Below are 122,861 nucleotides of genomic sequence, written 5' to 3' on the forward strand. Positions count from 1 at the left end.
GGAAGGGAGAAAACTGATAGAACAAATGAATGATGAATGAATGAATGAATGAATGAATGAATGAATGACCAATTGTTTGAAAGGTCATATGACCCTCACTCTGGTCCACTCTACCATGGTGTAGCCTAGAAAGCCATCACCTAGTACAGCTTTCTCATGTCACCTCCCTGCCCCAAACTTTGAGTGGTTCTGTTCCAATTGCTTGCCTGATGGCTGCCTCCTTTTGGTTTCTGTGGCACAAGTGTCCTTCCCTGAGCTGTCCCTCCAGCCCAGCCTGTTGGCTCAGTGTGCCATTTCCAGCCGAGCCCTCTGCTCTTTAATTCCCCCTAACCTCAGGGATAGCCCATTCATTGTGTGTGTTTGTTCTACCTCTTTAGAAATTTCACCCTAAATTCTGATGCTAAAATCCTGTTTACCTGAGGGACAAGAATCCTGGAGGCTGATGGGAGGTGGTGTGGCAGAACCAGAGCTGATGTGGGAGCATAAGCCAGGAAAAACCCTTTCCTCCTCGACCTGCCATCCCCTGAGGTGAGAAGTTGTGACACTGGGTCAGAAAAGTCAGGAAGGAAGAATGTGACGTTGGTTACAAGTGTGATAATAGAGATGGACATGGAGGCATTCACCTATAACCCCAGCCCTCAGAGGCTGAGGCAGGAGGACCTGACCAAGAGTTCAAAGCCAGCTTGAGCTACATAGCTACATAACAAGACTTAAAGGCCCCATAACAACAACAAACAAACAAAAAGCAAAATGACAACAACAAAAACCCCACAGAGGTGTGGTAGCTCAAGCCTGTAAGTCTGCACTCAAAAGGGTGAGACAAACAGATTGCAGTGAGTTTGAGACATACAGTGAGCTCCAGCGCAGCCTGGGCCACAGCATAAGACTCAGAAAAGCCAAAGGGAAAGAGGCGATGGGAGAGGTGCAAGGAAGAACTAAAGAACAGGAGGCAAAACTGTTTCTATATTGGCCACGCCCTGACTGCTGCGGACTGTCAACAGTTCAGGCAGGCAGATGGCTACTGGGTTGTGGTCTGTGTGAGTGCTTGCAAATACTGGCTCAGTGAGTGTTAAGAACAGAGGGGCTGGCCTAGAGTGGATTCAGACAGCGATTGGGAGTTATGGCTGTGACATAAAGCCCCGTTCCGGGTTCACCACAGTCTCCAGATGCTGCAAGGAAGCCCCTGGACTCCTGCCAGCCTGCCAGCCAATCTCTCTCCTCCCTCTAAAGAAAGCCTGCAACCTGAATCTCCTTAGCTCCTGCCTGGGTACACCAGACCCCCAGTTTGGAGGAACTGAATCAAAGAAAGGGCAGTACCCCTAAGCCACCTGCCCATCATCTCAGGGCTCAGGTAACTGGGGCTTTTGGAAGTGCTCAGGACCCTGTGTGGATGACCTCCTCATTGTGACTTACCAGTCATCTTAGGTTCCGCATGTCACCCCTGGGTCTTTGAGGATAGTAACTATTCCCCCTGTGGCCTTTGCTTCAGCCTTTACCCACCCCCACTAAGATGGGAAGCCAGACCATGTCTAACTTCATCTCCTTATCCAAACACTCCAGAGTCTAAGTAAGACTCATCTGTCCAGAGCATGCTATCGGACCTCGGTGCTTCTGTTTGGTTAGGTCCGGTCCACACAACTTAACGGGCTCCTATCCAGCACTGCCGCCATCCACCTGGTCCTTCTCAGGGTATCTGCCAGTTATTTTCCAGGGAGGTTCATAGCCATCTAGAGCTCCACTTTTCTGTGATCTGCCCCCACCTATCACCTATCCCTCGGCTTCTGCAGGCCCTGAAAACACTGTGTTCCAGGTTCCCTTGTTTCCCTGCAGCTTTCTGTTTCTTTTCTCTTCTGTGATCTTCTGTTACTGTTACTGTTTCCCTGGCCTCCCTCAAGACTCATGCTGCAGGTCCTCTGGGAAGGTATCTAGGAGACAGGCTACTTTGCTTAGCACCTTCATGGGAAGTAATCCTGTGTCTCTGTGTCTTGTGTGTGTGCATATATACGTGTGTGCACATGCATGTGGAGGCCAGAGAACAACCCCAGACATCATCTGCCTTGATTTTTAACTTTTTTTTTTATAGTTCTCCTTTCCACATCTCCTCCTGGCCCCCCTGGCTCCTCCCAGGCCAGCCCCAGTCCAGTCCTCCTCAAGGCTAAGGGCTCCCATGAGGAGTCTGGCACTATAGGGCAGGGCAGGGCCAGGCCCCTCGCCTATGCACTAAGGCTGAGCGTGGCATCCCACCATAGGGAGTGGGCTCCAACAAGCTAGCTCATGTACCAGGTTTGTATTTGATTTTTGTTTTTGTCTCACTACGTAAAACCAGACTGGCCTTGAATTCAGATGTCTCTTAAGGTGTGTGCCACAACAACCTTGTTTTTTCAGACAGTCTCTCCCTGGCCTGAAACTTGCCAAGTAAACTAGGCAGGCTGGATAGCCAGCCCCTAGAATCATGCCTGCATGTTTTCTCAGCACTGAAATTACTGAAATGTGCTGTGTGTGTGTGTGTGTGTGTGTGTGTGTGTGTGTATGTGTGTATTTGTGTGAGTGTATATGTATATGTGAGTGTATGTGTTTGTGTGTGTGTGTATAAGTGTACGTATGTGTTTGTGAGTGTGTGAGTTTGTGTGTATATGAGATTATGTATGAGTATGTGTGCTCGAGAGTATATGTGTGTGAGTGTATGTGAGTTTGTGTGAGTGTGTATAAGTGTGTGTGTGTGTGTGTGTGTGTGTGTGTGTGTGTGTGTGTGGAGAATGAACCCAGTGCTCAGCAAGCACTCCACCACTGAACCTCAAATAGTCTTTCTACCACCACCGGTCCATATGCCAAACTATGAGTCTAATTTAGAATTAAAAAAAAAAAAGTCCACGTTTTGTACGGGTGTTTGGAAATCTAAGGTAGAAAGAGATCCTTTTTGTGTCTGGCTAAACTCCAGGGGAGGGAGCGATTACAAAGGAACCTGGGAGAGAAAAGGTCATGATCACAAAGTCAACATCAAGGACAAATGCTAAATGATGTCATTTGGTTCAATATGCCAATAACTGGAGTTTACAGTGTTGGTCCACCCAGATCCTGGGCTCCTCGTAGATTGAGCAATCTACCTAGTGTGTGCTGTGTATCTGCGAGATGCTATTTGTGCTCCTTCCTGGATCATGTGATAATATCTGTACTTTTGAGGAACACAAAAGATGCAGGTTCTCAGCAGTCAGGATTTAAACTGAAGTCAATAAAACGCTGGATAGAAAAGCCACAAGTCACTGTGTGAGCCACATTTGCCGTCAGATCTTTCTAAGGGATGTAGGTTTTCAGGTTGGGAAGTACACAACACAACAGGCGTTTGAAGCCGACTTCGGGGAGTAAGTGAATCTGACGATAAGAGGGCTTACAGAAAGTGTGGGGAGCTCATGGGACCCTGAAGGGAAACGAGAGCAGGAGTCTGTTGTGTCCCTTTCATCCACAAACATTTCAAAGCATGGCACTGGCGGCAGCAAAACTGCATCCCGAAGGTACCAGAGCGTTGTCTCTCCTTGCAGGCGGGGACACAGGCAGGGAATGGCCTCTTACAGCACCAACAACTTTCAGCATCGCCGATGTTCCAGAGCAGCAAGGGGTGGAGAGGAACTAGCCTCCTTCCACGACCTTCCATAAAAATATAGAAACATCGGAGCTTTCAAAATCCTCCCGTGGCTTGAACTGAAACTTGAAAGGGGACTCTTCGGAGCGCACACTACGCCGGACCTTGCCCACCACGGATTATTATGCATACCGAGGAGGAGCCAAAGAATGGAGGACCGCGGCGGGCTACCGAGAGCCAGGAAGGAAGCGCGGGGTGTGTAGTAGCGGGGAGCCCAGGGCCTCCGGGTGGGCAGGCTGCGTGCGCGGCGGGGTGGGGTGTGGGAGCTGCAAGGAAAGCAGGCCTCCCCGGGGGGCTGTTTCGCAGCCGGGATTGTTTGGCTCGCAGCGGGGCGCTCCCCGGGGAGCCGCGGAGCGAAGGAGGGGGGGCCCCCCCCGAAGGCAGCTGCCAGGAGCGCGCAGTGAGTTCTAGGCCGCGCGGCCCGCGCACGTACGTGTGTGCACCGTGGGGAGGTGCAGGGCGTGTGCACGGCACGGGCAGGACGCGCGCCAGTGCGTGCGCCAGGTTCAGGGCGCCGCTGCGCACAGGGCCAGCGCCGCCGGGCGAAAACGCCGCGCGGAGCCGGGGCGCAGACCCGGAGGACCCGGCGGCCGCGTAGAACCGAGTCAGCGCCCCTTCGGCGGGCACGCTAACGCGGAGCCACAGTGCCCAGACGCGAGGAGGCAAGAAGCGGCCGGCAGCACGGCGCGAGGCTCTCCGCACTGCCCAGGAAGGAGAGCCAGCTCCGGGGAGAGGCGCGCGTCCGAGGCGCGCGAACCCCACGCAGCTCGCCCCCGCGCGGTCTGGGCAAGCACGGCGCGGGCGGGTATTAAGGGAGAAGGAGGAGGCGTGGTCTTGTCGGGACGAACCAATGGGCTCGGGAGTGGCGCCCGGAGGCGGAGCTCAGCGCCGGGGAGCTGATTGGCCAGATCGCCCTCCGGTATGCAGATGCGGTGGGGGTCACGTGCCAGGGGCCGGTACGACTTCCTGTTGGAGGCCCACGCGGGGCGGGGCCGGGGGCGCGAGCGCCGCGTCTGGCTGGAGCGGGGGGAGGGGGGTTCTTGTCAGTTAGAGAGCAACAAGATGGCCGCGGTGGCAGCTCCGCACCTCAGCGCGACGGCCCCGGGAGCCGCAGCCGCCGTCGCCCGCCGCGTCGCCGCGCAGCCCTGAGAGCCGCCGGGCCGCCCCGGCCATCCCTGTGACAGGCCGTCCTCGCGCCGTCGCGCTCCCGCCGCTGCCGCCGCCGCCACCGCGGGCCCGCCCCGAGCCGGAGCCGCAGCCCGCAGCCGGAGCCGGAGCCGGAGCCCGAGGCGGAGGGAGCGGAGCGGAGCGGCCCCGCGCCCAGCCGCCCCGCCGTTGCCGCCTCCTGCCCGGGCTGTGTCCGAGACGCGGCCCGCAGAGACTGAGGAGCGGGGCGCGTCGCGGCGTCGCGGGCACTGGACCTGGACCTGCCGGACGTGCCCGCCACCCGCCGCCCGCGCGGGGTCTCGATCCCGCGGCGTCGGCGCTGAGCGGGCCCCCGCCGCCGGAGCGCCTCCGAGGGCCCCGGCGGCCGAGAGCGACCTCGCCGCCGCCAGGCCCGCGCCGCCGGAGCCCGCGGAGCCGCCGCCGGGACGGAGCCCAGGTGAGCGCGCCGCCGCCGCTGCGCTCGGAGGTCTCCGGGCCCTTTGTTCGGCCGAGCCGGAGCGCGGCGGCCCCGAGCGACCCGCGTGCGACGCCGGCCGGGGCTGACGGGCGGGAGGAGAGGCGCGGGCAGTGAGCGCCGGGCCGGGCTTGCGGCACCGGGATGGGGACCCAGGGGCCGGACGCTTAGCCGTCTCCCCCCCCCCCCCCCGCTCGCCCGCCCGCCCACCCGCTCGCCGGCTCCCTCGCCCGCTCCCTCTAAACTAACGCGGTGAGTGGATGAGGCTCGGTCTCCTTGCACGGTCCCCTGCAGACCGTGCGTTTCCAAAGGGTGGCACACACGGATCCGCAGTGTGGCGTTGTTTAGCGAGCCGTACGCGACCCCGAGGGCCCCCTGCGGTTGTGAAAGGAAGGTGGATGTCTGTGTAACGGTGTTGCAAACGGACTGCGGAGCGCTGCGTGCGTGCGAGGAAGACGCGCCGCCGCCGCCGCTGCAGCCACCCCGGGCCCGGTTAACAGATAACGAAACCCGAGCGCCCCGACGCCGCCTCTGCTTTTAGGGATGCTGGGTCCGCGCTTTCACCAAGTAGGTGAGATGTAGCCAAGTGCATCCGCAGCAGTTAAAAACCTGCAGATGTGGGCGCCAAGCTGCCCCCCACCCCACCCCCCTGTGCGTTGGCCGGGCCAGGAGACGGTTGGCGCGCGCGCTGCGCGTAGCTGGAGGAATCCTGATGAAGGATGGTGCTGGGATGCTGTGCGGGAGCCCCGGGAGGAGGAGCCGGCGGCGGCGGGGCTCGGCTGCACCTATGGCGTTCCGAGACATCTGACAGTGCTGATGCCTCCGTATGTAATTAGTTGAGTTGTCTCCAACCTTTGCCTTCTCCAGATGAAACCTCCATTTGAGTGGTCTGCTCGTTGGCTTCTGGGTATGAAGCGCAGATTCACAACTCAAAATGGTGCTCCGTTGATGGCCAACTTGGGCATCTTGAAGGAGCTGCACGTCGGAGTGCCCTGGCTGGTTTTCGCCGTTGTGTTGCCCAGCTTCTGGGTGGTGGTGGTGGTTGTTTCCTGGGTATCTGGTGTGCACATTAACCGGCTTGAACCAATGTAGCTAGTCAGTTCGTGACCACATCTCTGAATGGCCCCTGATTGTGTACAGTGTTATGCGATTTCCTGTCTCTGTACTGGAGAATATCAATATGAATGGGTCGAGACCCTCGAAAACGTGACTCGAGTGACTTCAGAGGACAGTTTGAACTGTGTGGGGTGCTGACAGTTATATTCCTGGATTGCAGACTTCCTTCCCTATGAAATGAGAGGCTGAGTTAGATAGGACAGCCCAAGCCAGTTGAACTTGGCTGTCAGAGGGCACTTTGAAGAAAATTACATTTTTCCAGAACAGAAGAGGTGAGCCCTGCTTTTGACATTCAGTGTAGCACCCACTAAGATGCTTTTGTTGAGGAAAATTATACATAGTGAGGCTTCTAAAATGCAGGGTTCTGTTATATTGGCTTAATTGATTTTATTGTTCATGGGAGGTCTGAGTAGTTGGAACTTTACCAGTACTGAAAAGATAGTTTTGTCTTCTACCGAAATATTTTGATATTTGCATTTTCATAAGATTTTTAGGAGTTAGCCTTTAATCCCAGCACTAGGGAGGCAGAGGCAAGTCGATCTCAATTAATTTGAGGCCAGCCTGGTCTACACTGTTCTAGGGCATCCGGGGCTACACAGAGAACACTGTCACAACCCATCCCCCAAAGATTCTTTAGAGTTTTTTTTTTTTCCCCGTATTTTAAATAATGAGAAATTAATAGTTCAGAAAGCAATAGTTAAATGTATGCTTCCTACTCATATGATTTAATTAAGTGGATCTGATTTTAAAAGTATGAATTGTCAAAAGCAGTCCGACAGTGACCTCTCATGTGCTAGCAAGGTTTTAAATTAAAGCTCAGACCCTGAGATTGGCAAACAGTTCATCATAATTCCACTTGGGATTCTAGCGTTTAAATGTGTTAGTGGTTGTTGGGACTCTTGTAAATGCTGGTTTTCCTCTTTATGTTCAGTGTTGTCCCAAGTGACAGATATATTTTAATAAAAGGATTATTTTGTATCGGGCTTATATTTATGCTTAATTGACCTGGCATTTTGGAGTACTAGTTACACTGGAGCAAGGTGCATTGTTTCATTTGACATCATTGGCTAAAAAGTAGCCAAGCCATTTGGAGACTGAAACTTTAAAGGACAGTAGTCCTCATTACTGCTGTCTTTTTTTTGTTGTTAAGCAGTGGGTTTGTGTGCTTTTCCAAATACTGTTACCCAGAACTAAGCCCAGGAGGAAGTTGGTGTTCAATGAGGGGCAGCTTTTTCTTCATTAAAGGGAGCTCCTTTCTGCAAGAATGGAGTGTGTTGCCCCGCCCTTTCATATCCACCAGCTGGGGAGAAGAAGGTCCTGCCTATGAACTTACTCTTGCTGGATCTGAGTTGAGGGGCGGGGGGAGGGGGGGTGTGAGATTAGTAAACTTACTTTTTTGTGATTTGATTTGAGTGTGCTATGACATCATAAATAGCTCCATCACAACCTAACGTGTTGAGGCTGAAGAGTTATTTTGTAGACTACCACTTTCTCCAATATGAATTTGACCCATGGAGGGAGGGAGGGTGTGTGTGTGTTTGTGTCTGTGTGATGACTGTTTACAACTCAAGGCTTACTGTGCAAAGGTGATATTTGAGAAGATTTTGTAAGAAAGGAAATTGGTTGCAAGTCGAAGGCGAACCTGAAATATACAAATAGCATCTGAGACAATGGTGATTTGAGACTGAAGCTAGTTTGAGGAAAGCATGAAAAGGAGCTGAGGAGGCTGGATTTGACAGCAGTCCTCAGAGCGGGAAAGGTGTGGGTGGAGGGAGCAAAAGGCAGAGTCCCCATCAGGCAGGGCTTGGAAGGTTCCAAATGAGCTAAGAAAAGCCAGTTTGTTTGGTTTCTTTTGGACTGTCAGATAGGCTTTTCCCTCTCATTCAAGATTTCTTTCAGAGGGCCTTGCTGTGTGTAGGTGGGCTTGAGAGAAGATGAGCAGGTGATGAAGTCCTCTGTCAGGATAAGTGGCTTCAGTAAAGGGGGGCTTAACAGTACTTAGCATCTTAATCACTTGTTTGAACACCATGGCTTTGAGTAAGGAGAGTGGAACATCACTTGTGACCTAGTCAGTATTTAGGAGTAGATTTGTTTTTTACAGATTTACTTTTAAAAGCCAGTTTGATTATGCAAATTAAATTTTTACAAATTGGCTTTTAAATACTTGTGTTGTTGTGAGGAGAGTGCTTCTTACAAAATAATATATCTTTTGAAGATAGACGTTTAACCCATAAATGTATTCTTGTTCATAATTTTTCAGGTTATACACAATTTTTCAAAAATATAATTACTTAAAAATATGAAGATTACTTGCCAGGAATGATTAACTTTGCAGAGAATGCATGTAAGTGATGTGAAACAGAAATTATAACCTCTGTCCAGAGGGTGTTTGGTTTATTTTTCATCCTCCACTTTGATATGACATGGTTTTGCATGTTGAGGGTGCTGTGCAACTCCATACACTTTGTGCCATTTTTGGCGTTGCACTAAAGTGACTTCTTGGTCTTAGATGCTTCCAGAGAATGAAGCTTTGCAGAGATGGAGAACTGTTTGTTAATTTAAGAATGCATTCCTCCCGTGTAGCCCTCAAAACACTACAGAGCTGTGTGCAGAGCTAGACAATCTGGGCACCCAGCCATGAAACATCCCTGAGGCAGCTCAGACAGTGTGCACACTCTCCTGAGCCCGCCTTCCACAGCTGCACACCATAACAGCAGGATCAACCTTGTGAAAGCAGCCTTCTTGCTCGTGTAAATCCTGTGGCTCTCAGAGTCCCAGCTGTGGTAGAATTTTGAGTACAAGCGGGTAAGAATGTGGCTTCTGAAATACATACCTCATGCAGGCCAATGAATTGAAATACTGTCTCTAAGAATTAGAGTATGGAGTTGTCACCAGGCTCCCCCTCTTCCTTTTTGTTGCAACACATCTTTTCTGTGACAAACACATGAGCTCACCTGGCCATGCATTGTCTTGAGGCTGAGGAGTCCTCTGGGAGATGAGTTCCCCAGAGTACAGGCTGCCTTGGTTTGATGGACTTTACTTTCCATTTTGCCTCTTCATAATAAACCTTTCTGCCACAACACATTTTTAAAAATTGTCAGTTCACTGTCATTGAAGCTGATAGCATTCCTTGTAGCCATCACCTTTTTGTATAATAAATGATGCCCCAGGAGCCTTCAAAGGCCCAACAGATGCCTCATCTCTCAGTCTAAAGACATTGCCTGTCTTCCTTTTTTACACCTGCCGGTAGAGAATATTCTTCATGTAGTCATGCATCCTTCCTCAGAAGGCTTGAGCTGTGGGCCTACAGTATGCAAGCATCAAGTCAGATTATTCTCAGAAGCCAGAAAACTTTCACAGCAAAACTGGATTGCTTGTCTTGAGCCTGCATTGTGTACTTTTTATTCCCAAAGATCATTTCTTTTTAATTACTCTTTGAACTAAGCAGGAGAATCCTAGTTAAAGTAGCAAGTGGGAATTCAGCTAGATCTGCAGGTGGGAGCTGGCAACACAGGCCCATGGATTGTCTTCTTGCTGAGATGAGGTCAGTGCAGAGTTGCTCAGAAGCTGGGGGTGGGGGGGGTGCAGGAGTATCTCTCGGATCTCAGGCTGTTTTCCCACAGTCCATATGAAATGTGGACTACTGAGAAAGAGGGAGAGTGAAAGGAACAGGCCTAGTAAGCTTTGTTCTCAAAGGGAGGAGGCTGGAGGCTGATACTTGGAGCAAGTTTCTTCTGTCAGGAAGAGGAAAGAAGTTGGTGGTTCTAAGGCCCTAGTGCCAGAGTCACTGAGGACAGTTGTGAGGTAGGGGAGATAGGAGGTCAATGTTCTGTCAGTCAGATCTCCATCTAAGCAAAGTCTTCAAAAATGCGTACAAGTGTTCACTGTGGCTCCTTGTCAAGACCATATTACTTAATACTTAACAATACTCCTTACAGTAGTTGCCTTTATTGCTTCCATTTCACAGGTGAGCAGGTGGAAGAACAGAGGAGGAAGGATTTTCCTCAATAACCCACAGTTTGTAGGAGATGCTGGAATTCGAACTCAGTGCACCTCACAGCCCTCGCATGTAGAGAATAGTAATAGTGTGGCTTTTAAAATGGTCTCTTAATTTTAACTCTTTTGCACAGTGCTGGTATTGATAGTATGCTTTCTGGGAATTTTCCTTGTGTTAGCTAGTAAGTATAGGTGTTCTGGTCATGTATACATGTGAGAACCTTAGCTGGTATAGATTGAGTTACTAGCTGTCAGTCAGCCTTGGTATGTGCCTCAGGTCCTCTAATGCCAACCCTTCTCCTTATTCCCCTCTCCTGTCTTCTGTGTGCACAGCTATAGTGAAAGAAAGAACTTTCCTGGACTCTTAGAGTTGGCCTGCTAGTGATGGTATGTATATAAAGAGAGAGCAGTCAAGAAAGGTTTGGAAGAAGCCATATAGGAATTTGCCAAAAATCTATGGTTGGTGTATACTTATACCATATCCTCTTTGTAAGGGTGAGTTTCAAAATAGATGCTTAGAGAAGTCCAGCCCGGTATTTCCCAGTCATCTTTGACCACCAAGCACAGTTTACCTCCAGACTAGCTTGTCGTTCAAGGGAACTGCCTTTGGGAAATGCTGAGGGGGTGCCCATCAATCAGTGTAGAAAGTGGCTTGATGGGGTGATGGTGGTGTGGACACAAGCTTAGCTTGAAAAGTCTTGGTCCTGAAAGATGGAACTTCCTTGGCTGAAAGTGATAGCTCTGTAAGGAGACAGTGGGCAAACCAAATTTGGGGAACACCAAGGCTGAGACATAAAGGGGGACTCAGTGTACTTGATGGCTTAAATGAGCACTGGGACCTAACTTTTGTGTGGTTAGTGAGTTTTGTGCTAGTTTAGTGTTAACCCTCCCTCATTGTTTGCCTGCTTGGAAACTGTTGGTGGTTGTTGATGAACTTGACTGAACAGTAGTGGATGGGGAGCTTCCCTTGAAGAGATGCAGTGTTCAAACTCTGGGCAGTGTGACTGGCTATGTGAGAGAGAGGTGGCCTGGGTTTCATACAGGTGAGGGAGTGGAACATAGCACGCAGGGCTGGTGTGGGTTGTCAGAGGAGGGAATCCTGAGAAGTGAGGCCTTTGGCCTGGGTTGCATGGAAGTCTTAAAATTATGTCCCCAAGAAGCCTTGTTGAAATTTCTCCTTAAATACAGTGCATCCTTGGTAGATATGGTTGGTGCAAGAGAGCTTATTGTGTGATGTTCTGTAGTAGGGTAGAAATTTGTATGACAGCAAAACCCAGATGTACAATGGGCCATGTGAGTGTGGGATTCTGCTGTTACTTATGGTGAATACTATCAGTGAAAGCAAGTTTTCTGGGTATCATAGCAGAAGAAATTAACTGACAACTTACATAGCATCCCAAGATACACTTTAAACTTTATGTACATGGACTATTGACCAAAAGGAAGAAAAAGCAAATATTTTCAAAGTTGCAAAGGAGCAAGTTTGGGATATCACAAAAATATTACAGTATAACCACATTAGTAGTTTTTGTTGGGTGTTTTTATAGATCACAGCATTTTATTAGAGAGACGTAGCTTCCATAAACTTAAGGAACAAGAGATTCTTGTTTACCAAAGACAAAAGATTTAAAACAAAATAAACTTTTCCCTTTTTTTAAATCCTTTTGAATAGAATGAGGAAGCTTTTTATTTGTTGTGTTTTTTTTAAGACAAGCTCATGACAGCCTTCAACTCACTATTGTTCTGCCTCAGCCTCCTGAGTGCTGGAATTATAGGTGTACCTGCCACATTACCTGAGAAAACTTTAAAACGGGTGAAATTGGCCGGGCGGTGGTGTTGCACGCCTTTAATCCCAGCACTTGGGAGGCAGAGGCAGGCGGGATCTCTGTGAGTTCAAGACCAGCCTGGTCTACAAGAGCTAGTTCCAGCCACAGAGAAACCCTGCCTCAAAAAACACAAACAAACAAACAAAAAAACAGGTGAAATTGCTTTTCTTTTACACAGTCAGGTGAGGAGAATCTTAGCTGTCATTGTACTTAACATATATTAAGTCTTTAACTGTACATTAGAGCGGAAGTCTTCGTTATGCTAATCATTTCTTTATTAGGCTTGAGTTACTTGAATAACCTATTCATCTTTGTAATCTCTACAATCTCTGTGGTATTTTGTAAATATTAAGGTAAAAATTTTCAGGAGCTGGAGAGACCGAAGCAGCAGTTAAGAGCAACTGGTTGCTCTTGCAGAAGAGCAAAGTTCTGTTTCCAGCACCCATATAGGGCTGCTCACAACTTCCAGGAACTCCAGCTTCAGGGCATCTGATTCCCTTTTCTGGTCTCCACAACCACTCACACACATGTGGCATATGCTCACACAAACACAGTAATAAAAATAAATCTTTAAAACTCTATTTTCAGGGATCATTGCTGTAGTTGGTTACTAGAGAAGTTTCTCTGTGTAGAATAATAAATAAACAAATATTTTCAATTATGAGTCATGTATTTCTTCAGAGATGCTGCTTCCACAAACGATCATGAGGGACAGAGGGGAGCTGACAATTGAATACTTCTGCCTAGGTTTTAGCCTTTAAGGTAATGACTGAGTTTTCACTGTCAGCCTGGTTGGGGGCAGGAATAGAAGGGTGGTGAGTCGGTCTCAGTGGACATGATGGAGAGACCCTTGCATCACTTTTTTTTGTGTGGGTACCTGGGGAAATAGGTGGTTCTTTTTCCATGAGTCCCTGGCACTGCCAGTAAATGTCCTGAAATAAAATCGAGAAAAAACAGCACATAGTATTTCTCACAGACATTAAAATTTTAGGTTTAATAAATAGTAACAATAGTATCTGTTGTGTCAACACATTGAATGACTATCTTTAGATAAAAGCCCAATGAAAACATGAGCACATTCCAAGGAAGGACTTACTCTGGGCCACTTGAATTATCTGGCTAGCATATATGTTAAGCTTAGTGTTCATTTAGTAAGAGGATTTTTAAAGGATGTTGCCAAAATTCATTGAAATCATTTTTTATTGGCTCCTTAGTACTTGTCAAAAATGTTACATGTACTTATTCATTCACTCATGTTTGTGGTTCTGAGAACCCAACTGAGCGTCTCATGCATGCCAAGCAGGGTCCTTCCTGCTAAGCTGTACTCCCAATCCCTAGGGAGTTGTTTAAGTAGCCCCCATGTGCCTGCCTACTTTGATTTGATAACTCCTAAGGCCGAATAATTTTTATTTTCTAACTTGTGATTTTTCTGAGTCAATCTTACATTAGTCTAAGACACATTGGTTTCTGAATTCAGCCTTTAGATATGCTCAAAGTTGTCATTGGTTTCTCTTGCAAAGCTTACTGTCCCCAGTCCCTTTCCTGTGTGCTCTCTTGAAGAGCTGTGCATCAGAGATAGAGGAAAGCCTGGATGGGAGAGCTGTATATAGTCTGTCAAGCCAAGACTGCAGCCCATGAAAGGTTCCAGATGTCACAGTAGCACAGCCAAGTTCAAATCTCTAAGCGAATCACCCTGTTTATCCTCTGTCTTCATAGATGAGAGAAGAGGCCAGGCTTACCTGTCTTAGGTTCTCCCCACCCCCATGCCTCTGTTACACTACTTCATTCAGACTGGCTGAGTGATTTTTATCAACTTAAATATCTAGGGGATCTTTGATACCCCATATTTGATTTGAAGTGTCTGGCCTATTCATAAGAGATTTCCTAACCATTGGTACATGTGTCCCTAATGATACTGGAAGTTGACAGCGCCAGTCAGTGTCTTTTGGGACTCTTAAGTGTGTAGAAGAAACACGAGTCATGTGAAAGCCCTGGTGTAAATGCTCCTTTCCCCAGACTCCTTCCTGACTGTGGCATCAAGCTGACTCAGGCAGGAGTGTGCCAGTCTTAGTACATAGAGCTTGTAGGTTATTTTTTTTTTTATATTTATTTATTTATTAGGTATACAACATTCTGCTTCCATGTATATCTGAATACCAGAAGAGGGCACCAGATCTCATAATGGATGGTTGTGAGCCACCATGTGGTGGCTGGGAATTGAACTCAGGACCTCTGGAAGAGCAGTCAGTGCTCTTAACCTCTGAGCCATCTCTCCAGCCCTGTGGGTTTTTTTTTATTCTGCCACAACAGCATTATTCAAAAATTAACATTACTGAAAAATTTAAGTTCAAGGATTCTAGTTTTAATACAATTTATGAAAATGGGGGACACATTTCTGTGAAGGAAGAGGAGGAAGAAGAATCTGTGTCACCTTGAAACTGGACTACTTTAGTTAATGGGTTAAGTGCAAAGGAAGCTGAGCCTTTGATACACAAGAACCATGTGTGAATGGGTGACCCTGCCTTCTCCGGCTAATTCAGCTACTTCCTATTCAATCTCAGACCTCAGTGGGAAAGCAGTTTCCCTCACTTGACCCATTTTTTTTACAGCTGTGTATCTTTCGTTTGGTCTCTTAACACAAACATTCACAGGGACGGAGTATTGTAAGCCTCCCAGTTTCACTGGGTGAGGAGAATCATACATCTGACTTTGGGACAAGCATGCTGCCTTTGTTTATTTGGCTGGGCTTTACATTTTTTAGTTTGCTGTTGTGATTTTCAGGGGAGACACGTGTTACGTAATTGAAATTGGTAGAGAAGCAGGAGGAGCACTGGAGCCCAGGAGTTTGAGACCAACCTGAGCAGAGTAAGGATCTTTGAGACAGTGTCTCATGCATCCCTGGCTTGGCCTTGAACTCACAGAGATCTGCCTATCTCTGCCTCCCAAGTACTGGGACTAAAGACATGTCCCATGTCTGGAAAAGAAAAACAAATTATCATAAGTTAGTAGTAACTTTAAATAGAATCTCACTTTAAATAGAAGAGATTTCAATGGACATTTCATCAGAGAAGAGCCACAGATGGCTGACCTGCTCGAAGATACTCACTCTCACTCGACGTTAGGGAAGTGGATTGAAATTACAGTGAGGCTCCACTTCACACCTGTTAGAATGGCATCAGCAAAAGACAGAATGGGAGGGACGGAGAGGGTCCAGATGACTGTCCACTGGTGAGTATATAAAGAGGTGTGGTGTGCAATTAGGAATACTACTCAATAATGAGAAGTAATGAAACTGAGTATGGTGGCGTACCCCTTCAATCCCAGCACCCAGAAGACAGAGGCAGTTGGGTCTCTGTGAGTGCTAGGCCAGCCAAGGCTGCATAGCAGGACTGTCTCACTCACACACTCATAAATTAATTAATTGGGCGGCAGCAGCAGTAGTAGTAATATAATCCTAGAACAAGGGTGAGTCCTAAAAATATATTGGCTGGGGTGTGGTATCTCTCAGTGGTAAAGTACTTAGTCTGAGATTGATTCCATCACCGCACAACAACGCAGACCACACACACACACACACACACACACACACACACACACACACAGTAAAGAAGCCAGAATTCACATCTCTGGTGGCTTCAGAAAGGGCAAATCTGCAGAACCCTAAAGTATATCAATGGTTGTGTGTGGGTAAACATGAGAAGGGGCTGGCTGAAAAATGGGCATAAGGATCTTTGGGAGAGAATAATGTTTTAAGTCCTAAGTGGATTATAATCACTGTGATTTCACAACTCTGAAAATTCACTGTAGGTCTTGGGTCGGGGCAGGGGAAGAGGGAGAGAAAGAAGACTGTCCTGTACCTCAGAGCATATTAAAGTTGGTGATGCTTTATTTCTGACATTGTTGGGTTTTAGGTTTGCGTTAGCATTGCTGTTTGATGTTCCTTGTGATAAAGTCATACTGATTCACAGTGGCAGTGTTACTAAGAGCAACAGATATCAGCACTTGCTCACCTGCTGGGCTTCCGACCATCAGTCTTCACTAATGTAAGCTATTTAAAACTATAGTTCTAGGCAGTGCTGCAGTGCCTTCCTAGCCTGAAGAAGGCCTTCTTTTCCATCCCAGCACTGACAAAAAGAAATTACATAGTTTTGTAGAGAAAACCAAGAAACAAAGATGCAGACAGGGCTGACTTACTAAGGCCAAGCAGTCTTGGGGAAACTAGTTCTGCGCCTTTTGGCACAGACAAATGTCAAAAGAAAAAAATTTGTAAAGCATATTAGTTGACAAACATTCTTTAAATGATGGTCTTGCCAGTAACCAAAGAAGTAAATTAATCAGGATTTTAAAAATTACTAAGTTGGCAAAATGTAAATACAAGCCTAAGGAAGATGAGCAAATAAATTCTTCCAGTGGCTGCTGATGGTGCAGTAGAAATAGCTGCAGACACTGAGGTGGTGAAATAATCAATCATGCCTGTTTTAAAGATTAAAACCTTTCCCTTCATGGGGTTTTCTTTTGTTTAGCATATAGTCTAAGGGTTTTTTCCTTCATAAATTCGTTGGTACATGTTTTGTCATGTCAGTAAGTTTTGATAAGTATGCACTTGTAAGATTGTGTCTGTTGAGGTGGAGTTTTGGATTGTATGGTGGAGGGAAGAAGCATCTTACATGTTGGGCCTCCTTGAAATAACTGGAAGAGGGTTAGGGAAGCCGCTTGTTCAGTCAGGGTAGAATGTGCCATCGATATGGATACATAGTTTAAAAGAGGGTTTACTAGAATGCCTGCAACTAATAGAGGCTGGGCAGTTCAGCTGTGGACATCTGTAGGCTGGAGAGGCTGAGAACCTGGCGGCTCCACAGTTTCCAAGATGGATGCCTCAGTATTGTCCCAGGTGGTGCTTAAGATGTGAAAGGTTCCTGAGGCACTGCCGTCTTCTCTTCATTCAGAGAAGCTGAAGTTTGACGTCAGTGAAGGATAGTTGCTGCCGCAGAGCAAGTAGTGAAGACAGGCAAGCAAATAGCACGAGTTTCCCTGGGACCTTCACTCTGGAAGAGGGTCTCCCCTCAGCTAATTCTTCCAGAAATGCCCTCACAGACCCGTCCAGGGTGGCAGGGCTCTTAGTTGATTCCAGGTCCAGCGTGATGAGTCATCACAGCGCTCTTGGGATTCTACCTTATAAAGGCAGCTATACATATTTGAAATATGTAGCTGATATTAAAATCATTCCTTCTTCTAGGAAGGTAATAATCTCAAATATTATTTCATCATTTTTGAGTAAAATCTGTTTTTCTGTGTTTCTGAGATAGGACTTGTATCGTTCAGGCTGGCCTGTAACTTATTATGTAGTCCAGGCTGACCGTAAACTCATTCATACAACCTTGGCATACCAAGTGCTAAATTACCAGCATGCAGCATCATGCCAACTGAAATGTTGTTTTGAAAATAATAAAGCCATATGTGGTGGCTCACCCCTGTAACCCTAAAACTTGGTAGGCTGAGGCCAAAGGATTGCCATAGGTTTGAGGCCAGCCTGGGCTATAGAGGAAAGGAGGGAAGAGGGGAGAGGACAAGTACGCGAATATTGAAAAGCATTGTGGTTGTGAGACTTTGGGGCTTTGATCACAACTAAATTTCAACAAAAATGGGAGCTAATATGGTGACTATCTTTTGTTTTTCTTTTTTTCAAGACAGGCTGTCACTATGTTGCTCTGTCCGTCCTGACTGTATAGACCAGGCTGCCCTTGAACTCAGAGAGATCCATCTGCCTCTGCCTTCCAAGTGTGGAACTAAAAGCATGGGTGGAGGCTATCTTTTTCTTCGACCATATGTCATGTTAATAGAAATCACACCCACTCTCACCATTCTTTGTAAAATAGAGTATATGGTCATGGGGAGGGGATAGTAGACTGGTTACTTTCCCGTTGCTGTGACAAATGTCTGACAAAAGCAACTGAAGGAGAGAAGGGTTGTTTTGGCTCAGGCATGGCTGTGGGAACAGGAGGCTGCTGGTCACATTGCATCCTCAGTTGGGCAGAGAGCTGGTGCTCAGCTGGCTTCCTCTCTGGAGTCCAGGACCCCAGCCCATGGCATGTCCCCCTCCCCCTATATACACACATTCTTTCTTCTTCAGTTAAACTTCCCTGAAAACACCCTACAGGCTTCCCAGGAGTTTGTCTCCCAGGTAACTGTAGATCTTGTCAGGATGACAGTCAAGGGTAAGGATTTTAGATGCCATCTTCTAGCATAGTCCCTGAGTTAGGAAGAATAGCTATGAAAACTTCACCTTATCCTTATTCAACTGATAACCAGTTTCTGACAACCATTGTCAAGTATGGTCTTGAAAGTGTTACTTCTGGGTTGCATTCCTAGATATGTCACTTGTGAGGTAACTGGCTCAATTTCTGGGCGCCTTTGCTGTCTTAGCTGGAGGAGATGCTTAGTAACGCACCCTGTGTGGTGTGCACATGCTTGTCACACGGCACACAGACACGTCAGGTCTGTTTGTCACAGTTACACCTCTGCTCTGTAGTTACCCTCTCACACGCTCACTCGTGTGTGTGTGTGTGTGTGTGTGTGTGTGTGTGTGTGTGTGTGTGTGTGTGACTCAAGTCTTCTACAGAGTGGTATTATTTTAACCCTATCATGAACATGGCCATCGTAATTGATGAGTATAATTTGTAAGGTCGGGAAGTTTCTTTAACCTGAAAACATCCACAGATGCTGGAATACAAAATTATTCTTCAAGAAACAGATGTGGGATGGAAATTGTAGTCTTGTTAAGACTGTAACGTTAGTTTCACTTCCTGCATTTCACAAAGAAAGCCCAGTCAGGGTTCGAGAAATACTTATAAATCTGCCTCCTATGCACTTAATTTCTGGTAGTTTTGGGTAAGTCAGCAGTAAATAGGATGCCTGAAAATGCATAGTTGCTCTGTGTGTGTGTGTGTGTGTGTGTGTGTGTGTGTGTGTGTGTGTGTATACATGTATGTATCTTTTTGTCTGTGCATAGCTTGTTTTCCTCCTTTATTTTAAGGTATGTGGGAGAAGAGAAAAGCTAGAACACTTAAACTTAAACACTCAGCACACACTTGGCACAAATTGTTCAGTAGTAGGTGTTTCAGTATCTTGGGGTACCTTAACTTTCTATTCTTTATAACAATCATAGATTTATATCTTTTTGCCTTACTTAGATTATTAATTTTGTAGGCAGGATTTTTGTTTAATTAAAACTTAGCTTATTGACTTAGAGTAGGCACTTGGCAAATACTGCCTGGCTGATTAAATACTGAGTGTTCATGCTTTGGAGCTCGTGATGACTTACACTGGGAACTCTGCAGTTCCATGAGATATGGGTGATATCGGAAGTACAGTGAGCAATAACATCTCATTTTCAGTTCTACTGCTCTCTTTCTAGATGCCTTATCTCCAGAATTACAGTGTTTGGAATCATGAAAAAGCAACTAGTAACTCCCTATCTCACAATCAGAAAATAATTTTTTATGGCCAGTTAAAAAAAAAAAGAAAGAAAGAAAAATCAAGAAAACCTTTAAAAAAAATGGTGGTACTGGAGATGGAACCCAGGGACTTGTGAATGCTGGGCAAATGCTCTATTGCTGAGTTCAGTGGGGTGGGTTTTGGGTGCTGTGTTTTGTTTTATTGTGTTAGGGTTTCAATCCATAGCTCAGGCTTACTTCAGACCCTCGACTTCCTGAATGCTTTTTGAGTATTGGGATGATAGGTATTATGCTATCACACCTGGCTTTAAAAAAAAAAAATCTTTTGGCAGCTGGAGACATGGCTCAGCAGTTCAGAGCACTGGCTGTTCTTGGAGAGAACCTGATTTCAGTTCCCAGAACCCATATATTGACTCAAATCCTTTTGTAACTCCAGTTCCAAAGAATCCAACACCCTCTTCTGGCCTCCGTGTGTACCAGCCACACAAATGGTACACATACATACACAGCAGGCAAACCATCATATTCATAAGGTAAAAACAAACAAGCCTTTTAAAAAAATAGATTTGTTCATTTTATGTGTATGAATGTTTAGCCTTCATGTATGTCTGTGCACCACGTTTGTGCCTGATACCCTCAGAGTTTGGAAGATGGTGTCTGGTCTCCTGGAACTGTAGTTAGGAATGGTTGTGAACCACCATATAGGTTTTAGGAACTGAACCTGGGTCCTCTGCAAGAGCAACAAGTGCTCTTGACCACCGAGCCATCATCGCAGCCCCAAAAGATTTATTTATGTATATATGATTAGTATTTTGCCTGCACATACATGCCTGGCCCCTGTGTAGGCCATAAGAGGGCATTGAATTCCCTGGAACTGGAGTTACAGGTTGTAAGCTGCCATGTGGGTATTAGGAATTGAATCCAGTTCCTCTGGAAGAGTAGCTAGTGCCTTTAACCGCTAAGCAGTCTCTGCAACACCCCCCCCCTTTTTTTTTAGCAGGAAGGAAATAAATGTTTATTGACCCTAACTTTGTGTTAGGCAGTATCTTCACTTTTCAAGCAGTCATCCTCCTTTAGACTCCAAAAGCTTAAATAGAACAAGGAAGGATATTGCTAAAGTAGTTCTTAGATGGGGTGGGGTCTAGCTCATAGCACATGCAAGATCTGAGTCCAGTTTGTAGCATCAAAAGATAGCCAAGCGAGCAAACCAACCTTAAGTTTCTCCTTTTCAGAATTGCCTATCTGTTCGTGTTTTTGTGTAAGTCATCTGAAGACTTAGAAAGAATGGACTGTCTAACTTATTTATGAAACAAAAATGAAAAATGATAGTCAAAATAATTTAGTTTTATTATAAAACTTAATGTATTAGAATTCTGTAGAGAAGTAGAACTTATAAAATGAATCTCTCTTTCTCTCAGAGAAAGGGGATTTCTTAGAACGGCTTACAGACTGTGACCCTGCTGATCCAACAATGGCAGTGTACCAATGGAGGTCCTAGAACCCAGTAGTTACTGTTCAATCCATGAGGCTGGATGTCTCAGTTGGTCTTCAGTGTATGCCAGAACCCAGAAGTGAGCCAGTGAAGGGATGGGTGGACTTGTTAGCAAAAGCAAGAGCAAGCAAGCAGAGAGAGAGAAGCTTCCTTCTTCCTTGTCCTTTATACAGGCTGCCAGCAGCTTTGGCCCAGATTAAAGGTGCATCTTCCCACCCTGATCCAGAGATCTGGATTGGAAGTGGGTCTTCTGCCAGGCGGTGGTGGCAGCACACACTTTTAGTTTCATCACTCAGGAGACAGAAGCAGGCAGGTCTCTGAGTTCCAGGACAACCAGGGCCACACAGAGAATCCCTGTCTCAATAAACAAACAAGCAAAAAAGTGGTCTTCCACTTCAAATGATTTAATTAAGGGGGAAAAAAAATCACACACGGATATGCCATTTGTGTTTTAGTTAATTCCAGATGTAGTCAAGTTGGCAACCAAGAATAGCCATCACAGTTAATCAGAAATGATAATTCATCAGTATTAGCCATTAGTCTGTCTGTCTCTCTCACTCTGCTCTGTGTAGAGTTTGGTGTGTATGTACATGTGCCATGCCACCTGTGTGTTGGCTGGAGGACAGTGATACACAGTTATCAGGCATATGTGGCAAGTACTTTCACCCCCTGAGCCATCACACAGGCTCCAGTATTAGAAGCCTCCCCCTTCCCCTCCCCTTCCCTTTTCTCTATCTCTTTCTCTTCTTTTGGTTTTTCATGACAGGGTTTGTCTGTGTAGCCTTAGCTGTCCTGTACTCACTCTGTGGACCAGACTGGCCTAAAACTCAGAGATCCACTTGCATCTGCCTCTGGATTGGGCAGACCAACCTGGCAGACTGAAAAGGCCAGGGCATTATTGTTCCTGTGTTTAAAGGGGTTGGAAATTGCCAGTGTGTGTGCGTCCTTTTTAATTTTTTAATTTTAATTTTTTATTTTTTTGACATGTTAACCAGTTTGTTATAGGCCCAGCAGAGTAGGGAGACTAAAGGAGAAGAGAAACAGGGTTAATGGCTGACCGCCATGGCCGGTTGCCATAGAGAGTGTGTAGGTGGGAGAAGAGAAGAGCAGAACAGAGAGAGTAGAGAGAGCAGAGAGCATGTGCATCCTTAAGAGAAGCTAGTTTTAAGGATGCAGGTAAACTGTTGGTACCATGTGACCGACCCTTCAAAGGCATTTGCTGACTGCATGCTCTGACTGAAGGTCTGAATAAAAAGGCAAAGTTGAGTTGAAGAGAGTCACAGCAAACACACAAACCTAGGGCTTATAAACTACGGTTTGGGGATGACAGAGAAGGGAGGCCCCTACAAACAGCCCAGCTTTTGGTTGGAAACAATCTGGGGAGAGGGGACTTTCACATTCAGAGTCAGAGTAGGGCAAACCTGAAACTTTTGAATCAGCTGGAATGGATTAAGTGAATAACCCAGTCTTAATGCCTGTCGAATCAAAATGACACCCTGTCTGGAGGAAGGTAACCTTGTCCTGAAGCTTGCATAATCTATAGCTTTCCACTGTAAAACCTACGGTGAGCCAAACCCAAGACCATCAAGAGTAAAGACGGGCGGGCAGTAAGGTCTCCCACTGGAGATCTGGATGTTAAAGTTGTCAGATGGGGACCTCAAGGGGGTGCTGATTAATATGGTTGATGAATTGTATGACAAGTAGAGAATTCAGCCCCAAACTGGAAACTATGAGGTTATTACTTAAAAATTGTATGATAGAAAACTCTCAACTTAGAAATTTTACAGGAGGACTTGAGTTAGTGAATGGAAGCTAGACCAGAAGAAAATCTTCATGCCCCAGCCACGAGAAAGAAGGATGCTAAGTGAAAATAAAAGAAAAACAAAAACACCCAGTAAAAGTCTAAACTATTTAGAATTGAAATCTTGGAAAGGAGAATGAATAAATCAGGAGCAGCGCTTAATAAAACAGCTGCTGAGATTGGAGAGATGGCTCATTGTTTAAGAGCACTGGCTGCTCTTCTAGAGGAGGAGGAGGCTTGATTCCCAGCACCCACATGGTGTCTCATGACCATCTATAACTCTAGTTCCAAGAGATCTGATGCCCTCTTCTGGCCTCTACAGGTACTGCTTATGTGTGGTGTGTAAACATAACATTTAGGCTAAACACCATACACATAAAAATAAATCTTTTTAAAAAACCACTAAGATAGGTCAGGCATTGGTGGCACAAGCCTTTAATCCCAGCACTCGGGAGGCAGAGGCAGGCAGATCTCTGTGAGTTTGAGGCCAGCCTGGTCTACAGAGCGAGTTCCAGGACAGCCTCCAAACCAATACAGGAAACCTGGTCTTAAAAAACCAATAAATATGGGGGTGGGCAGGGGAGGAGGGGTGGGAGAGGGAACTGGGATTGTCATGTAAAACAATCTTTTTTCTAATTCAAATTAAAAAAATCTGCAGAAAAAACCCAATAAATAAATAAATAAATAAGTAAATAAATTCATTAAGGCCTTTGAAAACTAATGCAAGCTGTCAGCCTAAGTTTAAAGATTTAAGAGTCACTGTACATCTGTGCAGAATGAGGGAGAGGGCTGAACAGGAGGAGGAAGATGCCTAAAACAAAATACCAAAACCTTGACATTGATATCAGCCAGGGGAGCAAGCCAGGCATGGTAGGACACACTCGTATTTTCAGCTCTTCAGGAAGTAGAAGTCAAAGGATTTCTTGAGCCCAAGAGTTTGGGTCAACCTGGGTAACATATGGAGATCCTGGTCTCAATCTCAGCCAAATGAGGAAAACACATTACCTTCAAAGGAGCAATAATAAAGACTGAGATCTATTTGTACAGCAAATAGAAATCAGAGGAAGGTAGAACAGTGAAGTACCCTGAGAAAATAACTGCCAACCTAGAAATCCGTATCAGGCAGGAGATGGGTACTTCCAGACAGACCAAAGAAAAGCTTGAGAGACTTTGCTGTCAGCAGACCCATGCTGAAAGACTTGTAAAGATGGTTCCTTGTATGGAAGGAAAGTTTTTCTCCCAGTGGAAGCACAGAAAAACTGAGTGAAGAGCACAGGAGAGACTAAATAAACAAAGTCTGAAGTGCTACTAACTGTAAGACAGCAGGAAACAGTTAAGGACAGCAGCACAGAGCACTGGACACCAAACAGCTTAAAAGTGCTGTGTGGTCCCTGTAGTTTGTTTTAGGTAGTCTTTCCTACACTGGGATAGTGAGAGAATCATACTCTGGTATCCAAGGATAGGGATCATTTCCAGCCCTTCCTTGTGAACAGTGAGCTGTTGGAGTTCAGTAAGCCCCTAGCATATGCTGTCTGTATAAACCTGTGGTCTGTACGTTCTTGTAGGAAGAGATGTAAGACAGCTTGCTTCGCCGGGCGGTGGTGGCGCACGCCTTTAATCCCAGCACTCAGGAGGCAGAGGCAGGTGGATCTCTGAGTTCGAGACCAGCCTGGTCTACAAGAGCTATTTCCAGGACAGCCTCCAAAGCCACAGGGAAACCCTGTCTCAAAAACAAACAAACAAACAAACAAACAAAAAGACAGCTTGCTTCTTTCCCTCTGCTCTCCACCTGTGAGCACAGAAAGAGAAGACAGGCATCTGCAAGCAAGAGGCCCTCGCCATAGAGCAGTCATGCTTGCTCCTGATCTTGGGTCGCCTCTACCTCTAGAACTGAGACATGCTATTTAAATCACCCATTCTATAATGCTAAAATCTCTGTACTAAGTCATCTGTTGTCCAAGATGAATTAAATTCCTAGCATCTAGGATGGTAGAAGCTATTTACTGTCTTCATAGGAAATGAAAAGAAAGATGTCACTCAATATATTTTCTGCAGGACATAATTTTTTTAGTGGAGCCTCACATTGAGAGAAGCAAAAAAGCATAGCTACCAAGCTAATGGTGGAGAAAGAGAGGAAGTAGAATAGCAACTGTTTAGGAGATTGAGGAGAAAGAAATAGAGACAGAATAGGTAGGGCAAGTTCAGAAGGAGTGATATGGTAACCGATCCCTCCTTCCCCAGAAGTCAACAGCATCAAAGGAGGAAAAGACAGACTCAGTGTCCCTGTTCTAAGAGGCACAAACTCACAGTCCTGTTTGCAAGTGATAACAATGGTAAACCCTGAAAACAGTCCTGCTAGTTCATGTCTAATAACTCACTCAGAATGTCTTCTTGTTATACTAGCAACTTTGAAGTGAGCTAGGATTTGAAATAAATACTTCTATCAGCAGTCACAGAACTGTTTTTGTTGAGTTGGAAAATAAAGGCAGTGCCCACTTAGAGCTCTTTATGCCAGTGAACCAAAAAGTAGAAGAAAGATTGCTCTCCGGCCTAGGATGCTTAGTCCTGGTGACTGAGGAGAAACGGAGGTGATGCTGGGCCGTGAGGCGAGGGGACTCGCTGGGGTGTGAGATAGAGCGTCTGTCCCTGATACTGCAGAGTACAGAAACCCTGCTGCACCCTCCGTCGAGAAGTCATCTTGTCACAGCCAGAGCGCTGGCCCGCTGAGGCTCTGAGGAGGACAAAGGAAACGTAGGATAGGCAGTGCAGAGGAGGCCAGGCGCACTGCTCATGGCCTGGAGACAAGGAATACTGCGTTTTGCTCTTCTGTCCCCCATATTTCACAGGTCTCCCATGTTTTATGTACATACATTTGTAAGTTAGTTCAACAGTTCGGACTGTAATGTGTAATTAAGTCAGCTCCTTACCTAGGGGAGAAGGTCAGAACATCATTGGGTACAAACATTGTTTTGATGCTTTATGTGAGTTCAAATGCATGTTCATTAAAGGTTTAAAGAAGCCAACAGCAAAGGGGATGACTGCCAACAATCACCTGTCTCTGAGACCCCAGTCTGGTGAATCCATATCCATGGCCCTGCTGTTTTTTGTTTGGTTTTTTTTGGGGGGGGGGAGGGAGTCAAGACAGCGTTTCTCAGTGTAGTCCTAGCTGTCCTGCCACTTGCTCTGTAGACCAGGCTGGCCTCAAATTAACAGAGATTCCCTTGCCTCTGCCTGCCTGGAGTAAAGATACGCGCTCCCACTACCTGGCTAGCCCTGCTTTTAATGTAGCCAGCACTATGAACATTTCACTTTAGCCAGCTGGCTTCATGTTAGGCCTCAATAAAAGGCAGTGCAGGGACAGTAGAAGAGGACTTATTCCCTCCTTTAGTGTGCTTGCTTCTGATGGAGCTACTCGAAGAGTCATCTGGAGGAGTTTGCGGAGCACTTACAAAGCAGCTCTCCTAACTCCCACCCCCTTACCCCCCCCCAAGTCTCTGCCTACTTATAAGACTCTTCTATAAACCAACTCAGACCTGTGCCCTCAGCTGGATTCCCTCGTCACTCTGATTGTAGAGCCCTGTGTGCCCTATGGGGCTGCATCCTCTTCAGCCCTGCAGAGGGATGGATGCTCCTTGCAGTTCTTAGCCCCTTCCTGATGCATAGACACAAGTTCATCTTATAGGTAGTAAATATCTGCCCCTGCATTTTGCCCCTTCAGGTCCTGTTTTAGCCCCCTTAAAACATAACCACTTTTGAATAGTTAACAAATCTTTATATTAAATCTTTTTATTAAAGGTGGTGTTGCACACCTTTAGTCACAACACTCAGGAGTTTTTTAGTAGTCAGGAACAGGCAGGAGTCAGAGGTCATCCCCGTAATTAGAACCCAGTACATTTTGCTTTTTTCTCGGTGTAGGTTTTAGAGCCTGTCCTGGAACTTGCTCTGTAGACCAGGCTGGACTCGAATTCACAGAGATCTGCCTGCCTCTGCCTCCTGAGCCAGGCAGTGGTGGTCCATGCCTTTAGTACCAGCACTTGGGGGCTGGTGGGGGGCAGAAGCAGGCAGATCTCCATGAGTTTAAGACTAGCCTGGTCTACAAAGTGAGTTCCAGGACAGCCAGGACTGTTACACGGACAAAACCTGTCTGGGATGGGGGGTGGGTAATTTGTAAAATAAATCCTACAGAGCTCTCAATTCAGTAAATTTGCTTTAAAGCAATTCTGGGCTTGGCTTTGAGGTCCTACTGCCCCTATCTCCTGGGTGCTGGGATTATAGAAACTTAGAATCATTCCTGACTAAAGCAATTCTGATTTTTAATTTTATTTGAGATTGGGTCTTATTATATAGCCCTAACTGGCCTGGAACTCTCTTTATAGACCAGGCTAGAGTTGAAATCACAGTGCTCTGTCTGCCTCTGCCACCTGAGGGCTAGGACTGAAGGCCTGGGCTACTACTGCACTTGTTTCAATATAGTAATATTTTATTTATGATCTAACAAATAAAGCTTACCTAAAGATCAGAGTGTGAAGCTAGCCACCCTAGTTAGCTATAAAGGCCAGGCAGTGGTGATACACACCTTTAACATCAGCATTCAGCACCCTGGGCTACACAAAATTGTACCAGTCTAAAATAGAAACAGAGCCAAGCAATGGTGGTGACACCTTTAATCCCAGCGCTTGGGAGGTGGAGATAAGAAGGGATATGGCTGGGCGGAGAGAGGAATATAAAGCAAGCAGCCCATCTGAGGAAGCAGTCAGTCTGAGGGGGGCAGTCTGAGGACAGGGTCACCCCTTGGGTCTGAGCATTGGTAGAGGTGAGAATTCTAGTAGCTGCCTGCTGTTTCTCTGATCCTTCAGCTTTCACCCCTGATAGCTGATCAAAGAGAATTCACGCTGCAGTTCAATTCTTTTTTGTTTGTTTTTTGTATTTTGTATTTTTTTTGTTGCTTTTTTGAAACGGTTTCTCTGTATTGTTTTGGAGGTTGTCTTGGAACTCGTTCTGTAGTCCAGGCTGACCTTGAACTCACAGAGATCTGCCTGCCTCTGACTCCGAGTGCTGGGATTAAAGGTGTGCGCCACCAATGCCCAGCTTACAGTTCAATTCTTTTTTTTTTTTAAAGATTTTATTTATTATGTATACAACATTCTGCTTCCATATCTATCTGCACACCAGAAGAGGGCACCAGATCTCATAACGGATGGTTGTGAGCCACCATGTGGTTGCTGGGAATTGAACTCAGGACCTCTGGAAGACCAGCCAGTGCTCTTAACCTCTGAGCCATCTCTCCTGCCCCCAGTTCAATTCCTAATGTTATTCTGTGAAAGCTGGTGTGAGTGTGTGTCTGTGAGTGTGTGTGTCTGTGTATGGGAGGGGGGGCGGTGCCTGTGTAGAAGAAATCAGAAGACAACTTTGGGAGTTGGTGCTCTCCTTTCATTGTACATCCTGGGACTGAACTCAGGTCATCAGGTAGAAGTGACAAGAACTTTTCCCTGCTAAGCCATCCTCCCAGCCATACATAGTATTTTCCTTTTTGAGACATAACAGGATGTGAATTTCACTTGAAACGATAAAAGAATAAAGACTTTCTCAAAGGGAAATACTGTCAGTAACCCACAGAAGTGTGCAGGTGTTAGTGGAGGTCCATCTGTCACATGGATTCAATAGAGGAAAAGACAGTCAGGGCCACAAGTGCATAGAGTCAGGATCATTTAGTCTTAGGGTACCAAGTGATAGCCAGGTGTTCTCTAGCTGCTTAAGAAAGAAAGATAGAGCCTCTCTTCATAGCTGAAGTAATTATAAAGACGGTAGTATCTGTGTAAAAGAAAATAATTGAGGAAAACTGGAAAATAAAATAGCAAAGTTTCTGCACATGAAAGTCTCAAAAGGTTTTTGTGATGCCAGGCGGTGGTGGTGCACACCTTTAATCCCAGCAGGGTGGGTGTGAGGGCAGAGGCAGGCAGATCTCTCAGTTTGAGGCCAGCCTGGTCTTCATAGCAACTTCTAGACCAGCCAGCTTTACTTAGTGAGAGTCTGTTTCAAAAGTGCATGTATGCTTGTGTTCTTGTACGCAAAAGGACTGGAGAGGCAACTCAGTGGTTAAGAGCACCCTGCTGCTCTTTCAGAGGACCTGGGTTTGATTCCCAGCACCCACATAACTGTTTCCAACCATCTTTAACTCTAGTCCCAAGAGATCTGACACTCTGTTCTGGCCCCCGTGGAAACTGCACAGGTCCATTTGTAGACATACATGCACACAAAGTACCCATACACATAAGCATAATAAATCAACAACATGAAAACATTTAAATTGTATTTTTAATTATGTGTGTATGTGCATGTGCTTACCCCCATAGCTGGAGTTACAGGCATTTGTAAGCTGCCTGAGGTAGTTGCTAGGAACTGAACCTTGGTCCTCTGTAAGAACGAGTGTTCTTAATCAATGAGCCTTCTCTCAAGCCAGTGACCATAGCATTCTTGAGTTGTGTAAATTAGGATGGTGGTCTATTTGTTCCTGTGACCTCATGCTAAAAGCTCTGTATTTTCTCACTGCATCTTTTAGTCTTGGAATGTCTCCTCTGCATCTGTCTGCCCTGCATTTACTCTCACTGGGGACACTGCTGAACTTTCGTCCACAGTCCCATTGGAAACACACACCTTTCCCTGCAGCCTTTGCTTTGTTTTGCTTTTGTCTGGGTATTTGTAGAACTCAAGATTCAGTAATAATTAGCATCTTAACCCAGGCGCTCTAGTGTACATTTCACACTGGAATCAACTCACTTGTTAGGTACTGCATATTTAAATTTTATCTAATGGTGAGTGTGTGTGGGGATAAATGACAGGGAGGTAATTACATTTGTTTTTGAGAAAAAATTTAATTGCATTTTATTTAATTTATTTTTTATGTGTGCATGCATACTACAACGTGCAGGTAGAGGTCAGAGGATGGGTTGGCTTTTGGGAGTCAGTACTCTGCTTCCACCAGGTAGGTTTCTGGGACTGAATGTGGTCCCAGGCTTTGTAGTAGTCCACCTGTACCTGCTTAGCCATCTTGCTGGCCTAGGAAATTTTTCATATTTTTTTTTCTAGAGGTGTCTCTTGTAGGCTAGACTGGTCTTGAACTCATTGTGTAACGGAGGACAGTTTTTTTATTTGAACGTTTTATTCTCCTGCCACCACCTCTAAAGTGCTGTATTATAGGCATGTGCCACCATACCCAGTGTTATGCAGTGCTAGGAATTAAACCCAGGGCTTTATGCATTCATTCTAGGCAAATGCTTTGCCATCTGAGCTACAACTACAGCCCAAGATGTTTTTGTTTTTGTTTGTTTGTTTTTTATGCTGTACTTCAGAGACATAAAATTGTGTCAATGTAAACTGTTGAGATCTCATTCAGGACCCCATTGTTAGAATAGCTGTGCTGACCGGATCCTTGAGGACAGGAGCCAGGCCTTCAAGAGGCCCAGTGCAGTCAGTCTCAGAAAGTCCGCTTCCCACATTTGGGAAGCTGTTTGCACTGGGATTCTTTCCTGTGGAGACAGAAGCATTCCTATTCCTTTGCATCTGTGGTTTTAGCAGGAGTTATTTCATTGACTGAAAGAGGATACTTGGCAGTGGAGGAATCACAGAGGCGTTGAGTGGGCATTAGGGAGCTGGTCACCGTGCTGTTGATGATCAGCAGGGTCTGGGGCCCTAGGTGCTGTGTAGAGCCTGAAGAACCAGCTCTACACTTGAAGTCTGACTCTGTGTGTGTGTGTGTGTGTGTGTGTGTGTGTGTGTGTGTGTGTGTGTGTGGTTGTGAGTGTGTGACAGTGTGAGTGTGTGTGAGCGCACACTCGCGAATATCTGTATATGCCATCTTCTCCATCTTCTCTCTCTCTTGTGTTTACAGAGAAGATGAACTTTTGTCCGGATCTTTGTTTTTTTTTTTTTTTTAAAAAAGATTTATTTATTATGTATACAGTGTTCTATCTGCATGTATCGCTGAAGGCCCAAGAGGGCACCAGATCTCATAACGGATGGTTGTGAGCCACCATGTGGTTTCTGGGAATTGAACTTCAGGACCTCTGGAAGAGCAGCCTCTTTTTTTTTTTTTAAATAATTTATTTAACTTTATTTTATGTGTATTAGTGTGAAGGTGTCAGATCCCCTGAAACTGAAGTAACAGACAGTTGTGAGCTGCCATGTGGGTGCTGGGAATTAAACCTGGGTCCTCTGAAAGAGCAGCCAGTGCTCTTAACCACTGAGCCATCTCTCCAGCCCCAAGAGCATCCTCTTAATCTCTCGGCCATCTCTCCAGCCCTATCTGGATCTTTTTTAAAGCTCCTCACTTACATCACTGTCACATAGGAAATTGCAGTCACAATGATAGTTTAAACTTCTTAATTTGGTGCCACTAGAGAAAGGAAACTGAGCAGCTCACCTGTATTTGTTGCTTCCTTGTGCATGTGGTGTGACCAGCTGATAAGTGTTGACTTTTGTGAGAATCACAGGCAACGTTTGCTTTTCTGTCTTGGTGTCACTCACAGCGTCCCTGCAGGCTCACATACTCCAGTATTAAAGTTGTCACTTTAAGGCAATGATTTCCAGACAGGAATTTGAGGAGCAGAAACAGCAGTTGGTGTCAGGAAACACTCTTTACAGACTGAGAGTTCTCTGGTCTCATCTGTTGGGCCAATAAAGAGTATATGTCTTTGTTTGCTGAACAAAATGACTAAAGACCAGATTTCATTATTTCTTGCCTGCTTCCTCTAGATCCGTGGTTCTTACCTTCCTGATGCTTTCCGCTTTATCAACCACCGTTACTCATGTTTTGCTGACACCCCCCAACCATAAAATTTTCGTTGCTCCTTCATAACTGTAATTTTGCCGATGTTATAAATCATAATGTACATATCTGATATACAGGATATCCAATACGTGCCCCCTGTGAAAGGGTCGGTCGTTCACCCTGAAGGGAGTCGCAACCACAGGTTGAGAGCAGCTGCTATAAATCTTTTCTGACTTTTTTTCTCCTCTGATCTGAATCTGATGCACAATTGAAAATAAAATAAATTAATAATCTTAACAGGTTTTTAAAAATGTTTTCTAAAAGTTGACATTTCACGTTTGAACAGAAATGAACAGTAAATGTTTTTAGTAGTAATGGTTTTCTTTCCTATGGTTACAATTAGCCACAGAAACCTTTTCTATTTTGTTAAGTTTCATTATAGAAACTATTAGCCAAATATCTGTCAGCTGTGCTGGGCATATCACACCTTTGCTTATTTTGAAGGCAAGCCCTCTGCTTTAGGTGTTTCTAGATCAAGGAACAGAGTAGAGAGTTGTATCATCTCTTTTTATATTTGATTTTTCTTTGGCAGAGATTGTCATCAAGCTATTTCTACTCAGGTCTTGTCTGCCTCCTGTCTCTCCCAAATTAGAATCCAGCTTGAGCACAAGTTAGCTTAATGACTCCTGAGCTGAATGTCGGTGTTAACAGCTCTTCTAGTTCACAGAATCGCATGGGCTTTGAACAGGAAGGTCTCCTAGAGACAGGTGACTGGCTGTCTAGTTCCTGTGTTGATGGCCTGCTGCAGGCTTGCTTCATCACTTCAGTGCTGGCCTGAGGCTCTGGCTGAGGCTTTGTCCTCTCTTTCACAGTCATGAAGGGTGAGCCTTTTCTAAACCCACATGGAGCCTCAGTTTTAGAGCATAGAAATGACATAAATTCAACAGGGCTGCTTTCACTTTGCCTGTTGTTGGTCTGAGGTTCCAGTTTTATGTGATGGTAGTTAATTCTGTTTATAGCTTTATACTCTGGATTAATGTATTCGTTATTTAAACACATCTGTGAATTTGTTTATTGGTGTGATAGTATTTTTAAAACTCTCAGTTTATTGGCAGGCTTTGAAATAAGCTGTCATTTGAAGGTTTCTCTATCAGCTAAGAGAAAACAAACATGTAATCATGTGAACAACGAAGACAAGCCTGAGGAGTCTTGAGTGTAGCAAGGGCTAGAGCAGGAGGGAAGATGAGCCGGCATCCTTTAAGTCCCCAGACCTGAGGCCCCCACATCACTGGAAAGTCACTGAGGTGCCTGCCATGTGGACCCAACTTGCCAGAAAGCTAGAGACCACTATGAAAGCAGTTCCTGGGAGCCCCTCTGCAGTGTGCTTGCTGGGGCCTACCTGCAGCACCCAGCTGGGAGGTAAACTTGCCCCCTTCTCTCCGGCGTCCTCTGCCAGAGAAGCTGGACATGGTGCCTGCTGGGGAAGGAAGTAGTTAATGTCACAGAGCAGGCAAGAGGCAGAAGTTGGCACTGTGGGCAGTAAATGAATAGCCAGCCAGTTCCCTGCCTCCAAACACCTCAGCACCTGGAAGTGCTGGTCATGAGTATATAGTATATGTTGTGAGATCCTGTCTTTGTTAAAAACCAACCACTGTATCATGAACAGCAGGATGAGCCATCAGAGGCTACTAGCTCTTAAAAATGAGTTGGGAGTTTCCTTTCTATGAATTTAAAGCATATTAGAAGTACATATATATGAAAATGGAGTGCTGTTAAAATTATACTGTGGTTTTAAAATTTGAGACTAGAGGCCAGGTGTGGTGATACACCCAGTTAATCCCAACACTAAGGAGGCAAAGACAGGTGAGTTTGAGGCCAACATAGTCTACATAGTGAGTTCTGGGACATCCAGAGCTACATAATAGAGAGACCCTGCTTCAAAAATAAATAAATGAATGAAAAGTGAGGCTGCCTTGATCTTAATTGTGAAGTAAATAACATTCACAAAGGTCAGACATGCTGAGAGGAGGATCAGGAGTTTGAGGCCAGCCTGGGCTACAGGAGAATCTATCCTAAAGAACAACAAAATAAAAATGAATAAATGTCACCCAGCCTGGGTAGATGACAGGGTAGAACCCCAGCACCTACATAAAAGCCAGGCAGAATGGCATGCGTCTGTGACCCCGAGACAGCAGAGACAGGTAGGACCGTGGGGCTTGCTGGCCGGCCAGTCTAGGCAATCAGTGAGCTCAAGATTGAGTGAGAGACCCTATCTCAAAAACAAAACAAAACAAAAATTAAGAAGGCAGAAAATGATAGAGAAAACGTCTCTGGCCTTCACACATGTATGCACAGAGTTGGGTGTGTAATATAGTGATGCCAAGGCAACTTTTTAGTGAGCAAAATGTTTACTGAATAAGATTAATTTTAAGGGAAAATGTAGTTATGATGCTGCATCCGGTCAGTACTTAGTCTTTCTGGGCAAAGCTTAGATTAAATATATGGACTATTGACAACACTGTTTTAGGGTTCTTAAGTTACATGTGGTAGAAAATAACAATAATTTAGGGGAGAACAAAAATGAACTTTGGTCAGGTAGAGGTAGCTGCAGGAACTGCACAGACAAGAAACTGGCAGTTACCCCTGGTCTCCTGGCATTGTAAATATGCTCCCAGCCAATTACTGTCTCCCTCCCATCTTAACTGCCTGGTGTAGCTCAAGATCTTCCCTAGCTTACAGAGCAGGCTCTGTGCACTGGGCTCAGAAATATGTTCTGACCTTATGCCCATATGGACCAACTTTACCTTGCTGTTTGTTGGCTTCTCTTCCTCAGTGTTGCCTACTACAGCTTCCAGCCTGTAGTTCTGGATATGCCTTGTGTCAAACCATCCCTGAGTCCATGTGCTGTAGCTCAGGTACTGTGCTGCCTGCTGATTAGCTACACACGCAATGTTTCCCTGAAGCTACTGCCCTCAAGGACCTTGGATTGAAGTAGCTTTGTCCAGGATATTGAGGTACAGTTCAGTGCAGAAGGAAAGGGTGTGATCTGTATAGGTGATGACCATATTTCACAGAGGAAAGCAAAGCCAACAAAAGTAAAAACCAGTTGTTACACAGTTAAAAAAAAAAAAAAAAAGCTATGCAGCAGAAGATCACATAGAACATAGAAGAACTGTGGGACCAGTTGGTGTCCAGGAGACAAGCCTCAGAGATGTGTGTCTAAGGTAGGTAGCAGGGGGCACTGTACTCAGACTAAACAAGGCAATCCATCATGAGGAGTAGGTTCCCAAGGCCAGCCAAAGCACCAGGGACAACTCTGCTTCAATTGTCAAGAGTTCCACAAATAGACCAAGCTACACAACTGTCACATATATGCAGAAGGCCTAGGTATGGCCCATACATGCTCCTTGGTTGTTGGTTCAAACTCTGTGAGCTCCCATGAGCCAGGCTAGCCATTACTGTGGGTTTCCCTTGGATGTCCCTGACCCCGACCCCCCCCACCTACAGTCCTACAATCCCTCCCTCTCCTCAGCAGGACTCTCCAAGCTGGGTCCAATGTTTGGCCATGGGTCTCTGAATCTGCCTTCACCAGTCACTGAATGAAGGCTCTCTTGTGACAACCAGGATAGTCAGTTCAGGCTGTGCATCCACTGCTGCCAGGAGGCTTGGCTGGGGCCATCCTTGTGGACTCATGGACATTTCCTTTACATCAGGCTTCTACCCAACTCTGTAAAGCCCCACTTTCCAGTCATCTCTCAGCACTCTTCCCCCTATGCCCATCCCTGACCTGATCCCTCAAGTACCCACGCCCACCCACCCCCAGTTCAACCAGGAGATCTCCTGGGCTCTCCCTGGGTCTATGGATTGTAGAATGGATACAGTTAATATCCACGTATGAGTGAGCACATGCTGTATTTGTCTTTCTGGGTCTGGGTTACCTCGTTCAGGATGATTTTTTTGTAGTTCCATTTGCCTTCAAACTTCCTGATGTCATTGTTTTTAACAGCTGGATAATACTCCATGTGTAAATGTACCACTTTTGGGGTTTGTTTTTGTTTGTTTTGGTTTTTCAAGACAGCGTTTCTCTGTGTAGCCCTGGCTGTCCTGGAACTTGCTATGCAGACCAGGCTGGCCTCAAATTCCCAGAGATCCACCTGCCTCTGCCTCCCAAGTGCTGGGATTAAAGGCGTGCGCCACCATCACCCAACCTGTACCACATTTCCTTTATCCATTCTTCAGTTGAGGGGCATCTAGGTTGTTTCCAGGTTCTGGATATTAAAAATAAAGCTGCTATGAACATAGTTGAGCAAGTGTCTCGTAGTAGTAAATCTTAACAACAGAATCTTGAGCTGAAGCCCATCTTAGCACCAAATGGCAGTAATCCAAGGTTCCTTTGGAAAGCTGGAGGTCACCACTCAGATCTCTGACTCTTCTCCACATTCCAAAGTAAAAGTCACAGTTGGACTATATCTAGACCATAGTTGATTCCAGGCTCAGCTCAGCCCTCCAGGCCTCCATTTACTATGGTTGAGGGGAGGCGTGTGCTCATTTGGCACTGGGGAGTGGGTTTGAGATTTAGAGGGGTGTTGACTTGCGCTGTACTTCTCATAGCCTTGTTGTGCAGTTTGTGTCGACTGTATACAGTGGAAACAGGTAAGCCCCAGGCTATGGCAGCTAGTACCAGAACTGGAGAACCTCTTTCCCTGGCTGATTCCTCCCTTGCATCACTCCATCCTAACTAGATCCCTGGAGCCTCTTCTACTCTTCCACTGAGAAAACTGGGATTTCTGTCCACTTTAGCTGCCTGGGCCACCCCTCCCATAGCACAGCTCTGAGGCAACCTTTTCCCTGATTAGAGGGGAGAGAGATAAGGTTAGCTCCCTACAGGTTAAGTTCCTATATTTCAGCTCCCCTTTGGGGAGTCCACATAGCTGTGTTTACTCTTCACTGTTTGTATTTTGTATTTGATTATACTCTGGTGTTGCTGTAAATCACCAAGAAGGAGAGTCTGTGGTGGGCTTGCTCTCTTTTTGATCAGTCTCAGAAGTTCTAACTCATTGTCTGTAATTGCTTTTTTATGATGATAGCAAGTTTACGAGCCTGGTGGCTTACAGCAATACCTGTTCAGTGCTGCCTAGCTTCTGAGGGTTAGGAGCCTATTGTCAGAGCAGGGCAGGGTTTTCCTTGAAGGCTCCTGTGGGGAAGGGTCAGCCTTCAGTCTTCTCAGTTCCTTCCAATTCTCAGTAAGTTGTGTCTTCAAAGCCCCCAGTCAAGAGGGAGACTTTCAAGCCAGTCTTCTAGAACCGAGTTTCTTGTCACATAGTGAGGGGAAGTGACAGACCTTTACTGTGTTCTGATGGTTAGAAACAAGTCACAGGTTGTCACTTTCACCCTCAAGAGGAAGGGAGTCTGTCAGCTTTGTTACCTTTTGGTCCTCTGGGGAGATGCTTTCTCACCTTCTGGCCTGTCGTTCAGAGTCATTTAGTGTGTGGGTTCTAAGGTGTCCTACCAGGTGACTCAAGAGGTCTAAGCACTGTGTCTGTACTCTGTGCTAGTGACTGGGCATTTTCGTGGAACCCAATCCTGTGGCTCTCATTCCCAGGACTGTGTATAGTCTATCAAGTATTAACAGTTACTCAGGCTATGCTGGGCCTTGCCAGTCAGATTTCCCTCTTGAAATGTTGACTGCCTGGACCCGTTCTCTCATGCAGCTCTCAGCACTAGCATGGACTTCTGAGCACAGTAGGTGGCACGAACTGAATGAAGTGAGAACTTTAAATATTTGTAATGAGGGCAAGATGCCATTTCCTCCCCCTTCTCTCTTCAGTTTGCTCGATAACATTTCCCAGCCCATCCTAACCTAAGATTACTGCAAGGAAATTCTTCCTCAATTAGCCAGTTTTTGGTTGGTTGGTTGGTTGGTTGGTTGGTTGTTTTTTTTTTTTTTTTTTAGGTTTTTGGTTTTTGAGACAGAGTTTCTCTGTATAGCCCTGACTGTCCTGGAACTCCCTCTGTAGACCAGGCTGGCCTCAAAGTCAGAGGTCCATCTGCCCCCACCCCCCCTTAAAGGCATGCACCACCACCACCTGGCTACCCAGATTTCTAAATGATGATGTAGCTCTCTCATTTACAGAAGGAGCTAGGTAATGCTTTGATGAGATGAACTTGGAGTATAGCCAGGCTAACCTGGGGATGTAGGCTCTTGTGTGTCTTGTAGATGAAACTCAGGATGAGAAATGGTTTCGATTTCAGGTAGCTAACCCTTAGAGGCAAACACCAGACTTTATACAGACGGGGAATAATCAGCTAGCAGAAAGTCAAGAAATCTGAAGCAGTTCCTGTCTGGATTGATTTTGCATTGAATAGCTGAGTTCCCAGCCTGTCTTTTAAGACATTGTTTCTCTGGGGATGTGTGGTTTCAGACAGCTGACATACTGCCCACAGAGCCTTGTGAAGAAGTCCTTCCTTCCCTCCCTCTGGCTGCAGCTTCCAGGATATGAATATTGGCCTTCTCCACCCTCCAACCCCATGACTGTTAGACTGTTTGAGAATAAAAGAAGCGTATATAGTGAAATCCCAAACTCTGACTCAGTCCAGAACCATCCCCATGCCCTTACCACCCACCAAAATATGTCCCACGGGTGCTCCTTGCCCAGCCTGGCCCCGATCTTAGAGCCCGAATCACGTTTCCTCCTTACTAGTTCCCACTGGAGAGGCAGAAGCTGTGCTGCACTGCCAATCAAAGCAATTGAAGCTGGGCGGGGGCGGGGCGGGGGCGGGGGCGGGGTTCTCTGTAGGGACTAACAGGACAGGATGCTGAAAGCAGGATGAGCATGGATGAATGGAAGGGTGGTTGAGTGTATTATGATAACAGTCACACCACAGTAGATTAAGGAGCCATTAAAAAGAGTAGGTTTGATTGTCAGCTGGGGGTGAGGATTCCTTCACCATAGGCATACAATAAGACAAGAAAGATGCAAAATGGAATGTGTAGCAGGGTCCCAGTTTACAAAACAACAATTAAATAAAATCCTTTGTAAAAACACAGACGGATGGAGACTTGGTAGTTGGTGCAGGCTGTCTGGAGTTAGGGAAAGAGGGTGGAGGGTTAGACAGAGTAAAAAGGGTGAGTTAACATAGCCCTGTGATGTCAGTGTGAGGCTAGCCTGGTCTCCATAGCAAGTTCCCAGCTAGCCTGGGTTACACAGTGAGTTTCTATCTATAAAATAAAAATTAAAAGTAAATAAATGAAATTCTAGGACTGTGGAGCTGGCTGAGTGTGTGTGTGTGTGTGTGCATGTGAGGGTTGAGGGAGCCTGCCTGTAATTCTAATACAGGAGGTGACAACAGAAAATTACTGGAGCAAGAGCAAGCTGGATAGCCAGACTGGCCAAACCAGCGAACTTCAGGTACAATACAGAAAATGGAGAAATTGAGGAAGACCCTTCATCAGCCTCAGCCTCCAGAAGCGTGTATGCCTGTGCACACATGTGCCTGTGAACCTACACCCAGAGACATGAGCCTACACACATGAAACATTTTAAAAAGTCAGCTTGCTCCCTATTTAGTCAGTACACACTAGCTTTTTACAGGACTGTCCCACAGGTACAGAAACTTTCCAAATTCAAGTTTATAATATTACTAACCCCACAAGAGAGATAGTAACTTACTAATTGTTACTGGATTGTTATCAGAAAAGAATGTGTGCTCATGAGAGATTTTTGTCCTTTATAAGCTTTAGCTGAAATTATATGGAGGAGGAGGAGAAAGCTTTAAATGGTTCTAGATTTTTCTTGGGGCCATAGTGACAGGAGAGGGGCCTGCCACCAGGACACCAACAGCCCAGAAGACAAGAGGAAGCTATTTTAAAGCTCGGAACACATAGTTCCCTTGGCTCTCCTGCAGCCCACACCTCAGGCCCCCAGGTGTTGTCTCTGCCACCCTGACTGTCAGGCAGAGAGCAGTGCTGATGACAGTGGTCATTTTAGATGTGTGTCCTTGAGTGTGTGTGTGTGTGTGGGGGTCCTTGTTTGTGGCTGTAATTCCAGAGAAAGCTATTGGCCAGAAGTGTATGTTGCATGAATCAGCCCCTCCCTCCTCAGTTTGTTGTCTCCCTGAACTAGCAGCATGTTTTTCATCAACATGCCCTTCTTGTAATACTGGGCTAGTGAACATGCAAAATGTTCCTGAGATCTTAGTCTCTTAAGGAAAGCAAGTAATGACAGAAGCTTGGAAGGACATGGAAGAGTCAGGAAACAAATTTCAATGAGGATCAAGAACAGACACAATAGAAATAGGACTAAGGAGAGGAAGTTAGAATCAGGATACAGGATAGTCTGGGACAACTGTAGCAATGGGCAGTTCTGGATGGCTGAGGTCTTGTATCTAATGCTAGATCAAATGAGTGGTAGCCAGGAGGAAACAACGTGATTGGCATTTGAGGCTGCTCTAGCAAACAGCCAGCTCCTTGACTGATCTTTCTAAGATAAGAGTCGACCATGAAGTAAATCCATTCATTCACACAGAGCTCCTTGGTTTAGAAGGGAACTGTGATTTTGTAGGAAACAGACAGCTTTCCTGTCTGCAGCTGGAGAAGAACAGGTTTTACATCTGCAAAGTGATGTCAAGGTGTTGTGGGAACGAAGCATTCAAGAAAGTAGACAGTTAACCTAATTTTTTTTCCCCTGAGACAGGGTTTCTCTGTGTAGCTTGGAGTCTGTCCTGGATCTCGCTGTGTAGACCAGGCTGGTCTCGAACTCACAGAGATCCACCTGCCTCTGCCTCCCAAGTGCTGGGATTAAAGGCGTGCACCACCACCACCACCACCACCACCACCACCACCACCCAGCTCTAAATTTTTAAGTATCCATAGATTTGGAGGACCTAGGAAAGCCAAACGCACATGTGTGCACACATATGCACACACGCAGTCAAAATGGTAGAAAATAACTTCTTGGGGGTTCAAAACAGGGTTTCTTTGTGTAACTAACTGGCTTTGTAGACCAGGCTGGCCTCAGATTCACAGTCTGCCTCCCAAGTGCTGGGATTAATGGTATGGGCCACCACCTCCTGTATTAGAAAATAACTTTTTAAAAAAGAAAATTACACATGGTTAATCCAACGGACCAGGGGTTTAGTATGGTCTTTAGAAAACTGAAGGGAGGGTGGGCATTGTGGTGTATGCTTGTATCCCCAGCATGTCGGAGGCTGAGTGAGAATAATGGCAAGATTGATGCCAGCTTGAATTATACATTGAGATCCATTCTTAAAAAAAGGAAGAAGAGAACCAAATGAAGATACTTTCAGTAAGCCAGCACACAGCATGGTAGTTCATGCCTGTAATTCCAGCACTGGAGATGCTGAGACAGGAAGACAAGTCCCAGGCCAGCCGAAGCTATGAACAAGACCTTATCTCAGTAGCCATGGTCTGGCCACACAGCGTGGCTATTGGGTACTTGCTTAGCATGCCAGGACCTGGATTTTGTTTGTTTGTTCTGGTTTTTGTTTTTTTGAGACAATAATGCAATTCTGGTTGTCTTGGAACTTACTATGTATACCAAGCTGGCTTTGAACTCACAGAGATCCCTCTGCCCCACCCCTGCCCCTGCCCCTGCCGGGATTAAAGATGTGCACTACTATTCCTGGTTTAGGACTAGATTCTTACCTGCAGCACTAGACAGACAGACAGACAGACACAGACACACACACACACACACACACACACACACACAGACACACATACACACACACACAGACACAGACACACACACACAGACACACACACACACACACACACACACACACACACACACACACACGAAACAAAGCGCTGAAAACAGATTTACCTGGCTTGAAAACATCCATCTTTCACGCTAAGTGTGAATAGTGAGCACAGAAATCACTGAAGACGCACATTCAGGGAGTTTCAGAGCTCAAGTGTAAGAGAAACATTTGTATCTGCAGAAAAAAACATATGACCTAAAAAGGATTTTATATTCAGTGGCATGGTCCTTCTGACTCAGGCTATGTGCTGAGATGCAGGAGCATCGTGCCTTCAAATCAATTCTCAAACTGATATATGAGACCCACCAGGCCCAGTCTAACAAAAAATGAAGCTTGCAGTTTCTAGAGATTCACTTCTACATACCCTTTTATTCTTACTCTTTTTTTTTTAAATTTCCCTTTATTTTTATGTGTATAGGTGTTTTGCCTGTACGTATGTCCATGCACCATGTGCATACAGTAAGCACAGAGGCCAGCACAAGGTGTCAGATTCTCTGGGATTGGAGTTACAGGCAGTTATGAGTTAGTCTGGGAATCAAACCTGGGTCATTGCAAGAACAGCCAGTGCTCTTAACTGCTGAGCCGTCTCTCCAGTCCCTTTTCTCCCCACACCCCTCCTGAGACAGGGTCCCACTGTGTAGCTCTGGCTGTCGTGAAACTCTCTATAAACCAGGCTGGCCTGGAGCTCCCAGAGAACTGCCTGCCTCTGCCTCCCAAGTGCTGGGATTAAAGGGGTGCGCCACCATCCTGGCTTACATGCACCTTTTCTTTTTTTGTTGTTTTGTTTTGTTTTTTGAGACAGGGTTTCTCTGTGGCTTTGGAGGCTGTCCTGGAACTAGCTCTTGTAGACCAGGCTGGTCTCGAACTCACAGAGATCCACCTGCCTCTGCCTCCTGAGTGCTGGGATTAAAGGCGAGCGCCACCAATGCCCGGTGGCAACATGCACCTTTTCTTAAAGAGACACTTTTATTTTACAGCAAGATAGGCAAGCAGTTATACAAGGGCAAATCATGGAATGACTGAATTAAAACATTGAAATGAACCCCACTGGATAGGTAAGGATGTTAGTGGTTCCCTGTGCTGGGTCTGTGTCCTGACTTCCTGCCCTGTCAGTTTGAGTCAGATCAAAATGAGTGATTCATGGGCTCAAGACAGAGTTTAGCTTCTAAGGGCACTTGTTCTTGGAGAGGACCTGGGCTCAGTTCCCAGCACCACATGGTGGCTCACAAGTATCTGTAACTGCAGTTGCAGAGGATCGGATGCGCCTCTTCTGACCTCTACTAGCTCATGCATGCACACAGCACACATTCATGCATGCACACAGCACACATTCATGCATGCACACAGCACACATTCATGCATGCACACAGCACACATTCATACATGCCAACAGCACACATTCATACCTGCACACAGCACACATTCATACCTGCACACAGCACACATTCATACCTGCACACAGCACACATTCATACCTGCACACAGCACACATTCATACCTGCACACAGCACACATTCATACCTGCACACAGCACACATTCATGCATGCACACAGCACACATTCATACCTGCACACAGCACACATTCATACCTGCACACAGCACACATTCATGCATGCACACAGCACACATTCATACCTGCACACAGCACACATTCATGCCTGCACACAGCACAAATTCACACACGCAAGCAAGACACTCACACAGAGTAAATGTGAAGTTGAATGTAAAAAGGTAGCTAGTGCGATACTGGAAACATGTGTGTGAATGCCAGCAGCCTGGGAGAGCGCACTCGGCATTGCTGAGACCACAGGAGGGTTAGCGTGAGTGAGCGAGTGAGCGAGCGAGTGAGTGAGTGAGTGAGCGAGCGAGTGAGTGAGTGAGTGAGCGAGTGAGTGAGTGAGTGAGTGAGTATGGCCAGACTCACAAAGAAGGAAAGTAGAGGCTGGGAGAGGGGAAATGCAGAGTTTGTGTTTTGAAAGGGGAAGCATGCTAATTACATGCCATTGGGGATAATAACACTACTAGTCTATGTCACTTATTTGGAGAGAAAATTAACATGCAAGTCTTTCTACCCTAATGTCATGCATTAGGTTTTTAAAAATTATTTTGAGAGTGTCATACATGAGCCCCGCGTCACTCTCAGGCTTCCTCCCTCCTAACTTCTCCAGTACTCCCTCTTTCTCAAATTTGCAGCCTCATCTTTGTTTTTTTATTTAAAAGATTTACTTATTATGGTATACACTATTCTGCCTGCATGTGTGTCTGCATGCCAGAAGAGGGAACCAGATCTCATTATAGATGGTTGTGAGCCATGTGGTTGCTGGGAATTGAACTCATGACCTCTGGAAGAGCAGCCTGTACTCTTAACCACTGAGCCATCTCTACAGCCCTACAACCTCATCTTTAATTATTATTGTTACATATATATTCGTGTGTGTGTGTGTGTGAGTGTGTGTGTGTGTGTGTGTGTGTGTGTGTGTGTGTGTATACGTGGGAGCTTGTTCATGAAGAAAACTGATTCTCCCTCTCTCTCAGAAGCCGTTGACTACCTGTTAGCCCCTCCTCTAGGGTAGGACCTTACGGAGTTTCCCCTGTCCATGCTGGCATGTCAGCTGGTGTGTTGGTCTTGTTCAGGTTACCATGTTGTTGAGAGTCCATGGGTGCCTTTCCTTGTCATGTAGGCAACACTAGCTGCGTGCACTTGCTCTTCCAATCTGTCTTTCTGCCCCTCTTCCGTGATGTTCCCTGAGCTGAGGAGGGGATGTTGCATTGCCTGATGGAGGTATTTCCATTGGAATTGGGCACTCCAGGGTTAGTTGTTCCCTGCATTTTGGCCAGTTATGTATCATTGTACTAATCTCCATCTTTTGCAAAAAGAAGATTCTTTGATGAGGGGTGAGAGCTGTACTTAACCAGGGTTGATGGATTGCACAGACAGACCTGAGCTATATGTACTTTAAAAGGGAAAAGTGTACCACATACTTTTACAGAAATTTTAGATTTTTAACTGGTGTGCCTGACATGTCAGTTCTTGTGAGGCCTGCTCCCAGATGAATGGAGCTAGATAGGGAGCTCTAGAAATATCAGCACATGGGAGGTAAATGTACCTAAATCATGAGTCGAAGGTCATTCATAGCTACAGAGCCAGTTCAGTGCCAGCCTGGATTCACAAGGTCCTGTTTTTTTGTCTCTGTGTTTTAAAAGGCAGGGTTTTAAACTCTAGGTGAGTAGAGAAGTGTAAAATACAAACAAGTACAAGAAAAATAAAAGAGCAGTGATTAAAAACTCCAAACAGAGGCTGGAGAAATGACTAATCAGTTAAGAGCATTGGCTGCTCTTCTAGGGGACCCAGGTTCAACTCCCAGCACCTACATGACATGACAGCTCACAACTGTCTGTAACTCCAGCTCCAGGGGATCTGACACCTTCACATAGACACACACCCAGGCAAAACATGAGTGCACAGAAAATGAAAACAAATAAATCATTAAAAAAAAACCAAAACCATTAAGACAATCTACAGAGTGAGTTCAAGCCAACCAGGGGGACAACACAGTGGGATAGATTGTGCCTCAGAAGGGGAAAAAGGGTTCTGCAAAAAGTACAAAAGTGCCTTCCATGTGCTACATGGCTACATTCACATATTTGATGAAACAGCAGAGCCAGGCTGTAGGGTAAAATGTTGAAGCCCACTTCTGGGTGTGAAAACTCACCAAAATTTACTGGTTCCTGAGCCTGAAATCCCAGCAATCCCCACTCTGGAAATCTCCACCCTGGAAAAAACACACACACACACACACACACACACACACACACACCCACACACACACACACACACACACACACACACACACACACACACACACCCGGGAAAACACACACACACACACACACACACACACACACACACACACTCCTATGTAAAGCCTGCCTCCTGCTCAGTTCCCCTCTGCCTCTCTTCTGAGCAGAGGTAACCACCCTCTTGTGTCTCTCCCAATAAGTCTCTGAGTTTTGTTGTGTGGCATGACTTTGCAGTATTCCTTGGCTCCTCCATGCGGTCAGGATACCCTTTCCTTCAGAACTCGGGAAGCCTCCCCTCAGAGCTGAAGCACTCACCAAAACCACAGGAATAACGTGCCCCACACTTACTGGGATGGATCATTAAGTAACATAGAAGAAAGGGAATAGTAAGTACATCTCACTTAGTACTTTTAAAAAAGAAGTACATGGGCTGGAGAGATGATGGCTCAGCCGTTTAAAGCTAGGCTCACAACCAAAAATAAAAAGAAGCACATGAAGAATTTTTTGGGTTGGTTCAGTGTTTTTTGTTTGTTTTTATTTTTGTTTTGAGTCTTGGCTCAATTTCAAGATACCCCTGCTTCCTGGGATTTGCAGCTGCACACCACCAACCCACCCAGATTGAACCCAGGGTCATACATGTGCCCGGGCAAGTGCTGTGTCACTGCACTATGCCCTCAGGACGTCCCGCAAAGAGCACTCTTAGGGGTACCCCGAAACTTTGAGCATACATTGATGGCGTCTAAGATGACTCCAGCTGACACACAAGAAAAGAAGGAGTCTTTAGACTTTCACCTTTGTACAGTGTGTGTTTTCCCATGGGCATGTACTACATTACAAAATAGAAACGTCATTATGTGTTCATTTTTTATTACTAAAAAAATAGCAGCTGCACAGTGCAAGTTAGGGGTAGAGGTGGTTGCTGCTGTGGTACTTTGTCATGTAAACATGAGCAGTCAAACAAAGGTCACACCTGGGCTGAAGAGTAGCTGGCCTTTGTTACTTTAGTTTGCAGATGAATAGAATTAAGTCGAAGTCATTTTACTCCTCCTCCTGTTGACTACCTCTGCAGCACAGAGCCCCTACCTGCCCTTTGTTATATTTCCTCTTTGAAGATAATTTAAGGGTCTCAGTGTGCTGTAGATTAAGAAAGCCCGACTGCAGGCAGCCACTGTTGACATGGTTTTTTTTTTTTTCTTCCTAGATGTGTAGCTGAAGCTGTATGGTTGGAGCATACCTGGTTACACTCAGGCCGCCTATACCTAGAATGCTGTGCATATAAATGGCTTAGTACAGTGTATACTTTTTTTTTTTTTTTGAAAACATTTTTTTTTACCGTGAAACATTCCTGGAGAGTTTCTCTGGGATCATGAATAGTCATTTTTCAAAGTTCATAATGTGCATTGAATCTGGAGCCCTCCGGAAGCTGTACGTGTGCCAATGCCAGAGTCCTGTCCACAAAGGTCCCATCCACATGGCTGTAGCAGCCTCGGGTCTGGATGTTTCTAAGCTTCCCAAGTTAATTCTGACTGGAAACCAGAAACTGAGGAGTCATTGTTTTGAAGAAAGAATATTCACAGATATAAATACAAGGCAACATCTACGCATGGGTAGATTTGGGCACGCTATTTCTCATATTTATCTGTTAAATATGCCTGCCCATCTGTATTAATCTTACAGTGGTAACCCTAGCACTCAGGAGACAGGCAGAGGCAGGGGGATCTCTGAGTTTCAGGCCAGCCTGGTCTATATAATGAATTAATTCCTGGCAGGCCAGGGCCAAATAGTGAACCCCTTTCTCAAACAACAACAAGCAATCAACTATAGAAAGTGGTGTGGCCCCTAAACTGGTAGAGTCCCCACAGAGGAGCTGGCTTAGAAGGGAGTCCCCACATGCTGGCACATGCTCTGAGCTGTGGGCAGGTTTGCTGCTGCTGAGCAGCCAGAAGCACTGCCAGGCTGAGTGTATGGATTGGTTATCAGTGCAGCAGGCTGGAGCCCAGTGTTTCTGTCGAGAGGGCCACTAATTGGGAGACCCATGAGAGACAAATGGCTAGTAGCAGGAGGCCTGGGATAAGATGAGTGTTGGGAGTGCTGCTGCATGGGATGCTAGACTACCAGAGCTGCAAGGGTGCCTGTGCTCAGCCTAGGTCTGTAGTCATCAGCAGGGGCGTCATAGCCACATGTTGACCTTACAGTGCCACAGCACCAGGGGTCAGGAGAGCCCCTCATCCTGTTGTACCCTCTAATGAGAACGCTTCCCAGGTCTCTGACTGAATGAAGAAGGGCCAGAGCCTGTCTTGTTGGGAGAGCATGGAGCTGTCAGGCAATTGTTAGTGACCACTTGGGCTATTAGACTCCTCAGCTCCATAGCCCAGTGGCTAGGCTGTTGTGACCTTTTAAAGCAGAGTTCCTCCATGCTGTGTATCTTGTAATAGCTCTTCAGCTGAACAGGGCTCTGTGTAGAGGGATAATCCTTTGGTCAGACAAACATGAAATTAAGTGTACGTGGGATTCGCCTCCAAAAGCCTGGTTTGTGGGGCAGGATAGAAACCACAAATGGACACATGCAGTGATGGTGTGAGACAACACTTGGAAAAGCACTAGTCTGATGGGTTTGTACCTTACTCCATGTCCTTCATACAATGCCCAGTACAAGTCTGGTTCTCCACAAATGTGAAGCAAACAAATGAGATAACTGAGACACTTTATAGTCCTGGGTGAACCTCCATTTCTCATCCTCTCAAAGAGTCTCCATCCTGTGTATGTCTAGCTCAAGACCTTGTGTGCCGATCCTATCCCTGTCCTCTACCCCAGTGTTGAGTGTCAGACCCCAGGGCATCTCACAGACAAGGCAGCCAAACACTCTTACATTCAGCACCCTCCCACACATACAGAGACTGGTCTTGAACTTACCCTGTGGGCCAGTCATGATTCTCCTGCCTCACCTTCCCAAATAGCGAGGATTATAGTCCTGTGCCACCAGTTCTGGTTCTGATTGTTTGTTTTGTTTTGTTTTGTTTTTTTCTTTTTTTTTTTCATTTTTTAATGGGCTTTAAATCAGTCATCATGCTAATACCACTTTTTAAATATTTAATAGGGTAAAAGAACAGGAAACACAAGAAGAGGAACGTTTGATGGAAGAAAAGAAAAAGAAAAAGCAGGAAGACAAGAAAAAGAAGGAAGGTGCTCAGAAAAAGGTTTGCTGCAATTCCTTTCTCCACACCGTCGTAGTCATGTGTGTCACATGTGCCTTAGAATAGCTGTCTCATGACCACGCTTGATTCTGTTTCTGTTTTAAATCAATGTGCTAAATCTGTAATTAGTAAATAATGGGTACTTAGCTAGTAAAGTCAGTTTATTTAGGGTGCCAGCTGCAAAATGTCTTTTTTAAAGAGCCAGACATAGCAAAGTCTTGTTTCCAGGGGCTGTGTAGCTGATGTGCAAGAATGTTCATGCCTTCTTCTGAGAGTGGACTATATCCAGCCCAGAGCAGCCCCCATCTAAAACATCAGGAAGGAGCCATGAAACTGACAGCATAAGAAAAGCTAGAAATATTTTTTGCAGTCTTGGTAAATAGTCTTTATAAATCTTATTTATAAATGTTAAAATAAGTTGTATAAACCAATCTAAAGAGATGACTCAATAGTTAAGCACATTTGCTGCTTTTCCAGGGAACCCAAGTTCAGTCCCAGTTCAACCACCTGTAACTCCAGCTCCAGGGGAGGATTCAACACCCTCTTTTGGTCCCTTTGGGCACCTACACACACACACACACACACACACACACCACACACACTCACACACACACACACACACACACACACACACACACACACACACACACACACACACACACACACACACACACACACCACACACACACACACACACACACACACACACACACACACACACACACACACACACACACACCACACACACACACACACACCACACACACTCACACACACACACACCACACACACACACACACCACACACTCACACACACACACCACACACACTCACACACACACACACACACACACCACACACACACGACAGACACACACACATGACAGACAGACAGACAGACACACACACACACACACACACACACACACACACACCACACACCACACACTTAAAAATCTGGTTTTTAGAATTCTTTAAACCTTATAGTCATACTTCTATTTCATTACATGTAAACCAAATTATACAACCCATCTTTGCTTTCACCTAAGTAATGTGCCATGTGGTTTGAAGGATCCCTTCTAGACTGTGGCAGATAGGGAGCTCCATAAAAACTTTTTTGCCTGTAACTTAACACTGTCATGTAATCATGGCATGTAGAGAAATACTGATTTTTCTCAGTAGTAAATTACCTGGTTTGCTTTTAAAATTTCAAGAATTAAGTCTTAATCCAAGACTTTTGGACTTGGGAGACAGAAGCAGGCAGATCTGTCTGAGTTTGAGGCAAGCCTGATCTACACAGTGAGTTCCAGGATAGTCAAGGCTCCATGTCTTAAAGAAACTAAAAGAGCAAAACCTAAACCAATTAAAATCTGCTTATAAGCCAGGCGTTGATGGCGTACGCCTTTAATCCCAGCACTCGGGAGGCAGAGGCAGGTGGATCTCCGTGAGTTCGAGATCAGCCTGGTCTACAAGAGCTAATTCTAGGACAGCCTCCAAAGCCACAGAGAAACCCTGTCTCGAAAACCCAAAAAAAAAAAAAAAAAAAAAATCTGCTTATAAACTTTCATCAATGTGTACATTCCACACAACCGTTTGTAAAGCATTTCTGATTTTTGTTTTTCAGGCTGCTGATCAAAAAACCAAAGGTAAGTTGTTTATTTGTTTTTAATATACATTTTGGGAGGGGCATACTTTTTATAGCGGTATCCAACTTTGCAATGAGGTGACTTTTGTAAAATTTATTTTATGTTTATAGATATTTTCACCTGCATGTGTGTCTGTGCACCAAGTGTGTGCAGTGCCCACACAGCCCAGAAGAGGGCCTTGGAGCCTCTATAACTGGAATTAAGATGGTTGTGAGCCACCATGTGGGTGTTGGGAATTGAACCCAGGTCCTCTGCAAGATCATCAAGTGCTGTTAAACCCTGAACCCCAGAAGGTGACATTAAAACAAAGGATCTAAGTCTGTCTTTGACTGTACATTTATTATACATTGTGAAGCTCTTCATTTGTGACTGGTTTTATGTATCTACATTTCATTGTCATTAGGTTAATATAAAACTGCCTAGAAAATGTTATCTGTGTTTTAAACAACACTTTAAATTTCCTTTTGCTTTAATTCCCACCAAATAAGGATCGAATTCAGGAAGGTGATTCATTTGGAATAAGACCCAGAGAAGGCTAAATTTTTTTAAAGCTTGAAATTCCTTACTGCCAGCTATTCCCTTGCAGACATCGTCTATTTCTTTCTTAGTGACGGGTAAGAGGCTTCTTTCCAGAGCTTGTTTACCCTTGTCTGTAACAGGGTTGGTCAGGCGTGCTGGGTGTGCTGGAGGCTCAGAGTGAGCCCATGCCCTGCACTTCATACTCGACACAGTAGGGACACATGTGGGTCACAGACCAGCTCTGTTCCCTCCATGACAAGGTCCTTCTTGAAGCTTCAGGTATTGCATCTTTAAAATGAGAAAAGTGATGGATTGTTCTTGCCTTATAAAGTTGTTGTAAAGACAAGTGAGCTCCCACAGGAAAAGAAAGGGACCAATAGCTAGAGTGTAACTGATGTTGAGTAAAGGTTGCTGTACTTCACTGTTACTTAAATCTTTTTGTCTTCCCTTGGACACAGTTGTACTTGTAGGTGCTGGCAATATAAGGGCTTTTACAAGAGTTCTCAGTTGCAGTCTATTCTAGTACTTCACTTCTAGCTGGCATCTGGCAGTTTTCAAGGTTAAAATTACATGTATGATCTTACACTTGAACTTCATAATTGAACAGGACTTGTAAGTTCTTGGTTTTGTAATAGTCCAGGCATAACGGGGGAGCCTGGGCTTCTGCCCTGTGCCTCAGTCCTTGCGCCAGGCTACTAGAGTCATGTCATGAGCTGAGTTAGTTCACTGTTACATGAGTATTAGAAGCAGCAGGGTACAAGGGCCTCTCTGCTCTGTTAGAATCTTTTCAAATGGACCAAAAGGACTGGCTGTGGCTGTGTTTGAGTTTATGATTTCAAATAAAACAGTGGTTCTTACTGTCATCTACAAAAACAGAACTCTTTGTGTATCATTCATCCCCCTTAAACGAGTCACTTTCACAGTTCGTTTCCATTGTCCTTCACTGCTGCGTGGTGCCTGAACAAACTGTGCTGCCCCTTGCCTGGGACTTCTGCTCTGTGTGCCTGTGCTGACAGCACCCGACTGCTTTCCTGTTACCTCTTCTGAGTGGCTGGCTCTGTGGGACACTTTGTCAGTGCCTACAACTGTCCTTTGGGTCTGTCCTAAAACAGTTGTTCATGTCCTTAGAAACAGAACAATCTAAAGTACTTGTGCATAATTTTCTTTTTAATTAATTATTTCTATTTTATATGTATGAGTATATTGCCCGCATGTTTGCATATGTGCCACATGTTTGCCCTGCATTCATGGAAGCCAGAAGAGGGTGCTACATCTCTTGGAATTGGAGAGTGGTTGTGAGCTGCCATGTGGGTGCTGGGAACTAACCCAGGTCCTCCGAAAGAGCAGCCAGTGCTCTTAATCAGCAAGTCATCCCTCCAGTCTAGATTGTTTTCTGATGATTATTAGCAGTGTTGGGTTTACATTTTTCTCAGATTTCCATCATTACTCGGTGCCATCAGAATCAGCTGTTGTGAGGTGACACTTTTGACTAGGCACTGGTGTTAGAAAGGACATGGCCTGATTTGGTGATAACATTTGTGCTCACAGTGTTCTGTTTGTTTCCCCTGTCGTGGCCTGGCAGTACATAGGGCTACATCTCCATGTTCCCTCCTTCCTGCCTAGAGCCCTCAGCTACTGCCTTTGTGCTAGGCCAGTTCTAGGCCCTGGCGTTAGTGACTCTGTTGCTGCTGTTGTCACCAGGGCTAGTAATACAAAGCTACAAAGCAAGGAGAGTCTGTGGAACAGCACAGCAAACCCTTGCCCACCTTCTCCTGTCAGAGCAGCACATGTCGGGAAGGTCGGCAGAGAAGCACAGCAGCTTTCCAGGCAGTGAGGAGGTGGTGTGGGTGTGTTAGGAGTCCCTCCTGTCTAACATAGGCTGGAAAAGAGAATGTGCGATCCCCTGGAGGAAGACTTACTGACAGTTGTGAGCTGCCATGTGGGTGACGGGAATAGAGCCTTGGTCCTCTCTAACCACCAAGCCATCTCTCCAGCACCTGGCTTTTTTTTTTTTTTTTTTTTTTTTTTAAGTCCTGGCTTTTGATTTCTTTGTGGGAGTCTCACGCTTGTTCTAAAGAGCAGGCCAAGTAGGGGAGTTGCAGAAGGAGCACCCTTCCTCTGGCACCCTGCCCGTAGCTTGTACCACAGGAGCCCTGCTTTCTCTGCAGACAGCAGACACTGCTGCTGCTCTCTGGAGCTCTGCTCGGCCTCTGTCCTTACGGCAGCTCTGCATTAATGCCTTTCTGAGTGCAAGGGTTAGCCTTGGCTACCGGACAGAGACCTTGCCTAAAGGGTAGGGGGAGATCCCACTAGCTCAGTTGGTGAAGTGCTTGTTAACCAACACCATGTAAAAAACTGGGTGAAGTGGCATATGCCTGTCCTTCCATCTCCAGGGAGTTGAAGATAGGAAGATGCCTGGGACTCACTGGCCTGGTGTTGCCAATTGGTGAGCTCCAAGTTCACTGAGAGACCCTGTCTCAAAAAATAGGTAAAGACTGATAGAAGGTTGACATCTGATGTCAGTTTCTGGCTTCTCCACACACACACACACACACACACACACACACACACACACACACACACACACACACACACACACACACACACACACACACACACACACACACACACACACACACACACACACACACACACACACACACACACACACACACACACACACACACACACACACACACACACACACACACACACACACACACACACACACACACACACACACACACACACACACACACACACACACACACACACACACACACACACACACACACACACACACACACACACACACACACACACACACACACACACACACACACACACACACACACACACACACACACACACACACACACACACACACACACACACACACACACACACACCACACACACACACACACACACACACACACACACACACACACAGAGTGAAGGAACAAAAAATCCTAAGAGAAACTAATCCATCCAAGCTATTTCCCAGTTACTGTTTAGTAGCCATCCTTTACATCTCATTGTGTATTCATATAAACTCCCAGAATCCAGTACTTTCCACGGTTCATACTCCTCTTAATGCCAAAACACAAAGCCCTTTAAAAACCTTCCTGCCAGCCAGGCAATGGTGGCGCACACCTTTAGTCCCAGCACTCAAGCACTAAAGTCCCAGCACTTTAGTCCCTACTGTCATGAGATCACTAAGGGTATCGTTAGAGCAGAGGTTGGGTGTTTAGCTGCTCTTCTTTAAGTCTCTAATGCAAAGATAATGATGCTGTCTATGAACAGGCTGGCAGGAAGGTCTCCCCTCCCCCCCCATTTCTGTCTCTGTCCCTGTTTCTCTCTGCTCTCTTTCTTTTCTTTCCAAGACAGGGTTTCTCTGTGTCCTGGAACTCGCTCTGTAGACCAGGCTGGCCTCGAACTCACAGAGATCTGCCCACCTCTGCCCTCTGCCCCTTGAGTGCTGGAATTAAAGACATGCACCACCAATGCCTGGCTTAATTTTTTTATGTTCATAAAATAAATAAGTTTTCCTATAAAACATTTGAAGTTAGTTATAGCATCTCTGAAAGCAAGTGCCCCTGATGTTTAGTTATGACGACTGAGTTGAGATCTTGGTGGTGCAGGTGCGGCCCTGACATGTGTCCCCTGTGTGATTGCCAGTTCACAGAGAGCCTTTTCTGCACTTTGTTGTCAATGTAGCCATCTGAGTCACAGGTTACATACAGCTCACCTGAAACACACAAGCTTGTTATCAACGTGAGTGAAGAGTTCTGAGAGCCTGCCTGTCACCCTGACTTTATGGTATAGAGACAAAAAGAAGCAAGAACTCACATTCCACACCCACTGATGGGTGGTACTTCTGAGTAACTGAGGTAGCCATGGCTGTCTGTCCAGTCCTTTGAACACAGTAATCAGCAACTGGTTTTGATAAAACATAAGATCTGGGTTTTCCTGAGCTAAACAGTGAAATAAAATGGACAAAAATCTCAGACCTATACTCATTTTCTCTTAAGAGGATGTGAGCATCTTCTAAAGGCAGAAGCTAACAGACTGTTCGGTAGGCTCAGCAATGTGCATTTTACTTCGTGTGACACTTTATTTGCCCATCTGTGAGTTAACTAAAATCTTGGAGTTGAAGACTCCTTCAGGATTTCCGAGCTCCCATAGTACTGAGTGAGGAAATGCCATCCCAAGGAGTTAAATGGTTTATGACAGCTCATTAGTAGCAGAATTAGAACTGTGGTCTCTTGTTGTCAGTTGTATATTATTGTTTCTGCTACCACACAACTGGAAACACAGTCTGTGTGTCTGTTAGCTGTGTAACTGCTCACCGTTGGAAGGAACTTAGACTCTTTATAGTTTTCAAACAAGACTGAAAGAATTTATTATGTGAAGGATCTTTAGGGAACAACTTAAGGCTTTAAATGTTAGATTTGTCTTTCTTTGACTCTGTTGTTCTATGCTTAAGGGAATTTTTAAAATTCTATTCTTCAACCCAAGGGGGAGAGATAGTAAATGTGTTAATTTTCCCCATAGGATCAAAGGAAAAGTGTGTTAAGACTTAAGGTGTTTTTCAGATCATAGACTGTTTTAAAAGATAAAAAACATATTGGTAAATCACAAATTCTGGTCAGGGACATGGACATTTTAAAGAAAGTCAGCAAAGCTCCATGGCCACAGATTGAGCAGGCGACACCTAGTCCAGGTTCCCGTGCTGCCTGTGCACAGCTTCTGTGAGCCTGCAGGTGGAACACCTCTCTATTGGGTCTCACTGCTGCTGACAGTCTGCTTTAATGAGAGAGAATCTGGCCTCTTTTCCTGTGTGTGTGTGTGTGTGTGTGTGTGTGTGTGTGTGTGTGTGTGTGTGTGTTGATAGCTTTATTGAGTTATAATTGGAATGCAGTAAATTGCAAATATTTAAAGAGAACAGTTTGCTTCATGTTGGAACTTATTATGCCCCTGTGAAACTGTCACTACCAGCAAAATGACACCAAGCAATTCCTAAGAATGTCTCTGTCCCTTCCACCCCCATTTCTCTTGTCTCCTCCTTGGCGATCTGTCCCTGAGCAAACACTGACCTGCTTCTGCCATAGAATTAACTTTCAAGTGTAATATATAATAAATGGAATTATATGCCTTTGCACTCTTGCTCAGCAGAATTCTTGGGGATTCATTCATGTTGTATGTGTCACTGGTTCATTCCTTTTTCTTGCTGGTTAGTGTTTCATTGTGCAGGCATACCAACAGTTTGCATATCCATTCACCTTCTCCTGGACATTTGAGGGGTTTTTCTGTTGTTCAGCTCTTTTTTTCTTTTTTCTCTCTTGAAACAGGGTTTCTCTGTGGCTTTGGAGGCTGTCCTGGAACTAGCTTTTGTAGATCAGGCTGGCCTCTCAAACTCACAGAGATCCACCTGCCTCTGCCTCCCGAGTGCTGGGATTAAAGGCATCCGCCACCACCGCCTGGCTTGTTCTTCAGCTTTTATGAACATTTATGTCCAGGTCTTAAAATAGTATGTAGCTTGGTTTTCTTGAATAAACACATGGAAGAGAATAATTATATAAACCTTTTTCAAGAGGCTGCAAACTTTTTTCCCCCGAGTAATTGTATTGTTTCACAGTTCCATATACTACCAGCATATGGTTTGGACCATCTTATGATTCCTAATAACTAGTGGTACTTATCTTTTTGTTTGTTTGTTTGTTTTTCGAGACAGGGTTTCTCTGTGTAGCTTTGGAGCCTATCCTGGCACTAGCTCTGGAGATCAGGCTGGCCTCGAATTCACAGAGATCCACCTGCCTCTGCCTCCCGAGTGCTGGGATTAAAGGCATGCGCCACCAACACCCGGCTCAGTACTTATCTTAATTAAGGTTTCTATTGCTGTAATCAAACACCATGACCAAAAAAACAAGTTGGGGAGGGAAGGGTTTCTTTGGCTTACACTTCCACATCACTGTTCATTAGTGAAAGAAGTCAGCACAGGAACTCAAACAGGACCCTGGAGGCAGGAGCTGATGCAGAGTCCATAGGGAGGTGCCGCTTACTGGCTTGCTCCCCATGGCTTGTCCAGCCTGCTTTGTGATAGAACCCAAGACCAGCAGCCCAGGATGGCTCCACCCACAGTAAGCTGGGTCCTCCCATCAATCATTAACTAAGAACAAGCCCTACATACAGTCTTGCCTACAGCACGATCTTGTGGAGTCATTTTTGAAATTGAGGCTCCTTTCTCTCAGATGACTTTAGCTTGTTAGGTTGACATAAAACCAGCCAGCACAGGGTTAGCATTATGTTCATGTCCTTGTTTACGATGTGTGTGTCTTTTTTGAGGAGTGTCTGTTTCCATCAGCTGCCTGCCTGTGATTTACTTAGTTTCTTGTGATTCTCAGAAAGGCTCAGCACTATGTCCTGTTTGCCTGATGTCCCCGTCGTTGTCCTCTTTCTGGATGTGCAATGACTTGATAACTGTGAAAGAGGATGGCATTCTTGCTGAGTGCAAGCTTGCATTGTTCACATTTACTGCTGGAATTGACTGCTTAGCTCATTAGCTCCCTAACAGTAAAGACCTGTTGGATGCTCTAGGTAAGCTTCTTGTTCTCACAAATATTTTAGTAGAGCAGTGGATACATAAGCAATAAAATTTCTGGATACAGTGCTTTACTTCTGTTGCACTTTCTATCTGAAAAGATTTACAGTTAGTCATCTTTTCATTAAGTATTTCTGTCACTTTAAGGACTGGAAGATTATCAGCTTTTGAAAATAAATGAGAAAAGCTGGCAGTGGTGGCACACCTTAGTCTCAGCACTCTGGAGGCAGAGGCAGGTGGATCTCTGTGAGTTTGAGGCCAGCCTGGTCTACAAAGTGAGTTCCAGGGCAGCCAAAGATACACAGAGAAACCATGTCTCAAAAAAACCAAAAAAGAAAAAAAAAAAAAAAAAAAGAGGAGGAGGATGAGGAAAGAAAAAAGAAGGAGCAATGAGAGTGGACTTGGTAACGCCCACCTTTAATCCCTGCTTGGGAGGTGAAGGCAGGTTGGTCTCTGTAGTTCAAGGCCAGCCTGGTCCACTTAATGAGTTTCAGGACAGCCAAGGCTCAGAGAGAAGGGGGAAAAAACTAAAATAAACAGAAACCAACACTCTCCTTGTGGATATAGATCCCACCCATCTACCCCATGTGTCTTTGCTAACTGTAGTGGCTGCTGGGCAAGACAGTGACATGGTTGGATGATAACTGATGATAGCTGGTGGGGAGCTCTGAAAGGAAACTGGGTAGATCTAAAAGGTGACCGGAACGTAATAAGCCTGGATAAGAGAGGGGAAACAAGCTTTGCCTAAGCCTGAGGGTAGGATATTTTCCAGAACTAAACAAAGGTTGTCGTAACACCTCAGGAGCTAGCAGAGGGGAATGTGTGGTCAAGGCTACAGGGTGCTGGCCTTCTGAAAGCCTGGCCTTTTTCCTTACCAGCTTGCTTCTCTTGCTGTGTTTCAGTGATTTGACACGGGCTCCCTCTTCTGGCAGATTGCACAATTTTACATTTTCTAGGAAATAGTCGGAGATCTTAGCTTTTCCACACTTTATCAGTTTATTAAAGATAGTGTGAACAGCCCTATGGACAGGGTATTCAGCATATCTGTGTCCTAGAACACCAGAGACCCAAGTGCACAAGCCTGGCTGAGGTGCAGGAAGCCTAGAGCTTGCACGCTTGAGGATGACTGTGAAGAGGAGAGGCAAGAGAGCTGTGCAGGCACTCAGGAGCCTTCTGCACCCTTGGCTGTCTGTCCAGTGTGCTGCCCTAGTGGAAATGGATATGGGTAGGAGTCGAGAAAGGCCAGTAGGCACTAATGCTGTATTGCTCACTCAGCTTTAACATAAGTTTCCAACCTTCTTTTTGAATGAAATTATTGTTAGTAGCCACTATTAAAATTACTTTTAGCATTAATGTTATCTAGTGCACTATATTGAGAGTAGCACTTAATTTAATTTTGATACCATTTCAGAGTAACTGGTAATTCATTGGGACAGAGCAAACCTCCAGACATTGTCATGTCTACTGCATCACACACATAGCCCCCTAGCTGCCTTACTCCCTACACCCTAGGCCAGCAAGGGGATAAATAATTTATGTTTGTTGCATGGATGAGCATCTTCTTCCTCAGAAGACCACAAGGCAAAGAAGATCTGGGCGGTTAGGACTTGGGTTTTATGTAAACAGTGGCAGCAATTTGACTGTGCACACTACATTGTGCACACTTCGTAGCTGTGGTGCTTAGGAAGGAATGAGTTGGCAGCAGGTGCCATCCTGTCTCTGAGGCCACAGCAATGTGTGGAAGCTGGAAGCCAGGCTGAAGGTCAGACTCAAAATCCAGAAGTATAACAGCAAAGCAGAGGGAAGGCCAGAGAGCGTGAGCATGGGCTGTGACTGTAATTGAAGAGGTCTTGCCCAGCATGGTTAGAACCAAAGCTCAGTGACCCAGGACTGAGGCACAGTTGGTGTTCCTTGGGCTCTTAGAGATGCTGAGACTACTGGCACTTTGGAAAGGGTTCCCAAGTCACTGCAACCTGATCTGTGGGGTTCAAGGGCTTCTTGGCCAGGTGTGACTGTGCTGCTGAACTCCTTAATGGCAAACAAAAATGTACTTCTTAGAAAGTTGTCTTCTGAGACCTGTTGCCAGCAGGTGTCACCCTCACTTAAGATGTGAACTGCTTTTTGCATGGTAGAACTAAAATTTCTAGCTTGCAAAAAGTTCCTTTTTTAATATTTATTTATTATGTGTACAGTGTTTGGCTTGCATGTATGCCTGAAGGCCAGAAGAGGGCACAAAATCTCATTACAGATGGTCGTGAGCCACCATGTGGTTGCTGGGAATTGAACTCAGGTTCTTTGGAAAAGCAGGCAGTGCTCTTAACTGCTGAGCCATCTCTCCAGCCCACAGAAAGTTCTTTTATGACTGTTCTTTGTAATATGGCCCTAGATTCATTTTCCTGAAGAAGAGGATGGAAGAATGGTCTTGACATCCTGTTTTCTTGGGTTAAGAATAGAATCAGAAATTGAGATCTGAAAAAAGCATGTAGCCACATGTGGCCAATACTTCCAGAAGGCCAAAAAAATTCTGATTTAAATCCGAGAAGGTTTATCAGGACGAGGGAAAGAGGCCCAGCAGAGCAGCTCGCTCTGCTCTGAACTGCTGACTGACTGCCCCACGGATTTGCTCATCCAGACTCCCAATCCAAAGTGTTAGCACTTGAGGTAGCTGGAAACAATCCTTGAAAATTAACACATAGACCAAGCACTCAGCATGCTCACGTTACTCTACAGGGCCCTCCGTCCTTTTGCCAGTGAACATACATGTGCCAGACAGGATGCTAGTACCTGGGTGTGGAGTGCAGTGCAGAGTTTTAAGTGAGACCTGTCACCTGGGGCAGCCTGTGACCTCTCACAGCTGCTAGGCTCTTACTCTCTGTTTCTGTTTGAACCTTTAAGAAAACACATGGTTGGGGGCTGGAGAGATGGCTCGGAGGTTAAGAGCACGGGCTGTTCTTCCAGAGGTCCTGAGTTCAATTCCCAGAAACCACATGGTGGCTCACAACCACCTTGAATGCGATCTGGTGCCCTCTGCTGGCATTCAGGCAGAAGACTAAATAAATAAAATCTTTGAAAGAGAGAGAGAACACATGGTCAGTGTGATACATTTCTGAGAAACCGGCTCAGACTTTTCATTTTAAGGAGCACATTGCTACTTTTTGGATCAGTGCCGTCTAACAGTACCTCAGGGTTAGAGTGTTTGTTTAGCATGTGTGAGGCCCTGGGTTTGATCCTCAGGAGAGAGACAACAAGAGGGGAGGGAAGAAATTCCATTTAGTTCACCATGATGTCACATGCCTGTAGCTGTAGAGGTGGCCAAAGCAGAGGGACACCTGAGCCTGGGAGTGTGAGGCCAGTCTGGGTGTTTTGTTTGTTTGTTTGAGACATGGTCTCATGTAGTTGGGCTACCCTTACATTTTGCTGTAGCTGAGATAACTTTGAACTCCTGATCATTCTGCCCCCACTTACTTCCCTGTCCACGCCACCACACCTGGTCTTGAGGGTAGTCCCTGCAGTCAGCACTGAGTCAGCACATGTAGCACTCAGTAGCCACGTGTGGTTACGATTTTTACTTCCCCAGTTGTTGGTTCATTTGAGTAAGAAACCATGGGTTGTGCGTCAGTGCTCTCCTGTAGAAAAGAGACACTTGGCTCCTCCCCAGGGATTTGTTGCTCCACTCTTGGATGTTTTCATTTGGAAGGGAAATAAATGACTTCCAAGTGGCTGTGTCCAACTGACAGCTGAAGATGAAGCCAGGACTCGGGGATGGAGTAGCACTGGGGTTGTGTTTGGGCTTCAAAGAGGGGGCTGTGTGAGTGGGGTGGGGTAGTCCAGGGCAGGACTGAGAACAAGAATTTGAAGTCTGTGGGTGTGAAAGACCCAAGCAGTGGAAGGGATGGACAGTTCCTCCTGACTAACCTGGCGAGTGTGGCTCTCTTGTGCCCGGACCTCACTGCTGGGATGGGGAGAAGGAGCTATCTCTGGAGAGGAGCTGATACTCTGGAATGTGGTGTTTCCTGTGCCTTTCTCCATTAACCGCGCCACCTGCCCTTTCCATTCTGTGATGATGGACTCTTCCCGACAAAGGAGGTGGTGGTGGTGGTGGTGGTGGTGGTGGTGGTGGTGGTGGTGGTGGTGTGGTGGTGGTGGATGTGTTCAGATTTGTCCATAATCATACTCTTTGAAGTAATGGCAGGAGACATGGGGATGCATGGCTGCAGTCCTTTCCTGAAGGGCTTGTGTGTCCATAGCCTAATAGTATAAATAGTTTCTGTTCCTGTCAGTAAACAGCAAACTTGTCCTGTGAAGGGCTAGATGGTAACTACTGGAGTTAGGAGACCACGACTGGTCTCTCTCATGCATTCTTTGGTTTCTTCCTCCCGTCCTTCAAAACTGTGAGAAGCCTTCTTCATAGTTTCTGCTACGCTCTGCCCACCCCCACCCCTCAGCAGTTATCAAGGGGAAGGGGAGGCCTCATGGATGTCAGACACACTTAATGTGCCAGGCACGCAGCACGGGAGGACTGAAACCAAAGGGGCTGTTTCACAGCATTTGCTTACCTAATGTGAGTTCCTTTTTCTGTGATGGCTTTAACAGTAACAAAACGTAGCCCTGAATCCGTCCTTTGGTCCCGTCATTAGTTAGTGGGTATTGCAGAATGCGGTGGGTGTGCGTGCCACAGTGACATGTGGCCCTGGGATTTTCTGCCGTTACACAGGCTCAAGGGCTCTGTGGCCAGTGCCTCCACCTGATGAGCCGTCCTCCTGGTTCCTTTGGTCTTTTGTTAAAAAAAAAAAAAAAAAAAACAATACATACATACATACATACCTATAGTAGAAGAGGCAGTTTAAGGCATAGCTTCTAGTTCGGATTCAGGGGCTGTGTTGTCGTGGGCTTAATCAAGTCATCTTTGTGGCTGGAGAGTAGGAAGGCAGAATCTCAGGAAGACAAGAATGGCTCTCATTGGTGACCACAGGAGAGGTTTTTTGTCCTCAAGACTGGAAGCGAGGGGCTGGAGAGATGGCTTGGAGGTTAAGAGCACTGACTGCTCTTCCAGAGGTCCTGAGTTCGATTCCCAGCACCCACATGGTGGCTCACAGCCATCTGTAATGAGATCTGGTGCCCTCTTCCTGCAGGCAGATATGCAGGCAGAACATTGTATATATAACAAATAAATAAATCTTAAAAAAAAAAAAAAAAGACTGGAAGTGAGAACATAAAGTCAGAGAACGTGGATTGAAGCACCAGGAAGCCATTATTATCATCTTGGCCTCCATGGACAAATAAAAAAGTCACAAACTAAAGAGGAGGGCAGGGAGGGATGGGAGATAAGGAGTAGGAAGAGTAGCTTACACAGACTCTCCAGGACGTGACTTCACAGGGAGCAGAGAGACTGGAAGGAAGCTGGGAGAGCTGGGGACCAGGGAGAAAGAAGTGTGCACTTTTCCTCTCTCCATGGGAGCATGAGTGACCGTTAAATCCACTTCTTTTGAAAGAATGGTATCTGCCTATTAAAGCAATATATATTTACAATATAGGTATTATAAATGTCTATAAAACAGGTTAATCTAAGACCCAAACTTTAGGTTTTATTCCGCTCTGGAGAGTTGTGGTGGGAAATTCCGGGTATCCCTCTTGCTTCTCCTTTCCCAACCATTGGTCCTGAGCCCCAAAGCGTGCACACCTGCCACTAAAAACAAAAATGCCAAACAGTGCCTCTCCGTGATGTTAGCATTTGAGAAATGTGTCTCACAGTGAGAGACTACAGTCTTAGCCTTAGATGAGAGTTAGCAGATGTGTAGCACAAAGAACAGTGTGTTGTTTGTGTTTCTGTAGTGTCAGAAACTTGGCGAAGTTTTTGCCTAATTGTTTTTACTTTTTTCTGCAGACTAAAGTCACATTTATCTTCTGGGAATGTGAGGCTATGGCAGAGTGGTAGTGCGTTAGAAGCTTAGAAATGAAAGGCCTTTGGATGGGTTGTTGACACAGGAACCCAGGATTAGCAGGAAGCACTAGGACAGGAACTTGCTCTAGAAAGGGCATCCTGAAGCTGGGCATGGTGGCACACACCTTCAGTCTCAGCACTCATGATGTAGAGGCAGGCTGATCTCTGAGTTTGAAGACAGCAAGGGCTACACAGAGAAACCCTGTCTCGAGAAACAAACAAAAAAGTCACCCTGAGAGTCTTACTTAGTATAAATCACTATAGAGAGAGAGTTCAGTGGCTTGTTTGTTTCTTTTGTTTTGTTTTTCAAGACAGGGTTTCTCTGCTGGTGCCTGTCCTGGAACTAGCTCTTGTAGACCAGGCTGGTCTCGAACTCACAGAGATCCGCCTGCCTCTGCCTCCCGAGGTGCTGGGATTAAAGGAGTGCGCCACCACCACCCTGCGCCCCCCCCTCTCTCTCTCCCTCTCCCTCTCCCTTCCCCCTATCCCCTCACCCCCCCACTCCCTTGTGGCTGGAGAGACAGCCGTGGTACATTTTTGGTTGTGAGCCTAGCCTTTAACGGCTGAGCCATGTCTCCAGCCCTGTAACTGGATTGTTTCTTAACTCGTTTGTAGAAAGCTTTTCTTCCGACACAAAAGGAAAGGCATTCACAAATTAAGTAGGTCTAAACTTTCCATCTGTATATTCTGGATAATTGTTCACATTCGAGGTGAAGGTGCATCTGAGTGTTAAGGAACAGAGCTTTTGCACCTGACACAAAATGTCTTTTTTATTGAGATGCTTGTTAGTGCTGGTAAAGCAGGCCACCGCATCCTTGTCAGCAAGTATGCAGCAGGGCACAGCCATAAATGTCAACCCCATGGTGCTCACCCCTGTCATTGACATAACCCAAGCTGTAGAGTATTACATTGTTAGCATCAGAAGTCATGTGGCTGCTCATACCTCCATTCACACAGGTTTGGGACCTACATATGCAGTAAACAAGAACAGTTTGTCCTTGGAGCTGTATTTGTTTATTTGAGTTTTATTTTATTTAGAGGTTACTAAAGCTTTGGGTCATTGTTTTTCCTTTGGGTCTTTTCAGTGCCAGAACTCACTAAGACCTGTTCAAGCCAGCCCCAACCTGCCGGTACCGGTACCGCTTCCACCAGCACTATCTCTAGCAGCAGCAATGGCAAACGTGCATCTGCCTGTGGCCAGCAGCCAGCTGCATCCCGTTACCTGCCTCGGGAGGTGCCTCCACGATTTCGCCAGCAAGAACAGAAGCAGCTGCTAAAGAGAGGCCAGCCATTGCCCACAGGGACTCTGACCAGTGTGAGCCCAGCAGGAGCAAGCCCTCCTCCCCTCCCTGGAGCTGGGACACAGCAACATCCCAGCAAACTCCAACCAGGTAAACAGTGTGAAGAATGGGGCTTTTTCCTTCTTCAGTGTTAGGATGGGACCAGGGCCTGGCTATTTATGAGGCAGCTGCTTGGTTCCTGAGCTGCTCCCCAGTGCTGAGGCTTTCCTTCCATATGCCCATGGTCTCCACTGCTCAGGCTGGGGTGAGAGGAGCTTTTGTGTCCTAGAGTTTGGGGCTAGCCTGGGCAACATAGTGAGACCCTTGTTTTAGAAAAATGTGTAGCTATATCGATTCATACACACACACACTAACTGGGTGGGGGGCATATATAGATACTTGCATGGTCACCATACAACACACATGCAAATACACAGTGTGTGTGTGTGTGTGTGTGTGTGTGTGTGTGCGCGCGTGCGCGCGCACGCATTTAGACTATAACTCATTTTATAGATAAAAAAATATGTCTGAAAATTGACTCAGTCTGTATAATGAGTATGAATGAGAAATTGGCTCTTGACTCCCAGACAAACACTGTCTCTCTTCTCCCCAGCACTCTCTGGCAGTGCTGCCGGCAGGATCTTCCTACTGCCTCGCTGACTCAGCAGCCCACTCAGATACCTGCCGTGTTCCTAATGGCAGACTCTGGTTTTCTGCCACCACAGCTGTGTCTGGTCTACACTTATCCTCTCCGTGACCTGTTTTCTGCCCTGACCATCTCACAGGGTCCATGTAAAGGGCTACCCTGTCACTGTCTGTCTGTCCAGAGCTTCCTCCTGCTGTCTCCATCGCTCCTTTTGGAGCTGTAATGTGCCAGTCTGCAGGGAGTAGCTCTGGGTACTGCCCTGTGCCACTTGCATCTTCTGCTGGTGAGTTTATTAGTGTCTCACCTCTCAGCTAAGTTGAAAACAGCCAACAGAGTGTCAGAACTTCTATTGAATAACTGACTTAGAATGGAAAAGTCTCCAAACTGTGGGGCGAGACCTAGAAGTACTGGTGCTGCCACCAGCTAGTCCTTCACTCGTCAAAAAGGAGGTTCTGGTCTCCATGACTCAAGTCTCCAGAGTTTGTTCCTTTTCCTTTCTAACTCAAATACTATTCCACAGAAGTTGAGTTGTCCAAGGTGGGCATTGCTAGATGACATGGTGTTGTAGAATAACCATAAGAATTGTAGGCTAGTGGCTATGCACACAGTATGGCAGAGCCAGGCCAGATTCTCCTTCCAGACCACAGCTGCCGGGTCACTTATACACCTGGCACTCGGCACTTGGATCGGGTGAAGAGGTCCCTCCTTGCTGCTGGCAGATGGTTTCAGTTTTACATTGTGCATCACCTTGCCTGTAACAGGTGTCAGCAAATGCCAGTGACTGCCAAGACGGGGATGGCGAGTGAGCGAAGACCCATCTGTTTGAAGCAGTTATGAAGCAGTGTTTTAAAACTCTTAGTCTTACTGACTCCGTGCTACCACATAGTGCAGTTACTGCTTTCTCACCTCTGTGACTTGTATGTAACCTACTGTGAGTAGGCGCGTCTCTTTTTCATGGTTCAAATGACGTACTAAAGCCAAACCTAGGTCAGGTCTGTTAGTACATTCCAGTATATTCCAGAGGAATAATAAGCTCTCTGCTTGCATCAAAACTTAATCCCTCTTATTTTATCCCCTGCTCTGTCTGCCTCCCATTTCTTCTCAAAGTTTAACATCTTGTTCCCTGTTAGACTAACAATAGTCGGACTATTTTACTGGTCCTCTTTACCAGTTGTTGGTCTAAATGCTAAGTACTAAATTCCTTCAGTCCTGTCCAGACTCAGAAGCCACTCGGGGCAGGCAGCTTGTAAGCCTGAAGAGCGTGTGAATAGGTGCAGGCTCTGTTGAGGGCCAGTGGCAGGATTTGTCTGCATTTTGAGTGCTCAGTAAATACCTGGAGCTAACTGCTAAACCTGTGGAAGTGTTTGCTTCCTACAGGCTCCTGCTCAGTGGGCACCCTCTGCTCCACAGCACTGAACCTGACAGGCAAGTGGACATGTGTCAGAGGTAGAATGACTTGACCATGGCAATTATGACCTCTGCCGTGTGTGTGTGTGTGTGTGTGTGTGTGTGTGTGTGTGTGTGTGTGTGTGTGTGTGTGTGTGTCACGATGGTCTTTCAGGGCTGGGAATTAAACCCGTGGCCTTGTGCATGCTAAACATTCTTCCATTAACCTATATGCCTGGGCCTGGGCAGCCTATGGCTGAGGACCATTTACATGCTTGCTAACCTGCAGGTCTCTGGAGAACAGTAATACACATTTTTCCTTCCGGATCCCAGGTTCCGTCATCCCCCTCTGTGTTGACTTATTATAGATGGTGTATTGTCACATAAAGCTTACTGCTGTCAACATTTATCCCATTTTGTAGGATGACCAAGGTTTCTGATAATTGCATGCAAAAATAAATTCTGGCCAGGCATGGTAATGCATGTTTTTAATTCTAGCACTCCTACAGAGTTAGGGGCAGGTGATGCCTCAGCTAGATGGTGGAACAGACTTAGTAGACTTCCTAGGGGAAACCTGACCCTCTCCATGGAGCAGATGGGAGGAGGGTGGGGGAGGCTAGAGGAGAGGAGGGAGGGGGAACTGGGATTGGAATGTAAAAAATAAATGAGAGAGAGTGAGAGGTGGGAGGGCAGGTGGATCTCTGTGAGTTCAAGGCCAGCCTGGTCTATGAAACAAGTTCCAGCCAGGGATACATAGTAGAACCTAGTCTCAAAATAATAACTACTATTATTACATCTGGACATTGGTAATGTTTAATAATATGATGTGGCAATGAAACTTAGTCAAGTTTAGAACAGAAACAGACTTTTATAATGATCTACCAGTTGAAGCTCTGTTTTCTAGTATCAGGCTTATTAGAGTGAATTCTGTGCCTGCAGAATCATATGCAGTTGTAGTAGTTGTTATTTTACTCTTTTGGCTCTTCTCTTTGGGGGCCCGCCACCCCACTCTGGAATATTCCAGTGCTGGTCTGCAGGTGTTGAGGGGGGCAAGGAGGAGTTAAAAGAAAGGTGGGTGGGGAAATACCAGCTTATTTGCATTCAGCCAGTAGGCAACATGCTGTTACACTTTTTTGGCTAGCTTTCAAACAGTGAAAAGAAAAAGGGGTAGGAGTGGCTCTGGTGCTAATTATTGTCCTGAGGTAGAATGTTTGTGACGCTTGAGAGAATTTAAAGAGGAAGGAAGATGGGTTTAGTGTCAGCTACAATTAGATCATTAAAGCTTAAAGAACACGGCCGCGGATGCCGCCACTTCTGCTAGAAGGGGGTAAGATGGGCCACTTCTCCGAGGTGGCAAAAACATCTCCAGGTCCATTCCAGGCTGGCACGGTCGGCACCTGCAGGTAGCTTGAGCCAGGCTGCTGGGAGAAAGCTGGCAGTTGCCTAAGAAGTGACTGTCATGTTGCAATCAGAGCCCAGATGCCAGAGGCTACTCTGCAAGAGAGGGCAGTTCCTGGGAGGTAGGCTGTACCATCTGCAGGTATTTCTTCAAACCCTAAAGCAGGAGAGACAGAACAGACTCTGAGCCTGAAGTAGCTGCTTTTCCCCAGCTGGAGTGTTTTTGGATTCCAGCTTGTGGTGTCAGCTCTTGGCTCCAGTTGAGAATAGAGACCATGGGAGAGCTGCAGTCTACCTGCTGGGGCCCGGCTTGTATCAGTCCCATGCTACAGAAGCTACCTATTCCCGACTGAAGTCTCTGGGGCTGAGATCAGAGCCAGTCAAATGGCCCCGGGTCTGTCTCTGAGTCAGGGGTGCTGGACTGGGAAACTCCTAGCTACCCAACAGCGATAAAGACCAGACACAGACATCTTCTCATTTCAGGAGGGCTCTCAGTCCATCTGGAAATCAGAGTCTCCAGTTTATTTTATCATCCTTCTAATAGCTCTCCAACAGTGGGGGTGACCACAGAAGGCATCTACTATCATGTATATAGATGATATCAAGTAATTCTTTTAATTCCAAGAGGCACCAAAACAGTCCCTAGGCACGTAAGCAAGTTCTCTGAATAGGAGCGGGCACACCTAGAGCCCAGGTCTGTAACTGAGGCCAAGCCATCTGGTGGCAATTTATCCAGCATCTGAAAGACAGGCTCCTGGAAAATAGAGCAGAGGTTTGGACCCCGAGAAACTTTATAATCCATAATTTTTGGTCCCTGATACCTACCCGGCTACCCATGGCTCCAGTCAGGCACACCCTTCCTACGTCATTTCCTTACTGTCTCTTCATCTTCTCAACCTTGAGAAGTCATCTCTTTTACAGAAATACCATTTTGGACATCACTGTTTACAGCAAAGTTTTGCTTTGTTCCACCTTATTGATTGCCTGGTAGCAACTGATAAGTGAGATGTGAGCGATTCTGCCCCTTGATGGATTTTGGAAGACAAAGCTCTTTCACCCTTGGGCTTTTACATGAAATGTAAAATTTATATGTGGTAGAGAGGGAGGGTCTCAAGAGCTAAAGACAGCTGTGACATTTGCCCTGTCCCCAAATACTAGGTAGCAAGGAATGTTTGCTCTCGGTAAATATTAAAGAACACACAGTGTCAACTGTTGGAACCACTGGGGACTGCTTTCTCTAATCTGTAGTTTATTGCTTTGTGGTTCAGATGAAAGACCTGTGGTGATAAACAACAAATGCCTGCCTTCACTGTCAGTGTGGGCACCGATTCAAGCATTCAGCACACTGTCCTCACTTCCCTCATTAACTGGATGCCTAATTAAAACTTTGCTTACTGAAGCTTTTGGGAGGTCTATATTAACTACTTTGCCTAGAAAATTTTATCCTCATATGGTCACATTTAGATATTTAAAAACCAAGAAGGAAGCTTCTCCCTTCCTGCTAGTATTTAATCCTTTTTGATTTAATGACTTAAGACAGGTTGCTTAGATTTTTATAGAGACTCCTATTTATAGAACATTAAGCCATTTAAACACAAGGAGAAAAGAGAATTTAGCATTACTTTTGAACTTCATTTATCTTTTCTTTTTTCAGGGGAGTTGTGTGTTTGATAGGGTGTGTGGTAGCAGGAGAATCTCGTTTGGAATCATGTGTTTTGGTTCCTCACTAATTAGGTCCCCAGACTTCAGCTAGTCACCCCATCTCCCTCACCTCTCCCTTCTCTTGTAAGATGGACAAGGTTTCTTTGTGAGATTCACACAAGCTGGTGTATGTGCTGGTAGGTGTGAGGTCTTTTTTTTTTCTTCTTTTTTTTTTTTTTTTTTTTTTTTTTTTTTTTGGTTTTTCGAGACAGGGTTTCTCTGTGGCTTTGGAGGCTGTCCTGGAACTAGCTCTTGTAGACCAGGCTGGTCTCGAACTCACAGAGATCCACCTGCCTCTGCCTCCCGAGTGCTGGGATTAAAGGCGTGTGCCACCACCACCCGCCTAGGTGTGAGGTCTTAAAGAAGTGAGGATTCTCAACTTGCCAACTCTCAGATCTGCTGCACATTAGAATGGTAGATTTTATCCTTGGAAACTCCATGTGGGGCTGGAGAGATGGGTCATTGTTTAAGAGGACTGAGTTAGATTCCCCACACCCACATGTCAGATGGCAGCTGTCTACAATCCTAGACTCAGACACCCTCCATAGGTACCAGACACCACACATTGTGGCACACATTACACATGCAGGAGATATATATATATATATATATATATATATATATATATATATATATTTATGAGAGAGAGAGAATAAATCTGAAAAAGAAAAAGGAAGTCCTTGGGCTACACAGGACGAGGTGACGTACCTGAGTGCCCCAGCACTCCTAGCTATATTACTTTTGTGTCAGGCAACAAAGCTCTCTGCTTTCAAGGGTTGACATGACCACAGTGTGTTCTTTCCAGTGACTATGACAGTTCTTCACGTGTAGCCTTAACTCTTCCTGAGCTCCATCAGAATTAAGAGAATGTATGAATCAGGGTTCTCTAGAGGAACAGAACTTGCAGAATGAAAATTGTTATATGGGGTTTATTAGAAGCTAGACAAGCCATGGCTGTCTACTAATGGAAGGTCCAAGAATCTAGTAGTAGTTCAGTCCACAAGGCTGGATGTCTCCGATGGTCTTCAGTAGACACCAGAATTCCAAAGAAGTGTGCTGCAATGCCCGTGAAGGAATGGAGGGACTTGCTAGAGATAGCAAGCAGTTAAAGAGTGCAAACTTGTTTCTTCCATGTCCTTTCCACAGCCTGCCTGCAGAAGGTGTGGCCCAGATTAAAAAGTCCCTCACGGGTGTACCTCCCTGCTTGGGTTTTACTTAATTCCAGAAGCAGTCAACGACCAAGAATAGCCATCACAAGAACACCCCTTGTCAACTTAGCACACAATCGTATTTCATGCCATTCTTTGTTTCCAAAGGAAAACAATAACTCAGCCATAATTACTCCTAACATGACATAACTATTCCATGTACAATCACATTATACATTTAACCAGGCCATAATTGCACCTAACATGATATAATTATCCCTTGTACAACCACAAATGCATTAGAAATTTTAAGAAAATTGACAATGTCTCTTGAACATTCTTAGTTTTTTAATATTTTTTTGTGTGCATTGGTGTTTTGCCTGCAAGTATGTCTGTGTGAGGGTGTCAGGTCACCTGACTGGAGTTACAGTTGTGAGCTGCCATGTGGGTGCTGGGAATTGAACCTGGGCCCTCTGGAAGAACAGTCATGGAGCCATCTCTCCAGCCCCAGGACATTCTTTTAGAAACCTTTAATGTATAATCACTGGTAATCTCTTAATTGATGTTACATTACATGATAAAGAAATTGAGGAAAGGGCCAGGCAGTGTTGGCACACAGGCCTTTAATCCCAGCACTGGGGAAGTAGGGGGGGCAGAAGCAGGAGGATCTCTATGAGTTCGAGGCCAGCCTGGTCTACAGAGCAAGTTCCAGGACAGCCAGGGCTATACAGAGAAACCATGTCTCAAAAAACCAGAGAGAGAAATTGAGGAAAAGAAACATTCTTTTTTTTTTTTTTTTTTAAGAAACACATTCTTAACAAAATATGACAGGAGCACGCATGTTTGCTTTGTTTTGTTTTTCGAGTGATGGGATTAATGGCATGTGCCACCGCCTCGAGGTTGGTCATGAGGTCTTGCCTGGAGCCACCTTCCTCCATTACCTGCTGTGTGTCTCCTCCACCCTCAACAAGCACCTCAGCAGGTCTTGGGTCTTTCCCTGGAGGTGGGACCCTTACCTTCATTTCTGTTGGGTCTGTGCCCTTTGTCATCCTGCCTGGATTGGGCTGTTGTAGTTCCCGTTGACTTTAATCACGGGACATGGTAGCACCAAGAGATGCCCTAAAGGATCTCCAGCACTCCAGACATAATCCTCCTTCCCTCCACCGTGGAGAAGCAATCCCTTTCCCCTTGGTGATTTGGACCAATCACCCCTCCGACACTGGTACTCCTCTCCCAGCCTCTTGGCTTAAGGGCATCCGAAGCCCAAAGTGGCCAGAGGGAAGTCTGAGCTTCCAGTTCAATGGAATGTTTGTTGTGGCTCCTGGTAGGAACACTCCCCACTCTGGAACCAAAATTTCTAGACTAGCAGAACTTAAAGTCGTAGGAACAGGAAGGTAAAATTTTCCTAGTAGGTCATTAGGGGTGATACTGAGTGGGACTATTCCCTTTTCCACCCCTTGATTCCTGAACCTGTGGGTCTTGGCTCATGGGAAAAATAGTACCATACATTGGACCCTTCTGGGGGGTCCAAAGCATATAACACCTTCTGGAGAACATTGCCCATCCCTTGGGCTGCTGCACCTAATTGGTGCAGTAACTGTCTTCAAAAGGCCATTCCATTGTCCTCTCAAGGCCGCTAGCTGCTTCAGGATGCTGAAGACCATGGTAAGACCAGTGGATTGCAGGGTTGTGGGCTCACTGTTGCACTTCTCTGAACTCCCTGGTGAGAAGCAATACTGTGTGAAATGTCATTATGGTGGATCAGACACTCTCTAAGTCCACACACAGATGGTGGTTTTGGCAGAAGCCTTATGTGCAGAAAAGGCAAATCCATAACCAGAATAAGTCTGCTCCAGTAAGGATGGAGCATTGTCCTTTCCATGGAGGTAGTAATCCATTGCAGTCAGCCTGTCACCCACCAGGTGACCCTGGGGAATGGTGTCACATCAGGGGCTCTGTGTTGGTTCCAGCTGTTGACAGATCTGGGAACCAGCAAGAAGCTGACTATCCCCAGAACAGTCTTCCTATCTGCTTGACTACTGAACTCCTCCTCTGCTCCGGGTGAGCACTTACATGGGACACAGTGTCTTCACATCCTGGGCCCGTTTGGAGACATCTGGCCACATTCTTCCCCAGATGTCTTTTCTTGCCAGTTTTCCAATCATGCTCTTTCCAAGTCCCTGACCATCCAGCCAATCCATTGGCTACGGCCCATGAGTTGGAACAGTGGCACGTGTGTCCATTTCTCCTTCTAAACAAAACGCATGACCATGTGTACTGCCCCAAGTTGTGCTCACTATGAAGATTGCCCTTCACCTGTGTCTTTCAGGGTTGTCCCAAAAAGGGGCTGTAACGCTGCAGTTGTCCACTTCTGCGTGGTGCCTGCATACTGTGCAGAACCATCAATAAACCACTCTTCTCTTGTTTAGCCGACCCCATGGGGTCATAGGTGTACGCTTGACAGCATCGTAACAGCAGTGAAAACCATAGCGCATGTGGGCAGCTTGTTCATGCAGTGCCTTCAGGGCCGCTCGGAACTGCCGCGTACACACTGCCGCGTACACACCTCTTCATCTGACAATCGATCGCTGCTGTGCACGTCCTTCCTCATGACTCTGTGGGTCAGATCACACCCAGCTCACAATGGGCAGCTCACGCCGCATGGTAGCTTGGTGGCCCATTGTCAGTGTTCAGTTTCTAAGGCCCAGTATCAGGCCAAGACCTCTCTTTAAAATGGAAAATAATTGGCTGGAGATAATGGTGGAGCCATCTCTTCTGTGATTCACCCAAAGGGGCTTACCAAAGGCTCCAAACAGCATCCCTATCTGCACACTGACACCTCGGGAACCATTAGGTCTGCTGATCAAGTGGTCCAAGTGGTAGAGCAGCCTGGACCTGTGGAAGAGCCTTCTCCTGTTCCAGGCCCCACACAAAGCTGGCAGCTTTGCCAGTCCCTTGGTATATGGGCCAGAGTAACACACCCAAGTGGGGAATGTGCTGTCTCCAGAGTCCAAATAGATCCACTAAATGTTGTGCTTCTTTCCTGATGATGGGAGGGGCCACGTGCAATAACTAACCCTTCACCTTAAAAGGAATATTTCTGCATGCCCAAAACCTAAGAATTTCACTGGGGTAGAAGATCCTTGAATTTTGGTTGCTGCCTCCTGCTCATGTAATCCAATCATCACCATGTCATCAATGTAGCTGTTAAGAAGACATGAACAGCCTTAAGGGTCTGTTTTTTGTTTAAGTTTTCTAAGCCCCACCAACAGCCCCTTTAAGATTTTTTTTTTTGCATTCATCATTTAAAATTGAGAACGAGATTTAAAAAATAATTATTTTCTCCCCAAAACTAGTTGTTAGAGTTGATTCAGTGGCAAGTGGGAAGAGAATATAATTTTGAGTTTCCTTTCATCTTTTTTCAGATCCTGGTCACAGTGGATTGGCAGATCATTATGAAAATTCCCACTGGGGACAGCAGCCCTCTTACAGAAGTGAAGCCAACTGCGGCTGGGATAAAGTGACGCTAGACAGGACTGACCAGGAGGTGTGGCCGTCCATCCCCGTCACAGAGACTGAATCTGCCTCAGAATGTCCTGCGGACACTGACTCTGCCTCCACCTGTGGCTCAGAGAACAGTAGTATGGCTACAGGGAGCACCCAGGGCAGCTTCACAGGACATCCCAAGAAGACAAATGGCAATAATGGCACCAATGGTGCACTCGTCCAAAGCCCTTCTAATCAGAGTGCCCTTGGGGCAGGTGGAACCAACGGGAATGGAGGTGTGGCCAGAGTGTGGGGTGTAGCCACAGGCTCCAGCTCTGGCCTGACTCACTGCTCTGTTGGTGGTGGAGATGGAAAAATGGACAACATGATTGGAGATGGGAGAAGTCAAAATTGTTGGGGTGCTTCCAACTCCAATGCGGGCATTAATCTCAACCTTAACCCTAATGCCAACCCAGCTGCCTGGCCTGTACTCGGGCATGAAGGAACTGTGGCAACAGGCAACCCTTCCAGTATTTGCAGTCCAGTCAGTGCCATAGGTCAGAATATGGGCAGCCAGAATGGGAACCCAGTGGGCACAGTAGGTGCCTGGGGAAACTTGCTGCCCCAAGAGAGCACAGAACCACAGACGTCCACTTGTCAGAATGTGTCTTTCAGCGTACAACCTCAGAACCTTAACACTGATGGATCAAATAACACTAACCCCATGAACTCTTCACCAAACCCTATCAATGCAATGCAGACGAACGGACTGCCAAACTGGGGCATGGCTGTTGGCATGGGGGCCATCATCCCGCCCCACCTGCAAGGCCTTCCTGGTGCTAACGGATCATCAGTCTCTCAAGGCAGTGGAAGTGGTGGGGAAGGAATGGGCAGTTCTGTGTGGGGACTGTCCCCTGGTAATCCTGCCACAGGAAATAACAATTCTGGGTTCAGTCAGGGGAATGGAGACACTGTGAACTCAGCACTAAGTGCTAAACAGAATGGATCCAGCAGTGCTGTGCAAAAGGAAGGGAACGGAGGGAATGCCTGGGACTCGGGGCCACCTGCGGGTCCTGGCATCCTTGCCTGGGGAAGGGGCAGTGGCAACAATGGCATTGGTAATATCCATTCAGGAGCTTGGGGCCACCCCAGCCGCAGCTCTTCTAATGGTATGAATGGGGAGTGGGGGAAGCTCCCAAACCAGCATTCCAGTAGTGACATCAGTGGGAAAGGATCAACAGGGTGGGACAGTCCCAGTGCTGCCAGCCAGCCACCTGCCTTGCAGCCTGGCAGTGAACACGTGAGCTCGTGGGCCAAAGCCACATCTTCTGGAACTACGCCAAGCGAAGGGAGCAGTGATGGCTCTGGCCATCACAGTGAAGGGGGCGCTGGGCGGGAAGCAATGGGTGAGGGCAGGAGGCGAGACCAAGGGCACATCCAGTTGCCCAGGGGCGATCTTGACCCACGAGTTCTGTCTAATACTGGTTGGGGACAGACTCCTGTAAAGCAAAACACTGCCTGGGAATTTGAAGAGTCCCCTAGGTCTGAAAGGAAAAATGACAATGGGACAGAGGCCTGGGGTAGTGCAGCTACTCAGCCTTCAAACTCAGGGGGGAAGAGTGATGGGTCCCTCATGAACAGTACAAATACCTCTTCAGTATCGGGGTGGGTCAGCTCACCACCTGCCGCCGTGCCAGCAAACACAAGCTGGGGAGACAGCAACAACAAAGCGCCAAGTGGCCCAGGAGTTTGGGGGGACTCGATAAGCTCTACTGCTGTTAACAATGCTGCTGCCACCAAGAGTGGCCATGCTTGGAGTGGGACCGTAAACCAGGAGGACAAGTCACCCACCTGGGGTGAGCCTCAGAAACCCAAATCTCAAAACTGGGGAGATGGACAAAGAGCAAACCCAGCCTGGAGCGCAGGAGCAGGAGACTGGGCAGATTCATCCTCGGTCCTTGGACATCTAGGGGATGGGAAGAAAAATGGACCTGGATGGGACGCTGACGGTAATAGGTCAGGGTCTGGCTGGAACGATGCCTCGAGATGTGGAACCAGTGGCTGGGCCAGTGGCGCAAGTGCTAAGGTGAACCCAGGTACAAACTGGGGGGAGTCTCTCAAGCCTGGTCCCCAGCAGAGCTGGGCTCACAAGCCCCAAGACAGCAATGTGAGTAACTGGGGAGGAGCTGCTTCTGTTAAGCAGACAGGGACAGGGTGGATTGGGGGGCCACTGCCAGTCAAGCAGAAGGACAGCTGTGAGGCAACTGGCTGGGAGGAGCCTTCTCCACCGTCCATCCGACGCAAAATGGAAATCGATGATGGTACCTCAGCTTGGGGGGACCCAAGCACCTACAACAATAAAACTGTAAACATGTGGGACAGAAATAATCCAGTCATCCAGAGCAGTACCACAACCCCTGCCACCCCCACGACCCCCACCTCGAGCAGCACCACACACCAGGCCGAGACGCCGCCTTCACACCAGGCTGGCACTCAGCTGAATCGGTCGCCACTGCTCGGGCCAGGTATGCTGGGGGCCCTCTGGTCACACCAGTGGTGTGTGCTCTGTGTCTATGTGTGAATCCTTGGACTGATGCTCGTAGCAAGTGACTACGTAGAGTAGGTGTTTCCAAGGGAACAACAAGGCACCATCCTCTGGTAACTTTCCAAGGAAAAGCAGCACTGGGTATCCTCAATACAGCCAGGGTTTCCAGCCGGTTTGGTCCTTTTCATCATCCTTCCAACAACCACAGGCTAATTTGTTTTGAACTTGTGCTGTGCTCTGCTTGTCTGGGTTCTTTGTCAGTAATGGAACCGTTGGGCAGTTGACATCTTTTTTTTTTTTTTTTTTAATAGGAGCAACTTTGAAATCTTCCTGCTGTGCAGCTGTATTCTGACTGCCTAAATCACTTGTTGGTGGTTTTGTGCATTTCCTTGGCCTTTGTCCTGTTGATGAAACTTTACTTGGTCTTAGTTAATACCACAATCAAGTTACAAGCTCATTCTTAGGCCCTGTACTGTGCAAACAGTCTGGGTCTGCCCCATACCGTAATCCAGCCTTTGCATGACAGGGCCAGCACCAATGAGATTCGGGAGGAAAGAAGCCCAGGACCCCTTGCCTTAGTGTATCTTCTGCAAGATATCTTTATTACTAGATAAAACAAGTGGTTCTCAGCCCCGGCTTTCCTTAAATTGCCTTGGCACTTCCTGAGGTGGTCTGTCAGTCCCAGAGAACCTGATTTAATGGTTCTGTCTTCACTGATAGTTTTAAAGTTCCTCCTGGAGATGAAACTATGTTTGTAAAACTTCATTATACAACTCTATTTTTATTTTAGTTGAAAGGCAGATTTCAAAATCACACTAAGACTTGTGTTTGGAGTTTCTGCTCTGTGCAAGTGGAAAAGAAGATGCTGGGATAATCCAGCCAGAGCCACGGGTGGCTTAAGTGGTTTTAAGAGAACAGGAGCCCATGTTGAAGCGTAGGCAATGCAGGGGGACTTTAGAGGACCAGCAGGAACCTCAGATTTCCGTCTAGAATATTGGTCCATGGTACAAAGTACTATGCTCCAAGCATGAAAACAGCCTTAGTGGTTTGTGAGAACTGTATACAGCACAGCACTCCCTGTGTGTGGAAGGGAGCCCTGGCCAGTTCATGGCACAGCTGTGTTCTGAGACCTCTGATACAAGTGAGGAGCTAGAAGAAGCATCTAGAGGCCTTGCCACACAGACTGACTTCCTGGCCTCATGCCTTTCGTCTTAGACAGCCAGGGCCTGAATCAGCCTCGTTTCTGTAGTTGCACTTAAAATTCTGTCCTTGAGACGATAACGCAGAACTTGAGCAATTGGCTGAGGTTACTTTGTCTACCCATCTACAGAAGCTTTCCACATTTTTACAGCTGTTTCCTGTGGTTACTATTTCCGGGGGGTTTTAGGGGTCTTATGGGAAGCATTGAACTGAAGGATGCTGTGCACAGAGCATCCTTGCATTAAGTATGTGGCGTGTTTGGAGACTGCAGCTCATTCATCCAGAAGTGCACTACTCTGTAAGTGGACTGTGTCACGTACTCTTCTCAGATCAGCCTTAAGATGTGGTTACTTCTTGGTAAAGCTATTCTGTCCTGAGGACTGCCAGCCATCCAGGTGTTACTAGGTCCCAGGTGTAGAACCCTGTTCCTCCAAGTCCCAGGTGTAGAGTCCTGTTCCCGGTTCTAGTGTTTACTTCCTGTTTTGTGTTCTTTGGGATTTTTTTTTTTTTTTTTTGGTGTGGCGGGGGGAGGATAGTTTTTGTTGGAATTTTTTAGGGTGGTATGCATTTAGTATGCTTGTGTGTATACACATGTTCATACATGTGAATGGATGTCATATGTGGACGTGTGAATGGACAGGTGTACATCTATGTTACTTGTAGAGGTCAGAGGTTGATATTAGGTGTCTTTGTTTGTTTGTTTTTTCGAGACAGGGTTTCTCTGTGGCTTTGGAGGCTGTCCTGGAACTAGCTCTTGTAGACCAGGCTGGTCTCGAATTCACAGAGATCCTCCTGCCTCTGCCTCCCGAGGATATTAGGTGTCTTTTTCAATCACATTCCACCTTATATATTGAGGCACACCAGTTCAGCCATTCCACCTAGACAGTTTGCCCTGTGGATTCCTTCTCCAGCCCCTGTGCACTGGGATTTCAGGCAGGCCTAAGCTGCCATCTTCATATTTGCCTGGCAGCCACTCTACCCTCTAATCTAATTCTCTCAGCTTCCCTTAAGTTTAAATGAACCATAAAAGGCAAGAGGAAGAAGTCTTCCCTCCTAGGTTTCTTACCGGTTTCTCATGGTCATCCTTAGCCCACTGTGCAGGAGAGTGTCACTTCTACTTATGGCCTAGGTAGAGGCTTAGGCCATTAGAGTAGGTGCTGAGTGCTGACTGCCACATGGAAGATACTGACTTTAGTGGCCTTGAGATGGCTCAGCAGATGAAGGGACTTAGCCTTGAAAACATGAGTCGATTCCTGGAACCTGAATAGTAAAAGGAGAGAACTCACTCCCACAAGTTGTTCTCTGGCTTCCAATGTTACTCCATAGTTTCCCATCCCCTCAAAAACAAGCAATTGTAACATTAAAAAAAAAAAAAAGTGAAGATGTTGGCTTAAAACACTGTCCTAGCCCATCAGACTCCTAAAGAAGAGGTCCCGTACCAGAAACCAGTGCAAGCTCTCTGCATCCTCTCCTCCCACTCCGTGTGGTGCACAGGGAACAATGGGAAGAACACGTAGGAAGGCCTTGCTTAAAGAAATAAGCAACTTTAAGTAATAAGACTTAAAGTGTCAGAAGTGAGCACATTTGAACATCACTAGAAAGGCCGGTGTAGAGAAGAGGATGGATGCAGATGGAGAGGGCTCTCGGTTTACTAGGGAAGAAGACCCAGGCTCCAGCCTGTAGACAAAGCAAAGGGCCAGTGCCCAGACAGGCCATCTCAGTGGCCGGGACTTGAGGGCACCTATTGGTGCAGGCCATGAGAGGAGAGAAGGAGGGCGAGCAGAGATGTGATGTTTGTGTAGAGGGCAAAAGAAATTGTTGGCCATGCCCGAAGGGCCCAGTAGTGAACAAAACGGTCATTGTTGAGCCCCTGTAGGGCCTCCTCTGGGTTGGGCAGTGTTCATGCTAGAGTCACAGAAAGTAGCAAAACAGCCAAGCCCCTGCCTGACCTGTGGGGCCTGCAGGGTGGAAAGGGAGGGTCATGAGAGCTCAGGAGGGCCATGCCATGGTTGGATGTGAAGCCTGGGCGTAGAACAGATGCTGGGATAGAAGGAGTGCCCCCTTCTGGGCTCACTTGCATGTCCCTGCCCTGCACAATCTCCCCTGGTATGTTTGCTGCACTCCGAAGTTCTCGGCATCTATGTCCCTGAATGATAAGTCACAGATTGTACCCGAAGCCTCAGAGAAGGACACACTGTTGTCCTGTGGCAGCTTTCTACTGGAGTGAAAGACTGTGTACCCATTTACACACTGTGCCAGCCCAGAGGAACCTGGTGCTGTAACATTGAGCACTAGCCAGACATTTTGGGCCCAGTTGTGCTGAACCCAGCTGCGTTAACTGACTGCTGCTTTGGCATCTCAACATGCTGGTCCTGGGTTGTTTATTTGGTTATGTGTAGGGCTATGTCTACGTGTGGATATGTGTTTACATGAGTACAGGTGCCCCAGAGGCCAGAGTCATTGCATGCCTTGGAGAAATTACAGACCAGTTGTGAAGCTGCCTGACATGGGTGCTGGGAATTAAGGTCAGGTCAGTTGAAAGAACTGCAAGTGCTCTTAACCACTGAGCCATCTCTTGGGTCCCAGTTCGTATTTCTTTAACTGATAAACGACTGTTTTTAAGAACTCAAATTTTAAAGACTTGAAAGAGTGAGGAAAATGAGGAAAGACATTTGGGCGCGGGGCAGGGGGGGGGGAGGCAGAGACAGATGAATCTGAGTTTAAGGCCAGCCAGATCCAGTTCTAGGAGAGCCAGAGGAGGAGGAAGAATTTGAAAATTAAAATGCAGTATATGGTATAATGGCACATCCCTTTAATCTCAGTCCTCAGGAGGCAAAGGCAGAAAGATCAGAAGGTTGAGGCCAGCCTGGAATACATAGTAAGTTGTCAGCTAGTCAGAGCTACTGTGAGAAACTGGTTCAGAATTAGTGACACAGTTGTGGGAGAGGCCAGTAGAACCAAGTCTCTATTGTGATCTGTATGTGTTAAAGATGGAAAGTACTCCAAGAAGAGTTAGCACTTAAAAGGTCACCACATGCTGAGGGTGATGGTTCACGACTTTAATCCCAAGGCTCAGGAGGTAGAGGCAGAAGAATTGCTGATCTTGGGGCCAACCTGGTCCACATAGTGAGCTCCAGGACAGCCAGGGTTACATAGTGAGACCCTGTCTCTAAAAACCAGCAGGGGCACCACCACGGCCCTCATAGCACGATGAGTAGTCCCACCACGTATGCATGCACTTAGGAGTATTCAGGTGCGTGTAAATGTGTGTGAGCATGTGTGTGGAGACTAGAGGACAACCTCAGGCATCATCTAAAGAACACCCAAGAAGCCGGGCGTTGGTGGCGCACGCCTTTAATCCCAGCACTCAGGAAGCAGAGGCAGGCTGAACCCTGTGAGTTCGAGACCAGCCTGGTCTACAAGAGCTAGTTCCAGGACAGCCTCCAAAGCCACAGAGAAACCCTATCTCGAAAAAAACAAACAAACAAAAAAACAAAAACAAAAAAAAGGAAAGAAAAAAGCACCCATGACTACCAAATACAAAAAATACAAAAGCAGAAAAAATGTACTGTGACACACACTTCCAAGTCCCTGTGTCCCCTCCGGCTTCTGGAGTCTGAATATTCTTAGAGTTGTAACAGTGTCATAACAGTATCACAGGCTGCTGTGTTTTAGATACTATTAACAAAGACAAAACTTGTTTTTTTCCCCCCCATCTGATCAGCCCCTATATAGAAACTGTCAAGATTAATATGTTGTATAGTGATGGTGTTGTATATTTTTCTTAGAATATCAATCTCTCTTCTACCGAGATGGTACTCAGATCTCAGACCTAAAGCAAACCCCCTCAGAATCCCCAGTCACCAGAGCCTGTGTCTTTGCAAACTTGTTAGGCGAAGCTGTTGTTTGACCCCAGGGAGGTAACAAACAGCTGGCTGACAGCCACAGCAGCTGCCAGGCTGGATCAGACGGGGCTGGAGCACAAGCACAGGTTCTCCATAGCCCTATTGAGATCATCTGTTGTCCAGAGAGAAGCCATCGTTCGTAGTGGCTGACCACATCTTTGTTGTTGATAGACTTGGTATTTTGTAGGTATTCTACTGCTTTGCTGTTGACCTGTGCTGGTTTTCCGTAATCCAGATTTGCACCAGAGTTTGGATTTTAAGTTGCCAGTCATGAACAGTAAAGTATTAATCTCTCCCGTCTTACAAAATACAGCTTCCCCATTAACACAGTTTTGTGTTTTCAGTCTTGTTAGGGTAATTGCTACAAGACACTTTTGTACTGTTCTTACATTGACAACAATATTCTGGGAGTCTCAGTAACATCCATGTCTGTTAGGAAATTCTTTGTAGCTTGGCTAACTGGTTTGTTTGAACCTGACTCACACCCCCCCCCACACACACACACACCTTGGGGTTAGAACAGCAATAATAGCCAGAAGAAATATATCTGTGCCTGTCATTTTATCAGATTGCCAACTGCTTATGGAGCACTCACAGGGCCATACTGACATGGGATGCCAGGCCACAGCACTGTACTGCACTATATGGTGTTCCCTCCTGGTGACATTACCTGACTGCTTACTCTGAGACGGGCTGTCTGGTGGATCTGGGAACCAGGCTGCTGCTTTGACCTCTGGGGGGTGTGGCCAAGAATAAGAAGAATAAACACAGCATTTGTTTCTAAGGGGTTAAAGCAGATTCTGAAAAATGCCAGGCAGTCTGATTATCTAGTATACTTGGGCAGTGACGTAGCTTGCAAACAACACAGGAAGTGTAGCTGGTAATATAACTAACATGTGCAGGTCCTCGGCAGTAGCTGGTCTCTAAGTGTAGCTGTGGGACCTGACTGGGTTAGGTTTTGTCTGCTTGTAGAGGGGTGGGTATCTGAACCTGCAGTGACCCTCCTGCCCCAGCCTCCAGTGTTGGATTACAAGCCTTCCACCCTGGGCCTGGCTTCCAGAGTCTGTGTCTCATCCTTCAGCGCTGTCGTTTTACCTAAGTGCTCTGATGAGTTTTAGAGGGACTGGTACTGGGAAGAGACGCATGTGGAGGGCAGCATGTGTAGTTGATCCAAGCAAGGTGAGTGACTGCCATGGGCTCATGGAGACTGAACTGTTGCCCAACACCAAAAGAAGTCTCAGCATGTCACATTTCTTCCGGAGCCTCTAGACACCCAATGGTGCCAAAGTAAAACAAGTAGTTCCATGTGCACTTGGCTTGCAAGACTCCTGTGTCCTGCTGACTGATTGCTCTTACTTCCTTGGGGTCACTGTGACAGCTGCAGCAAGTTTGAGGCTGCTCACCAGGAGGCTGTGGTTGGCTCTAAAAGTCCCGAAAGGCTGAAGCTAACTACAAGTTTGACTTTGCATTTGCATGCTCTGCTACTACCCCAAAGCTTACTGTTCTGACACAAGTATTGTAAGGTTTATAAAGACTGAGATCATGTGACTTCATCGTGGAGAAGGCTTGAGACAAGCTTTCTCTACATTCACTACACTGAGACATGGGAAAACGGGACTCTGCCTAGGTGGGGGATTGGTGATCTTTGCAGTCCTAAGAGTAGCAAAAGCTAGACAACTGTGTCCTTGCTGCAAACTTGGAGACCCTCATCCTAGGAACGTTCTTTACTCTTCTTCAGTGTGAGTCAGCAAGACACCACCGAGACATTACCTTCCAGTCTCCAGCCAGAGGGATTCAGTTTTCAGCAACACTGCAATAGTTTTTAACAGAGAAGTGATTTGAGTGGTTTGTGTTTTTTATAGCTATGGCTAGGGTGGGTAGATTTTGCTTTCCTGTATTTTGTAGGTCCATGAGGACTGGCAGGTCTGTTATAGAAGTGAGAAGGGTGCCCATGTGTGAAAGCCTGTAAACCACAGACACAGGCTACATCTGTGGGGCCTTCGTTTCAAAATAATTAAATGGCTAACACAGTGGGAAATAAAGTGTGGCCCCCAGAGTTCTTATAAAAGTGAATACCCAAACATACACACACACACACACACACACACACACACACACACACAAAAGAAGAAAAAGACTTTTGGCAAAAAATGATAGTATTTGAAAAATTCAGAGGGGGGTGTTTGGTTGTTTTTTGTGGAGTGGTGTGGTTGTTTTGGGGTGCTTAGGATACAACACAGGGTCTTGGGTGCTTTTGCACACTCTCCCACTAAGCTTCACCCTCCAGCCCCTAACAGGTAATTTTCTTCATTTTAACATCAATGTTTTAAATGTAATTAAAGCTTGGCCCATCTATCCAACTTTTTTACCAAAAGATAACAGGATTGCTCTAACAATAACACTAAGCAGTGGACATTATCCTAATGCTGTGCATCTAAAATTATTTTCTATAAACTGAAAGTGTGTGTTTTGCACCACAACCAATTAATATGTTTCAGTTTGTCTCATTTCTTTTTCCTGGGTCTGTGTGAATCTTGCCAGAGATCAGTTTAGCCCAGGGAAAGTGCTTGTTTGGTTTTTGAGTCAGCAAGGACTGTTCCACTTAACCCCAAGGCTTTAAACGGTAAGGTGGTGAATTCTTTGCTACGTGCAAATATTTTGTAGGGTTTTCTACTGATTTTCAACAGGAACCAAAACTCTCCACAAAAATGGATTAACTAATTACTATGGTCTATTATACTTAGTTCTCACTTACTTATTATCCTGTTAATAATAAGCAGTCTGGCCTTGCAGAGACATGGGGGGGGGGGTGCACCAGGTCAGGAGAGTCACTGCTCACTCTGATGCTGACTCAGTACTTGCCTGTGGATTGGTCACAGTCAGACATCAGCTGTGGGAATTGCCTTCATTTAATTGCCCCTTTAAGTTGTAAAACTGCATCTCCAGTTTTGGTTGCTGCTTTCTGTGAAATTACAGGTAGCAGTTGCCAGCAGTAACTGACTGGGCTAATAACTTAGCAGTTATTGTTGTCAGTTTGCTTAAACTGTTGCTGAGCAGACAGCTTGTAATTGAAAATGATTCATAGCTACATGTGCTTTTGTCGTTAATCGGGGTTACTACATTTTATTTTTTTTAAAAAAGTGTCATGGGAACCAATTCTATGCTATCTTTAGTAAGAAAATTAACTAATTTCACAATTGAGGTAATACTCATGTTGAGACCTAACAGTTTAGAGCTGGCTAGATCCTGTGCTGTCTTCTCAGGCCTCTCTGAGCTAGTCAGCCCACTGTAGCCACGCAGGTATTGGGCACTGTCCTTGTCACTGGCAGCACTGGCAGGCCAGGCACTCCTTAGAGGTGCAGATGATGAGTTTGTTGATTTGGAAAGTCACAGCTTAACTTCAGTTTCTCTTGCACCTCTCTCTTCCCCAGTTTCATCGGGCTGGGGAGAAATGCCCAGTGTTCACTCCAAGGCTGAGAACTCATGGGGAGAGCCATCCTCTCCATCGCCCCTGGTTGACAATGGCACGGCAGCATGGGGGAAGCCTCCCAGCAGTGGCAGTGGATGGGATCACCCTGCTGAGCCAGTGGTGCCATTTGGAAGAGCCAGTGCTCCTGCCGCTGCCCCAGCCCTGTGCAAACCAGGTAAGCCCAGCCTCCAGCACGCCTGGACCTGGCAGTTGAGGAACGAATTGTGGGGCACAGATTATTTACTGTGCAGACATAAGGACCTGAGTTCCCTCTCCGGCACCTCATAAAGCCACACATGACTGCTCACATGGAACTCCAGCATGGGGGTGTGGGGGCACAGACAGGTGCACCCTGGGAGCTCCCTGGCCAGCTAGCATAGCCAAAATGGCTAGCTTCGGATTCAGTGGAAGATGGTGTCTGGAGGTCATAAGGTAGAAAGTGATAGAAGATGACACCCGATGTGCTCTTTGGCCTTCATATGCACACACATGGGGCATGAATCTGTAGATTTATGTGCCTGTTACACACACACACACACACACACACACACACACACACACACATTCTTACGCCTTACCTTGGCTTATTTCTAGCCAGCTTTTCTTAAATTATCCCATCTACCTTTTGCCTCTGGGCTTTTTCCTTTTCCTACTTCTGTATAATCTTACTTTTCCTCTTATTCTGTGGCTGGCCTCTTCTTGTCTCCATCCTACTCTCCTTGTCCTCTTGCTTGCCGATCCCTCTTTTCTTCCTATTTACCCTCTCTGCCTGCCAGCCCCGCCTGTCCTTTCTCTGCCTTGTTATTGGCCGTTCAGCTCTTTATTAGACCACCAGGTGTTTTAGACAGGCAGAGTAGCACAGCTTCACAGAGTTAAACAAATGCAACACATCTTTGCATCACTAAAACAAATGTTCCACAGCATAAACAAACGTAACACATCTTAAAATAGTATTCTATGATGAGCAGTGGCAGCACACGCCTTTAATCCCAGCACTCGGGAGGCAGAGGCAGGCGGATCTCTGTAAGTTGGAGACCAGCCTGGTCTACAAGACCTAGTTCCAGGACAGCCTCCAAAGCCACAGAGAAACTGTCTTGAAAAACAAAATAAATAGATAAATAAATAAATAAAATAATATTCGACAGCAATGTAGTCTTTTGACTGGCCTGGAACTCATATGCAGGATGGCTTCAAACTCAATGCCTGGCTCTTTGTATTCTTTTTGTTTGTTTTGTTTGTTTGTTTGTTTTTAATCTTTAAAGACTTAATTCATTTATTATGTGTACAGTGTTCTGCCTGCATGTATGCCTGCATGTCAGAAGAGGGCACCAGATCTCATTACGGGATGGTTGTGAACCACCATGTGGTTTCTGGGAATTGAACTCAGATCCTCTGGAAGAGCAGCCAGTGCTCTTAACCTCTGAGCCATCTCTCTAGCCCCTGTATTCATTTTTGAAAGCCCCTGTATTCATTCATTTTGAGAGAGCATGAATTTCAACTAAGTTCCTTTGTTCTGGGATCTGATAGTCCACACCTTTAATCCTGTCACTTGGGAGGCAGAGATGTGAAGATCTCTGTGAGTTCCAGGCTAGCCATAGCTACACACTGAGGCCCTGTCTCAAAAATAAAATAAAAAATAAAATCCACAGAAAATCCCTTTTTATAATCTCCACAATGCTTTAAAATCTGACACTTTGAACACCAGCGTGACACTCAAAGTAGAAAATCCATGTTTCACATCATGTTATGTCATAGTCAGATTCTAAGCAGACTAAAAATTACATTGTTTTCAAAAACAAGAAAGAAAAGTTTATTTTTTATAACTCAGAAGCTGGTGCAGCCATGTAGCAAAAGCCTCTGGCTTCATGGTAACAAGGCAGTAGACATCACATAGCTCCTAAGACTGCTGTAGAATCACCAGGCTGAGCCAGGTGGGCTGCCCCATGACTTTAATCCCACCAGAAGCATGAGGATTTGGGGGCCAGCCTGGTCTACATAGTTCTAGGACAGCCAGGCAGCCATGTAGAGAGACCCTGTCTCTCATCATCATTACCACTAGTACCACCAGGCTGCGGTCAGTGGCAAAATACTTGCCTAGTTTGCCTATTGTCCTGATTTAAAAAAAAAAAAACTGGGTGCTAGGGACATAAGTCTTTAATCCTGGGGGTGAGGGAGGGCAGGAGGGAGAAATCTGGTCTACAGAGCAAGCTCCAGGACAAGCCAGGGCTACACAGAGAAACCATGTCTCAAAAACAAAACAAACAAACCTAAAAATTCCTTCATGTTCCGGGCCTGTAATTTTGCCTAGCTTGCACAAGAGTCTACCTGAACTCAACCCCCAGAACTGCAGATTATAAACAAAATTTTCTTCAGGAAATACATTTAAACTGTACATGAAATAAATGACTTTCATGTTTCTAGTCCTTAACGTACCCTCTTCTGAAATCTGAGACATTTCTGTTAGCAAGCATTACAGTAGTAGACATTCAACTCTGCAACAGCATCTGCCCGTCTATGGCATTAACATTTTATACCCACCCATTCTAAATTCACTTCGCCAAACAAGGTGAATAAATGATGTCATGGTTTTCTTCTTGGGATTAGGATTTAGAAATATAGTAACCTGACATTTCTTGCTTTGCTTTTATTTGAAAATAAAATTCTGTTTTGGGTGTCCAAGTCTGGACTTGAACCAACTTGAACAGAGATGAGTATGGGCTGCAGCTAGATGGTAGAAGAGTTGTTTAGTATGTTACAAGGCCCTGAGTTACATCCCGTTACTAAAAAAGGCCACGAACAGAAACGGTAAAATAAGTATTTCCGTGGCTGCAGAATTATTCTCTTTTCTTTTGCTTGTTGTTAGATGTATGTCCTAGATTGATTGATCGGTGATTGATTGATTGATTGATTGATTTGAGGCAGGGTCTCACTAGGTAGCCCTGGCTGGCCTGCAACTTACTCTGTAGATGGAGCAGGCCTCACAGTCACATGGATCCTCCTGCCTCTGCCTCCCAAGTGCAGGGATTAAAAGTGTGCACTACCAAGTTCAGCTCCGTCTTGGGATCTTAAAAGGCAACTTTTTTGTATTTTACTGCTTTGCTAAAAGTGGGTATTTGTTTCATATAGTCACTGTTCTGAAAATATTTATTCCATTCTTGTTAATTCTTGTCAACTGAGATTGACATAGAAGGGAAGCTTGTTTGTAATTTAAATTTAAAAAAAAGAAAAAAATCTAGGGGAAAAGAAAATTCTGGATGTTGGGATGTGTTGTTTTGATGCAGTCTGTCATTCTAGCTTTTGTCCTCAGTCCCAAATTTTTGGTGTGTTTATTTTTATTTATGTTCATAAGTGTGTGTCTGTGTTGAATTACATCACATGTGTGCAGGTGCTCTCAGAAGCCAGGAGAGAGAGAGAGATCCCCTGGAGCTGGTGTTAAATTGCAGTTGTTAATTGCAGCTTGGGTGCTGGAAACCAAGCTCAGGTCCTATGGAAGGTCAGGAAGCCTCTTACTACCTGCTGCTGAACCCCTCCCTCTCCCTCTCTCTCTCTCCCTCCCTCCCTCCTCTCTCTCTCTCTCTCTCTCTCTCTCTCTCTCTCTCTCTCTCTCTCTCTCTCTCTTCAGCCCCGGGTTTTAGGTATTAGCGTCTTAAACAGCCTGCCGCTGCCACCTGAACTTCAGCCTCGTTCTTCTAAGAAGTAAACTGTGGGTGGCAATTTGACACCAAAAAAAAAAAAAAAAAAAAAACCCACTAATTGTTTTTAAAGAAGTAGTAATATCTTGAAAAGAAAATTTATTTGTCTGTTTGAGTCCCCTGTCTTGAGTCAGTGGACATCTTCTAGACGGCTACTTACAAATCCAGACCTGCTTCCTGTAATGTGATCCCTGCCTGTTCCTGCCTGTTGCCAGGTGTGAGAGCACTGGCCTGGGTAAATATTACCCCGGGGGTTCTCTCTGGCTAAGACTAAGACCTGAAAGGAGGATAGTGACATTTTTCCAGGAGTCCACATTTGAGTGGCATTTTCATGCTGTGAAGAGACTGCCACCCCCCACCCCCAATTCTCACCCCCACTCCCCCAACCACAACCCCAACCCCCAGCCTCAGGACTTGTTTCTACAATGCCTGTGTGTCAAATGGTGTGTAGTTGGTGGAGGAAGTTTAGAGCAACACAGCTGGAGTTTAGAAGGAAAACATTATAACTTTATCTTGTGGCTGCCTGAGAGAAAAGAAACAGCTAAAAGGTAGATAGATAACATTGTTCATGTTTTCCCAATTCCTGTTGTGCCATGTGACACAGGTTTCTTCTCAGGGCAGGTGAGTCTGACAAGTTCCTATCTGCTCTCTTCCAGCTTCCAAATCTATGCAAGAAGGCTGGGGCAGTGGTGGGGACGAAATGAACCTGGGCGCCAGCCAGTGGGAAGACGAGGATGGGGACATGTGGAATAATGGTGTCTCTCAAGAAGGCAGCTCATCCTGTAGCTCCTGGGGCAATGCCTCTAAAAAGGGACTTCAGAAGGTAGGCTGCCGGAGAGGCCTGGAGGCCAGCCAGTCTGTGCTGCAGACTGGGCACATCCGGTCAACCGTGCAAAGCATTCGCTCTTGGGACTCTAATCCTTTCTATATATCTGAAAGGTCAAAACTGTTTTCCTATTAATAAAATTTTGTCTTTTCCAATAAGTTCTTTTTGAGGGGCTCAGGTGGTATGTGGATTGCAAAAGAATCATAAAATATGCACGTAACTCCTAATTAAAGCCAAAAAGGAGGGAGAATGTAGGGGGAAATACCATTTACATCCTAAAAATGGCTGATCTCCCTGATACTTAAAAGTGTCCAATATCCCAGTGAAAATGAGCAAAGAGTGTAAAGTTGATCAGAGGGGAATATGAGGTGGTGTCCTGAGAGGAATGAGAGGGCGGCCGTCCTGACTCTCAGAAGGGCCAATTAAGCCAATAGTGAGAGGTACCATTTTTCATCTTGGACCAACAGAAATCCAGAGGTTGACTAAACACGCCCCTGAGAGCCAGGCTACCCAGTGACTGTGGACTTGGTCCTCAAAACCAGAACACAGAAGTGAATCAATTGGAAGATTGTCTGCTCTCAAGCACCTTGCCGAGATTGTACATGAGCCTCACCTGCACATGGACATAGCTCTGCCATTTGTCATGGGCATTGGTAGTTCTTTTGTGACACTGTTGTCATCAGAAGTGAAAATGAGCATGCTGTCTGTAGGGCAGCAGCCAATCAGAGTCTGTGTCTGCATCCTCAGGACACTTGATGGAGTGAAAACATCAGCAAGGGACACTGTTGAGGGTTTTTAGTTTGGTTTTAGGGAGAACACCTAAGACATTGCTCCATCTTACATACCTGGTTCTCATGGCGCCCTTGGTGCCCCCTGCCTTTTCTCTGTGGTTGGCTTTTGTCCTCATTTTCTTTCATACACCTTTCTTCTGGCCAGAAGGTGGGCCAGAATATGGATGAGGATGGGTAGTTCTTCCTTTGTTATGTGGCTCGTTCATTACCAGGAACAAGACCTCTGCATTCTGTCATTGTTGGAAATAAGGCTTCTATAAGGGTCAAACCCATGTAATCTTTAATAAACTTCACATAGTACTGAGCTTAGAGGCATTCCTTATGACCAATGGAAATAATACATATTGTGATGAAACAAATAATGTTATAAAAAGAGAAATAATACCCTCCTTCTTGTTAATCCATAAATGACATGCATTCATCAGCCTACAAGTACACCTGTAGTTTCCCACGGTGTGAACGTGATGCTGGCCTCTGAGGTGTACACTCACAGGATTGTGTGGCTGCTGTCGCTGAGTTTGGGCTGTCACCCATTTAATGTGATATTAAAAGTAACTGTTGGCCTTTACTCTTGTCCACTCTGTTCCAGGGCATGAAGACACCTGGCAAGCAGGATGAGGCCTGGATCATGAGCCGGCTGATCAAACAACTCACAGACATGGGCTTCCCGGTAACTGGCCTCTTGATGCCCGCCCACTCTCCTTGTGGGTGGTCTGAAAGCACTACCTATCCTGCCTGCAGTGTGCGAGGAGGAAGAGATGCTTGTGGGATGGTGTTACTATCTAATTATTACTAAGTTCCCTTTGACCTAGGCCATGAGTACAGCAAAGAATCACGCAATTTCCATCAAGAATGCCTTTTCCTAAATAAAAGGCTGTATGATTTGTAATTTCCATGGACTTAGACAATTTCATATTTTGTTGTGATTCATAATTACAAGTGAGTTTAATTCCTTTATGTAGTAAATAAAAAGATTCAGCAAGAAATCAAGTACCAAACTAAAACATGGATCCTCCCCAAGGCGTCCTAACAAATCAGCTTCACTCCTAAGTTTTCAGTGGTGTGTAGACAGAACTAAGGTGTCCCGGGTGTCCCCCGAAGAGGCGCCTCATTCTTCTCACTCCCTCAGGCCAGGTGATAGAATCCAGAGAGCAAGCTAGTGCCTGTGGTCCACATGGAAGCCCAAAACGTGTCTTTTTCCAGACCCTTGTTCGATGAGCATTTATCTAAAAAGGAATAGGTCCAGAATGACCTTGTGCCTTACACTGGTACTGTATAAGCTGAGCAAGACACAACCCTATGGAACAGGCAGCCTCTCTCCAGAAGGGCCAGGAAATACTGCGGAGGGTATCACAGCATGCCCCACCCACGGTAGCCCCAACAAATTTGGTTTTCTGTTTTCTAAATACTCTTTTCAAATGTTTAAATTATTCTTTATGTACATGTATATGAGTGTGTATGAGCTTATGAGCCTGCAAAGGCCGGAAGTGGATATGAGATCCTGTGGAACTGGAATAATGGTTGTGAACCATGTTGTGGGTGTCAGGAACTGAACCCAGGTCCTCTGCAAGAACAGTAAGCTCTCTTAACCTCTGAGGCATCTCTCCAGCCCTTATTTTCATTTTTGAATTCATTAATTTGTTTATGTATGGTGGTGTTTTGTCCACATTATGTCCATATACTAGGTGTGTGCCTGCTGCCTGGTCAGGAAGGTGTTGCATCTCCTAGAGTTAGAGTTAAGACTGTTTCCAGCTGCCTTGTGGGTGCTAGGAATCTAACTAGGTGCTCTGAAAGAGCAGCCAGTGCTCTCTGTATATATGTATATGTGTGTTGGGGGGGGGGTGCCCCCAGTGCCTGCAGAGGCAAGAAAAGAGTCTGAGATCTCTTGGGACTGGAGTTGTTACAAGCATTTGTGAGCTACTTAGTGTGGTGCTGGGAAATGAACTGTGGTCCTTGGCAAAAAGGAGCTCTTAACTGCTGAGCCTCCTCTCCAGCCCGTAGCAGGCAATGTTGATTTTCTGCAGAGCTCTGTCGGTACTGGTAACAGAGCAGTTAGCACACGAATCTGGTGGGCTTTCTTGTTTCTTGGACGAAAGTTTGGTTGATAGAGACCGGCAATGATGACACACAAAAGATTGACGTTACATAGGTCCTGGCACTCAGAGTGACAGATTAGACATGGACCTGCATGTGAGCCCACAGCTCTGTAATCCCGCCGATTGTCACTGCTCGGTGCTGTAGCTGTGCAGAAGCAAGTGTAAAAGTGCTTACAAAGCTTCCTAGACCCCTCGTTTTATTTCTAGGATGTTAGATCAAAGTTTTCTTTCTTTTTGAGACAAGATCCCGGTGTGCAGGCCAGATGGCCTCAAATGCATAGAGACCTGCCTGCTGAGGTTAAAGGCGCAGATACAAGTTCTGACTCTCAGGTCTAGACTCAGTACAATCGTTTTTTAGCCACAAGCGTTTTCTATTTACAGGAACTGTCTGTCTAATGCTCAGAAGGCAGAGCCAGGAATAGATAATGGATAGATAACGTAGATAATGGAGTTCCCAGGCCAGTCCATGAGACTCTGCCCTTCCCCCCCCTTTTTTTTTTGTTGTTGTTGGTTTTTGAGACAGGGTTTTACTATGTCTCCTTGGCTTGCCTGAAACTTGTTATATAGATGAGGCTGGTCTCAAACTCACAGAGATCTGACTCTGCCTCCCAAGTGCTTGAATTTAAAGGCCTGTGCCACCACACTTGATGAGATCCTATCTTAAAAAAAAATACTGTCTCTGACCTCAACAGCAGAGAAAAGCATTTCCAATTCCAGAGACTGTACTGGTAACCACTTCCTCTGCTGGGGGGGCTGAGCTCTTGAGGAGCTACTCTGGTTGTCTGTCTGTCTGTGTGCCACTAATGAGAGCTCTGCTTTGCCCCTAGAGAGAGCCAGCTGAAGAGGCCTTGAAGAGCAACAGTATGAACCTTGACCAGGCCATGAGTAAGTAACAGGGCATCTGTTCCCCGGTGCCTCTTGGGAAGTGTTGCTTTGTAGAACCATTTGCTTGTAGTCATGGTTAAACTTGAAGACAAATCCAGGCTCCAGGGAAAGAGCAGCCACAGAACACACCAGTCACATGGCAAGTGTCTGGGACAGGTGAGCTATAGAGACAGTATGCCATGTCAGCAATGTATTTGCCTTTTTCATTTATTTTCTTGATAGTAGTTCAACATATAAATGGCTCATGTTTATATTAGCTGGCTCTTCTTATCGCTGTCACAAAAATAACTTACATGGAGGAATATTTCTTTTGGCTAACAGTTTCAGGAATTCAGTCCATGTCACTTGGCCCTTTGCAGTTGGACAAGAGCATGCAGTGAACAACCTTCTTCCTGTAGGCAGGAGGGAGAGAGGGATACAGGAAAGGAAATGCACAGCCCATAGGACACACACGCTAGTGACCGTCTTCCAATAATCGTGCTATGCGTCCATAAAGTGATCCATCCCTCATCCTAGACCGTCTGTCCCTGAAACCACTCTCACAGACACAGAGCCCTGCCCCGCTGACATAGGCATTCTCAATCCGGAATAGTTGACGTTCATCTGCATTGTGAGCTGCCGGCATCCCAGGCCAGACGGAGCACACCCATCCATCCTTGGCCCCGAGTAGTCTGGCAGGCACAGTGCCGAAAGTACCAGTCAGGAACAAGTAACACATTCTTGAGCTATTAAACAATTACTGTTTATCAGTCGTGGTGTGGTGGCGTATGTCTTTAATCCCAGCACTCAGGAGGCAAGCAGACCTCTATGTATTGTAGGCCAACCAGAGTTACTGGTGAGACCCTGTCTCCCCTCTCCCCCCAAAAATAAAAAATATATATGGTCTATATTGTGATATTTTGTTTATGATCTAACAAATAAAGCTTGTCTGAAGATCAGAGTGCAAAGCTAGACATACTTGTCAGCCATATAGACCAGGCAGTGGTGGTGCATGCCTTTTACCAGTGCTAGAGAGGAATATAAGACAGGAGGAGACAGCAGTCAGTCAGTCTGCAGTCACACTGAGGACAGGATCGCCCCTTTGGTCTGAGACTTGGTAGAGGTAAGAGCGCTCTAGTGATTGGCTGCTTTGCTTTTCCGATCTTCAGGCAAGCTTTATTTATTTGTTGGGTCATAAGCAAAAGATTACCACACTATATTTTTTAAAAGTTAATAGCAGCCGGGCGTTGGTGGTGCATGCCTTTAATCCCAGCCTTCGGGAGGCAGAGGCAGGCGGATCTCTGTGAGTTCGAGACCAGCCTGCTCTACAAGAGCTAGTTCCAGGACAGGCTCCAAAGCCACAGAGAAACCCTGCCTCAGAAAAAAAAAAAAAAAAAAGTTAATAGCAAACTTTATTTTCACTGATATTTTACTGAGACATGATTTCATAGCAGACCTATGCAAAAGATCCCACATCACAATGTCACCAAGAGATTTCACACACTTCTGGGCAGAACATGTGACTCTAGGGTCCCCAGTGCTGACGCCCAACATTTTGCACCTTATGTACTGTACTAGTACAGAAGGAGAGAGCCATCGCACAAGAATGAAGTGCATGAAGGCAACAGAAACCTCCGTTACACACCCACTGCCTCTAACAACCTAACAGCTCCTCTCCACCTGACCACGCCCAGTGTATGGTTTGCAAAACGTCCGAATATGTACATGTGCAGCACTTTTTTCTTTGTACTTTGTGAGTGTGGCGATTTAGAGAGTTTCGATTCTTCATGACCAAAACCAGGGATGTGGTTACTATGGATGGGGTGAAGTCAACATACTAATTCCAAGTTTGGCAACCATCAGCAAACTGGCACCTGCGATTAAACCTGAAGCCATAAATTTCCCAGAGTTTGGAGTCCCATTCCCATAATGCTAGCCAAGGTCCCAGATATAACTAGAAAAACCCACACATTCCTGGGATCCTGGGACAACTGGTGTCTTAGATTTTCTATAGCTGTGAAGAGACATCACGACCACAGCAACTCTTATAAAGGAAAACATTTCATTGGGGTGGCTCACAGTTTCAGAGGTGTGCCATGGCAGCATGCAGGCAGACATGGTGCTGGAGAGACTGACAGTTTTACATCTGATCATCAGGCAACAACAGGAGGTGATCTGTGTCTCTGGGCATGGCTTGAGCATATATGAGACCTCAAACCCATCTGCACAGTGATGCACGTCCTCCAATGAGACCACACCTACTCTAACAAAGCCACTCTCTTTGGGCAGCATTTTATTTCAAACCACCACAGCTGGTAAGGCTGCTAGGCCTTACCTAGGCCTACAAGGCCTGCTAGGATCCCAGAGAAGAGTCCAGCAGCCAGGAACAGCACACTTCCTGCTTTTGGATAGCCAGTGTCCCCATCGTTAGCAGCCAGGGCTGCATAGTCGAAGCCCAAGCAATGGAAAGGCCCCAGTGGGCCACTGTCGTGCATTGCTCAGGCACTTTGGAGACCACATCAGGCCTGCACCCAGTGCTGGAGTCAGAGCCTGGAGACCTGCACTGGAGGCCCAAGGGCACGAGCAGACAACTACAGTCTCTGCCCCTGTGTTCTTGGCAATTGCATTTTCTAAAGCCACTGCCAGCATTTCCTTAGCCAAGACAGAGCCCTCTTTATGTGTATTTTTCTGTACACTTTATTTAACATGCTTTTTTAATGTGAGTTAATCGGGATATAGTGTCTCCTGACCCTGGGTAATGTGACTGATTTTTTTTTTTTTTTTTTTTTACCCAGACTGGCAGTTATACTGCCCATTATGCATGTTTTTAGTTGTATGTATGCATTACAATGGTACATGTGTGGAGGTCAGACGACAGTTTTTTGTGGAGTCAGGTCACCAGATTTGCATAGTGAACTCCTCTACTGCTGAGCCGTATTGCCAGTGTCACTGTGCCTGCCTGTTTCCCTGAACCCCAGCGCCTGTGAGCAGCCTCACCAGGGAATCCTTTTCTTCTCCCATTTTCCTCTGCTCCCCTGGGTTTTGTTGCTGACACTGAATCACAATCCACAGTGCTGCAGCTCACGCCTGGAAGAAAATGACCTGGCATGTGCATGTTTGCAGGGCACAGTAGCTTTCTTGCTTGAGGACCACCACACAGCACTACATTAGGTAGTGGGTATTTTTAATTCCAAAATCAACAAAAACCACACCTCTGTGAAGAATAGAGCACCAAAGCACCACAGACACTTTTCAGTGTAAGGTCCTAGAATACTGCCTTGTCTGACCTAAACTGGACACTTGTCAGCAGTCAGGTTTTCTGCCAACCTACAGGGACAGACAGTAGTGCATTTATATTTTTGGTTATGAGCCTAGCCTTTGATGACTGAGCCAGCCCTCAGCCCTACAGTACGTAGTATGTGAATATACAATGTCAGTCTTGTTGGACATAGTGTCAGGCAGGGAAGCCAGGCAAGTGGCAACAGTGACGTACAGCCTCTTAGACTTGAAGAGCACAATTAAAGTGACCGAAACACAATTCACTGGGACAAAAGCTCCCTGACAACTGGCAGTGGGTGAGAAGCAGTGACCATGAGGTGTAGGGAGCTTTCAGGTCTGGGAAGCAGAGGAAGTTCATCCCAAGGCAGAGAATGGACAGGTGACTAGGCTCCCTAGGGACTAAGCTCCCTAGAGGGCAGTGTGGCCAGAGTGGGCAGGAGCGGGGCCCAATCGCAGGTGTGCAGGGTGGTTGTGGGGCTGGAGAGCAGAGCAGCTCAGGCTCATGATGCCCCAGCGCCTCACCAGCAGCCAAGGCGCCACCCCCTTCCCGAGGCCCTCGCCGCTGCCTGTCCTATGCCCCTTTGTTTTCAGTGTTGATCTCTCTGTGTTGTGCCCCAGGCGCTCTGCTGGAAAAGAAGGTGGACATGGACAAGCGTGGACTGGGAATGACCGACTACAATGGAATGGTCACCAAAACCCTCGGCTGCCGCCCACCAATCTCCAAAGAGTCTTCCATGGACCGCCCCACCTTCCTTGACAAGGTATGGATCTAGGCAGGTGTTTTGTTTCTACCTTCAACAAGAAGTCTTTTTATTTGAGCTGTGTCCTTAAAGCAAGTCAGATGGGAAGTCAGGACATGTAAGTGGCTTTTGCCTCACATTTCCTTACATGTAAGAATGTTTAACTCAAGAGGACTGTTGTATTACACATAGTGTCATAAGACCTGGGAGGTGCTCAGATGGAAAACTGGCTCTTCTTGTTACCATACAAACCTGACAGTTATCTGTTCTGTTAGGCAGTAGGCCAGGGTGCTCATTTTTTTCTGTCTTGCTTGGAATACTCAGTTCTTCCAACTGGAAATGATACTTAGCAGGTTTAAGCTCAGAAAAGGAGTGTTGGGGTTGAGTACCTATGCCTGGCTGGCCCCTCTTGCCAGTGGCCACAATAAGTACCCAGGGGAACCTCTCTGGTGTTTTAAATTCAGTCAGAGCACTGTCCCTCTTTAGTGTGATTATGGGAGAATGTACCTTCCTCAGAGTGATATGACTTCAAAAGGAGAAAACATTACATTAAATTCAATTTAAATCTTGAACCCTGAAAATAAAACTGAAGCAAGAAAAGACAAGTGTTTTTAAAAAAAAAAAAATGAGGCTTGGAGGCACTAGCTTGTAATCCCAGCTACTCAAGAAACTGAGGCAGGAGGATTTCAAATTCAAAGCCTCCTTACAATATGAACAAGACTTGACTTAGTGTGCACCGGAGCCCTGATTCCATCCAAGTTCTGTTCCCTAATGAGCCCTTGACACCCTGATGAGTCTCCCTATGCTTCACACAGGCAGATGAGCTGTGTCATGCGTGGTCAGGAGCACATTCATACTAAAAATTATTTGTATTTATCTGAAATGCCAAATTTTTGGCATCCTGGAAATTTAAGTTATTGACCTCAAACTCATCATCCTCCTGCCTCAGCCTCGGGATACTGATAGTCTAGGTGTGGGCCACTACATTTATTTTTATTTGCTGCATATGGAAGAATAATTGGGACCTGAGCTCTTTCTCTAACGTGTAGAGTTATCTGCGGGTTGGTTGTGCCATAGATGAGATACTAGATTTGCAGAGCTTGGCACTGTAGTGTAACCTCAGTGCAGCCGAGGTCAGTAGGATCTTCTGTTTATAAAACTGAGTCAAGTGCTGTGTGGAGGTAGGAGCTGTGCCTCCCTGGAGAGCTGTGCTCTTGGAGCCTCCAGTTGGGCAGGGGGAAGAATGCTAGAAGCTAAAGTATGTGCTTGTCAGTGTCTTAGCAAAAGCAGCGTCTTAATCCTGTTTCTCTCTCTCTTTTCCCTCTTCCTTTTGCCCATGTCCTCCATTGCCTCATTCTCCACACATTTTTATCGTTTAATTCTTTATCCATCCATCCCCCTCTCACTATTTCCGTGGGAAACTGTTTGGTGCACTGCGTGCCGGCGGGCACCACACACAGCTCACCCTTTCTTTCTCCAATCAGGATGGCGGCCTCGTGGAAGAGCCCACGACTTCACCGTTTTTGCCTTCCCCAAGCCTGAAGCTCCCCCTTTCCAACAGTGCACTCCCCAATCAGGCCCTGGGTGGGATTGCCTCAGGGCTGGGCATGCAAAACTTGAACTCTTCTAGACAGGTAAGGCTGTTGGGAAAGAGCAGGCAGTGGTCTCTACTCATTCTCCTGACTTCTAAACTGTTAGAGAATGAATTGTACTGTTTTCAATTGATTCTTTGATCTTAAGACATGAGGGAGTATGGAAAAGCACTCAAGTGCTCCCAGACTCTCCTTGCAGTGCTCATGGAAGCTCAGAACTGAGGGGCACTTCTTGAAATTTAGCTACTCTATAGGAATGTGTCAAGGTTGTTTTCACACTGAACTAAAATATATTTAAGTGCCTCTCTGCACCCAGAACTAACTTGCTACTAAGGGAAGTGCTGGTGTATTACCAAGTGGTCTTCACTTTGGGGGCCCTTCTCCCCAGGTACAAGGACTTCAGTGAGATTTCCAGAGCCTTCTGGCTGTCTTACCTGTTTGTTACATCCTAGAAAGGATCTGGAGACCTGAGTGTCTGCTAAGAGACTGAGCAGTCGCTGACGGGTTATTGTGGCCCTGTCTGTCGGCTCTTTGCAGCTCCTTGGTGAAGTTTAGTGGGAAGTCTGAACCCTAGAAACCCAGTTGATGAGGGCATAGCACGGGCTTAGCATGCTCTTCTGCCCAGTCCCTCAGTCAGCTTTCCAACAGGAAGTGCATCCTGCTCCACCCTGTCAGCTGGGGGGCTCATGCCACAACATGGAGGACGTCAGGTTAACTTCGGACTCTGCTAATTGATGCAGCCTTGGGGTTGTTGAAGCAACTGAACTGAAATAGATTCCTCTGCCTGCTTCACGGTGACCGGCACATTTTTTCTCTGCCTGACTGAACATAGAGAGTTCGGTTCCTTCTGGGAAAGAAATTTGTCACCCAGGCTACATGTCTTTTTACTATTATTTTGAAACAGTCTTAATTATCTCTTTCACTGTGACAGACTTGTTTGGGTACACTTTAAAATGCACTGATGTGTGTGTGTCCTGTGATTTAAAAGCATAGACCACGTCTTAGGCTAATTTTTCCATCCTCTATAACCTATACAAATAGCATTCATATTGTACACGTAGGGGTAAGGTTGAGGGGTAGGAAACAGAAAAACCTTGGCATTCGTGGTGGGAACCCTGTCACTTCACCCTTCCCCAATCTGCCTACCCCACTTCCTAAGTGCTGTTCTGTCTCCGCAGATCCCGAGTGGCAATCTGGGTGTGTTTGGCAATAGCGGAGCAGCACAAGCCAGGACCATGCAGCAGCCGCCAGTGCAGCCTCTTAACTCCTCCCAGCCCAGCCTCCGTGCTCAAGTGCCTCAGTTTCTATCCCCTCAGGTCTGACCCTGGGAGCCTCGCACACTGTGCTTGGTTTTTATCTGATCTTCTCTGAGGAAATTACTGTGATAACATGATGGGATTCTCTGGAACGAAAGCCAGCAGGCTGCTGTTGGTGTGGAACATCAGGAAGAGGCCACCAGGACAGCCAGGACAGTGATGCTTTAGTGAGATGGCAGTTGGAATTGTGTGTCAGGGTTCACTGCCCTGGTGTGGTGGCTCACGCCTTTAATCCCAGCACTCGGGAGGCAGAGGCAGGCATAATTCTTGAGTTTAAGGCCAGCCTGGTCTACAGAGTGAGTTCAGGACAGCCAGGGCTACACAGAGAAACCCCATCTTGAGAAACTTAAGAGTGTGTATGCTATAGATTGGGAATTATAGTTACTAGCTGATCCTTTTTGCCTGGTGAGATTTTTTTTTTTTTTTTTTTTGAGGAGAGAGGTTGTTCATTTGTTGTAGTTGGGTTTTGTTGTTGTTGTTTTTTTGTTTTTTTCCAGACAGGGTTTCTCTGTATTTGTTTATTGTTTTTATGGTGTATGTCCTAGTTATGGTTGTCATTGCTGTGATGAAACATCATGACCAAAAGCAATTTGGGAAGAAAAGGGTTTATTAGGCTTCCACTTCCACATCACGTTGATCATTGAAAGAAGTCAGTTTAGGAACCTAGAGCCTGGAGCTGATGCAGAAGCCATGGAGGGGAGCTGCTTACTGGCTTGTTCCCCATGGCTTGCTCAGCGTGCTCATCCAGGACTACCAGCCCAGAGGTGGCACAACCCACCATGGGCTGGGCTCTCCCTCCCCCATCAATCACTAATTAATTGAAAATACAGTACAAGCTTGCTTACAGCCCAATAATGGAGGCATTTTCTCAGTTGAGTCTCCTTCCTCTCTGATGACTCTAGCTTGTGTCAAGTTGACATAAAACTGGCCAGCACTCTTTCTTTCTTTCTTTCTTTCTTTCTTTCTTTCTTTCTTTCTCTTTCTTCTGTTTAAGTTTCCTTCTTTTTTTTTGTCTGGTTTATTGTGTGTGTGTGTGTGTGTGTGTGTGTGTGTGTGTGTGTTTGTAACAGAGTATGTACAAGACAGGATCTCTATGTAGACCAGGCTGGCCTTGGACTGACAGAGATCCATCTGTTTCTGTCTCCGCCTCTCAAATTCTAGGATCAAAGATGTACACCACAACACCCAGGAACTTAAAGAGATTCTTTTTGATTTTATGTGCATAGGTGTTTTGACTGTATGTATGTGTGTACACCATGTATATGCTAGGTACCCCTGGAGGCAGAGTGTCAGATCCCCTAGAACTGGAGTAACAAACAGCTGTGAACCACTATGTGGGTGCTGGGATTCAAACCCAGGTCCTCTGCAAGAACAGCCAATGCTCTTGTCTGCTGAGCCATCTCTCTAGCCCAGACCATAAAGATTCTTTTATATTCGGATCTCTGTGAGTTCAAGGTCAGCCTGGTCTACAAAGCAAGTTCCAGGACAGCCAGGGCTGTTTTACAGGGAAACCCTGTCTCAGAAAACCATCAAAAAAGAAAAAGGGCATTAATAATCAGAAGCCAGGCAGCAGTGGTGGTGCACATCTGGTCTACAGATCAAGGACAGCCAGGTTGCAGAGAGACACTGTCTTGGAGGGAGGGGAGAGAATATTAGTTAGGAATCAGTTCATATTGATGCGATCTTTGAACCTGAGGTAATCCAGAGCTCTAATCAATCTGTAATTGTGGATCCTGCAGAAAGAGCAAGAGTCCTAGGACTCTGTGACAGAAACAAAGCTTCCTTCTTTTTTTTGGTTTTTCGAGACAGGGTTTCTCTGTTGCTTTGGAGCCTGTCCTGGAACTCACTCTGGAGACCAGGCTGGTCTCGAACTCACAGAGATCCGTGTGCCTCTGCCTCCCGAGTGTGGGGATTAAAGGCGTGCGCCACCAACACCCCACAAAACTACCTTCTTATGAAGACCTCTATTACCCAGGAGATGTTTGGGGTTTCTGGAAAGTCTTATGTCTAACCTGTTTTAAAAGAAAGTGTGGTAATCCTTCACCTCCACTTGTGACATTTAATTTAAGTGCTGTGCAATTTGTTGAAGTGGATAATTTACAGTCGTCCTGTAGTTCTGAAAAGCTGCACATCCAAGAGCAAGGATGCAGAGGTTCTGGCGCCTGTGAGGGAGGGCTTGTTCATCCTAATGGCAGCTTTTCTGCATCCAGAGTCAAGCAAGCAGCAAGCTTCCCTGGGTATCATTGACGAGGGCACTGATCCCACTGAGGACAGAGCCCTTATAACCTAATCAGTTCCCAAATCCCCTTCTATTTTTTAATTTGTTGGTCAATTTTATTTTATGTGTATGAATGTTTTGCCTGTTTTATGTGTAGTGAGTGTTTGTACCTGGTGTACAAAGAGGTCAGAAGAGAGGGTATCTAAAGCCTGGGACTTGAGTTACTTACAGATTGTTGTAAGCCATCATGTGGGTACTGGAACTGAACCCAGGAACTCTACAAGAGCAAAAAGTACACTAAACTGCTGAGACATCCAGCTGGGCGTTGGTGGTGCACTCTTTTAATCCCAGCACTCGGGAGGCAGAGGCAGGCGGATCTCTGTGAGTTCCAGGCCAGCCTGGTCTCCAGCAAGAGTGCCAGGATAGGCTCCAAAGCTACACAGAGAAACCCTGTCTTGGAAAAAAACAAACAAAAAACAAAAAACTGCTAATCCATCTCTCCATCTCCTGACAAAATTTCCACTTCTGACCACTACATTTGAGAGTGTTTGAGCCTAGGGATTAGGGAGATTCATTTTCTGACCTTCAAACATAGGAAGTCAGTGTTGACCTGTGGGAAAGAACAGGTGTACACAGTGAGTTGAGATGGCTGGAACTTGGTAGAAAAATAAGTTTACATGTGTTAGTGAAGGTGTATCTGCTCCCATGGTGACTGGTTGGGGCACCTGTGTAAGATGTATTCCTCCTGCTGAGGTAGCAGTTAACTGGGTTAGTATCTTCTCCCCTCCAGACCTTAAAGTTTCCCTTTGGCAGAACATAAACTAACCTCTAGGACTGGCCTCAAGCCATGGAAAATAAATGTACAGCTAAAGTATTTAGAGCAAGAAATCTTCTGGCAGGGTGGCCCTTGCTTGCAATCGTAGAATTCAGTAGAGGCAAGAGGATCAGGAGGGGTTCAAGGCCATCCACCACATAGCCAGTGTGAAGCTAGCCTGAGCTGCATGAGATCCTGTCTCAAGAAAGAAAAAAAATTACGTTTTTATTGACAGGATCTTACTAGGTAACCCTAAATGTCCTGGAACTCACTCATTATGTAGACCAGGCTGGCCTTGAACTCAGAGATCTGCCTGGCTCCCACACCTGGCTTAAAACAAAACAAAACAAAACAAAAAACCCATTAGTTTTAGAAGATTTACTACTATCTTCTGTATCTGAACATGTTATACTAAGTTCTGCTGGCCTCTCAAGTTCATCTGTCAAACAGATGCAATATCAGTTAACCACCAGTTTGCGTCCAAAAACAAAGCTGCACACAGATAAAGTGCATGTTTCCATAGAGATGGTGCTTCATTGATATGTTTTCTATTAAACAGGTTCAAGCACAGCTTTTGCAGTTTGCAGCAAAAAACATTGGTCTCAGCCCTGCACTATTAACCTCGCCAATTAACCCTCAGCATATGACGATGTTGAACCAGCTCTATCAGCTGCAGCTGGTAAGTTTTGGAATGGTCCCAGTCTAGAGAGAGACCTCACGTCAGGAAGCAACAGAAACACCTTGACAGATGAAGCTGCTATCACACTGTTTTCCACATTGCACTGTCTTGTGACTGTTGATGAACTAGGAAAGGTTTTGTTCAAGGGTATCACTGTTCCGAAGCTTGTTAATGTCTTGGGCCTATCTATCCCTTAGATCTCTCAGTTTCTCCTCTGAGCCACAGAACACTAAACAGTACTTCCTCACTTCTCCCCAGGATGGTATACACAAAAACCATCATAGGATCATAGAGGAGAAGCTATTCAAACTCAGGTCTCCCAGAACCTCAGTTGAGATCAGCTAATTCGTCCCAGGAGTTCTTAAAAGTTGTGTGGTTTAGGGGCTGGAGAGAAGGCTCAGCAGTTAAGAGCACTGGCTGTTCTCCCAAAAGACCCAAGTTCAGTGCCCAGCACTTGTGGGGAGCATGGTGCTGGAGAAGTAGCTGAGAGTCCTACATCTTACGGGCAACATTAAGTGGTCTGAGACACTAGGTGTGTCTTGAGCATATATGAGACCTCAAAACCTGCCCCCACAATAACACACCTCCTCTAACAAAGCCACACCTCCTAATAGTGAGTGCCACTCCCTCTGGGGACCATTTTCTTTCAAAGCAACACAGACCCCTAACTAGGGAGTCACATGCCTGCATCCCGTCTGTGTGATGTCATCGCCGCCCCTCCCACAAAGCCTCCCTGAAGGGGACAGTACACCTATGAAGTCACAGAAGCAGGGCAGAAAAGGGTTACAGTGCTGCACAGCTAGTGTCTGGGGGACACTGCAGAGCTTGCAGTATTGTCACAAGCCAGGGCTGGGCCTGGGGGTGTGTTTCTCAGCAGGGTCTCTCCTGTGGTGTGGAAGATACAAGAAGAGGCTGGCTTACACCTGGTGTACACAAACAGCCTTTGTTACCCAGCAGGCTTTCCTTGTATGGCTAAGATGGAAGGAAGTTGGCTTGCACCTGGTATATTCTGGTCACATTTTTTTTTCCAGAAAAATGAGAGAAATGAAGTTTACTACTTACTACAGTTTTAGAACTTCTAGAGAATTCTTAAGTGAAAACCTTATCTGCAACTAATGAGGCTTTTTTTTTTTTTTTCTTTTGGTTTTGAGAAAGGGTTTCTCTGTGTAACAGCCATGGAACTCTCTCTATAGACCAGGCTGGCCTTGAACTCACAGAGATCCTCCTGCCTCTCCCTCCAGTGCTGGGGTCAAAGGTGTGCGCCACCACTGCCAGGCAAAATTGTTTTTGTTTTGTTTTGTTTGGGTTTTTGGTTTTTTTAAGACAGTGTAACTTAAGTCTTCTGTGTGTCTTTTCCTGGAGAGAGAGGATCAAATGGGCACCACCAGCAAACTAAAGAACCAGTTCCACCTGAGTCTGGATTGGTGACCCAGTGAGTTTGTTGGCATTACTTACAGGAGCATGAGTGACCTGGACAGCTGTGTCACCAAAAAGCCCACCCCAGCATGGGCTCACAAATGCTGCATCCCTGAGCTCCCTGGACTGCAACTGGCAGGCAGCTGCGCCTGGTAACGCCTTCCCAGCACTTGTTTACTGCGTATGAAACCTCACAGAGGGACTTGTGAATCCGGGGCTGTTTGATTTGGAAATACCTACAGGAGTCCTCTATCCAAAAAGTCTCCCAAAATATGTGTTGTACAGAAAATCAGCAGTATTCAGCCAGAGTATGGTGCTCATTTTTCCAGCTTGTCCAGGAGTCCGTCACCGAGTGCTTCATGCACAAGTGCACCGAGCTTTGGAGACTTCCACCCCATCTTCCAGCCAGTCCAACCTGTAATCTAGATCATTCTAAGAATTTCTTTCTCTGTTTGCTGATGTTACTGAGACTGAATCACTTGTTTTGATGTTGGAATTTTCTGTGAACAGGCATATCAACGTTTACAAATCCAGCAGCAGATGCTACAGGCCCAGCGGAATGTTTCGGGACCCATGAGACAACAGGAGCAGCAAGTAAGTGCCACTCAGACGGACTTTGCCATCGGCTCCGGTTCTAGTAGAAGAGCCCCAGCGGATGACCTCTTAGGTTGATGCTGGCTTTTTTCCAGTTGAGCCTCCTCTTTGGAAAGTGCCAGAACCAGCTAGGTCTGGGATGAGGCTGCCCACTGGTAGAGGCTGAGGTAGGAATGTACTCAGTCTGTAGATCATGCGTGCACTCTGCTCCAACCCTGGCTAACATGCAGTGTATGTGTGTGTTTCCACCTGCCAGGTTGCACGCACAATCACTAATCTGCAGCAGCAGATCCAGCAGCACCAGCGCCAGCTGGCCCAGGCCCTGCTTGTAAAGCAGCCTCCACCACCGCCACCCCCGCCGCACCTGTCTCTGCACCCTTCTGCAGGCAAATCGGCCATGGATAGCTTCCCCCCACACCCCCAGACTCCCGGCCTTCCCGACCTGCAGACCAAAGAGCAGCAGTCTTCACCCAACACCTTTGCTCCTTATCCTCTTGGTGAGTTCTCTGCGTCTTTAAAAGCTACACCAGGTACAGGTGTCAGGTCCCTCCTGTGGTAACCAGGGCTGAATGGCTGGCTATGCTGAAACAGCACATCAGAGGCAGAATCAGAGAGTGGACGCTCCAGACTTCATCTTGAGGGAACAACACTGTCTTCAGCATAGCCCAAGTTCACTACTACCTCAGATACTTAGTACCTGGGAGGCCTTACATGGTGGCACTCACCTCCAGTCCACGCACTTGGGAGGCAGAGGCAGTACTACTATGAGTGGAAGACTAGCCTGAATTATGTAACAAGGACCTAGTGTGATCTGGTGCCTGGGGCTGAGGAGTGGTGCTTACGAAAACACTCTGTTGCGGCAAAATCCATTCAGTTCATTCTAGTTTATCGTTGTTTGTTTTTCAAGACACGGTTTCTCTGTGTAGCCCTGGATGTCCTGGAACTCACTCTGAAGACCAGGCTGGCCTTGAACTCACAGAGATCCTCCTGCCTCTGCCTCCCGAGTACTGGGATTAAAACGTGCGCCACCACTGCCTAGCTACTATTCTTTTCTAGCCTCTGTTCTCTAGTCTCAGCTATAGATAGGAGTTTGTTTCCTTCTGGTCAGTGATGTTCAGACTGATAAAGCAGACCCTCAATAAGGGTGGTTGCTGGCCTGCACTCCCACAGAACGTGACCTGTCAGAACAAGCTTGATGCTAGAGACCTCCTGGCACCAAATGGGCAGCTAGGAGAAGCATTTCAGAATTATCTGCTGATAGCTGGCAGAAATCTGTGGACATGGGACAAGGGGACTAAGTAGCTTCAAATACACATTTTCAAAGGGGCAGAGGCCAGCTGGGTCACAGTGAATAGCTGCCAACTCCCTCTTCAACGTGCTGATACATATTTTGATAGAGAATGGTATAGCATGTCTTCCTACTTGATAATAAATGTATTATGTGGCAGGTGGTGGTGGCACACACCTTTAATCCCAGAACTCGGGAGGCAGAGGCAGGTGGATCTCTGTGAGTCTGAGGCCAGCCTGGTCTACAGAGCAAGTGCCAGGACAGGCTCCAAAGCAATACAGAGAAACCCTGTCTGGAAAACCCAAAATAAGTAAATAAATAATAGCTGTATTATGCCTTCATAATGAAGCTGAAAACTACTGAGCTAGATTGTATCCCCCATTATTGTCCTGTCCATTATTGTCCTGTCCATTATTGTCCTGTCCATTATTGTCCTGTCCATTATTGTCCTGTCCATTATTGTCCTGTCCATTATTGTCCTGTCCATTATTGTCCTGTCCATTATTGTCCTGTCCATTATTGTCCCTTTAGTGGGAGAAGCACAAGTCTCCCTTGGTTACGACCTCCTGGGTTCCAGTTCCCACCCACTGCTAATGTGTACAATTTGCCTGGTTGCTCTTGCTTCAGTTTTCCTGTCCATATGAAATAGAAATGTTTATTGCACAGGGTTCTTTTCAAGATTTCGTGAATTAATAATATGTGAAGCTCTTGGTTAGACATGGTGGCTCACACCTTTGACCCCAGGACTTGAGCTGTTGCGCTAGTTAGGTAGACTTAGGTTTGAGGCCAGCTTGGCTTACAGAGTTGCTGCTTGATAAAAAGTGTGTGTCTGTGTGTGTGTGTGTGTGGTGGGGGGTGGGGGGGTTGTTTGTAACAGTAATCCCACATGACAGATGCATGGTGAACCTCTGTTTTAAGATGGTTATTCAGAATGTACTACACTCCATTCACTGTCGTACAGTGTCTCAGATCCTGGTGTACCTGTCCTCTAACCTGCTAGACTTTGACTTGTAGGAATCACCTTGTGCAATGACTCTTTGAAGTTGGATAAAGATTTATTTTGATAAAAATGTTATGGTATTGAAATTATAGTTATAATATATTTAATGTATGTGATATAACATTTAAAATAGGCAGCTTATTAGGTATAGGAAACTTTGGAATGGACTGTCTGTCGTGTTGGCGCTGGGCTTTTCTCTATAACAGTAATGCTGAAGAGCCACTTAGAAACTGAGCAGCCTGTGACAGGAAACCAGAAGCCATGTCACTCTGAGGTCTCTTTCCCCTTCTCCCTTCACACAGCCCAGGCCAAGGTGCCTTGCCTGTGTCAACAGGAACAGTAACCCAATGACCCGAGAGCTCTCAAGAAGGAAAGGTTCACTGTCACCTTGATAAGCTCAAGATAATACACCTCTGATCTCAGCATTAAGGAGCTGAGGCAGGAGGATTGCTGTCAGTTCAAGATTAGCCTGGGCTATATAGCAAATAACAGGCCAGCAAGGTCATGTACCAAGACCCTTCCTCAAAACAAAGAAATATAAAAATATATAAGATTAAAATTTAAATTTAAGGCCCAGCTGATCCAGGTAATGGTTCAGTAAGTAATGAAGAAGCCTTTGTAGATAACAGGGAGCCTTGGTGTGTTCAGGGCAGTCTCATTCGAGGACACCAGCTGGCTCACCGACTTAAAGGATGACGACGTGGGAGAGAGGACCGCAGGCAGAGTGTTGTAACATCTAGTCCTTGTTGCTGCTTTCCCTGGTAGAGCTGTGTATGGAAATGAAAGCTAGAAAACAGAGGCTGTGAGGAGGATTCCCTGGCAGTCACAGTATGTGACTGTGCATCAGCTTCAGCTGTTGAGCGGAGCCGGGTGCATGGCTAGTGTGGTGGTGCACACCTTTAATCCCAGCACTCAACAAGCGGACAGATCTCTTTGAGTTCCAGGACAGCCTGATCTATGTAACATGTTCTGGGACAGGCACATAGAGAGACTTGTCAAAAAAAAAAAAAAAAAACCAGTAGCAACAAGTGGTGCCCCAGAGCCTCCTTGCTTTCCATATGGCAGTACCTATTTCCATTTGGCCCAGCAGTAAGTACCTCCGTATTTTGGCAGGGCAGAGCCTGTTCAGTTTGCCATAGGACAAGCCCTCAGGCCCACTGGCCTATTTGCCCTTTGTCTTCATTGCCCATATGTCCCATGGACAGTTGAATTTGCATCTCCTGCTCTAAAATTGAGAACTAAAATGTTTGACTCTACTTGAGTGGTAGAGTTGGCTCTGCCATGACAGATTGGAATTATGGGATCGGCACACTAATGTCACACAGTGGTAGTACAGGAACTCACTGTCAGAGAGGGTTGGAAGCACTGGGTTGCTCAGCTGCAGATTGCTCCTCTCCAGCTGAGTGTCTGACCCTCACCAGGATGTGTTGCTGCAATCTTCTGTCATGACCCTCAAGTCTTAGTTATCCTAGCACAGTGCTGTCCTTGCCCAGTCCCCCCAAACAATAATGCAGCACCCACAGTCCAGAGCTCCTGAAGAGTTGTTTCCTGTGTTGCTGACTTGTACAGACCAGCGTGTTCCTTAGGTGCTGTGTCAGGGTTTCCCAAGTGGTGCTGTGGATTCCTCAGAACTTGCCCCATCTGAGAAGCCTCAGAACTCTGGTGTCCAGCACTGAATCAGCAGTGGACAGGGCTGTGAGGCATTTGTCCCTGGAGACTAGTAGCATGCTCACCTTAATTCAGGAGTAGTATTTATTTCAAAAATAATTGTAGGGACTGGAGAGATGGCTCAGTGGTTAAGAGCATTGGCTGCTCTTCCAGAGGACTGGGCTTGATTCCCAGCACCTACTTGGTGGCTGTGCCTAAGGGTGGAGGGTGACTTTCAGTGAGACCTTTCTTCCAGGAAAGGGGCAAATGCTAATAACTCCTGTGCTTGCAGCTGGATTGAACCCAAACATGAATGTCAACAGCATTGACGTGAGCAGTGGTTTGTCTGTGAAGGACTCATCTCAGTCCCAGTCACGCCTCCCTCAGTGGACACATCCCAACTCCATGGGTAACTTGTCCAGTGCTGCTTCTCCTCTGGACCAGAATCCCAGCAAGCACGGTATGTATGTCATGGTCAATGCCCAGCCACCGAAGGTGGCAGTGGACTTATTGGTAGGGTAGCCTGAAGTATATATGTTCATCCCATGCATTTCTATGAAGGCAGCATTGAAAATGCCCCAGAACACCAAAGAAGATAGGTCAGAGCCCACGTGCCCACTATTAGCTCCTTATCTGCCAACAAAAAGAGCCTGTGAGGCCGGGAGAGCCGGCTCCACAGGTAAGAACAGCTACTGCCCTTACAGAAGAGTTGAGGTCTGTCACCCATATTGGGTGGCTCACAGCTGCTTGTACCCGAAGCTGTGTGGCCTGTATGGGTATCTCACCTTTCAAAAAGTAAAACACAAAAAGAAATACTCAGGCTGGGCGTTGGTGGCGCACGCCAGCACTCGGGAGGCAGAGGCAGGCGGATCTCTGTGAGTTCAGGCCAGCCTGGTCTCCAGAGGGAGTGCCAGGATAGGCTCCAAAGCTAAACAGAGAAACCCTGTCTCAAAAAACCAAAAAAAAAAAAAAAAAAAAAAAAAAAAAAAAAACTAGGAAGGAGAAAGAAACAAAACTGCTAATCATCAGGTTGGCCTAGAGTGGTCTAGGGTATGGCTCAGTAGCGGGAGGTTAATGTGAGCTCCAGTGGGCTTGAGTCATGTATGAGGGCCTGAGTTCATCCCCTGAACCAGAAAGGAGCACAAGAAATGAAGTAAAGCATATAGTTTTCTCTTGATACAAAGTAATCCCCTAGTGGTTAATTTAGCAAGGGAATCTCCATGTGACATCTGGGCCCTTTACCTCTGGCCCTGTCATTGTTGGTTTACTCTGTATAAATCAGTGCCCACTTTGTTCTTGCAAAGTAAGAGCACCGCTGCTGTAAAGATACCAGCAGACGCTGGGCGTTGGTGGTGCACACCTTTAATCCCAGCACTCAGGAGGCAGAGGCAGGCGGATCTCTGTGAGTTCAAGGCCAGCCTGGTCTACAGAGTGCCAGGAGAGGCTCCAAAGATACACAGAGAAACCCTGTCTCGAAAAACCAAAAAAAAAAAAAAAAAAAAAAAAAGATTTACAATGTGGCTGGAGTATAACTCAGTCAGTATAGTCCAAGAATCTGTGGCTATAGCCAGAGTACAAAAGGCATGGTGGCACAGGCCTTTAATCTTAGCTCTTGGAGGCAGAGACAGGCAGATCTCTGAATTTGAGGCCATCCTGGTCTACATAGTGAGTTCCAGGACAGTCAGGGACACAAAGAAAGATCTTATCTAAAAAAAAAAAAAAAAGAGTTACTAATATTCACTGAGTATATGACATGAATCTTAATTACTCAAGAAGCCACAGGGTGATGACGACTGGAGCCCAGGTGACCTTCAACCCTGCCCGAGCAAGTGTCTTAAAGTGGGGGGAGGGGCTGCAGAGATGGCTCAGCTGGTTAAGAGCACTGGCTGCTCTCCTAGCGAACCTGGGGTTCAGTTCCCAGCATCCACATGGCAGCTCACAACTGTCTGTAATTCCAGTTCCAGAGAACCTCACACAGACATACACACAGGCAAAACACCAAATCACATAAAAATAAATAATTTTTAAAAAGAACACAATTATTTTTAAAAATATAAGTGGGGGAGGATATCACTGGGGAGATGGCTAAGCAGATAGGACCGTCTGCTGCACAAGTATGAGACCCTGAGTTGAAATCCTCAGAACTCAGTAAAATGGTGTGTGGTGGCATACTCCTGTCACCCATTGTTTCCTAGGGCAAATGGAGAGAGAGTACCTGGGGCTTGCTGGTGAAAGACTGTGTCTCAAGGAAATGAGGAGAGTGATAGAGCAAGACACCTGATGGCCCTGGCCTCTATGCAAACACATAGGTATATACACACATCTAGACATGTTTTAGTTTCTGGGCTGAGGCTACAGCTCAGTTGATAGTGTGCTTACCTGAGACGCAAGAAGTCTGGGGTAAAGTGTGCAAGTACCATGCACACCAAGCTTGGTGGTTTATGCCTATAATGTTAGCACTAGAGAGGTAGAAACAAGGACATGAGGATACACAGCAAGTTCAAGGCCAGCGTTGGGGTGCATAAGACAAGTTAGTTTATAGTAGCACACACTATAATCCCAACTTCTGGGGAGCTGGAGGCAGGAAGATTGGTTTAGCGTCATCATTCTTGACTACAGAGGAAGTTCAGGGCCAATCCAGACTATATGATTCCATCTCAAAAAAAACCAAAAAAACAAAACAAAAAACCCACAGTTCAACGGTAGAATACGTACCTAGCATGTATGAAGCCTTGAATTAGATCCCCCACACTGTAAAGTATAATAATGATGATAATAACAACAGCTGTGCAGTGGTGCACACGCCTTTAATCTCAGCACTCAGGAGGCAGAGGCAGGTAGATCTCAGTGAGTTCCAGGACAGCCTGGTGCACAGAGTGAGTTCCAGGACAGCCAGGACTTACACAGAGAAACCCTGTCTCAAGGAACCAAATAATAGTAACAACAAAACAACAGTAATGGTGTGTGGTTGATAATACTAGTCAGTGTCTCTCAGGGGCAACTAGTCAGTGTCTCTCAGGGGCAGAAGCTTGACCCAGCATCCTCAATGTACTGGGTTTTATACCTGTTTTAGTCGTGTGAAGACCATCCTTGGCTGACAGTTCTTAGAGAACCCTGGGCAGCCTAAGGCCAACAGTGCATGTAACTGCAAGCGGTGAGTGGGATCCTGGACCTGGAAGGGAAGGCTGCAGTGTATCCCGGGTGCCTGTGGCAGACTGTTCACTCAGTTCCTGGTTTCCTGTTTCATAGGTGCTATCCCTGGAGGTCTAAGCATCGGGCCTCCAGGTAAGTCCTCCATTGATGACTCCTATGGCCGGTACGATCTAATCCAGAACAGTGAGTCACCAGCCAGTCCTCCCGTAGCTGTTCCCCATAGCTGGTCTCGTGCCAAATCTGACAGCGATAAGATCTCAAACGGCTCCAGCATCAGCTGGCCCCCAGGTAAGATTATCTGACACTTCGTGGGCCACAGTAAAGGCAAATGTGCCCTCAGCCTGGAGCAGCAGTTAGAGCTGAGGGAGCCTGGATCTGCACTGTGGGTCCTGCAGTCATCAAGTCCTTTGCTTTGGACTTGCTGGCCTTCATGGACTGTGCTGGGGTCAATCATTGTTCTGTGGCTTCCCAGGTCAAGGTAGGAGTAGGCCCGGGGGGGGGGGGGGGGACACGGGACACCAGCTTCTACCTGGTAAAAGCATTCACACCTGAAAGTTTGTTCCAAAAGAATGACTGATGTAATCAACTGGCCAGAGTTGATTACTCAAGGAGTGCCTCTGAGCCTAACTATCAGAGTTTTAAAAATATGAAAAATTGATTTTAACATGTCTTGATGCAACATGAAGGTGCTCTAGTATGCAGCCTTGTTTTGCTTTCCATGAACAGAATTCCACCCTGGAGTTCCATGGAAAGGACTTCAGAATATCGATCCCGAGAATGACCCTGATGTCACTCCTGGCAGTGTCCCTACTGGACCTACCATCAATACCACCATCCAGGACGTCAACCGCTACCTCCTCAAGAGTGGAGGTGAGGAGGGCCATCACCCCTGCCTCCTGTGGGCGGGACTGTGAGGCAGGTAACAGCATCAGACATAGTTGGTGGGCACCTGTTCTGCTCACCTGACCTCTGTGGCATCGGAGGATGCCCGGCAAAGCCTGTGAGAAGACTGACTTGAGGTGTGTTTGTGCTGAGTGGACTAACACAGCTAAAGTATCTGTTAGCGTGTGCTCAGGACCAGAGATGCTTTAGATTTTGGAAGTTTGCAGACTGTCCCTAATCTCAAGCGCAAAACCCAACTTGAAACTCACAAAAAACACTCTGCAGATGAATCTTCAACCAGCAAGTCATCTGCATCATTTTTTACTTTGTTTGGCAGTCAGTCACAGCTTCAGCCATCAGCCTTTCAAGACAAGGGTTTTTATTTTTTGTTGTCTCTTTTTTCAGAGTGGGGTTGTTTCAAGATAGGGTTTCTCTGTATAACAGTCCTGGCTGTCCAGAAACTCACCCTGTAGACCAGTTGGCCTTGAACTCACAGAAGATCTGCCTGCCTCTGCCTCATGAGTTCTGGGGCTTAAAGGTGTATACCACCACTGCCCAGCTGTAGCACGAGTTCTAATAGGTCTTAAAAATAAAAACCTGGAGTCAGGTATCAGGGGAAATGCTGAAATGCAGAGAAGTAAAGGAGCCAGCCATAGGAGAAACAAAAGGGTGACCCTGTCCCTACGAATCCTCAGACTGAATGTAATGCGCTCCTGTCTCTTCCCACCATATATTCCTCTCTCTGCCCAGCCATATCACTTCCTGTGTGTCTGTAGAGACCTCCAGACCTTTATGGTTAACTAGTGGCTGGCTAACTCCACCCTCTGATCTTCAGGCAAGCTTTGTTTGTTAGAGTATAAACAAGATATCACCACACAGCTTCCATCTGTTTTCCTGCCCCATTAGTGATGCTGATTTTTGGCACAGCCTCTTTCAGATACCAGGGAGCAGCACAGTACCAGGCCATACTGTAGAGCTGCAAAGCATGAGCATAGGATGTCCAGAGTAGCCTGTCGCTCATCAGGCCCTCATCAGTCCCCAAGTACTCAATTAGGTCACTACTTCCAGCCTCTCCTGTTAGGGGTGTGTGTGCCTCTGGCTCTTTAACACAGTCAGCTGAGAAAGGAAGCCTGTAGGCACTCCAGCTGCCCAGGAGCTAAGACAGCTCGTGCTTTCAGGTTGCAGGCATCCCTGCAGGAGGTGGCAGAGTAAGAGTCAAGCAGAAGTAGTAGAGCCACCCATCCATCTGTCCTTGTTCCCCCTAAGGGTGGCTGCACAGAGTGGTGAGCCTGTGTGTCCAGAGTGGGGAAACACAGCAGAGGTTCTGCTGGTCTCGGTGCTGGAGAGGGGCCAGCTCTGCCCAAGGTGTGGCAAAGGAGGGGGTGGTGCTAGAGAGATGTGCACGCTGCCATGCCCCAGTTCCAGACAAGCCTGACAGAGGTGGGAGAGAGGAGTCCAAGCCTGGAAAAGGGATCAACTACCAAGGCAAAAAACAAAACAAAAAAACAGAATCCAGTCCCAGCACGAAAGAGATAGCCAACTAGCCCTGGAGTGTTGTTGGATTTTTTTTTTTTTTTTTTTTTTTTTTTTTTTTGGTTTTTCAAGACAGGGTTTCTCTGTGGCTTTGGTGCCTGTCCTGGAACTAGCTCTTGTAGACCATGCTGGTCTCAAACTCACAGAGATCCGCCTGCCTCTGCCTCCCGAGTGCTGGGATTAAAGGTGTGCACCACTAACGCCCAGCTTGGATTTTCTTTTGCTCTAGCCCCATGCTGGAAAGCAGTCACTGGCCCCATCAGCCCAGCAGGCTGAGGTAGGAAGGCCATCTGAAGCTAGGAGTTGGGGGCCAGCTTGGGCCACCTGAGACGGGGAGGCATGAGGCGAAGCACACCATGGTGTTTCCTCACTGCTGGTCTCTCCCATCTGCGGTGTCAGGGCTCTGCCAGCTCCCTGAGCTGTGGTTGCTTCTCGGGGCGGGCGTAATGCACGTGCTGTGTCCGTTCTCTCCTAGGTAAACTGTCAGACATTAAGTCAACATGGTCCTCGGGTCCAGCCTCTCACACACAAGCCTCTCTGTCTCATGAATTGTGGAAGGTACCCAGAAACACTACTGCACCTACCAGGCCACCCCCAGGCTTAGCCAATCCCAAGCCTTCCTCCACCTGGGGCACCAGTCCCCTAGGCTGGACCAGCTCCTACTCCTCGGGTAAGCACCGCCCCCTCCTGTGTGCCTGTTTTATCCCATGCCTCTTAGCAGACCTGAGCCTGGAGTGGATCCATGGACTGTATCCTCAAGAGACCGACCATTCAGCCATTCTAGGCTTCCTACACACCTCAGCCAGCACAGGAGTCTTTTGTTTTTTTGTTTTTGGTTGTGTTTTTTTTTTTTTTAATGCCTTTATTGGCTTTTTTTTTTTTTAAGCTTTATTTTATGTGCATTGGTGTGAAGGTGATAGATTCCCTGGAACTGGAGTTATAGATAGTTGTGAGCTGCCATGTGGATGCTTGGAATTGAACCTGGGTCCTCTGGGGAAAAAAAAACAAGAAAAAAACCAAAAAACGGTGCTGTTAACCAACCGCTGAGCCATCGCTTCAGCCCCAGCACAGGGGTCTTAATTTTTCCACAAGGTTCCATGGAAACATAAGGGCTTTCCATACCAAAAACTAAGGTACCTCAGAAGTGTCGTATAGCTGTCCTCTGGGCTCCCTCCCTTGGCAGCAGAGAAGAGAAGTGACTCAGGCTTCAGTCAGCACCAGTACCGAGGGCTGTGTCCAGCCTTAGTAGCAGCAGTGGTGCTCTGCTGTGTTCACGTCATTCCTTTAACAAGAAGAACTTGAGTGTGTTGTCTGGGGATGGGGGACAGAACAAGGTAGAGAATAGAACTTTGCGGGTGCTTCTAAGGTATCCCATCAAACCTGCCCCCTACGACAGGCACAGGCAGAAAAGGACAGGCCTCCTGAGCTGGCAAGCACATTGAAGAAGTCAGGGTTGTCATGGGCCATAGATGGAATCGGTACCGTGGCTTCCAGGAGGTCTACGACTAGAGCTTGATGTATATTTTAGGTCAGACTAGACAACATGGCCTGTGGGTTGAGTTCTTGTCCCATGCACTTGTTCTCCAGGTTCTGCTTGGAGCACTGACGCCTCAGGAAGAACAAGCAGCTGGCTCGTTCTGCGCAACCTCACACCCCAGGTACAGCTGCTGCCAGGTCACACCCATGGGTAGCTACTTATAGCCAAGAAGGTACCTGCTTTGCCCCTGGAGCAGGTAACTGTCTGTGTCAGGCATCTTCCTTCAGGGCCTAGAGGCAGAGGCAAGTGTGAATGACAGGTCAGTGTGGGCAAACAGCCAGGTGCTTCTCTCAGCCATGTTCCTGGTGGCTTAGTTGCCCTTCAGCAGCTGAAAACATAATTTTATAAAGAGAACCTGTTCAAGGGAATTCACCCACCTCAGACATAGGAGGATGTGCTGTAGTCTGCAGTACACCCAGCTTTCATACTGCTGCTGCAGAGCACAGCAAGAGCTCGGAGGAAAGCATGGTGTGCCCTTTGCTTCCTCCTCAGATTGACGGTTCTACACTGCGGACGCTGTGTTTGCAGCATGGGCCTCTCATCACATTCCACCTGAATCTGACCCAAGGCAATGCTGTGGTCCGTTACAGCTCCAAGGAAGAAGCCGCCAAGGCCCAGAAGTCTCTGCACATGTATGTTTTTCCTCAGCCCCTTCATACTGCCACGTAGCCCCAAGTGCCCAGTTCTGTTAGGTGGAGTGAATGAGTGTTGTGGCACTGCCCCCATCCTGCAGCAGCACAGGCACCCCAATCAGATCTGTGTCCTTTCCTAGCCAACGTCAGAGTATGGACAGACTTCCCCCCTCCTGCAGCCTTATAGACAGCATCCTCGGCCTGTGTCTTCTCCTAGTCACTGTTTGTATCTGTGTGTCTGTCCCCTAGGAAGAGTCTAAAGGGAGCCTCTAGCCACCCAGGCTCCAGGGTTGCTCACAGCAGCCCACTGCCCACTTGAGGGTGCTTTCCATGCAGAATACAGAAAGACCTGCTCTGGGATGTCACCACTGATGCCAGCTAGCCCCCGTTGTACAGCGCATGTAAACTTGTACTCCACACACAAATCCTCTGTGGCTGGCTGCCAGGAATTAACAGTGACAACACAGCCAAGAGGCTAGGTCATGATAGCCTGTGCCATGGCAATCCTTTTGTCTGTCTTTCCTGGTAGCACACACTCAGGACTTGGGGTGGCACACTTAGCCTTTTTCTTGCCTTCTAGGTGTGTACTGGGGAACACCACCATCTTGGCTGAGTTCGCTGGTGAAGAAGAAGTGAATCGGTTCCTGGCCCAAGGCCAAGCCTTGCCACCCACCTCCAGCTGGCAACCCAGCAGTGGGGGCAGCCAGCCCAGGCTGGGCTCCTCGGGCAGCACCCATGGCCTGGTGCGCAGCGACACTGCCCACTGGAGCACCCCGTGTCTGAGTGGCAAAGGCAGCAGTGAGCTGCTGTGGGGTGGGGTGCCCCAGTACTCCAGCAGTCTGTGGGGCCCGCCCAGTGCTGATGATGCCAGGGTGATTGGCAGCCCCACACCTCTCAACACTCTGCTGCCTGGGGACCTGCTCAGTGGCGAGTCCATGTAGGGGTCACCGTCATTGGGGTGGAGAGAGCTGAGCATGCCAGGCCCGACTCTGAGGCCCCCTCGGATGGACAGGCTGCCCCTTGGAGTACCTCTGTCCAGTTCTGAAGATGACCCTTGGCCTCAGCCCTTGTGAACTGTTGAAGACAGTGCGGGCTGCGTTTGGTCAGTGTCACGTGCTAACGCCAGGATGTTCCTCATAGCTTTTTATTTTATGTCGTCTTATGTTTGTACGGTGTGGTGTCATTTTGAGTTTTAAGTATAAAAGCTGCTTAGAATAGTTTATCATGAAGGGCACTTTTCAGACTGTGGGCTGGAAAGGGTTATTTTATGGTGGGGTGGGGGGGAGACTTGAAGCCTATTTAAAGTGAGCCTGTGACGATTATGCACATTACCAGAGGCGGTGGGCGGGGCGGGGTGGGGCGCAGGTGAGGCGTGGCCACTGCTCCGCCCCTCCTGGATCCGCCTATGCACATTACCTTGTTTCATTACTTTGTCATGTCATTTTTTTTATCCCAAAAAATTATTTTTTAAAAGTTAAAAAAAAAAGACATATCAAACATGCAAATACTTGAACCCAGCAGGCCAATACTGAAATGTGAACACTTCCACGTTGACATCTGTGCACAGAAACAGGCTCTAGGAAATGTCTACGTTCATAGCCTACATGTGCGTGTGTGCGTGTGCTTGTGGAGCAGTGTGTGTGCACGTGCGCTCGTGCACGATTAGTGCTAACTGTGCGCGTGTTTGAGTGTGTGTGCGGGATTTAACTGTGGGTTTCCCTTTTATTCAGTATATGCTTTTTTTTTTTTTTTTTTTTTTTTTTTTTTTTTGGCGAATTGGTCAAACGTTCTCATTGTTGTTCACTTCTAACTTTGCACTGAGGTGTCTCTGCCCTCCTCCCTTCAGCTAATCCGAAACAGTAAAGAGAGTTCATGGGACAGGGCTGGTGACAATTCATGTGTAAATGTTTACTCAAGGACTCTTATTGCATTTAAAGTTACAGTGTATATCTCTGGAGAAATAATATGTCTATCTACCTTTAGCAGCTTTTCATTGTGGACTAATGCAAGAAGATTATTACCAGAGTATTGCACCATTTCCCATCTGGAATATAAAGTTAAAGAGAAAACAAAACTGTTGTTGAACTGTGGCCATAGATACTTGTAGAGAATGGGTGTCCCGCAAGGAGCGGGAACAAGCACTTGGACATGGGTTGTGACTGCTTTTGGAGGAGCTGTGGTTTGGGCTCCCACCTGTTTACAGACCTTTTCTCTCCTTCAGACTTTAAAATAAAAATTTTAAAAAAATTTTAAAAATTTAAAAGGAATAAAAAAAAAAGACTTCCATCGTAAAAAAAACAAAAACAAGCAAACAAACAGAAACCTATTTTCAGAATGCAGATGTGTTACTTCAGAGCTCTGGGATGGGGCGTGCTGGGACGTGCTGTTCCCCTGCAGCCATCATGGACTCTGTCGGTTGTCTTCACCCTTCCTCAAGGTGATGAGGCAGTGTGGTCTCTGTCTTGCACACACCGGCCAGCTCTCAGGAAAGCCAGGGCTCCCGGGGGCAGCTCCACACCATTTCATGTATTTTTAAACCCAACTCCTAGCACTGAAGATGTTATTTAAAAAAAGAAAAGAAAAAGAAAAAAAAAAAGAAAAAGAAGAAAAGAAAAAAAAAAAACACACACACACACAAAGAAGAAAAATACCTAATCTCTAATGTGTAGCAGTTACATATTTACCAAATAATGGACTCAAAAGAAATAGATGTTTGAAGAGTGCTTTATATATTAAAAATTGCTTTATGTTTTAAAGATGATCAATGTTTTGATTGTTTTGCAAGGAAGAAAGACAATGAAATAACACACCCTCAAGTATGTTTTAAAAAAATATATGAACATTGTACTCCCTGCCTATGTGGTCAGGAAACTTGTGCATTACATTTTTTAATTAGCTTTTTAATGGTTTTATCAAGACAAGGAAGAAAGCAAGTCCCGCAGGACCACAGAGAAACGCTGGTTTTCCAGAGGACCGTGAACTATGCACAACTGGGCTCATCACGTCTCCACGGAACGGCCCTCCTCAGAGTGGCTGCGCTCATCGTCATTACCTGCGTCCTGGGTATTTGATGTATGTATACCCAAGTATGTATATCAAATATGTACGTGCGTGTGCGTGCGTGCGTGCGTGTGCTCCCAGACGTACAGCTTGCCATGCTGGCATTTAGCACTGAGTTGTAGAAAAACTCCTAATGTTTTAAAACTGGGGATGGAAGTAAAGGATGTTTGCAGTTTTTGTGGGTCCCTCCCTTTCTCCTTTTTTTTTTTTTTAACCTTTTAAATTTAAAATGTCTCTGACTCTAAGATTAAAAGAAAAGAGTTTGTGGCGCTTAATGCCCCTCCTCCTCATGGGATGTGGTGGTTGGACACACACCGGAGGTTGCTTTCAAAAATACAGCGCTTTGTTGAGTCTTAATAAACTGCGGTTTTTCTTGGCTGTTCACTATTGCTGGTTCTGTCATCTGTAAGAGGCAGGGACTTCCTTTTCCACTTGTGGGGACAGCCTACTGTGTCTGCTGAGTTTGCATTGGTTCCTGGCTAAACTAACAGTCATGGCTGTTGCACTTAAAATTGTAGCCTTGCTATTTGGTTTTGCTGAGACTATTTGGATCCTGTCAGTAGCCACTGGGAGGCCTAACAGCTTCCAAGTCCTCCTGGCTTGAACTGGATGCATCTGAAGACCAGTGTTGCCCAGACCAGAAGTGGGTGGAGCCAGGGGCTGCAGGTTCTCTCAGGCACCGCTGCCCCATACTCATTGGCGCATGCCTGGTGCAGGCATTAAGAGAGAAACTAGAGGCAGGGATGTAGCTCGGTAGTAGGGCCTTTGTGTGCAGGCACAAGGTTCCACCCGCAGAGCTATCTGGAGAAAAGCACAGTAGTGTGCGCCTGTAGTCCCAGCACTCGGGAGGCTTGAGTAGCACCGCCTGAGTCCAAGGCTCAAGACCATACCTGGCAACGCAGCAAGAACCCCAACTCATGTGCTTCCTAAGTGTTTTGTTGATCTCTGCCCCTAAAATGGTATTGGCTAACATGCTTGACATGGCAGCGGTGTCGGCAGGCTCAAGGGTGGCACTAGGTCAGCTCACCCTCCAGTGCTGACCCACCGTGTGCCTCATGAGGATGAGCTCTGGCCTCCCACAGGGGCCTCACTCACAGAAAAGGAGACAGCTGCCAGCTCTGCTGAGCTTATCGCCAAAGGGGCCCTGACCTCAGGGAACCCAGAGACCAGAGGACGGAGACTCAGGATGTCAAGCTGCCCTTGGCCTCCCAGCAACCTCCAGCTCTGCGGGTCAGAGCTTCAGCAGAAGAGCAGACCGGGGCTAACCTAGGAGCTGCTGTCTCCGTCCGATGGGTAAAGAAGCCTTCAGAACATCCAGGGAACAGTAGGTTTTGTGGAGGTGGCACCCTCCCTGGACGTCCAGGATGGGTTGGATTTTGACACTGAGGACCAGCAGAAAAGGCCTCATGGGACTGGACTGGACTGAAGTAGGCCTGGGGTCTGTGATCCGGAGCTACCCTATCACCACACTGTTTGGACAAGACTGTGGCACAGCAGTGGAGGCAGAAGGCAGGATGCCCAGCCAAGGTGGTGGGATGGACAGAGGAGAATTCCAGCCTGCAGAGGTAGGCAAGCCCGGCTGAGGCACAAGACATGGTGGGAGCTACTGTGGACTGGCCTAGGCTGAGTGAACCAGACAAACAATGGCGGCAAGGGATACCCCCGGAAGCTTCTTTGCAGCCACAGTACTAGCAAAGACCTAGAAGGCCAGGATGAGCCGATGCTTCCCGGAGTCACTACAGATAAAGGCATCCTCACAAGCTTGCTCAACCCCACACTTGTGAGTAGCCTTCAGCTTAGGTGACAGATGACCCCAGATGGCACCCAGAGCAGTTCCCTACCTTGGCCTC

The 122,861-nt window shown here is 46.4% G+C and overlaps 1 protein-coding gene across 3 annotated transcripts; it reads left to right on the forward strand.

The window, feature by feature from the left end:
• The first annotated feature begins 46,636 nt into the window (after positions 1–46,636).
• Tnrc6c (trinucleotide repeat containing adaptor 6C) lies at positions 46,637–121,395 on the forward strand. Of its 3 annotated transcripts, XM_027425537.2 has the most exons (21): positions 46,638–48,492; positions 50,114–50,135; positions 64,284–64,589; positions 74,183–76,768; positions 85,325–85,537; positions 89,711–89,877; positions 91,261–91,341; positions 93,595–93,652; positions 97,529–97,671; positions 99,135–99,284; positions 100,421–100,558; positions 104,150–104,269; positions 106,196–106,279; positions 106,536–106,776; positions 110,507–110,674; positions 113,464–113,655; positions 114,094–114,237; positions 116,258–116,452; positions 117,370–117,440; positions 117,812–117,951; positions 118,532–121,395. In XM_027425537.2, the coding sequence occupies exons 1-21, from the start codon at positions 48,430–48,432 to the stop codon at positions 118,890–118,892; spliced, it is 5,643 nt and encodes a 1,880-aa protein (XP_027281338.1). In that variant the 5' UTR covers positions 46,638–48,429; the 3' UTR covers positions 118,893–121,395. The 3 variants fall into 3 exon arrangements, with proteins under 3 accessions (XP_027281339.1, XP_035303192.1, XP_027281338.1); XM_027425538.2 differs by lacking the exon at positions 99,135–99,284 and having other exon boundaries at positions 46,637–48,492; XM_035447301.1 differs by lacking the exons at positions 99,135–99,284; positions 100,421–100,558 and having other exon boundaries at positions 46,637–48,492.
• The last annotated feature ends 1,466 nt before the right edge of the window (positions 121,396–122,861 follow it).

The sequence above is a fragment of the Cricetulus griseus genome, chromosome 7 (genome assembly GCF_003668045.3).
Source record: "Cricetulus griseus strain 17A/GY chromosome 7, alternate assembly CriGri-PICRH-1.0, whole genome shotgun sequence".
NCBI lineage: Eukaryota > Metazoa > Chordata > Mammalia > Rodentia > Cricetidae > Cricetulus > Cricetulus griseus.

Excerpts from the sequence above, each read along its gene's own strand:
- Tnrc6c (XM_027425537.2), top strand. The coding sequence starts at position 48,430 with ATGGAAGAAAAGAAAAAGAAAAAGCAGGAAGACAAGAAAAAGAAGGAA. Across the intron at positions 85,538-89,710 it reads CCCAGCCCTGTGCAAACCAG|CTTCCAAATCTATGCAAGAA; the intron begins GTAAGCCCAGCC and ends GCTCTCTTCCAG. Across the intron at positions 91,342-93,594 it reads TCACAGACATGGGCTTCCCG|AGAGAGCCAGCTGAAGAGGC; the intron begins GTAACTGGCCTC and ends CTTTGCCCCTAG.